This window comes from Diabrotica virgifera, chromosome 8 (genome assembly GCF_917563875.1).
Source record: "Diabrotica virgifera virgifera chromosome 8, PGI_DIABVI_V3a".
NCBI lineage: Eukaryota > Metazoa > Arthropoda > Insecta > Coleoptera > Chrysomelidae > Diabrotica > Diabrotica virgifera.
In genome coordinates, this window is record NC_065450.1 from 193,614,282 (window position 1) to 193,758,460 (window position 144,179).

General features: G+C 32.7%; 1 protein-coding gene across 1 annotated transcript; it reads right to left on the bottom strand.

Moving 5' to 3' along the window:
• Positions 1-15,882: 15,882 nt before the first annotated feature.
• Positions 15,883-82,811, bottom strand: LOC126890325 (uncharacterized). The gene is made up of 2 exons (XM_050659190.1): positions 81,326-82,811; positions 15,883-16,025 (listed from the first exon to the last, which is right to left on the bottom strand). The coding sequence occupies exons 1-2, from the start codon at positions 82,809-82,811 to the stop codon at positions 15,883-15,885; spliced, it is 1,629 nt and encodes a 542-aa protein (XP_050515147.1).
• Between the last annotated feature and the right edge of the window lie 61,368 nt (positions 82,812-144,179).

Consider the following 144,179-nt stretch of genomic DNA (forward strand, 5'->3'; position numbering starts at 1 on the left):
GTTCCTCTAGAAAATATAAAAATATACAAAAACACGTTAAATTTATTTGTGAGGGGGACATTTTATAGACCAGTTTTCAACTAAATTACACTAACCCTCTAGCGGGGGCGGACACAACCACCAAAATCTTTAATTGAAAGGGGGGTTGAGTGATACCTCATTTTAAAGGTCGTTCGATTACCTTTTCAAAAATACCACATACATTATATTTCTTTTCAGTAATTTTAATTTTTTTATAATTAATTTTATTAATTAAATATTTAAGTTCAGAAATCCAAAATTTTTTTTGGAGTACTGAACTCCAAATTGAATTTTTTTTGGGGTGTTGAAATATTTAGAGTGTCTTTTTGAAGTATTTTTGTAAAAATCAAGTAAAACCGTAAAGATATTAAGTATAGAGTTCAGGACTCCAAAATTCTTTAGAGTATTGATTCCAAGATTTTTACAAAATAACTGACAATAACTATAAGACATGTGGTATTTTTGAAAAGGTAATTTAATGACTTTCAAAATGAGGTATTACTCAACCCCCTTTCCATTAAAGATTTTGGGGGTTGTGCCCGCCCCCGCTAGAGGGTTGGTGTAATTTAGTTGAAAACTGGTCTATAAAATGTCCCCCTCACAAATAAATTTGACGTGTTTTTGCATATTTTTAGATTTTATATAGGGACCAAATTATAGGGGGTGGAAACTTTTCAAATTGACACACTGTATAGTGATATTGTTGTTTTATTTTAAATAGGTAACTATTGCTATCAGTTTTTGTAAAAAATGTGAATAAATTGCATATATAAAAAATAATGATTTTATTTGAAAGATAATAAATAAGATTGCCGCCCCCGTCCCTATAAAAGAACCCACTAGAATAGAATAGAACAGAAAATTTGTGGTTTCTCGAAATGCGCATTTTTTGAATTTTTGTGCATATCTTGCGCGTATTTCGTAATTTTTTACTGCATATATATGCGCATATTTCATTAAAATTTATCGCATATAAATCCGCTCCCTAGTTATAACTTTAAAAGTATTCATTTTAGAGAAAAGTTGCGCTAACATAAAAGTTGCTTAATTAAATTTTCTACAATATAGGATTAGCTATAAAGTTTAAAAATTGTCACTCTTGTTGCAAAATAGCATTAATTGCGAAAAAACCATAAAAAACAAGTATTTGCATTTTACGTTTTTCAACCATTTATGCTACACGTAGGACCTTCATATTTTACCCAGAAGAAGTTTATGGTATAATAAAACAACGCTGTAAATTTAGTTAGGATTAGTTTAAAGATTTTGCAAAATAAATTTTGAAATCCAGCTTTCGCAAAAAAATGCATTTTTTCAAAATGTTGCAGGACTGAAAATAAAGCAGACAGCAAGCTGATTTTTTTTACATATAGAATAATACTGTACCTTTCATGTCCAATTTTCAAAATTAGAATCGGCTAAGTACTACAGCGTCAGCATTTTTTTTTAAATACACATTAATTTTTGGTGCTACGCGCAGGAGAGCGGATACGTTTGCTCTGATTGGGCATTCCAATGACCTTTGATAATGATTGATAAATTTTAATTTTTAGTACATTTCGATATAAATAAATGAATTTGTTTATTGCAAAATAAAAACACATACTTTGTCCTTTAAAATTACACTTTTTTTAGCAAAAACTTTCTTTGTTCATATATTTTAACTTAGAGAATAAAAGTTTATTATTTTTAAACATATGCAATATGCAATTAAACAATAATCATACTAGTTTGATTTTTGTGGAATTAAAACATTAAAATACAACAAAATATAGAGTAAGAAAATAATATAATATATAAAGATTTAAAGAAATTTTGGTGGAAATCAACTTGTGTGAATCGAACACCGCTGTCCTGCGCGTAGCACCAAAAATTAATGTATATTTAAAAAAATTCCTGACGCCGTGGTGGTTGACCGATTTAAATTATACAAATTGCAAATAAAAGGTACAGTATTCTTCTATACGTAAAAAAAATTCAACTTGCTACCTGCTTTATTTTCAATCGTGCAACATTCTGAAAAATGATTGTTTTTTGCGAAATCTGGATTTTAAAATTTATTTTGTAAAATTTATTGAACAAATCTTAATGAAATTCACAGTATTGTTTTATTATGTCATAAAGTTTTTTTGGATAAAATATGAAGGTCCTAGGTATAGCATAAATGGTTGAAACCCGTAAACTGCGAATACTTGTTTTTTTTTGTGGTTTTTTCGCAATTATTGCTATTTTTCAATAAGGGTGACAACTTTTAAAATTTTTAACTAATCCTATTTTATAGGAAATTTAATTACGCAACTTTTATATTAGTGCAACTTTTCTCTGAAGTGAATACTTTTAAAGTTATAATCAAAACACCAAGAAAAAAAACGAATTTTTGGTTAGTAAATGGGGATAGTAAATGGTTGACCCTTCTCAAATTCTACGCCACTGAAGGAATTACTACTTTAGTGCCATCTTTAGATTCTCCAATAATTTCTACGTAAATAATATACTCCTCATTGGTAACGATAAAGTCATTAGTTTTCGAGATATTTGAAGTTAAATATGAAACGGCACAGTTATTTTGATTAATTTATGGTATGATTCATATGATTAAAATTTAAAAACTATTTGTACCGAGTACTTTAAAACTATTTGGCGTATCCTTATCATCCTTGGCAGAAAGAATAGGTACTGTACACCCTACTAAATCAAGATAAATAAACGTTTCTAGCTACTACCAGAGGTGTACGGCAGGGGATAGTGGCAGGTTGACCCTTCCCAAATTCTACGCCACTGACGAAATTGCTATTTTAGTGTATTTTTTTTTATTTTTCAATACTTTTTATGTAAATAATATACTCTTCATTCGTAACGATAAAATGATTAGTTTTCGAGATATTTGAAATTAAAAATGAAGCGACACAATACATTAATCAAAATAACCGTGTCGTTTCATTTTTAACTTCAAAGATCTCGAAAACTAATGACTTTATCGTTACGGTGAAAAGTATATTATTTTTATAGAAAGTATTGGAGAATCCAAAAATTGAACTAAAATAGCAATTCCGCCAGTGGCGTAGAATTTGGAAAGGGTCAACCATCCACTTTCCCCCGTCGTACGCCTTTGGTAATAGACAGAAACGTCTGTTTAACATAATTTAGTAGCTTGTACAGTACCTATACTTTCTGCTAAGTATGAAAAGGATACGTCGAATAGTTTTAAAATTTTGATCAAAAATAATTTTTAAATTTTTTGATAAAACACCCTGTAACTCAGTAAGGAACCACATTTTATTTAAGTGTTTTAGCTTAAGTACCTATAGTACCTATACTTTCTGCTAAGTATGAAAAGGATACGTCGAATAATTTTAAAATTTTGATCAAAAATAATTTTAAAATTGTTAGATAAAACACCCTGTAACTCAGTAAGGAACCACATTTTATTTAATTGTTTTACCTTAAATCTTCGTATTTTGTGCTAAGGTTTCTCCAGTTACTATATGGACAATTATTAATGAAACACCCTGTATATATTACCGGCCATACCCGATTTTAGACCTAAACGCGTTAGGATAAACTAGTATGGCCTAGGCCAAACTAGTTTTTCCTATTGCGCGTAGGCTTTGTCCTAGGCCAAACTAGTTTATCCTGATATAAATACACACACTTCAGGCCAAACTAGTTTGGCCTAGGCCAAGCTAGTTTAGCCTGACAATATAAAGACGCACACTTCAGGCCAAACTAGTTTATCCTGAAGTGTATGTTTTTATACAGTACGTAAATCGTTCGGCTGGACATAGGGATTATACATGGAGATAACTGTGGCAACTGCGGTAACCTGTGTTAGTTGAAGCTTCTGTTCGAGTACGAGTTTTTGGTGCAATAGAGCTGTTAGAACGAATAGAATGAGTGAATTTTGAAGCAAGGCTGTCCATAAATAAATCGAAAACAAAGTTTATGATTAATGAGTTAATAATTTTACTTTAATTTTTAAAATATTTATTTTTAAAAACTAATTTCAAAACTAAACAATTTTCCCATTACCTTAGGCCAAAAATATTTAGCTACTACATTGTCATATTTTGACGTTTATTTGTGTCAGAGTTATCGATTTTGAGGTTAATGCCGCTTAATGCTAACAAATATATTGTCATCGAGAGAGCTCAGTTGCCACACTGTATCAGGATAAACTAGTTTAGCCGAGTCTAAACCAATTTAATCTAGTCGAAAGTAATTGATTACATATTGGTTGCTGATTTAAACGTAAGTTTAGAAGACACTATTAAGAGTTGTAAGACTTTTAAGTATTTAGGGTAAATGATAAACCGAGATGGCACTTGTATGAAAGATATAGAAATGAAAATAGTACGGGGAAAACAAGCCAAGAAAACACTCCATGGGGTGATATGGAAGAACACTAAAAGAAAACAAAAAAGGATTTTTCAGGGCATAGTGCTGAATATTACTCTACAAGAGCGAAAGAATGGCCAGTGACCACAATAATACGAAATAAAATTCGAACAGTTTAACTGGAGTATATGAGAAGGTGTCTACAAATTATCAGGTAGGATAGAATAAGAACAGAGGAAAAATCAAACAGAATAGAAGTAGAATGCTCAACTACAAAAAAGATGTGTTAGTAAAAGTACCCCCTTAAATGGTACGGACATGTACAAAAAATGCCGGAGCACAGGTGGCCGAAAATATTACTGGACTGGGACCAGCGGGGAGGAAGACGGAGAGGAAGACCTGCTGTGAAATGGAAAACTTACATAGGAAATGCTATGATAGATAGAGACCTCAGAGATGGCGACTGGGAGAATAGAGTGCTATAGAAGACGAAAACGGCAAACTCATAATGGGAAAAAGCCATGAAAAAGAAAGTAATTCAGCGAACTAGTACTGTATAATATAAATAATAAATTGAATAAAATACTTTGTTTTTGGAAAAACAATAATTTTTATTAAAATTATAATTATTTGTAACAAACAAACAATAGTATTGAGTTATATTAGCGGCCGGACAGACAGACAGCCTAGGTCAAATTTCTCACCTTTAGTACCATCCTTGGATTATAAGCTTTCATTTGACACCTCATTTGTCCTTCTACCTGGTATAATGACGGAGGAGTTGAGTTCACGGACAGACAGACAGACGGACGGAAGGACGGACAGATGGACGTGGATAATTTAACGTTTTCACATTTTTTCAAAATTGGTGAAAACAATATTAATTCATATTCGATTTTATTCGTAAGTGTATCTTTTCTTTTAATTTTTGGAGAACACCTCATCCTTTTTTTATTATTTTTTTATATTATTTATTAATTAAACAAGAATATATTGATTTATGTATCAATATATTCATTCGATGTATCATAATATGATACAATATATCGATGTATACTATTTTTTGCTATCCCTCTTGAGACATGATTTGGGAATTCCCCGCATGTAAAAGTCCTTACATGTTCGGTAAATTACTTTCGACTCCGCTAACCTGGTTTAGACTAGGTCGTACTAGTTTATCCTGAAGTGTGTCTTTATTATACCAGTATAAACTAATTTGGCCTAGGCCGAACTAGTTTAGCCTGAAGTGTGTGTATTTATTTCAGGATAAACTAGTTTGGCCTAGGACAAACTAGTTTGGCCTAGGCCATACTAGTTTATCCTTACGCGCTTAGGACAAATTATTTTGGCCTAGGCCAAACTAGTTTGTCCTTAAATCGGGTTTGGCCGGTAACATATACATCAGAATCGTATTGTAGTCTTATGTTTTGTGAATATTTTGTTTTTTTTAATGTCCCTGATATCTTTAGAAACAAAAAATTATACCGTTTTTTAACTTAACATGTGTTTCAACCGAAATAATAAGTTTGAGACACCTTGTAGGGAGGAAAAGGCACAAAGATGGATATTTTGCAAATATTTTATTTTCTTAATTTCTCTGATATCTTTAATAACAAAGAAACTAGACGGTTTTATAGAGAATACCTTGGCTTTAAAACTTGAGAAAGTGGTTCAATACGCCTACTGAACTATTCCCAATAGCTCCAAGCAAACTTAGGATAGCCATGTTGATCGCCAACATCCAGAACGAAGTGGATTGTAAGGATAAGAACAAGAAGAATTATACTTTTCGAAACAGTTGGCATTCTTTAGTGTAAATGATAATAAAAATGACAAGGATAAAAGACACAGAAGACCCAATCGATATAGTGATAGATCAACAAAAAATAAAGAAAAAAAAACATAGATATTAATATATTATGTACAAATACCTGGGAACAATAAATTAATAACAGAGGAAGCATCGAGTCTTAACAACAGATTGGAGGGTACAGAAAAAAGATTGTAGGAATTAAATAAAGGATTTCTCAACAACAACCAGAAATATTAGGAAAAACGAAAATGACAATTTTTGTCAAGGAATAAAAATTATGGTAAATGCACAAAAGGTCATTTTTAACTACTAATATTGTTAGCCAATCACTTCAGCAAATGCAATCCTTTATCAATATAATACATATATCTGTCATGACATTAGACGTAAATATTTCCAGTTACTCTGTTTGTCAAATACCCCCGAACTCAATTCAATAGAAACTATGATTTTTGCAGATAAATTTTACCAAGATGGGTTCCACTACCTAATGATTAGTCGATATCATCATCATCCAGATCATATAATTAGTCGATATATTGTGCCAAATATGAAAACTTCTGGTAAAGGGTATATAAATTATGATACAGTAGAGTCCCACTAATCCGAACTTCAGTAATCTGAAAATCCGCTTAATCCGAAACAGAATTTGGCAATAAATATGGGGAAAATAAATATGCAGTTACTCCAAGAATCACTACTTTATACCTTTATCTAAAAATGACAGTAAAATGTTACTTCAACTACTTAACCAATTTTCCTTTCAACCTTTCAAATTTTGCTATTTTTTGAAAAAATCTGTTAAATTTCCATTTTTTAATGAAGAATTCCTCTCCCTCGAAGCCAAGGTATCTACTAACGTGGCGGAGGGGTGTTGCTCTACGTAGCTTAGGGCTAGATCAAGAATTGCAGTCGCAGCGTCTGTGTTAGTCTAAGAGCTAGAGCCGAAAAATCATCGTCATAAGTAATATGGAGTTTGGCATGTGAAATGTGTCTATTGTATATTGATAATTATGACCCCTTTCAGGCTGACACCTCAGTGGATACAGGAAGTAGCAATAAGGGATGAAAGGGGAAAGTTAGTGTAGTCTTTAAAGTTTTTCACCTCCTATTTTGTTAAACCTCCATCGGTTTGCATGAAAATTGATGACTAGTTAGAGCATACCCCAAGAAATAAAAATTATTTGGTGCCAACTTGCACTTTTACCATGGTGGTGGATACCACCCCTTGTCGAGGGTGAAAACTATTTTATTAAAAATATCCCCCAAATCGATAGAGGGACAAATTATAAATGAAATTTGTTATATCATGTTATTAAAATAAATCAATACTTTTTGAGTTACTAAAGATCAAAGATTTATCTGTTTAAGAGCACATGCGTGAAGTTGCGGATGATAAAAATATATATTAATTAATTGTATGTTACTAAAATATTATTTTTTATATTACTTCGATCTTATAAATTTAGCAAAAGTGTATACGACTATGTCAAATGTACTCATTATTGGACACCCCTAGTTTCTGGACATATTCAGTTTAAAGTGATAGAAAAAATTAAATTAAATATTGAAATAATATAAAAATAATATTTACTAACATACAATTAAATAATATGTTCTTTTTATCATCCGTAACTTCACGCATATGCAATAGACAAACCTTTGATCTTTAATAACTCAAAAGTATTGATTTATTTTAGTAACATGATATAACAAATTTTACTTAAAATATGTCCCTCTACCGATTTGTGGGGTCATTTTTAATAAAATTGTTTTCATCCGCGGGAAGGGGTGGTATTCACCACCAGGGTAAAAGTGCAAGTTGGCACCAAATAATTTTTATTTCTTGGGGTATGCTCTAACTAGTTACCAATTTTCATGCAAATCGATGGAGGTTTAACACAATAGGATGTGAAAAACTTTAATGACTGCACTAACTTTTGCCTTTCATCCCTTATTGCTACTTCCTCTATCCACTGAGGTGTCAGCCTGAAAGGGGTCATAATTGTCAATACAATGGCCACATTTCACAGGAAAAACTCCATATTACTTATGATGATGATTTTTCAGCTCTAGCTCTCCGTCTATGTGGGTTACCCGCTGTGCGGTGTTGACATCTTCTTTCCATCACTTTCATCAGAGGGTTTTGAAGGTTCTTCTGTAACCATTTCAATGTATTGCTGATCATCATATTCCTCGTGGCCTTCTACATAATAATTGTTATTCGCCTCTTTATAGCCAGGAATATTTTGCACAAGCAAGGCTTGGTCAAATTTTTTTCAGTAGTCTCTTTTAAAGATTATTTTTCTAAAATTTGAGAAGCACTGGGCGAGGGATAAATTTCCGCTATTGATTTTAACTTTTTGTTTGAAAAAGAGTGTTTGATCGTACATCTCAGATGAATGGTTTCTTCTATTAAAGGGATCATCACTTCCCTCCTATTATCATAGGCTATTCTTGCGTTCAAAACGAAAGGACTGTATTTAATGATAGGCATATTATTTATGTTATTTTTTGTTAAAAGAGTGTTTTAAGAAAGTTTGTTTAGTCCAAAAAATTAGGTGATCCGAAATGGGTTCGGTCCCAATTATTTCGGATTACCGGGACTCGACTGTAGTATAGTGGGACCCCGATAAGTCGTCCCCCAATAACCCGGAGGTCCTTCTAACCCGGACCGATTTTTATCAGACAAACATTTCAACAATAAAAATGTATGTAATATAATATTTGAGAGATAATTGGTGTTTGTGTAATTTGAACTACATATTATACGATAGTAAAAATGACTCATCGGACACGACGTTCATTGTCATGTTATCGGAAACAACAGGCACCTGTAGTATCCTTTATTTATTTCAAACTTTCTTAGCATTGTTTAAAAAATGCTAAAGGCTATTAAAAATTTTTTTAAACAATGGGCTTAGTCTTCACTGGTATTAAATAACATAACATCGTTGCGATTGAGACCGTATTGTGTGTAGTACAGTCGTATTGTTCGCTTCCGTTCTGCAATCTCCGTCTACGTAATGGCAACAAAACGTAAAAATGTTGTAGTGACAATGGAAAAGAAACTAAAAGCATTAGGTAGAATTGATAAAGGCGTAATTGATACATAATTTAGATGTGTACTGTGCATATATTTCATGCTATTTCAAGCATAACGGAGTTTATCTGTAAGTATACCGTATTTTATTAACTTTTACCATTTTTTCCGGCTAACCCGGATTTTCGATAATCCGGATCGGCCGCGGTCCCGATTAATCCGAGTTAACGAGGTTCCACTGTGTATACAAAAAGCCGGTTAGTTATTATTATTGTAGCTTAGATTTTATTATCAGTTTTTGTCAATTTATCTAAACGATAGCCGTCTAATTTATGAGTTCCATAAAAGTCCAAAAAGCTAACAACTTATTTCATAAATCCAGAAAATTAGAAAACAACCTACAAAAACTTTAACAATTCAATTCTCTCCCTTGAGCTACTGGCCATAATTCATTGCATTTCGAAAAGCACTTACCCGAAAATCCGAACAACAAAACCATAGCAAACAGCTTTCCAGCCAAACGCGCCGACAACAATCCCCACATTTTCATTTCCTCTGATTTTTCTAGTTTTCGAATAGAAAAGAAGCACAAACACACGAAAAACACTCACTTTTTAAAATCATCCGCGTTCAAATCCATAGTTAAGAAAAACAGTGCGACAACTTTGTTCTCCACCTTATCTTCTGATTCGATTGTTTTGATTAACCACTTGAGCACGAAGCGCGATAGTTTGTTTTTCTAGTTTAAGACGATTTGACGTGTTGTTTTGGTGAACATCGCGCGAAAACTGCGAGAGAGTGAGCGCGACAACATGCGCTCCTGCTGTTACTAGATGCTACTCCTGCTGCCTGCTGGTGCTGCTGGTCGGTCGCCGACGACACTCGCTATTTTCAACGCCACTCCCACTTCAACGCCACGATCACGATCGCGAGATGAAATCTAGCAGGATTTTCTTTTGCGGTGTCCCGCAAGAATGTCTTCATCTTGATGGGGTGTAAGGATGGTGGTTTCCTTGCGTTCAAATAATTGTTTTACTCTTGAAAAATATTAGTTATTAGTAAAGCTCGGGTTATATGCTTCCGAACTTGCAAGAAATATGCGCATAATATGCACGAATATGTATCCAAAATATTCACCAATTTATGATAAATATGCAAGTAACATGCAAAACATGCATACCTATATGAAAAGTATTTATTTGATTTGAAAAAAAGAATGTGTTTGTACTTTGTACGCACGTAAGGAGTTACACTTTAATTAAAATGAAAATTAAACATTTCTGTATAAATCTGACCTTTTTTAGATTTTCTACGATTCCTCAAGGGAAAGGCAATTGCGGGGAGACTACAGTTCATAAAAAATTATGTATTGACGTTATTTTTAATTTTTGATATTATTTTAAGCATTAAAATTAGTTTAATATTTAAATAAAAGTATAATTAAAACCTTTAAAATATATTTTTGTTTCGTAGAAATCATAATAACAGAAGTATAACTTCTTACGTACGTACAAAGTACACGCACTCTTTTTTTCTGTATAAATAAGTCTAAAAATATATACAAAAATTATTTAAAAAGTCGGTACAACTTTAAACTCACTTTTTTTGTCTGTGTTCTCACAACTTTTCAAATAAAACTTAACAACCAAAACCATACATAAATATGACAACAAATTTTTTAACCACAGCCGCCATATTGAAAAATTTTTGACATATTTTTGCAATGCCCAATCAAAGCTACCGTATAACGTATCTGCTGGGCCTCGATTTTTGACCCTTCGCTTCGTTATCGAACGTATTCGTTTCGTATCTGTTTTCAGTAGGTATACGAAGCAAATACGTTCTATAACGGAGCGAAGGGTCAAAAATCGGGGCCCTGTGCGTAGGGCTAACAGTTTTTGATGAATTCGCGCACATTTACATTTACTCCCAATCCCAACATTTTTCCTAATCGCGTCTTCTTCTTCTTCTTGTAGTTCCCTCTTCTATCGGAGGTTGGCTATCATCATAGCTACCCGTACCTTATTGGCGGCGGCTCTGAAAAGATCTACTCTGCCGTGCTAAGCCCAAAAGCGGTAACTGATTTTTTATCGAAAAAACTGATTTTATTGAACTCATAGAGGGATGCAAAGAGGGGGACATAGAGTACATCGAGAATGCTAAGAGAAGCTCTATGGCTAGTCAAAAAAACCAGTGGTATACATACGTCACAAAAATAAAGAGACACGGGATGTATGAGATGGCCGAGAAGGCCATCAAGCAGATAAAAGAAAGGGAGAAGCAACCGGAAACGGTTAGAGTAATCGTCAATAATGAAATTAATAAAGACGATGTGCGGAAGTCACTAGAATTCGTGGGTCGGGGGGAGAATATTAACTGGGAAATTATAGTAAGAGGAAAGGAAATGGATAGAGAGGTGAGAAACGAACAAGAGGAAGCACTCCTAATTAAAACGGGAGAAAAAACATACACGGACGTGCTTAAAGAAATGAATAAAAAGATCGATATCGGGAAGATAGGAGTAAAAGTCGACAGATTAAAAAAAACCGAAGGGGGAGATATCCTCGTTAAATTAAAAGGGAGGGGAGCCGCGGAAAAATTAAGAAAAGAAATGGATACAAGGATGTCTGGTATGAACATGGCCATACGGAAAAAAGAAAATTATTTTACGATAACGAAGTTGGACCCTGGAGTAACAGAGAAGATACTACATAACGCCATAAAAGCATATACGGGTATCCCTACAGACGAAGTGGATATAAAAACGCTAAGAACTAATAGGCACGGGGAACAGGTGGCTACTATAGCCGTACGCCCAACAAAATCCGAGGAACTGAGGAAGTATAGCACAATATGTATAGGCTGGGTGGTATGCCCGATCATGGAAAAGCATACGCCCGTAAGATGCTACAAATGCCTCTTATATGGGCACAATACATATGAATGTAAGGGTGAAAGCAGGGTAGCGTGCTGCTACAACTGCTTTAACAGCGGTCACACGGCGGCGCAGTGTAGCAGCACTGCCTACTGCCTGACGTGTAAAGAAGAAGGGCACCGCATGGATCGCATGACATGCCCAGCCTATAGGGCGTGTGTATATGGCAGAGTGGGAAAGGGAGCCCTCTAAGAAATTCGTAAAAAAAAGAAGAAAAAAAGCGAAAAGGTGAGAGATGGTCTCCTGGAGAACGGGGGTGGGCCCATATACAGTCCACCTGTGGCACAGGAGACCGTCTCTCGCAGGGTTTCGTTTGAAACATCTACGAGAAAAAATAGACCTAATGCACTGTTATTTATCTATATTAATAATATATTTATATTTCTTTATTTTTATTTAACGAAAAATTTTATTTATACAAACCCTATCTATTTTATTTATATTTATACAAATTTTATTTATTTACTCTATTTAACTATTTTATCTACACTTATTTATTTATTTATTTTAGTTCTTAGGTGTTTTAATTTATTGACGAGACGCGAATCCGACGCAGTAACGACCTCAGGGAACTGAACCAAAACGGACCTCAAGGATCAACCTGGTATACGGATATTGCAGGTGAACGTGGGCAGAGCGCGCCGTGCGCACGACCTTGTCCACGCAAAAGCCTGCAAGCTAGAAACAGACCTGCTCATCGTCCCAGAACCAAACAAGAAGATTACCTCAGGCGGTGGTTGGGTCCAGGATGACGGAAAAAACGTGGCGGTGCTCATTAAAAACGGGGATGTGGGGGTGCGGAGCATCGTCAGGGGGGGAAACCATATCCTTATTAGGTTGAGGGATTTCTGCCTCCTGGCATGTTACATATCTCCCAACATCCCTATGTTGAGATACAAAGCCATTGTAGATGAAATAATGAACGCCGCCACGAATGAAAAAGAAATTCTGATCGCCGGGGACATAAATGCGAAATCCAGGTTATGGGGTTCCCCCATAAATGACAAAAAGGGGGACCTGTGGAATGAATGGATAGCCCAGGCTGGCCTCCAAGTATTAAACAATGATAAACCAACCTTCGTGAGGGGGGCCAGCCAAACACACATTGATGTCACGTTCGCGAGTGAGGGGTTATCCAGAAGAGTACACGAGTGGGATGTCCTCGACGATCAATTATTCACCTACCACCGTTATATAAAATATGAAATAAAGGTAAAAGGGGGAGTAAGGCGGTCGATGGGTCACACGGAAATCTATTTCAATAAAACCATGTACCTATCGGAGGTCAGAAAGATCAATGAGGAAGAGATTTCTGACCTTGGCCAATTGAGAAGAGCACTAGAAAACGCTGCAAAGTTGGCCACCGTGAAGAGAAAGGAAAATAAAAAATCCCCCTACTGGTGGACGGATGAGATAGAAGGTCTACGGGAGAGATGCCTCAGAGCTCGTAGGAATTACACGAGAAGCCAGGGCAACCTCGAGCTGAACGAAATATACAAAGATCTAAAGAGAACCCTAAATAAAAAAATAAGACAGGAAAAAAGAGAGAAGTGGCAGACCCTGATAAAAGCATTGGAAGACGATATATGGGGCGACGCATATAAAATTACCATGAAGACGTTGAAGATCATGGCCCCATATAAACTTGACGAGGACCAGCGGATGGAATCAGCTGAACTCCTCTTCCCCACCAAGCAAACCCAGAATTTTGTAAAAATCTATCCAACAATGGTAGAGGAGTTTACAGAAGAGGAAATACGAACCGCTGGTCAGGAAATGAAGACGGGGAAAGCTCCCGGCCCCGACGGGCTGCCACCAGAGGCAATTAAGATAGTAGCAACTGAGAAACCAGGCTTGATCAGAAGAATATATAACGACCTACTGCAGAAACAAGAGTTCCCCAGGGACTTAAAGGAGGCGAACCTAGTTCTTCTCCTGAAGCCTGGGAAACCCCCCGACTCAGCATCCTCTTATCGGCCAATATGCCTCCTTGACTGCCTTGGTAAGTTCTATGAGGGACTTATCAAGAAGAGGATGGAGGGCATGTTGGAAGATGAGAGAGTGTTATCAAATCAACAGTATGGGTTTCGTAAAGGTAGATCGACAGTCGACGCCGCGACCTGGATAAGGGACGCGGCAAAAACAAGCAAGAGGAGATGGGTGGTCCTCGTTCTGTTGGACATAAAAAATGCTTTTAACTCAGCAAACTGGGGCCTTATAGTAGACAGAATCGTCGAATGGGCCCCAGAATATGTGTCCAACATAATAAAGGACTACCTATCTGACAGAACCGTATGCATATCGAAAAAAAAGAAGAAAGAGATGACCGCGGGAGTACCCCAGGGGTCAGTCCTGGGACCCTTACTATGGAATATATTATATAATGGGGTACTAGAAGTAAACAAGGAGAGAGGAGTGAGAGCGATTGCATACGCGGACGATCTAGCTTTACTAATCGAAGACGACACGAATAGGGGAATAATAGAAAAAGTTAATAGAGCCATACGAAAGACCGCGGCTTGGATAGAAAGAAACGACCTAAAGTTAGCAGTAGAGAAGACGGAAGCCATAATCTTGAGGGGACCGAGAAAAAGAAATGATATTATATTTGAATACAAAGGCTCCGCAATAAGACCCCAGAAGACAGTGAAATACTTAGGTATAATATTCGACGGCAGGATTGCATTCGGACAACACGTACAGGAAGCATGTCGGAAGGCAGAAAAAAGGACCTCCACACTAAACAAGTTGATGCCAAATATAGGGGGTCCAGGATCCCAGAAAAGAATGGTGATGCTACAATCAATCCTATCTATAGTTTTATACGGGGCCCCAGTGTGGCACGAGGTCCTTCGAATGAGGAAGTACAAAGACATGCTTCTTAGGGCCCAGAGAAAACCTCTGATCAGGGTGTGCAGCGCGTACAGAACCGTATCAACCATTGCCTTACAGGTGGTGGCTGGTGCTGTACCGGTGCACATCCTGGCCGGAGAAAGAGTCCGAATGTACCAAAGGGGCAAGGAGGCAATAGGTTCAGGACCACAAGAAAGGACGAGAAGTCTACAGATGTGGCAGAGGGAATGGACAGCCGAAGTCGAGAAGGCAGCCTGGACAAGATCCCTGATTCCGGATGTGGTGAGATGGTACGATTGCCGGCATCGGCGCGTCAACTATTACTTCACACAATTCTTGACGGGACATGGATCGTTTAGGAAATTTACCTATCGTATAGGGAAGACCGGGGACGATCTGTGTCCCGACTGTGGAGTGGTGGATGACGCGCAGCATGTTGTGTTTGAGTGCCCTGCATATCACGCGGGGCGTACCGAGCTGCAGCTGGGGCTGGGATCCCCTCTAGGCGAGCCTCATGAGCTAGTCGATAAAGCTATCGACAGCAAGAGAGACTTCGACCTGATCATTGCTTTTGTCACCAAGACAATCAAGCACAAAGAGGAAAAAGAGAGGCGTCTGCAAGCGGGATGACCAATCGTCATTATTTATTTTTTTATTCATTTTTTTAACGTGTTTGTGTCATGCAAGGCAGTCAGCGGGGGAGGACCCTTTACATCCAATCTACGCTGACTGCCCTTATTTTATATTATTTATTATGTTTTATCGATCTATTTATTTATTTATCAATTTTATTTATATAATATTTTACCGTTTTTGTTCTAATCTTATTTAAATGTGGTGCATGTCTCAAGAGGCATTCAGTAGGGGACTTTTACCTTCTACTCAGGCTGAGTGCCTCTTGTGTTTCTCGTTCTGTTTCTGTTTTGATTTATGTTTTCCTTGTTCTACCCGTGTTCGTCCTGGGGCAGCTGGCGGGGGAGGACCTTTTACATCCAACCTACGCCAACTGCCTCCTTGTTTTAAGTCTGAGATTTTTAATGAATATGTGTATTTAATGAATGAATTGATAAAAGTAAGAATGTTTGGCGTTGCTCGTAATTACCAACTGGTTCTGTTTTGCTAGTTCCATCGTGAGGGGGGCATTCTGGTCGCCCTGCCCGCGGGAGGGTTGCGCTGGACGGTCGCTTCACCGGCCGGTCTGGCGTGAGGCTCTTGCGGGGAGGAGGCTAGGAGGCCGCCAAACTCATGGAATGCACGCGAAGAGTGCCGGAGGGGAGTTAAGAGTAAGGTCGGCGGGTCAGATATGCACGCTAAGTGCGGTTCCAGACCCGTCGGCTAGAGAAAGAGGGGGTGAGTTTAGTCGGTAGGCGGCCTCGGCCCGCGGTGAAGCGTGCCGGACTGAATCCGACACACCTGGGACATCTTCCCAGAGGGTCTTTTGAAGATTCTCACCTCCCAAAAAAAAAAAAAAAAAAAAAAAAAAAGTTTAAGACGATTTGACGTGTTGTTTTGGTGAACATCGCGCGAAAACTGCGAGAGAGTGAGCGCGACAACATGCGCTCCTGCTGTTACTAGATGCTACTCCTGCTGCCTGCTGGTGCTGCTGGTCGGTCGCCGACGACACTCGCTATTTTCAACGCCACTCCCACTTCAACGCCACGATCACGATCGCGAGATGAAATCTAGCAGGATTTTCTTTTGCGGTGTCCCGCAAGAATGTCTTCATCTTGATGGGGTGTAAGGATGGTGGTTTCTTTGCGTTCAAATAATTGTTTTACTCTTGAAAAATATCAGTTATTAGTAAAGCTCGGGTTATATGCTTCCGAATTTGCAAGAAATATGCGCATAATATGCACGAATATGTATCCAAAATATTCACCAATTTATGATAAATATGCAAGTAACATGCAAAACATTCATACCTATATGAAAAGTATTTATTTGATTTGAAAACAAGAATGTGTTTGTACTTTGTACGCACGTAAGGAGTTACACTTTAATTAAAATGAAAATTAAATATTTCTGTATAAATCTGACCTTTTTTAGATTTTCTACGATTCCTCAAGGGAAAGGCAATTGCGGGGAGACTACAGTTCATAAAAAATTATGTATTAACGTTATTTTTAATTTTTGATATTATTTTAAGCATTAAAATTAGTTTAATATTTAAATAAAAGTATAATTAAAACCTTTAAAATATATTTTTGTTTCGTAGAAATCATAATAACAGAAGTATAACTTCTTACGTACGTACAAAGTACACGCACTCTTTTTTTCTGTATAAATAAGTCTAAAAATATATACAAAAATTATTTAAAAAGTCGGTACAACTTTAAACTCACTTTTTTTGTCTGTGTTCTCACAACTTTTCAAATAAAACTTAACAACCAAAACCATACATAAATATGACAACAAATTTTTTAACCACAGCCGCCATATTGAAAAATTTTTGACATATTTTTGCAATGCCCAATCAAAGCTACCGTATAACGTATCTGCTGGGCCTCGATTTTTGACCCTTCGCTTCGTTATCGAACGTATTCGTTTCGTATCTGTTTTCAGTAGGTATACGAAGCAAATACGTTCTATAACGGAGCGAAGGGTCAAAAATCGGGGCCCTGTGCGTAGGGCTAACAGTTTTTGATGAATTCGCGCACATTTACATTTACTCCCAATCCCAACATTTTTCCTAATCGCGTCTTCTTCTTCTTCTTGTAGTTCCCTCTTCTATCGGAGGTTGGCTATCATCATAGCTACCCGTACCTTATTGGCGGCGGCTCTGAAAAGATCTACTCTGCTGTGCTAAGCCCAAAGGCGGTAACTGATTTTTTATCGAAAATGAGATTTTTGTATTTTTAGGTAGAATATGACAAAAGTCATTGGAGTTATAGAAGCATTATATTTTAAATAAAATTGCAATTTTGTTAGCGGTATCTACACTTTTCAGTTGAAATACTAAGCCATTTGGCGGCAAATGGCTTTATACTAAGGCGTTTTGACGGTATCTGCTACAGTTGCCGTCCATATACCTTAGCATATTGCACTTACCGCTAATCTACTTTCAAGAATGCTACGCCTACATTTAGAAACCGCCAAATCGCCTTAGTATTACAAAGTAAATTCGGCCTAACTTTACAAGGTTAATTATTGTGTTAGTTAAAAGAGTTGTGTTAGTAAAAGAAATAATTAGCGAGGATGGTAAGAAATTTTCGAGATTTTTATATCTATTGAAATGTATTTTCATTTTTGTTTATAGTATTTCAAGAATTAACTAATTACCTTTGTTGTCCTTAACAATATGACTCTGCGCCAAGTGGATGATTTATATCTTGAAGTAGGCATTAAGATATTTTCATATTTAAAAAATATTTCTTTTTTTTAATTAGGTTTTAAAATCTTAATAATATATCCACACGCTGTCCACAAACATTTTTAGGAAAAGAGACTTAAAATATTTTGTTTTTTAGAAAATCAAGTATGTATAGTCGAGTAAGAGTTGTGAAACACGAGGTGAAACCACTGAAGACAATATTATAGAAAGGGAACAATTTATTGTAAAGCAATTACAAGAGGTGGAAAAAAATTATGTTCAGCCTGTACAAGCGCAAGGTTTGTTTCATACTTAAAGTTTTCTGTAAAACAGAAAACCCTTTGTTGGTCGTACATGGGATTCGCAGTCCCATTGATTGCATTTTTTTTTTTTTGTTTAAATACAAGCTATTTTCATTATTTAACTAGACAATGTCTAGTAGTCTGGTTATACAATGGTATTATAGATACGGGATTGTAGAGTTTAGATATATTTACTTAATCTTTTGAGAATCCTTTACCTAAGTTTTATACAAAAATGCTGGTTTTTTTCCTTTATAAATTTTCTAAGAATGCGTCAGGTACACTTCGCGTCAAAAAAAACTGGTACAACTCTTATAACCGAAAATCGTGTTTTTCAAGTTGTGTAAGTTGATCTTGTCACAAGTGTCATTATAATTTCTAGGGCAACGTTGCCAGTTCAAGGAAAATATGATATCAAACTAGGTAAAAACGGGGCTGTGCGACAGACCGCATTTTTTAATACAGTGATGAGCGCGCTAATAACCGGCAAAATAGCACAAAAGATGGAAAACGTATTAAGTTTAAATGAGATAAAATGAAATGAAACTAGTCGAGCTGGTAAATTTAGCGATATTAACCTTTTAATTTACATTATATTGATTGTTTCCCAGCTTTACACGTATCAGAGGAGCATGTCAACTAAAACTGTCACTGTGACAGTGGTATTTGCCAAACTCACCCGATACGTCTAAAGGTGGGAAACAATCAATATAGTGTAAATTAATAGGTTAATATCGCTAAATTTCCCAGCTTGACTAGTTTTATTTCTTTTTATCTCAAAACTTAATAAGTTTTCCATCTTTTATGCTATTTTGCCGGTTATTAGCGCGCTCATCACTGTATACTAAAAACTAAAACAATTGTAATTTTCCGTCATCTCAATTAAGTATTCATACAATGATTCGTGTTTTATTATAATTTATGAAAATATTTCAATTCAAAAATTTTTATAGATAATAAATCTTGACATGACTTTAATTTATTATATTTAACGTCAAATCGAGAGGTGTGATTGGTTTCTCGTAAATTATAGGACAAAACTGCATTAAGTTGTGTAGAATAAATAAAACACTGGAAAAATTAAAAATTTAATTTGAAATTAATATAAAATTAATAACTTTTACAGTAAACAAGTGTGGAATTTAAATATAATATGTATTACTATTCGAAATATACATTTTAAACGTTATTTTTTTGTATTTAGATTTAGTGCAATTCCGTTACCTGTGATGGCAACAACGACGTGATTCACGAACAATAATTGTCAGTCTGAACACAGGTTTACATTGGGAAAAAAAAGTGTACCAGTTTTATATGACGCGAAGTGTACCTGGATAATGATACAAAAATTTGTTTGAATATTTTAAAAATCTTATATATCCCATAATTAGGTACATTCCGTGCGTAATAACTGTGGTATATCGGATAAACTTAACGCAAACGAATCCTAAAATTATAGATTGTCTTTCTAAAACAGTTTTAATATATTCTCTCTAATGTTCGATTACAAATTGTTTTTGATAAAATCACCATCACCGCGCTAAAAACTCTCATAAGGACTGCATTGCCTATGTTCCCTATACTATAAAGTCAAAGTGGGACGGACTATAGATAAATAGAAATTAGATTACAAACTATAAAAATAAAATACTGATTTGTCAAAAAAGAACTATAAACATAAATATGTTTGTGCTTTTGAGATTTTTTTTACGTTTATTTTATGTAAGTAAATTGAGGGGATTAGATGCTAAGGGGTACAAGTGATAAAATGGTTTAGTTGAGAAAAACGAAGTCAAAGTTAAATTTACATAGTAAATTCTAAAGCCAATTAATCACTTATGGACTTATTTTGAATTAATTTTATACCTTTTATTTATCTAATTGTAAAAGCTCTTGTAAAGTTAGTATTTATTTTCATTCAAAATATTTGAAATTTGGAAGAAAAAGTTCGCACTTGTATCCCTCTGCTTAAAATTTTGCACTTGTTTCTCTTTGCCACCTAAGTATCTTACGAATTTCTTAAATTCATAAACTAAAATAAAAGAAAAATTATGTAAAAATTAAACGTTCTTATTTATAAAGAATTACTTGGTACATTTTGTGTTATTGTTTCACTAATTTTGAATACTTTTTTAAGGGCTTGATTTGCAAAGATACTAAATGATTCACCAAAAATAATATCCAACACCTTACAGGCAAAGGAATACAAGTGAAGTTATACCTGTTTGACGCAAACTGTTTTTAAATATTTCGTAAGTAGTCAAACTGCAACCTGCGATATGTCGCCAGCAGTAGGTTTATTTACCTGCATCTCTTTGCCATTAAATTTTTAGTACTATCTAGTATTATTTTGTGCACTTAACTCAGTGTACAATATTTTGTCACTTGTACCCCTTAGATTCTAATCCCCTGAATTGAAATTATTTTAAATTATTGTAAAATCATTAATTTTAATATACTTTTTTTATTGTTATTAGATACTATCATTATATTATTTGAATTGTCCAAAAAAATGATCATGTCCTAAAGCGAAAGATACAATAATTAGAAGTTAAACAAGTGTTGCCAACAATGAGCCAGACACACTAATTTCATTTGAAATAATCCATTGATATATACGCCCAGTAATGCTGTTCCAAAATCACCAACTCATACATTGCCTTGAAAATGTCGAGGACTAGTTCTACTAATAGCGCAACAAGATGTTTCAAACCGACATATTCCAAACTTGTCTACAATACGGTTTAATTTACAACCAAGAATACAAGTATCTACTTGTTCCAACTTTAACAATATCCCTTGTATTCTTGTTATCCGATGTTCATGAACCATTCATGTTGGATACACCTACAACAAATTTAGTTTCGATATTTCCACATTTGATATAGTCTACCAGGGCACATACAAAAATATATATGTTACAGTTCAAGTTGATTAACCAGTTGGAGTTGACTTTTCCTAGTTCGAGTCGACTTAAACGGCTGGTTTTAGTAAAAGTTGATTATAAATATAAAATGAAGATTTTTATTCAACATTTACCAGTAAAAGTAGACTCCAACTGGTTAAAGTATACTCTTCCCAATGCCATTTAGTAAAAGTTGATTCACACAAACAAGCGATTCTAGAAATTAAATATTACTCTATATTATGTTCAAATCGTGATATTTATAGTCCAGGCTGTATCGTCGCCCCCGTTAGGTAAATTATTCCAGTTCGATTTTTTTGCACAAAATTACTCAAAAAGAGATCCTTATAACGAATCCACAGGTTGTCAGGTGGTACCGTAATCGAAAACTTGTTTAAACAATTTTTGTTAAACAAATTAAAAAAAAATTCACTTCGGACATTTTTTTACATTATTAATTTGGGTCATTCGGAGCAAAAGAGGTCTTTTGTGATTTTTCTGTAAAATTTATTGTTCTCGAGTTATACGCGATTTAAAATTTGAAAAATGCGAAAACGACCATTTTCAAGACTAAAATAACTCAGTTAAAAATTATTATTATGAAAGTCAGAAAGTCACCAAATCAAATTTTATCGACCCCCTACAAGGTACTGAAGAAATATTTGTAATTATTGTATTACTAAGCTGTTATTTTTAATTATTAACAATGAGCGCTAGGAGCGTATTGAGGAGGCTGTCAATGTGAGTGTGACTGAGACGCAGTATTGGACGGTCGGAATGAAGGATCTTACTTGCACTCACATTGACAGCCGCCTCAATACTCCTTTAGCGCTCATTGTTGATAATTAAAAATAACAGCTTAGTAATAAAATAATGACAAAAATTTCTTCAGGATCTTGTAGGGGGCTTTAAACTTTGATTAGGTGACTTTCTGACTTTCATAATAATAGTTTTTAATCAAGTTATTAAGCCTTAAAAATGGTCATTTCGCATTTTTCAAATTTTAAATCGCGTATAACTCGAAAACTATCAATTTTAGAGAAAAATCACAAAACACCTTTTTTGCTCCGAATGACCAAAATAATCTAAAACAATTTGTCCGGAGTGAAATACATAGTTATTTATAAAACAGTTAGTGAAGTATCCCTTTTGCGCATGTACGCGATGTTTAGAGCACGAGCGGACCCAGTGCTATACATCGCCTAAGTGCGCAAATAGTACTTCACGCATAGCTTCATACACTATTTTATCTACCAAAAAACAAATAAAAAAACTGCAACTCTTCATCACTGGAAAACATTCCTATTTTATGATGTTTTAGAACTTTGACATTTAAAAATTCAAACTTCTGTCAAACCACAAAACTGTCAAAACTTTTTTTGTAATTTATTGCTCACATGTCATCACCATGACAAGGCGAAAGTTAAGGATATTTGATTATATTAAAGTGTGCTAAAATTACTTCAGGCACACTTTAAACCCTTCATGTACTGCTATTAGCCCAATAAATGACCGTTTTGGAGTGTAATTTCCAGGGGCAACTCCGAATTGCATGAAAACTTGGATTTAGGTTCTACTTACCCTCCACTTCAAAGTTGAAATTGTGCCGTTAGTTGCTTTTGCTTGGGGGGTGACAGTCGCCCCTTCTCGGGGGTGAAAAAACATACGTTCAAGATAAGACCGGAAATGGATAAATTGACTGATTTTAAGCACCTTTTGTTCTATAAAGTTTTTTACGTAAGTCAATAGTTTTCGAGTTATTCGCGATTTAAAATGTTGATTTTTCGACAAAAAACTACGTTTTCAGACAGTTTTTCGCAAAAAACTCAAAAAGTACATATGTTATAAAAAAAAATATTTTTAACAAAAATGTAGCTTATAAAAGAACGAAAAAATGGTGTACTAGTAAAGTATACAAATTGAGTAGAAGCAAAGTTGTAGCTCATGAAAAATACGTTCTTTTTCGTCTAATTCCAAATCGAATATTTCAAGGTGAAATCACCGAAGAGTGAAGCACTTTTCGGGAAAACCTTATTAACATTTTTAAAGTATCTAAAAAAGGCTTACTATTTGTTTTTTTATAAAAGTTTCCAGCATCAAAAATAAACTAGTTACACTGAAAAGAAAAGTTGGCCCCTTTTTTTGGTAAAAAAATCGTGAAAACCTCCGTCTATTTAGCACCCTAAATGAATTTAATCGTTACCGCTTTACCATTTATTTTAACTGTATGTGTATTGTTTATATGATCTGTAAGTTTGATTGGTTTGAAGTGCTTATTTAAAAAAAAAAATTGGTTTTATAGTAAAAAAAAAATTTCTAAAAATTTTTGAAAAATTTCCTTTTTTCAAAATAACTTAAAAGTATTAGTGATAAGAAAAATCTGAAACAGTAAAAATATAGGTTTTGCTATTATAAATATGCTAGTTTCATTTTGTTTCTCAGTAAGACAAAAATTGGTTGAGATATGGCTGTTCAAAATTTGCATACACTCGTGATTAGTGACCCATTCAAGCTTTTTCGACTATAACCCTTTCAAAAATAAACAGTTTAAACGGGTGAGATTGGCACATCATATAAAAAAAATAGATAGGTAAGTAAATTGGTTGTAAAGCGGTAGCGATTAATTTCATTTGGGGAGCTAAACACGGAGAGATTTATTTTCATGATTTTTTACAAAAAAAAAGGGCCAACTTTATTTTGAGCGTAACTCGCTTATTTTTAATGCTAAAAACTTTTGTTAACAATTAAAATAAAGCTTTTTATAAACACTTTAAAAAAGTTTAAATGGGGTTTTCCCGAAAAGTGCTTAATTTTTCGGTGATTTCACCTTGAAATATTCGATTTGGAATTAGACGAATAAGAACGTATTTTTCATGAGCTACAACTTTGTTTTTACTTGATTGATAGACTTTACTGATACACCATTTTTTTTTTGTTTTCTATAAGCTACACTTTTGCTAAGAATATTTTTTTCGATGAAATATTTAGTTTTTTTGTCGAAAAATCAACATAATCAATGGCAAATAACTCGAAAAGTATTGACTTACGTAAAAAACTCTATAGAACAAAAGTTGCTTAAAATCAGTCAATTTATCCATTTCCGGTCTTATTCTGAACGTATGTTTTTTCACCCCCGAGAGGGGGTGACTGTCACCCCCCAAGTAAAAGCAACCAACGGAAAAATTTCAACTTTGAAGTGGAGGTTAAGTAGAACCTAAATCCAAATTTTCATGCAATTCGGAGTTGCCCCTGAAAATTACACGGTATCGCCGCATTTCCCGTTCATTTACTGGGCTATATCTATATTTATAATTTTACACAATAAAAACTTATACATTATATGAGGTAGAGTAGATAAGAATTATTTTTGTGAATTTGGTTAACAAAATTATACATGGGAAAAGTGTAGGGATATTTTAAAACATAATAAAATTAATAAAAATGAATTCACGTTAATTTCATTAGAATTTGTATATTTTCTCAATTTGCTCATCCTGTACATTTTTTTGGGTAAAACATAACGGTAAAAGTGGTGACGAATATTAGTCCAGGGTAATAAGGTTTTTTCCATGACACTCGAGCAGCCAGGGTACTGAAGCGTTTTTTCGACAGGTAATACCTATAAGAGCAAATTGTAGCTATTTCCTGCGTAGGATCTGGCGGCCATTTTTATTTATAAATAATTCAGTGTCAAAAATGGCATTTTTTCCTATTTTTCAAATTAATGGAAAACAGTGAAACTTATGGTTTTTTTAGTACAAATATCTTTGAGATTATGGAAAAAGCTTTAAAATGACGTATTACAAAGTTTGATATACTCATTTATTGTTAATATAATTGCGAAAAAAGGTCGGAATTGCAAAAAAAAATAATTTCGCAATATCTGTTGTAAAAATTAGTTTACAGCTTTGAAGTTTTTGTCATATAAGGGCTCTTTGGTGCTTAATATGTGATAAAAATTTCAAAGCGATTCATTCAATTGTTTAAATTTTATTCAAATTGTTTATCCCAGAGAGCATTTATTTGCAATAACATAAGTCAGAAAAAAATGACGTTATTACCATTCCACAGGTGTCAAATGAAAGAGCATAAGCTATATTTTCAACCTGGTTTAAAAAAAGCGAATAAAAAATACATTTATTAGTAATAAATAATTATGCAATATTATCGTAAATCTTTCCTTATAAACTTTTTATTTTGTTATATAGGAAAATATATATATTTATTACAATTTTTTATCAAATATGATATAAATAATATTACTTGGTAGTTGTGCACTTAAAACAGGGTAAAAAAGTTAATTTTTTTGGAAAAAGTTATTCAAAAAGTTTATAAGGAAAGATTTACGATACTTTTGCACAATTATTTATTATTAATAAATTCATTTTTATTCGCTTTTTTAAACAAAGTTGAAAATAATATAGCTCATGCTCTTCCATTTGACACCTGTGGAATGGTTCTACCGTCATTTTTTTTCTGACTTATATTATTGAAAAAAAAAATGCTCTCTGAGATAAACAATTCAAATAAAATTTAAACAATTGAATAAATCGCTTTGAAATTTTTATCACATATTAAGCACCAAATAACCCTCAATTGACAAAAATTTCAAATCTGTACACTAATTTTTACAACAGTTATTGCAAAATATTTTTTTTTTTGCAATTCCGACCTTCTTTCGCAATTATATTCACAATGAATGAGTATATCAAATTTTGTAATATGTCATTTTAAAACTTTTTCCATAATTTCAAAGATATTTGTACTAAAAAAATTATAAGTTTCACAGTTTTCCATTGATTTGAAAAAAAAAAGGGAAAAATGCCATTTTTTGACAGTGAATTGTTTACAAATAAAAATGGCCGTCAGATCCTACGCAGGAAATAGTTACAATTTGTTCCTATTGTCGAAAAAACGCTTCAGTACCCTGACTGCTGAAGTGTCACGAACAGATTTTTGTCTTATTACCCTGGCCTATATTTGAAGTTTTAACAGGAGATGAAAAAACTATAGATTTTATACTGCAGTAGATATTCTGCTAGTTTTGATTTAGTTCATGTTACAAAGTTCTTGTTTATTTAATGCTTTAAAAATATTGTTTTTATCATGAAATGATAAAAAAATTATCATTCCATGTCATTCCATTAACTTTGAATGATATGAACAGGGCTGTAGGCCTTCTTTAATGTGGCATGCAGCAAATTAATGTAGCTGAGCGCATGAGATTCTCCCAAAGTATTACAAGTAAATTTTGGCGCGTTTTTGTGTCACTGAAATTCCAGCCGAACGTTATCTAGGACCTGAGCGCGCTACAACTACATAGGCCTGCATCCCGCGTATGAAAAAAAAGTTGATTAATAGTAAGCTGAAAATTTGTTAACGGCTTAAGGGTGTCTAGTCGGACAAACTTTGATATATGGGAACGCTGGAACAAGGGCAGTTTTAATTGTGGAACAGGTTAAAAATTTGGAACGGTTAGACCACGAAAACGGCACATTCATTTTGTCCGACTGAACAGACTTAAGCTCTCCGAACAGAGATTAAACTCTCATGCAAAAATCACACTGCTATTTATCACCTCTCATAATTCCTGTCATTTGACATATTCTACATATTCCACTCATTAAAACGCCCATTTGGTGGTAAATAGCAGTCTGATTTTTGCATGAGAGTTTAATCTGTGTTCGGAGAGTTTAAGTCTGTTCTGTCGGACAAAATACATGTGCCGTTTTTGTGGTCTGACCGTTCCAAATTTTTAACCTGTTCCACAATTAAAACTTCCCTGTTCCAGTGTTCCTGTATATCAAAGTTTGCCTGACTAGACACCCTTATGTTATTAACAAATTTTCAGCTTGTTATTAATCAACTTTTTTTTCATACGCGGAATCGAGACCTAACAGCTCAAGACCGATGTTTAGTGTTCACGTCTAGAACACAACGAACAACTACAGCACTTGAATTGTTTAGCGACTAGCACAATAGGCAACAATGGGCCATGGTACTGTAAGGAATCGTCTCCATGAAGCAAGTCTCCACAGGTGATGGCCATTGAGATGTCCAGAGGCAATCGCGCAGCAAGATTAGAGTGGTGTCAAGAATATCAAAACTGGGATGCAAATGATTGGTTTTATTCTACGACGAACCTATGTAGACTTTGACGGCATCCTTACAGCTCAGCAGTACGTCGATAACATTGTACAACCTATGAAGAGGTGAATTAAACGACTTTCAGAAAATAAATAAATTTTTGTGATTAATTTAAAATCTGTACCTACTGTTTTTACGATTTAATGCTACGGAACATAGTAAAACAGTCACAGATTTGATCCCTAAAAACAAGACAAACAAGCTGAATTTTGCCGAGAATGTTAATTTTGGGACCACAAAAAGGTTAAAATAAGTTTGTCACTCCTGCATTCGGGCACCTCCCTAAAACACCTCCCTTATGGAGGTAGAAACATCGATTGGCCAAGAATCTGGACGCCGTAAAAAATTGTTTTGAGTAAAAAATGTAGCTAAGATAATTTTGAAAAAACATGTTTAGTAGCACTCTTTATGTAGAATGGACCGTTCCCTCAGAAAAAACACTTGAAACGACCAGCGACTTTTAATGTCAGTAAACGCACCCGAATTCAATTTTTAAATAAATTGATAAATTGCTAAAAATAAATTGGCAAAATTAAAAATCGACGGTATAAATTCGATATCTCTTGATCAAAGTATCCTGTTGATAAAAATTAGATGCATTTTAAAGCTAAAATTGCAGATTTTTTACAAATATTTTTATTTTCCCCCAAATGCAGTCAGTATCTATAGAGTTGTTAAATTAATAAACAGGACCAGATGGAATACAGATAGATGTTTTAAAAACTCTGGAAGAAGATAGAGCTATCGCACTTCTGTTGAATTTGCTCAACTGTCATCAATGGGGCTACAGCCCTTTAAAAGAGCCTTGACCTTCCCCAGTCTATTACGCCAGTCAGTTCTATTCATTGCCAACTGTTGTCAGTTTTCTGAGCCTATTTTTTACATTCCTTATCTACACCATCCTTTCGTCTGAGTTTTGATCTGCCCCTATTTCTACTTCCCATAGTTTGTGACTGTATATTATAAGACAGGAATTATCCCTAATATCTGGCTCAAATCAACTTTTGTTACAATACCAAAAAAGACCAACAGAAAGTATTGCAAAAAATACAGAACAATTAGTTTAATGAGCCATGTGTTAAAGTTGTTCCTAAAAATCGTTCATCCAATTACCAAATCTGAAGAAAATTTCGGCAAATCTCAGTTTGGTTTCAAAAGTGGTTTCGTTACAAGGGAACCGCTATTTATCATTCAGGATCTTATACAGAGATGTCAGGATGGCAATGTTGATGTATATACCTGCTTTGTTGACTATGAGAAGGCATTCGACACTGTCCAGTACGATAAATTAATGGGTATACTAAAATAGATAGGCCTGGATGGATGAGATATTTGGATAATAACCAATTTGTACTGGAACCATAGAGCTGACATCAGAATTAACAACCAGACATCTGAAGAAATTCTTATTCTGAATGAAGTTCGACAAGGTCGCGTGCTCTCCCTGCTTCTGTTTAATTTGTATCTAGAAAAGAACTTCAGAGAATCAGTAAAAGACAGAACACAGGGTATAATTGCCAATTAGTCCAGAAAGCCACTGCGCATCCGCTAGGAAAAATATTCTAATTCGGATTTTTTGCACAATCTTACTCAAAAAGGACTCCTTTTAACAAATTTGCATGTTGCCAGGACCAAAAGGTGGTCAAAAATTTTTTAAACATTTTTTTTTTGTTTTTTTCCTAAAATTATTTTTTTTGCATGGAACAAAGTTTTTTTAGGTTTTTTGGGTCATTCCAAACAGAAAAGGTCTTTAGTGATTTTTCTCTAAAGATGATAGTTTTTTACATATAAGCGATTAAAAATTGAAAAATTGCGAAATCGGCCATTTTTAACTCTCAAAAACTATGTGAAAAACTGAAAATTTGAATGTTGCCAAGGTAGGTAGATATTCTTTAAACATCGATTGATGAAATCCCGAAGAGTTTTTTGCAATACAATATTCAAAATTCCTTTGTTTTTAATTTCTAATCACGCGTGCGCGACACTATTTTCCACCGTTGCATGTGTATACAGTATGGTGCAAATGAAAGGAATAAATTCGTTATTTCGTAAACCGGTTAATTTAAGAAAAAAACCCGAAACAGGTCGATTTTTATTTTTAAGTTATGATATTGTGGCATGTATGCTATACTAGTGACGTTATCCGTCTGGGCGTGATGACGTAATCGATTATTTTTTTAAATCAGAATAGGGGTCGTGTTGTAGCTCATTTGAAAAGTTCTTCAATTCTCTATTCAGTAATGTAAACATTTACATAATTATTTATACAGAGTGTCCAAAAAATTTGTATTAAATTAAATCATTTGGCAAATTGAAAAAAAAATTAAATTATTGGACACCCTGTAAAAATAATTATGTAAATATTTATATTGCTGAATAAAGAATTAAAGAAACTTTCAAATGAGCTAGCACACGACCCCTATTCTCATTTAAAAAAAGCATCGATTACGTCATCACGGCCAGATGGATGACGTCACTAGTATATCATATATGCCATAATATCGTAACTTAAAAATACAAATCGACCTGTTTCGGGACTTTTCCTTAAAGTCGCCGGTTTACGAAATAATGAATTTATTCCTTTTATTTGCACCATACTGTCGGTAGAAAATAGTGTCGCGCACGCTTGATTATCAATTAAAAAACAAAGAAGTTTTGAATATTGTATTGCAAAAAACTCTTCGGGATTTCACGAATCGATGTTTAAAGAATATCTACTTACTTTGGCAACATTCAAATTTTAACTTTTTCACATAGTTTTTAGGGGTTAAAAATGGCCGATTTCGCAATTTTTCAATTTTTAATCGCTTTTATGTCAAAAACTGTCAATTTTAGAGAAAAGTCACTACAGACCTTTTCTGTTTGGAATGATCCAAAAAATCTAAAAAAACTTTGTTCCATTCAAAAAAAATTATTTTAGGAAAAAAACAAAAAAAAACGTTTAAAAAATTTTTGACCACCTTTTGGTCCTGGCAACATGCAAATTTATTAAAAGGAGTCCTTTTTGAGTAAGATTGTGCAAAAAATCCGAATTAGAATATTTTTCCTAGCGGATGCGCAGTGGCTTTCTGGACTAAATGGAATAGTCATCAACAATCAGAGATACACTGATAACACAGTCCTGCTAGCAACAGACAGGGATAATTTTCAGGCAATTCTACATTCAGTGACGACCATAGCCAACAAATGGGTCTGAAAATAAACATAAAGAAAACCCAATGAATGGTCATCAGCAGAAAAAAAAAACTTGACAGGTACTAGAATAAATGGATACATGGTGCAGAGTGTACAAGTAATCAAATATTTAGGCCACTGGGTGAATAAAAAATGGGAAGAATCCAAGAAAATCAACTGCAGAATAGAGCACACGAAAACATCATTTAGGAAAATGCAAAAGGTGCTAACCAACAGAGACCTAAAAATTACGCGAAGAATACGCTTATTACGCTGCTATTTGTTCAGCATTTTGTGCCATGGAATGAAAACATGGACCCTCACGGAAATAATGTGCAGGCGGATTAAGGCTTTTGAAATGTGGGCTTACCGCAGAATGTTGAGCATATCAAGTATGGACAGAGTAACTCAAGCGGTCCTGCTAAACAAAGAAAGAGAAATATTGAATATCATAATAAGAAGAGAACTAGAGTACTTTGTTTACGTGATGAGAAATCCGAAATATGAAATAAATGCTTAGGAACTTCCGCCAGTGTTATGGATTGATCTCTACGACACTGTTTAAGTCAGTTGCGGACAAAGTAAAAATTATTCGACTAATCACCAATGTTCTGTAAGTAGGCCATTGATTATATTCAAAATAAGATTGCTAAAAGGAACTACAACGTTAACGGGGTTTTATTATTTCATATGGTTAATGGACATCTATATATGAAAAAACCGCGGAGTGCTACCATTTAAAGGGGTGCGTTTTTGAGAAATGGGTGAATTAGTCCCTGGGCACCGGTTACATTAGGGTGAGTTATATGCACTTTGGTACATACATATCTACATAAAAATTGTTTCTGGTTAAATTTCCTATATAAATATCACTTTTTGAAGTCAACGATACTTTTTTTACAAAAATATATTCAAAAGAAAAAGCACAGAGAAACCCAAAAGAAATAAATTTTGTTTTTTGTCCCACAACTTTTGTCCACGAGAATATAGGTATAGACATTGCTTCACAAAAAAAACCTACATATTTATTCTTTAAAATTTTGTATAGTAAAGGTAATTAGGATTTATAGTTTTCGAAATATAATTTTTCAAAGTTCGCCACCCACAGCAATTTTGGGCCATTTTCCTTGTTATTTCTCAATTATTGCTCTGTAACTTTTTTCTACGTAACTTTAGGTATACGCAATGGTACACGTAGTAGTAATAGAAATCAATTACCTTTAAAATGGTCTAGTGTATAATGTTGTACGACTTTTTTTAAAGAGATTATGGTTTTCCAAATTTTTATACTTTTAACGATTTTTATAATATAATATAAAAATAAAATAATATTATTATATAATATATTATATACTACATAATATTATATTATATATAGTTTATATATAATATAGCTCAACAGGTCTTAAAGGCCCATGGCTTGGAATTTCTCCACGGTTTTTCTCCATTTTCTCCTGTCCATGGCCGCAGTTCTCCAATTTGATATCCCAATTGTTTGCAGGTCTTCCTTACCTGCTTCTAGCCACTTTTTCCTGGGTCGTCCTCTTGGGAGTATACTATATATTGCTCAATAAAGAGCGCTTACTTTCTGTTCTTTAAAATGGTGTATCATCTATATTTAAATATGTAATGGAAACCGAGTTATTCTTTGATATTTTTTTACCTGTATTATTTAAAATTATTTCTTTTACAAAAATTACATAAACATTAATCTTAGAAATCATCACTTTAGTTAAAATTATTTAAACGTTGACATTTAAAAAATTTTCAAAATCAAAGTCCATCTCTTCGTTAGCATTAGCTTCAGTATCTTCCTCTGACACCTCAGTTACCTTAGAGTTTCCACAATTAGTACCCGTGCACATGCACCCTTTGCAGAATATTGAACAACCAATTCCAGTCCTCCTAGAACGGCAGTTTTTTGTATATCCTTTGGTAGATTCACATGCTATTTTTTCAATAAAAGCTTGTGGTGCAGGAGCTTTGACAGTAAATATTGGAATTTATCCATATTTTGAAGTTTGCCCGACCGAGTGAAATGGATCCAAAGTATTACCTATAAAAAATAAGATTCAATCATAACACACAATCACATAAAAAAGTTATAATGAGGAATTTAAAAAATAATCCTAAAATCAAAAATCGTTGCAAGTATTTATTACATTTTGAAAAAGCATTATCTCATTCAAAAATAATCCTAGAATTTTTTATAATACATACACCATTTTAAAGTAAGCAGAATAAGCTTTCCTTCTTATTATACAGGGTGTAACAGAAATACAGGTCATAAATTAAATCACATATTCTAGGACCAAAAATAGTTCGAATAAACCTAACTTACCTTAGTACTAATATGCACATAAAAAAAGTTATAGCCCTTTGAATTTACAAAATGAAAATAGATTTTTTCGAATATATCGAAAACTATTAGAGATTTTTTATTGAAAATGGATATGTGGCATTATTATGGCAGGAGAATCTTAAAGAAAAATTATAGTGAAATTTGTGCTTCCCATAACAATTTTATGGGGGTTTTGTTCCCTTAAACCTCCCCAAACTTTTCTGTACGTTCCAATTAAATTATTATTGTGATAACATTAGTTAAATTCAATATTTTTAAAACTTTTTTGGCTCTTAGTATTTTTTCGATAATGCATTTTTTATCGAGTTGTGGCTTCTTTTTTAATATGTTTACATAAAAATTTTATGGGGGTTTTGTTCCTTTAAACCCCCCAAATGTTTGTGTACGCTTCAATTAAACTATGACTGCTATACCAGTAGTTAAACAAAAGGTTTTTAAAACTTTTTTGCCTCTTTGTATTTTTTCGAGAAGGCAACTTTTATCGAGATATGGCTTCTTTTTTAATACGGTTCAAAATATACCTAAAAATGTAAATCATACATAAATTTTCATATTATTACCAAGTCTCGATAATCGTACTTAACCATATACAAATATGTGGTGGATTTGACAAATATTCAAAATATCTCGATAAAAACTGAATTTTCGAAAAAGTACTAAGAGCCAAAAAAGTTTTAAAAATATTGTGTTTAAGTAATGGTACTACAATAATAATTCAATTGGAACGTACACAAAAGTTTGGGGGGGTTTAAAGGAACTAAACCCCCATAAAATTTATATAGGGTGTCCAAATTTCACTATAATTTTTTGTTAAGATGCTACTGTCATAAGAATGCCATATGTCCATTTTCAATAAAAAATCTTTAATAGTTTTCGATATATTGGAAAAGATCGATTTTTATTTTGTAACTTCAAAGGGTTGTAACTTTTTTTATTTGCACATTTGTACTAAGGTAAGTTAGGATCAATCAAACTATTTTTGGTCCCAGAATATGCGATTAAATTTATGACCTGTATTTTCGTTACACCCTGTATATTATATACCTAAATGTAGAAAAAAATATAATGGGAAATTTAAAAAATAATCGTAAAAAATATAAAAACTCTTTAAAAGTATAAAGTCTTGAAAAAGATAACCTCTTTAAAAGAAGTCATACAACATTATACAGTAGAACATTTTAAAGGTAATAGATTTCTATTTCTCTTACATGTACCATTGCATATGCCTAAAGTTACGTAGAATCAAGTTACAGAACAATATTTGCGAAATAACAAGGAAAATTGCCCAAAATTGCTGTGAGTGGCGAATTTTGAAAAATCATATTTCGAAAACTTTAAATCCTAATATGATTTTAAAGAGAAATTATGTAAGTTTTTTTTCTATGAAGCAATGTCTATACCTATATCCCCATAGACAACAGTTATGGGACAAAAAACAAAATTTCTTTTTTTTTTGGGTTTCTTTGTGCTTTTTCTTTTGAATATATTTTTGTAAAAAAAAGTATGTTTGACTTTTAAAAGCTGTATTTAGATAGGAAGTTTAACCAGGAACAATTTTTATGTAGACGTGTTTGTACCAAAAGTGTATAGAACTCACCCTAATGTAACCTGTGCCCAGGAACTAATTCATCCATTTCTCAAAAACGCACCCCTTTAAATGGTAGCACTCCGCGGTTTTTTCATACATAGAGATTCATTGACCATATGAAATAATAAAACCCCGTTAACGTTGCAGTTCCTTTCTATAGTACATAATCAAAAGCCTAAAGGAAAAGGCACTTAAAGAATAAGAAGTGATAATTTGTTTATAATTTACAAGCAGAAGATGACTTTAACATTTACGTTACATTTCGTTGCTTCGGTCGTCCTTATTTAAAAGCTTAGCTTATAAATAAATCCCTTCAACGAAAATTAATAAACAAGAATGTTAAAATTAGAAGGTAATTAAAATGCCTTTTACAAATTATATTATTCGGTCCGTCTTGATAATTGAATTTTTTGCAGAGAAGGTTGTGTAGGGTCGACAGTTTAATTAATACGTGAAAACAGTTTTGCTCAAGAGGTGGATATCTTCTGATATAAAATTAGAGTACTTGTCTACATTAAAATAGAACAGAAGAAAGTTAAGCAGGGCTCTATGGATTAGAGCCCTCCTTAATCATATTTTTTGTTTAATTGGTGTTGAGGTATATTTTATTCAAACTAAATTAAATTCAAATTAAAAAAGTGGTACTGTAGGCGGTACGGTACTACTTGGCGTGCGCGAAATTTCATACTATGATTTCTGTATTCATAAATTTGAACTAATATTTTAAAGTTGAATAATAGTACATTGTTTACCGGGTAGGAAAAGCTTAACATTCCTGGTGTGAAGATTGCTAAGTCGAGGCGCAAGCCGAGACTTAGCAACACAGAGTCCAGGAATGTGGCTTTTCCTACGAGGTAAACATACTATTTTTCCGCAAATCGTTTAAAATTCGACAGATATTGATTGATTTAAAAAAAACCCGATAATTTTATTCCCAAATAAATGGTGCTTTGAAATTCCTAATAAAATTACTTGGGTTACTATGGAAACGTATTGAGGTTGAATTGTCAAACTTGACGCTTATAAATTAAATTGCTGGTGTTCTCGAAAGTAAAATGATAAGTGATGATGAAATTTCCATTCCTGGGACTCCTCCAGAGCTGGTTGAGGCAGTGAATACTGCTTCATTAGAATTATTGCCAAAGAAATCAAGAGAAAAGTACGAAAATGCATACAGACGTTTTATGGATTATCGCATGAGTAAAAATACGAGTTCTTTCTCAGAAAATGTTGTAATGGCATACTTCCTAGACCTTTGTTTAAAGATGAAATCTTCAACATTATGGGCGAATTATTCAATGCTGAAGTCAACCCTTGCACTTAAACACAATGTAGATATATCTACATACTCAAAACTTCGTTCTTTATTTAAACGGCAAGCTCAAGGTTATAGGGCAAAGAAATCTAAGATTTTAACGAAGGAAGAAATTGAAAAATTAATTAAGAATCGCTTAACAATAAGGTTGAGGTGGCAAATAAAATTTTCACAGTACAAAATATTCAACAAAATGACCCTTCCACCCTGCATGTTGTCCAAAATGTTTCTCATAGTTCTAAGAGTGTTCCTCCAATGTTCAATAATTGTACTAACTGTCAAATTACTGTAAATATAACAAATTGATCTTAAAAATGTATTCAGCAATGACTTGATGTTTTCAAAATATAAATTAATTCCTTATAAGCAATGTGTTTTCTATCATTTATGTAGAACACTAACAACTGTACGGAAATATCATTTCCTTACAGTAAGGAAATGACATTTCCTTACAGTAAGGAAGTCCTGACTTTTTCTTCAAGAAATTTTGACAGGGATGTCAAAATTTCCTGGCGATTTGCGGAAAAGTAATTTTATTTTTTATTTAATTTATTTAAAATTTTTGATATTATACGATTTTTTTCGCGTAATAAAATAATCTATTCCCATAAAAGTGGCACAATGGAATTGATTGATAAATATTGATATTTATTGATAAAATAAATAGAAAGGGTTGACGCGTTTCTGAAATGTGATGATTGTAAAAGATGTAACGCTTCAAACGTTACATCGTTGTTTTTTATATACTATTAAGCATTTTCAGTTATTTTTGGCCCATGATATTTAATTTTCATTTACAATAATTTCCTTTCCTAATTTTCACTTTTATTCCTCCGTTTGTATATTTTCCTATTTCTGTCTCCTATAAATGCTCTGGCTAGTTTCTAAAGTCCCCTCGTATTCTACTCAGTGACTATAATATAGTTAATATTATTATCTGCTTTGGCGCTGCCACATGGCGTTGAAAACCCCTTCAAAAGAGAGGCTTCCTATAGGATGAGTAGTAGTACTCGATACGAATCCATTTACAATTCTTCCTCCATTCAGAAAGTACCTAACATAATACTAAATTACAATAATAGTCCTGTCGCCAGGGGGGGGGGTACAACGGCCTTCTTAATTCAGATGGACTTACCCAAGTTTTTTTTATGTATTTTGGCCCGTAGAACACGAATTTTTTGGGTAACAGTTGATCCGGATGTCGATAAGATTGTTATAAACAAAGAAGTTGAGGAATTACATAACAGCGATTTCTCGCAAAACAAAACATTTTTTTGTATTTTTTGGGTCATTCTAACCAAAAAATGTTCCTACAAGTTTTTTCGTAGGATGCATAGTTTTCGAGATAAACGCGGTTGAACTTTCAAATAATCGAAAAATTGCAATTTATGAACCCGAATAACCTTTGAATAAGAAATAAAATAGCAATTCTGCTTACCGCCTTTAAAAGTTTGAGTCAAATTATATCTGTTTTGAATATTTGCATTGCTAAAAATTTATTTTTTGATTGTTAAAAAAAGCTATAAACATATAGTGTTTCCCGTGCCTAATACATGCGTTTTATTGCATGCTACGTAGAAATAGCCTCGCTTGCACTTTTACCTCTTCTACCTACTCATTCGATTTTAAATGAGAAATCATTAAAAACATCACTCAAGCACTAGGTGTTTATAGCTTTTTTTAACAATAAAATAATAAATTTTTAGCAATACAAATAACTAAAACCGATATAATTTGACTTGAACTTTCAAATGCGGTAAGCAGAATTGCTATTTTATTTTTTAATCAAAAGTTATTCGGGTTCAAAAGTTGCAATTTTTCGATTTTTTGAAAGTTCAACCGCGTTTATCTCGAAAACTATGCATCCTACGAAAAAATTTGTAGAAACATTTTTTTGTTAAAATGGCCCAAAAATACAAAAAAATGTTTTGTTTTCCGAGAAATCGCTGTTATGTGATTCCTCAACTTCTTGGTTTATAACAATCTTATCGACATGCAGATCAACTGTTACCCAAAAAATTCGTGTTCTACAGGTCAAAATACATAAAAAAACTTGGGTAAGTCTATCTGAATACAGGAGGCCGTTGTACCCCCCCTGACGAGAAGAAGTAATAGAGAATATTTCTACAATAACAGCATATTTTTATACCAATAATTTTTAACATGAGCACTGTGATAATATTTGTTTATTAATTCTTATTTCAGTTAGTAAAAACGACATTGAGTTTATTCACTTTTTATTTTTTCTCAAGATTGCTGTGATAATTTTTAATGAATTTCGTTAACATGAATCCTTCAGATGTAGATTAATTTTGCAAATATATTTTCACATATCAAATATTTAACGATTTCAGTCTTAAAGTAAAATATTCTTCGCTTTTTATGAACTGATAACACCAGAGGTTATTGTCAGTTCGTTTTTACATTATATGCTTTATTTATTAGTTGCAAAGAAAACTTTTTAAGTTTTGACGACATTAGAGGATTTTGGGTCGGTGTGCAAGTCCTTGGAGAGAAAGGACTTTCCACTTGCAGAATTCCTCTGTTGTCAGACAAAACGTATGCCATAGCAAGTATACAGCGGCCAGTTTTTGTTATTGCCATTTGGAGCCATTTGAGAACTAATTTTATGGCAACCAAGCATGGCGACGTCCGAAGACTAGGCACAACACCAGACGAGGACCACCCTAGGTTGCTGCCGCTATCGCATCGTCGCCGAACCAGGAAAATCCAGCCGAACATCAACAACATCAAATCATAAGATAACTCAATTTACTGCCGTCAAGAAAACAGGAGAAGTCGGCCGAACATCTGTCGACTGCAGTCCACAACAAAAGGAACTCCTGGAAAAGTTCAGTTAAATCTATAGTTTTTTCCTTAACTTAGATAAACATCGATTCCTGATTCGCTGATTATAATTTCAAAGTTGTCAATTATCACTTTGGTTACATAGTATGCTAAGATATAAGCTTTAAAATGTAAATAAATACTAGTTGAATAAATAATATGTGTTGAAAACTTGTTCCACTAATACTGCCGTGCTAAGCCCAAAGGCGGGAACTGATTTTTTATCGAAAATGAGATTTTTGCATTTTTAGGTAAAATAGGGTATATAGTATATATTTATAAAGTTTTTGGAGTTGTAGAAGCATTATATTTTAAATAAAATTGCAATTTTGTTAGCGGTATCTACACTTTTCAGTTAAAATACTAAGCCATTTGGCGGCAAATGTTAAATACTATGGCGTTTTGACGGCATCTGCTACAGTTGCCGTCCATATACCTTAGCATATTGCACTTACCGCTAATCTATTTTCAAGAATGCTACGCCTACATTTAGAAACCGCCAAACCGCCTTAGTATTACAAAGTAAATTTGGCCTAACTTTACAATAAATTATTGTGTTAGTTAAAAGAGTTGTGTGTGTGTTCACAAAGAGGGGATACGCATTAGATAGTTAGTAAAAGAAATAATTAGCGAGGATGGTAAGAAATTTTCGAGTTTATTATATCTATTGAAATGTATTTTCATTTTTGTTTATAATATTTCAAGAATTAACCAAATTATGTTGTCCTAAACAATATGAATCTGCCCCAAGTGGATGATTTTTTATATCTTGAATTAGGCAGTAAGAGATTTTCATATTTAAAAAATATGTCTTTTTTGTAATTAGGTTTTAAAAATTTAATAATATATCCACACGCTGTCCACAAACATTTTTAGAAAAAGAGACTTAAAATAGGTATTACGTTTTTTTAAAAAATCAAGTAGAGTAGAGTAAGAGTTGTGAACCACGAGGTGATACCACTGAAGACAATATTGTAGAAAGAGAAAAATTTATTGTAAAGCAGTTACAAGAGGTGAAAAAAAAAACTATGTTCAGCCTATACAGGCGCAAGGTTTGTTTCATACTTTGTTTCAAGGTTTGTTTCAGTTTTCTGTATGTTTAAACCCTTTGTTGGTCATACATGGGATTAGAATTTTAGGGGTGAAGTCGAGTTCGCTCCGCTTCGTTCAGGTATATTTTAGAAGGGTACGAATTGGCTCCCACATGAATGCGGGTAGGCTCTCATATAATCGCGGAAACATTAGACATTGTTGCCAAATCGTGTAATATTTATACTGCTTAGGAAATTTATATAGTGATATAGACTTTTTATAGGAAAATTATACTTTTAGACAAATAATTTTAGAGTATGTTTTAGTTCAACATTGGCATATGTGGCAATTTTAACACAAATTATTGGTGTCGGCCGGTATGCGCTCGACCGTTTTGCGCTCTTACCTGAAATCGGCCGGTTTGCGCTCTACACTCTAATACCCGAAAGTTAAGTTAGGACCGAAGGGTTAGGTCTTCCTCCTTTCCCATAGATATTTCTAGGAAGGTACCTGTTTCTAACAAAAAGAGAAAATTTGAAAGAAGTGACAACGCTGGGTGATATTTTCGACATGTTTAGGTAAAATAAATTTTGTCTATGGGAGCCAATTCGGACTCTACCTTTTTTAGTTCAGGTAAAATTCTTACCATTGGGAGCGAACTCGACCCCGTCCGAATTAGGCCGATGCCACATTATGCGTTTTGAACGGATGCGGTGAAAACGCATCCGTTTCCAACGCAACCGGACCGACCTGTCACACTATGCGTTTAGTCTGGTGCAGGTAGTAAGCGCGTACCGATGACTCAAAACGCATCCGCTTCCAACGCAACCGGACCGATCTGTCACACTATGCGTTTTCACCGGATGCGTCGGAAACGCATCCGGTCAAAACGCATAATGTGGCATCGGCCTTAGCAGTCCCATTGATGGAATTTTTTTGTTTAAATACAAGCTAATATCATTGTTTAACTAGATAATGTCTAGTAGTCTAGTTATACAATGCTATTATAGATACGGGATTGTAGATTTGGGATATCTTTATTTAATCTTTTGAGAATTCTTTACGTAAGTTTTATACAAAAATGCTGGTTTTATTCCTTTATAAATTTTCTAAGAATGCGTCAGGTACCTGGATAATAATCCAAAAATTTGTTTGCATATTTTAAAAATCTTATATATCCCAAAATTAGGTATTTTTCGGTCTAAAAGACAATGGTCATTATATTTTAATCATAACATATAACTAGTTTGTACAATACAACTAATAAAATGTTAAAATTTGCCCTAATTACTGCAAATTAAGGTATTTTCCCAAATATAATATTGTGAAATACCCAATAATATAACAATACATAATAATATTAGGGCAGGTGTCGGCGATCATAAAAATCTTGAAGCTCTATAATAACTCAGGCCTGTCGTAAAATAGCAAACCTTTGTCGCTAAGAAATAAAATAAAAATAGCTGAGACAGTCAAAAGTATGGTTTACTATCACATTCACAGTTGAAGAATTCTTTAAAACGCTTCAGCAGATGTTTAAACATCTATAAAAATCTGAACGAATTCTGTATAGTATAAGTACAGTTCTGCCCAAATTATTAGACGCACTATAAAAGATTTTATAAAAAATGTTAATTATGAGGTAATACCATTGTATTGTAATACTAAATAGGCTTTGTATATGTACCAGACACAAATTATGTTGTTTGGTGGTCTATTAAATTGTCTATATTGAATCACAAATAGAACATTAATATTAATGAACCAATATGTATTTATTGACTCTTGAAAGAAACAGATATAACTACAACTAAATATGGTCAATTTGTTGTTGTCATATTGTAGCTCAACAAAATAATAACATTTAATAGTACTTTTTTCAATTTAATAAACTGTACTACACAGAAAAGCTTTTTATTTCATATCAATCACAACTGTAAACCACATACCGCTAATTGGCTTAGTTTTATAGTAAGTTTTGATAAAACGTTTTAGCGGTATCTACCTCTTTTTATATAAAACTTTGTTTTAAAATATAATTAATGGTTCCCTTAATAAACTGGGGCATATATGCATGCATAAAAACTATTAGATAGTCAAAGGTAATCCCTTACGGGCCAAAATTTTAGCACTCAATTTTGAAATAGATTTTGCCACCATTTTGTGAAATGTTAGTTACCGCCTTTGGGCCTAGCACGGCAGAATAACTCCTAATTTCTTCATATTAATTAATTTATGCCGAACAACACCCCTGAGGGGTTTCAATTTGCAAAAAGTGAGCTAGACGTATCAAAGAGTGGAATGTTAATGTTTTCACCAATTTTTACTGGTTCTTCAGAGAATGCATAGGTTGCTTTCTCTGCCCTAAGTTGAAGTTTTCGACTATATTAGTCCCCGCATTTAAAATTTCAACTTGGGGCAGAAATAGCATTGTCTGAAGAACCACTACAAAGTGGTGAAATCGTCGATAAGAGTGCTGGTAGCGCTCTCTGCACTAAAGAAAAAATTGAGACAGTTTTGGCTTCGCATTGCAACTGAATAAAAATGGTATATATTTATTTTGTATTAGTATTACTTCTTTGAGTAACATAGGTTCATTTTCCGTTGGAATTTACCACGCTGATCAAACGGGGTCGTGAATTGCAAGTTTTAGAATTCCCTCTTGTCTTTCGGCAGAATTGCTTGAGAATTCTTCGGCAATTTTTAGAAGCCATGTAGGTGTTAACAGGAAAATGGTCCAATAAGTTTTCAGTTAAATATCTTTTAAAAGTATTTTTAAATACTTTTATTAGAATGAAAACTTTGACTTTTATTTAGCAGATGCCGGTACGCACCTATTACCATCACTACAGTTAAAATGCGGGGAATAATAGAGTCGAAAATTTTAACTTAGGGCAGAGATAGTAACCTATGCATTCTCTGAAAAACCAATTCTTCTTCTTAAAGTGCCGTCTCCTCAATGGAAGTTCGCTACTACAATTGCAAACTCTTCTCTGTCTTAAGCTGTTTTTATTAGCTGTTCAAAATTTAGCCCTGTCCATTGTCAGATATTTCTGAGCCACGATAGTCTGTTCCTTCCTAATCCTCTCCTTCCCTCGATCTTTCCTTTCACTATAAGTTGAGCATATTAGTACTTATTATTTCTCAGTATGTGGCCCAGGTATGATGTTTTTCTGACTTTCAATGTGTTGAAAAGTTCTCTTGCCTTGCCTATTCTATGCAGCACTTCTTCGTTTGAGGTATGCGATGTCCACGAAATTTTAAGAATTCTCCGATAGATCCACATTTCCAAGGCCTCTAACTTATTTATGGTTGATGTTTTAAGGGTCCATGTCTCAACTGCATAGAGAAGAGTCGACCAGACGTAGCATTTGGATAAACGTAGTCGAATTTCGAGATTTATTCGAGAATCACAAAGCACTTTTTTGAATTTTTCGAAAGATTTTCTGGCCTGTTCTATTCTCGATCTTATTTCTAGATCAGGATTTAAGCTGCTATCGATCCAATATCCCAAGTACTTAAATCTATTGACTTGTTCTAAAATGTGCCCATTTATTGTGCAAGGTTGAGGTACATTTTGGTTTTTTCGGATTGACATCACTTTGGTTTTTTTAATGTTCATTTTCATACCAAACTGCTCACAGGACGAGTTGGTCTTGTCGATGAGTCGTTGTAGACCCAAGTCGGAATCCGCGATCTACACCGTATCATCGGCGTATCTGATGCTGTTGATATTTACGCCATTCACCTTGACTCCATCCTTGGAGTCCGCCAGTGCCTCTTTAAATAGAAACTCGGAGTAAAGATTTAACAGCAGAGGCGACAGAACACATCCCTGTCTAACTCCTCTCCTAATTGTGGAACCCTCGATCCTAACTTTGGCGTTTTGGTTCCAGTACAACTTCTCCAGTAAATTGATGTCTTTTCCATCTAAGCCGACTTCTTGCAAACTTTCTAATAGTAGGTCGTGTCTTACTCTATCAAATGCTTTTTCGAAGTCTATAAAGCATATAAATATATCTTTCTGTTGGTCGTAGCATTTTTGCGCGAGAACTAGTAAATTGAAGAGGGCTTCTCTCGTTCCCATGCCGGCTCTGAATCCAAACTGATCGTCTCCGATGATTGTTTCGCACTTTCTATAGATACGATTATGTACGACTTTTAACAGGACTTTTACTGTATGACTCATAAGGCTTATCAGACGGAACTCATTGCAGTGTTGTGGATTTGGCTTTTTTGGTAGTGGGATGAATATTGACTCTAGCCAGTCTTGGGGTATTTTACCTGTATTATAAAATGCGATTGAATAAAAGGACAAATATTTCGATATTTCCTTCACTGATTAGTTTCAACGTTTCTGGGTACATTCCATCTGGACCTGGGCTTTTATTTGTTTTGAGTTGGTTAATTGCATTTATAATTTCAGATTTCAGAATTGCTGGCCCTTCGTTGTTATTTTCCAATATTGGTTCTTCTCGTATGTCATGAAAAAGAATTTTAATATAGTTTTCCCACTCTTTCAGTTTATCTTCCGTTGATTCTAGCAGTTTGCCATCCGTGTCCAGCATGGTGTGAAAAGTTGTTCGCTTGGTAGTTGATGTAAACTCTTCAACCTTTTTATGTAAATTAAAAAAACGTGCTTTTGTTGCAGTTTTTCTATTTCGACGCATTTTGTTTCCAGCCACTTTTCTTTTGCTGCGATTATTTTTCTTCGAATTATTCTAGTTAGTCTTTTGTATTCTCCATCCTGATCATCTTTTCCTTTAGATTCTATTCGTTTGTCGATTAATTGTAAAATCTCATCTGTCATCCATTTCTGTTTGTTATTTCTGGATGATACTTTTAGATGTTTTTCTATTGCATTGTTCATTTGTTGTTTAATAGTTTTCCAAAGAACGTTTATGTCATCGGTAATTCTGTGGTGGTCAATATTTCTTAAATTTTTATTCAATTCTTCATTTACTGAGTGTTGTATAGTGACGTTTTTCAATAATCGGATGTCTAGTTTGTGTTGAGGTTTTTGAAGTTATACTTCTTTACCGGCGATATGAGGGTGAATTTTTATATGTTAAAACCTATGATCCCGGCGCATGCGGAATATAACTTTGTTCTGATTGGATGTTCCAATGACATGTCAAAAACTATTCAATATGGCGGCTGTGGCACAGTTGTACGTAGTTTGATTATTTATGGTTGTTGCGTTTTGAAATTTGTGGGAAAAGAAACAAAGTTAGTTAATAGTTATACTGCCTTTTTAAATAGTTTTCATATACCTATATTTTTGGAATTTTCGGCTATTTTGGACAACGAAAACTCATTCTAATTTGGTAAGTAGTTTTTGTTATAATCATATTGTAATTATACATTTGGATTAGGTTGGAATACATACATTTATTTTCTCAAGAATGGGGATTTTAGAGAGAAATCCCAAATTAGGTCCGATTTTTATTTTTAAATTATGATTTTTTGGCGTAGATTTATTTATCTAGTAGGTATGTAATGCTTTGATTTACATACTTAATTTGATTACCAACAAATTTTAATATTTTCATCCACAAAATTTAAACTACATAATTTAATTATATTCAAAACAACTGTCAAACAGTAAAACGTTCAGTTACCCTATTTTTCCACATGACAAATAATGTGGAATTGGACGAGTGAGTCTAGGCTTCGATTACGAATCAAAGCGCCCCGAAATTCACGGGTTCGATTCCCGATGCAAGTTTTTATTTTTTTTATTTTTTTATGCATTTTATGATTGTAAGTATACTTGTTATATAATTTTTTTTTTCAGAAAATGCGTATTTAAAATTTTTGCCAACAATTGAATGGTGGGCTACAACAATGTTGTAAGCGACAGAATCGAGATTATGCAGGAGATGAAAAAAACACAATGAAAAGCCATTTATGAACATACGGATACCAACATTGCGGTACGAAAAACTCAGGGAAGGCAAAATATTTTTAGCCAAATTGAAAGATGCTCGCATTGGTCTTTGGATATACAATAATATTGCATTAAAACCTCACTTTGACCCAATATGTCGCTTACAACATTGTTGTAGCCCACCATTCAATTATTATCGTTCAGAAATAATTTTTTCTTTGTGGCATTTTTCAATGTGTTTGTGTGCGTTTTATTCTTTTATTTTTTTAAATTTTTGGTATTGTCTTAAAAATCACATAATATGTAGTAGAAGTATAACTTCTTACGTGCGTACAAAGTACACACATTCTTTCTTGTTTCTTTATTATTTTCCATCTTGAGCGCACTTTTACAACAACGGGATTGTGATCAGAATTGATGTCAGCTCCAGGATATGTTTTTGCCTTGATGATAGCGTTGTGATATCTTTTGTTGACCAATATGTAATCTATTTGTTTACGGATTATTCTGTTTTCATTGTGTTGTGGTGAAGTCCAAGTGTATAATGTGCGAGGATGTAATTTAAACCACGTATTTGTCACTACCATGTTGTGTTGTTGGCAGAATTCGGTCATTCTCTCTCCCCTGTCGTTCCGCACTCCATGTCCGGAATCTTCAATCAATCCAGATACCTTTCCTCTACCTACCTTAGCGTTAAAGTCACCTAAGATAAATGTTAGGTCTCGTTTTTTGGTCATCTTTATAAGTTTTTCTACAACAGCATACCACGCTTCTAGCTCTTCCATGGGTTTATCTGTCGTAGGGGCATAAGTCTGAATGATGTTAATATTTACTGGCTTTCCAGATAGTTGAATAAGATGACATCGGTCCGAAAATGGCACAAAGTTTGTGACGGCATGGTTGTATTTTTCTTCTAAAATTATTCCAACTCCGTTACGATGAGCCGAATCATTATTACCAGAGTAATAGAAAGTTTTGTTCATGGTTTTAACTTTACCTGAACCTGGCCATCTAACTTCACTCAAACCCAATATCTGCAATCCTAAACATTTCATCTCGAGTCATGCATTTGCGAGTTTTCCTGTTTCGAACAGACTTCTAACGTTCCATGTTGCGATCTTAAAATTTGTATTCAACATATAAAAATATGGAAAAACCAATAAAAGTGGTGAAATCGTCGATAAGAGCGCTGGTTAAAGCTGGAACTAAGTAAAAATTAGGACAGTTTTGGCTTTGCATTGCAACTGAATACAAATGGTATACATTTTTATTTTATTTTAATATGAATAAAAAGAAAATATTTATATTGCTCTTCTAACGTAAATACCCCATATTTGAAGAGCTTAATTACCTCTTTACAGTCAACTTCAAGTAACTAAAATCTAAAAACCACCAAGAATATATTAGATAACCTGCGTACATTTCGCGTTGCAGGAATGTTTACATTTTCGGATGATACTGCATATAAATGCTATTAGATTTTAGAGCCTGAGTGTGCAGATAATGTGAGTCTTAAAATAACATGACCCAACGTTTTCACAGCTACCCTTGTCAACCGATATTACTATTTTATGAAGATTTCGCAATATGCTAATTTTCTAATGGAATGTGTTAACTTTCGATGCTCGGGAATTCTAACACCACTGAGTTTGAGAATCTGCCGATGAATTCGTAAACAAATCTATTCTCCGCCTACCGGCACCTTGGTGTTATTATCTTAATATGGTTATTAGGTATTTGGAATCATAAATTATTCAAACTATTTCAGACAAACACTTTAACTCCTACATAAGGCTACACAGACGGGCAAAAAATTTAGGTTACTTTATTATGCTCCTTATATTTTTGGTATCCTGCGAACTAGCTCTAATTTTATGTAGATAACTCCCGATAGATAATTTAATATTTTACTTAGACTTACTAAACTTGAGCAAATTATTATTGCGTTAGTAATCCAAGAACTGAAGCTTTTTCACCTCGCAATGTTTACAGAATGGATCGAATTGCTTGAAAATTTGAGACTAAGCAGTGCAGAGTCCAAGAATCAAAATATATTTGATGCTGAAAGGCGCTTTTAAAATGGGGGTGGTTGCCACCCCATCTCGGGGTGGAACTTTTTTATTATATTTCGACCACAAAAGTTGATTTAAACATTCATTCTAAGCAAAAAATGTTCTAACTTTTTTTTGATAAAATTAATAGTTTTCGATTTATTCGCTATCGAAAGTGTTAGTTTTATTTCGAAAAAATTAATGTTTTTCGATATTTTACTCGTTTACGATTCACTCAATTTTTGCAGTAGAAAATTTTTTTTCAAACCAAATTCTTGGGAATTATCAACCTACTATTTTGTATTTAAACATTTTTTCGTATCTCTAATGCTAATCTTTCTATATTGAAGAACATGGCATTTTTTACCAATCTACAAAAATTCGTTAATCGCTTTTAACTCCAGTTATTAAAAACTAATTATTCTAAGCGAGTCAAACTTCTAGAATTTATTAATAATACATAAATCAAGAAGAATAAATAAGGCCAATGACTAAATACCATCTATATCATACTAGTGACGTCATCCATCTGGGCGTGATGACGTAATCGATGATTTTTTTAAATGAGAGTAGGGGTCGTGTAAAAGCTCATTTAAAAGGTTATTTAATTTTCTATTCAGTAATATAAACGTTTTCATAATTATTTATGCAGGTTGTCCCATTTTTTTTTTTAATAAATTAATTGAGCCATAAAGAAGAATATAATGTAATTCATTTATTTTAAAATACATTTAAGTGCTATGAGAAAAGAAAAATAAATGTTTATTTGGCAAATAAATATTGTTTTTCGCTAAATTTCAATGTTAAATCTGCCACCCACCTGCCTCTTAGCAGTTTGAATATTGAATTTAAGTAAAAAGCAATGTTTAGTTGTGAAATAAACATTATTACCTGTTTTTCTGACAGCAGTAAAATGTATTTTGAATTAAATAAATTTCTTACATTCTTCTTTTCTGTCAATTAATTTAATAAAAAAAATTTTTGAACACCCTGTGTAAATAATTATACATATTAACATTTATAGTACTGCATAGAGAATTAAATAACTTTTCAAATGAGCTATCATACAGCCCCTATTCTCATTTAAAAAAATCATCGATTACGTCATCACGCCCAGATGGATGACGTCACTAGTACGATATAAATAGTAAAAAGTCCTAATGTAAAAATAAAAATCGACCTGTCTCAGGATTTCTCTCCAAATTCGCTCATTCTCGAGATAATGAATTTATTCAAACTCAAACGTCCTCACTGTATAAAGGATAGTAGAAAACGAATACATAATATCCTAAACCTAGCTTTGGCAAGCGCAGGGGCATCTACCAAAGATTTACTTTTGCTAAGTAGTGTAGCAGTTTGCCAAGAAATCAGTACATTATTTCAAATAAGAAATTTATACATTTTACTGATAATGCATGTCGTATGGATAAAGACGAGACGATTCAAAGTAAGGCCTGTTAATAATATGATAATTACTGTAAATTATATTTATTAGTTTTTTAGTTTAACCATTTTACCTGTTACAAAACATGAATGGTTTTCGGATAGGTTATATTGCTTAAAACACAGTAAAAAATTTATCAGGTTTAGTCAATTTTACCAGTTCCGATAATAAAAATCAGTCACCTTCAGTATTTTTTTCCAGTTGAAGGTAAAAAAATATAGTCAGTTGGTTACTTTTTCCTGCTTTCGATTTAGCAGAAAATATTACTAACCGACACTATTTCATAACCTATTAAAAAAATACATAGTCTACAAGGGGTAGTTTAAAAAGTATCTAAACTGCATTTAAAGTTCGTTGGATTTATGACAATAAAACCACTAAATAATGTTTTATGAATTTTTTTTTTCAAAATTTCAAACTTTAAACCGCTCTAGTGTAAAGTTAGCCAAATATCGCTTGGTAATTTTTGATTTTCAGCCGTCGATATGCACAGTACACATCTAAATTACTAAAAACACGGAAACACAAAACTGAGCAAACGGAAGCAAACAATAAAAGATTGTACTACACACAATACAGCCACAATCGGAACGATGTTATGTTATTTTAGAACAGTGAAGACTAAGACCATTGTTTAAAAAAGAATTTTTTGAACAGCCTTTTAGTCTTTTTTAAACAATACTAAGACAGTTGAATTGAAATAAATAAAGGAATACTAATACAGGTGCCTGTGGTTTCCGATAATTCAAGACAATGAACCTCGCTCTGCCATGCCGCCGTGTGCCATGAGTTATTTTTTTATCGTATAGTTCAAATTACACAGATACACATTATCTCTCAAATATTATATTACATACATACATTTTGTTTTGAATTGTTGAAATGTTTGTCTGATGAAAATAGGTCCGCGTTAGCCGGACTTCCGAGTTATCGGAGGCCGACTTAACGGGGTTCCACTGTACTCCTAAAGAAATAGGAAACAAGTAGTACGATCTATAGAACTATAGACATAGACATATACGTTATTCAGTCAATTTTACAAACTGCTTATGAGAATAATATTTACAATTATTAACAATTTGTTGCCTTACAAAAGGGATACCGACTGCTACAGTTGATTCTCTAAGGCAAAATTGAGGCCAGGAGAGACCCTGGACGTAGACGTATATCCTGGCTGGCCAATTTTAGGAAGTGGACTGGTCTAATAGGGGAGTGCATATAGATTTTCACTTCGGAAAAAATCAAACAAGATAGAACTTTTTGTAATTTTATTAAGAAATGTTTAATAAACAACATATCAAAAAGTTCTACTCGAGAAGTGAGTGCTTCATTTTTTATTAAACATATGAACTAAGAAATTAGATGTTTTTTAAATAACTCCGAAAATATAAATTTTAGAAAAAAACTGACTTGACTATTGAAAAATTCAGAAAATTTTACAAGAAAAAGCTTTTATAAAGAATTTTCTAAAATTAAATCTGTATCTTCTATAATTTTTTATTTATAACGCTAAAGTCACCCTTCTCACAAACATTGGCGCACTGTAAACTAGCGTACGGCGAAGTACACCGTTGAGTTATTTTAATTTAATTCTTTAACTAATGGATCAAATGAAATTTTACAAATTGAATATAAAAGAAGAAATTAAGCTATCTTATGATTATAATAAAAAGAAATAAAATGTATGGGAATAAGTACGGTGGAGGCGGAAAATGAGCCTTACATGAATTTGTTTAAAATGATTTAAAAATGTGTAACTAATAAAATTTTTCTTATACAACCCTCATGCTGAAATAAGTCGATGATATAGGTGAGTGCATATAGATTTTCACTTCGGAAAAAATCAAACAAGTTAGAACTTTTTGTAATTTTATTAAGAAATATTTAATAAACAACATATCAAAAAGTTCTACTCGAGGAGTGGGTGCTTCATTTTTTATTAAACAAATGAACTACAAAGTTTGATGTGTTTTTAAATAACACAGAAAATATAAATTTTAGAACAAAACTGACTTGACCATTGAAAAATACAGAAAATTTTACAAAAAAATCTTATATTATAAAGAATGTTCTAAAATTAAATCTGTACCTTCTATACTTTTTTATTTATAACGCTAAAGCCACCCTTCTCACAAACATTGGCGCACTGTAAACTAGCGTACGGCGAAGTGCATGGTTGAGTTATTTTAATGTAATTGGTTAACTAATGGATCAAATGAAATTTTACAAATTGAACCCAAAAGAAGAATAATTAAGCTATCTTACGGTTATAATAAAAAGAAATAAAATGTATGGACATACGTACGGTGGGGGCGGAAATTTTTCGTTTCTTGAATATCAAAAAAAAAAAATTCAAAAAAAATCTAATTAGAAAAACGAAAACTGGTACCTTTATTTATATTCCAGAGATGAATCGATTTCATTAATGGGTCGTTTTGGGTCGGTCAACGGTTATTTTATCGCTTAACTTTTATGTTTTTAATTTTTAAGAATTTTTGTATACTAGATTATTAAATCATGAGGTATTCTAGTACTAAGTGGTACTCTTGCTTTAGTTGGTAAAATACATCGTTTTTTTTGAAAAATTTTTTCAATTTTTTTTCAAATTCAGGAAGCGAAAAATTTTCAAATCGATTATTCTAGAAAACGGTGTGTCGTACCGACTTAAAACAAGAGTACCTTTTAGTACTAGAATACATCACAATTTAATAATCCAGTATCAAAAATGCTTAAAACTTAAAGACAAAAAGTTATGCGATAAAATAACCGTTTCCCCACCCAAAACTGACGCCTATGACTTGTACTAGAAATTTACAACGGGTGAAATCGATTTATGTCTAGAAGATAAATATGTGTACCAATTTTAGTTTTTCTAACTTAAAGCGTTCTAAAGGTATTTAAGAGAAACTAATTACAAGAAGCCATCTTCAAAGAGCTCTAGCTCCCTTAGGAAACATTTTCGGACTAGATAAATGTGGTTAAATTATCTAAAAAATTATCTAAAAATTATCCGATGAATCGTTTTCGTTTGTCGGTAGAGTTTCTGGACACCCTGTATATGATTTTGGTGAAGACTTTGGTGATATATCATTAATTAGGATTATCAGGTTATACGTTATGTATTACGCTATGTTAGGTTATACGTTAATATTGTCAGGTTTTGGATATTCATTATTTCTAAGGATCCGTGTTTCTTTTTCTACCTCTGAATTAAGAATGATTTATTAACTAAGAATTATCATTCACGAAGATTAATAAATTGATTGTTGTTTTATAGAATTGCAAAACAATTCCAACAAATATTTCGTACCAAGGCCAACCCATATAATTTTAGTTTTGATTAAAGACAGGAATAGTTAAGGAATTAAATATATTCAGAGAAGCTTGATCATAAAGCTTGATGTTAGGTTTATAGCTTAATAAAACATTTCAAGTGAGTAAGACATAAAATAAAAGATTAAAGTGAAAATTTACAATCACCAACTGTCAAGACCACTAGAAGAGCATATGCCGTAATAAAAGTATAATTCGGCAGATAAAAAATAGATCGGAGCGGTAAACGATGTTCATTTGCCATGAAATAAGAAATAATATTTTATGATGTATAGCAAAATTACTAAAATTATTGCGATTTGACGGATATAAAAATATCGACTTATAAAAAAAACGCTTTAAAAAGTCATAAAATTAGGAAAAACAGTAGCGGACTGTGTGAAATTTTCGTAATTCTTGATCCACACGGGGAACGTAGAGCAGCGATAGGTAACCCACCCATCCGCGAACCTTCTGTTTTCGGTCCGCGGTCGTAACTGATGGAAATGTCCAGCGGTATGGGACGATTGCGCCGATTTTACCTGAGCAGTGTTCCGCTGAGGAGGGCACAATTGTGCCGCCAAACTAAGTCAGATGGTCCCTAATCCATGGGTATGATTGCGCCGCCTTTCTTGGTGACGTATAATCTAAATGTCTTACTTGTGTGACTGTACCACTGCGCTGTAATACATTAATAGACGAAACAGATTAGGTATCTGATTAAAAGTGGAGCTAAATTATTATGAGAATTTATCTATATTAAGAATATAGACCTATACTTAGGGACATATACTAAATTTACAATCAATATGCAGTACAAATAAACAAACCAAGACACGTTAAATGCAACTAGGAGCACTCCCAAATCATAATCACAATGTATATACATTGTAAATGCCAAATCATGATTTCCAAAGTTAAACATTGTAAATTATGATTCGGGTGTGCTTCTAGTAGCATTTAACGCGTCTTGGTTTGTTTATTTCTACTGCATCTTGATTGTAAATTTGCTATAGATCTATTGAGTATAAAACATGTTATATTATTGTTTAAGATAGATACTCCTAATTAATTAGACTAAAGCTGCATTTTACTACGTTAAGCTGGGGAGCAAAAATGAAATACGTTAAGGTGAAGTAAACGTTTGTGGTAAATGGTAAGGCGAAGTAAACATGAACGTTTCATAAAGTAACACTATGTAAATTTCATAGAACAAATAAGTTGCATTGTCAGTTGGTTTTTGACATTATTTGGTAATAGTTTTCAAATTGTACTCAGTTGCCATCTAACAGTCCTCATGTAGGGACAAATCCACCTGTTTAGTAACCCACGTGATGGGGAGTCATATTTTTCCTAAGGGCACAATCTTTATAAGTTCTATCCACCCTTTAGAATTTTAAACAACTGTGCTAATATAACAAGTGTTTATAACATTTAAAGGGTTTATACCCTAATATTTCTTTGGTGGCTCAGTTTGTGATCAACCAAATGAGTATAACCAACTTTGCTTTAACCTTGGTCAAAATTTTAAATATAAGCTTTTGTATTCTCTAAACGGTCATACTTACTTTTAGGTTATAAACAGTGATGACGATATTTTAAATATCAAAAACGTTGTGTTGTTCAGCCTTTAAAGGGATTTAACCCGGCGCCTGCCGCGTCGCTTTGCAAGGCGCCAACTGCCACGTGGGGTGCTCACAGCACCCCTTAAAAATTAATTTTCTCTGATCTACTCGTTTAAAAAACAAAATAATGCGTTGAGTAACACAAGAATATAAAAAAACATGTTTTATTAACTTATTAGCCACTTATATGTTACAAAAGTTAAAAAATAAAATGAAAAAGGCCATAAGCACATTAGCAAGTACCAAGCCATAATAAATGAAGTTAAGTAAAATATCTAAAAAAATTAAGATTTAGTGAGTATAGAGTCTATGTTAATAATTTAAATCAATTATTTCAATAAAAAATGTAAATTTGGTCTGTTTATCAAAAATACAAAAAAAAATTAAAACTTAAAGTACCAGATCATGACACCCCAATCCGACTTTAGAGCTACAAGTTCAGAATGACACTAAATAACCACTTCAAATACTAACACATCTATGCTATATAATATAGAAAGCTACTATGAGGCACAGCTTTTGGTTACCAAACTTTAAATACTAAATATTTGATAAAAATGTATTATGGGGTGCTGGCAGCACCCCACGTGGCAGATGCCGGGTTAAATAATTTGTTTACCTTTTATAAAGAATTTTTTATTAAATTTCTTCATAAAAACATGAATTACCGCAGCAGTAAAACAAGTTAATTTTGTGTAAACATTTTCAATTTTTCATTATTTAAATAACGGTCCCCTCAAATGAATCACATACATACATACTCGGCTATTTTACCCATTGGTGTCGAGACTTCTTCCTTTATATGCTACTCTCTGCAAATTTACGTCACTTCTTCCTATTTGCTGCTAAAACTTTTGCTTCTTGTTACGATGTTCTTCTTTTCTTTCGTTTACATTAATGTTCCAGCTTTTCCTCAGTCTGCCTCTCGTGCTTTTACCCATTGCCTTGGCCTCCAATGCCATTTTCATTTGTCTGTCACCACTCATTCTTATGATGTGTCCAGCCCATTTTAATTTCTTTTCTTCAACTTTTTCGTTGAGCGATTTTACCTGTAGTTCATGTCTTATATCTTCGTTTGTTCTTTTGTCTAATCTTCTTGCTTCCACCACTTTCCTTAAGTATCTCATTTCTGTAGCTTGTAAACTTTTTCTTTGTCTGTCATTCAGTACTCAGTATATTGTAATTGGCATATATACGGTTTTATATACTGTCATTTTGGTTTCACTCGATATTTCCTTTTTGTTAAAGAAATTTGTATACACTGAATAATAAGTTCTCGTTGCCAATTTTATTCTGTTTCCAATTTCATCTTCTTGTTTTGTGTAATTACCTTTGCTGTTTATCATTATTCCCAAATAATTCAAGAGGTAGGTATACTTGCTCAACTTTTTGCCTTTCGATTTCAATATTTATATTTGCTTCTTTGTTGGCTATTGTCATTACTTTAGTTTTCTCCAAATTTATTATGAAGTTGTAGCTTTTTAGTTCTTCTGTCCAGATTCTTATATTATCTGCAAGAGCCTCCTTTTCAGTTCTTACAACTAAACAATATCATCAGCAAATTCACATACCTCAAATTTTATTTATTGTAGATTTCTATACCCTATAGAGCATTGTTTTTCCTACACTTTTTAATAACTTCATCCATAACAAAAATAAATAACAGTGGGTTCAGCACTCCACCTTGTCTAACCCCGTAGTTATTAGAAAATTCGCCTTAGATTAGGTTACTTGTCCTGACCTGGTTTTTTGTGTTGACATACAAACTCTTTATTACACTTACGAGTTCTTCATCTACTTCTTTGTTTATCAGACTGCCATATTCCTTCTCTATTGACCATGTCAAACGCCTTTTTCATATCTAAAAACGCCAGGTACATTGTATCGTTTTTTAACAGTGTTTTTTTAGTAATTTTCTGTAGTGTGAATATATGATCTTGTACGCTGTGTGATTTTATAGTGTCTAAATCCACTTTACCGCGCTGAGCAGATGGGACGTGAATTGTAAATTCTGGAATTCCCTCATCTTCCTTAGTCTCAGCATCCGTATGGCTTGCAAATTGTAGAAGCCGCGGAGGTGTAACCAGAGAAGGTTCCCATTGTTTTCATTCTGGTGGGATGTAGAATAGCATTATGTTGTTTTATATGCCATTAGAGTGAAAACTTAGTCTTTTGGCTAGCAGTTGCCGCTAGGGCATCTATGCCATTTCGTTCGTTGCAATCCGGGACTGCACGATAAGTTTCGAAACCTGTAGGGGTGCTTGCTGCACTCTCTGATTGGACTAGAATATGGTTCGGCTGTGTTTTCGTTTTGAAACGAAATTGAAAATGGTTATTCATTTTTCTTTTGTTTTTTTGTCTAAATCCACTTTGTATATCTGCCAGTCGAGGCTCGACTATTTCTCGTAGTTTATTTTCTAGAATGATTTCGTAGATCTTCAACGCTCAGCAGAGAAGTGATATAACCCTATAATTGCTGCACTCTTTAGTGTCTCCCTTTTTGTGTATAGGCAGTATTATTGCAATGTTCTAATGAATCATATTAGTCCTGTCGCCAGGGGGGGTACAAAGGCCTCCTTTATTCAGATGGACTTGCCCAAGCTTTTTTTATGTATTTTGACCCGTAGAACACGAATTTTTTGGGTAACAGTTGATCCGGATGTCAAGAAGATTGTTATAAACAAAGAACTTGAGGAACTACATAACTGCGATTTTTCGCAAAACAATACATTTTTTGTATTTTTTGGGTACTTCTAAGCAAAAAATGTTCTTAAAAGTTTTTTCGTAGGATGCATAGTTTTCGAGATAAACGCGGTTGAACTTTCAAAAAATCAAAAAGTACAATTTTTGAACCCGAATAACTTGTGATTAAAAAATAAAATAGTAATTATGCTTATTGCATTTGAAAGTTCAAGTCAAATTCTATCGGTTTTGATTATTTGCATTGCTAAAAATTAAATTTTTTATTGTTAAACAAAGATATAAACACATAGTGTTTCCCGTGCCCAATGCATGCGTTTTAAAGTACGTAATCTACGTATAAATAGTGAAGTCACTGAAGGTTTTCACCTCCGATTTCGTTGAACCTCCATCGATTTTCATGAAAATTGGTGAGTAATTAGAGGATACCTCAAGGAACAAAGGTAACATGATGCCAACTAGAGCTTTTTCCCTGGGGGTGGATGCCAACCCTTCTCGTGGGTGAAAATTACTTTATTAAAAATAATACCATAAGTCGATAGAGGGACAAATTATAAGCAAAATTTGGTATTTAAAGTTATTAAAATAAATCAACACTTTTTGAGTTATTGAAGACCAAAAATTGTATTTATTCGTAAAAAAATGCATATTTTAAATCGGTTTTTCACGTATAAATCAAAAATTATAAGCTTTTACAAAAAAATTATTACTGAAATTGAAGATAATAAAAAATTGAATACACTCCTTATATAAAGAACTAAACTAATGTTAGTTCAAAGTGAGTTATTGGCAATTGAATGTGTATTTTTTCGACGAGTACTCAAATCTAAGTACAGTGGAACCTCGATAACTCGGATTAATCGGGACCGCGGCCGACCCGGGTTATCGAAAATCCGAGATAGCCGGAGAATATGGTAAAAATTAATAAAATACGATATCCTTACAGATAAACTCCGTTAGAATTGAAATATCATGAAATATATTTATAAATATGCACAGTACCTACTCATTAAAATTACTAAAAAAAACACCAAACACAAACGTAAGCAAACGGAAGCGAACAATACAAGACACACAATACAGTCACAACGATGTAATGTTATTTAAGAACAGTGAAAACTAAAGATCATTGTTTATAAAATAATTTCTTAAATAGTCTTTCCTAAACAATGCTAAAACAGTTTGAAATAAAAAGGAATAGGTATTTTTACTACAGACAGGTGGCTGTTGTTTCTGCGGCGTGTGCTATGAGTCATTTTTAATATCGTATAGTTCAAACTACACACATACACATTATCTCCCAAATATTATATTACATACATTGTTGAAAGGTTTGTCTGATAATTAACTATTTTGATGGGAAATAAGCCACAATTAAATTGAAAAATACAAAATATTGAAAATCAAAATGTTTATCTGATGAAAATCGGTCCGGGTTAGCCGGATTTCCGGGTTATCGGGGGCCGACTTATCGGGGTTCCACTGTATTCAAACTTAAATAACGGGAAAACGATGCAATGTATAAAATATTCCTGCTAAACATTTGCCAAATTACTTCGGAATACCTATCAAATGAGCTTCAGAACAAGGTAATAGCCTCAAAATTAAGCAATTTATAATGAAAATAAAAGAACCGTTTCGAATTTTTTAGGAAAAAATGAAAAATAAAACATACGCCATTTCCACAAAAATTAAAATTTATTGTAATCCTTACAAGAGCTTCTTTATATTAGCATAAGTAATGTTTTCGATAATTTTGACCGGTTTAGAATGCATATTTTTGAAAAAAGATATAATTTAAAAAAATCATGATTTTTAAAATTATTGTAATTCTCATATTCTTTTGATAATAACTCCAAAAATACTCAATATATGTAAAAAATTATATCTAACTAAATTTTAGTTTTTTCTGTGCCAAATATTTTACCTGTTTTACTATTTCTATAGGTTTAAAAATAACCGAGATAGAAACGTTTAAATCTTAAATTTTGCTGTGGGAACCATGCAACCGGGGTCATTTAACCTTTTATTTTTAAAAAAGTAAGGGGTTTAAATAGCACTTGGAAGTAACTTTCAAACAGTTTTTAGGTAAACCTGATATCGTAAACAAGAACTGAGTTATTAAAAAAAAAACAATAACTTTTTTGGAAAGATTTTTAAAAGATAAATTTTGAAAAAATTTTGGAGCATAAATTTTAACGCTATCAACATGTTCGGGGGCCCACCTAATAGATATTTTTAACTACTATGACAAATGTTTAATAAATTTATGTTATATAATGCATCAATTTCCCGTTATTTCAGCTTGAATACTTAGAGTTTTTACTCGCCGAAAAAAAATATACATTCAATTACCTATAACTAGGGTTACCATACGTCCGGATTTCGTCCGGACAGTCCGGATTTGAAAGACATGTTCGGATTGGGTGCGGATATGAGAAATGTCTTTATTATTGCTTTTTTTTTTTTGATTTTTTTGCTTTAGTAAAAAATGGTAAATACTAGGCCCAACGGTGGGAAATTTCATTCTGCGCAGCACCTTAGGTCTAAAGTATGTTAAAACATAGGTATATGTATTGTAAACTGGCAGAGATTTTCAATGTTAGTTGCATATTGTAGCGAAACAGCTGTACTTTTAATGCTGCCATATGCATTTCGCATATATGTACAATGTATAGGTAGCAACGCAGTCAAATTCACATTTTACATTGTCTACAACCCCTTGTACTACCCCTGTCCGGATTTGGCCTTAATAAATTATGGTAACCCTACCTATAACTCACTTTTAGTTAACAGTAAAAGCTTTTTGTAGTAAGGGGTTTATTCGGTTTTTTATTAGCTTCAATTTTGATAATAATAACTTTTTTTTTAAACTTACACTTTTTGAGTTATTGATGAAAAATTGGTTAAAAACATGCATTTTTCTCAAGAAAAATTAAAATCTTTTATCTTTAATAACTCAAAAAATGTTGATTTGTTTTAATAACTTTATATTACAAATTTTGCTTGAAATTTGTCCCGCTATCGAGTTATGGGGTTATTTTGCAAATAACCCCATATGGGATGCAAATCGATTGAGGTTCAACTAAATCGGAGGTAATAGCTCATATCCACCTTAAGTGACTCCACTAGTAGAAATTGTCTGTATGCGCGCCTACTCGTTCGATTTCAAATGAGAAATGCATTGAAAAGATCATTCAAACACTATGGGTTTACAGCTTTGTTTAATAATAAAAAAATTAATTTCTAGCAATGAAAATAATCAAAACCGGTAGAATTTGACTTGAACTTTGAAATGCTGTGAGCAGAATTGCTATTTTATTTGTGAATCAAAAGTTATTCGGGTCCAAAAATTGCAATTTTTTTATTTTTTGAAAGTTTAACCGCGTTTATGTCGAAAACTATGCATCTTACGAAAAAACTAGTAAAAACATTTTTTGCTTAGAATGACCCAAAAAATACAAAAACATGTTTTTTTTTGCGAAAAATCGCAGTTATGTGATTCCTCACGTTCTTTGTTTATAACAATCTTATCGACATCCGGATCAACTCTTACCCAAAAAATTCGTGTTCTACGGGTCAAAATACATAAAAAAACTTGGGTAAGTCCATCTGAATTAAGGAGGCCGTTGTACCCCCCTGGCGACAGGACAATATACTTTCTTTAAAAATATCATTTGTTATCACTTTTGATATAAAACTTGTTGCAACCTGTATGGAATATCATCTTTATTTTATTTTATTTTATTTTACTGAGCTCTTATAAGAATCAACACCTGACCCATCTCTTCAGCGTCTCAGTTAAACATATACTGTAATATGTCTGAAAGTTCCACCAAAGCTAGTGAATTATTTATAAAATAGTTTTAATTCAATTACTATATTATTTTTGTTACACATTAGATCATTTTTTTATTATAAGTTTTTATTGTCTGTAGAGTGCAATGGAAGCACGACTTCCTATACTCAATTAAACATTATATCGATCCTCGCCAATTTCTATACCTATATCTCACTCATTTTGAGCTGTCACGTTCCTCTCTCGAGAATTGATTGATTTCATTTGCAGAGAAAAATACGAAAAATATCGGCTAACGCAACTATTTAATTCTCCCCGATCATAAAAATCATGCGGTTCACTTGCTTGTAATTGGTATTGAGTTACCAACCGTCAGCCTAACGAAGAGTGAGACAGAAAATGACGTCAGCCCAACGAAGAGCGGGACAGAAATTAAAGGGAGCCAAGAAAAACGGCCGCGGACGAGGTAAAATGAAAATATGAAAGTTTTTGGTTGTACGGAGTTAATGGTATTGGATTTTCAAAATATTCAGCCACAATACGGATAATAATATGGCTTGTTTTAGAATAAACCGTAACTTTCTGGGTAAAATTGAGGGTTGAGGTTTTGTGGGAGTTGTGTAAGCTATACCTATTCTTTTATATCGGATGACTCATTTTTAGCATTTATATTTTAAAATTAAATGGAACTCATTTTAAGACATACTTAGATACTGTTTTGAAAATGTTTTTAAGTTACAGACAACTTATATTTTTTTTGTTGCGATTCTGAAAATTTTAGAATAATATTTAAATGATATGTCTCAAATGTTGAAAATAAGTCTCATTCTAACGTAGGCTGCTTTTGCTTTTATTATTCGCTGTTTAATTTCTGTTAAGTGGTCCCATTGGTTATTTAAAATCGTGCCCAGATATGTATATGTATTGCTCAACTCTTTAGATATTATGTTGACTGATTGTAAGTTGAGCGTTTAGTCTTGGTTTTTTCTATGGGTTACTTCAATTTTCATAACCTATAAAAACGTAGATTTAATTTATCTAAAATTAGAAGTATATTTTGAAGTTTATAAAGTAGGGAAAATCCCCTAAAACCGTCTAAAAAAACAGTATTTCGGACTTTTGAAGGTGGCGAACCTTCCGGAAAATCTGATAAAAATTAGGAATACAGTGGAACCTCGATAAGTCGGCCCCCGATAACCCGGAAGTCCGGCTAACCCGGACCGATTTTCATCAGACAAACATTTCAAAAATAAAAATTTATGTATTATGTTAAAAACATTTTATCTGTAGCCGCTTCTGGAATGTCTTAAAAATATCGAGTTTCATTGATAAAACTTGGCTTTGACCATAATATAATATTTGAGAGATAATGGGTATTTGTGTATTGTAATTTGAACTATACGGTAAAGATGACTCATGGCACACGGCGGCAGCAGATTATCCATTATCGGGCTATCGCAAACAACAGGCACCTTTTATTCCTTTATTTATTTTCAACTGTCTTTTAAAAAATTATTTTTAGAACAATGGTCTTTTAAAGTTTAAACAATGAAAGAGCCACTGTTCTTAAATAACATAACATCCTTCCAATGGCAGACGAAATTGACACAGCTGAAACTGACTGAGTTTTTTTTACCTAGAAATGAACAATACTTTTTCTATACTGTCTATACTATACTCTATACAATTATACAACTATAATAGGTAAGTTAGATATGTGTACTGTGCATATATATTTCATGTTATTTTAATTATAACGGACTTTATCTATAAGGATACCGTATTTTATTAATTTTTACAATGCTCTCCGGCTAACCCGGATTTTCGATAACCCGGATCGGCCGCGGTCCCGATTAATCCGAGTTATCGAGGTTCCACTGTATAGTGTTTGATAAAATATATAAGATTAAAAAAAATTAGACTTGCAGCCATCCCCAAAAAAGTTATACGTTCTTTTTCGGAAAAAAAATTTAATTTGAGGTTATGTACACTCAATTTACAGGTCCATAAAAAATAGACATGTTTTGTAAAAGCCTCAGTTTTGCGCGTGAATATTTTTGAAATTTAAAAATTGACTGCATCCCACCTTAAAAAAATAAAAACGAAAAATGAAGTTTTTGATGACGGTGGAAGGAGGAAGGGGTGGTGGGTTAAAATTACGTTATTACGTATTACGAGTTTTCTTGTAAATAACATATAACTTAAATAATGAAAAAAGTTGAATTGTGTTAGTGAGGGAGGGTAATTTTAATTTATTTATCCCGTCCATAAGTGGAAATTATGATGCGCCACTGTCGACGCATGTACCACTAAAAGGTGACAGCACAGTGTTCATACGTTTTATTTTAGTTTCTACTATTTAAGTTAAAGTGTCCAAATTGATTAGCAAAAATTTTACCTATACCGGTTATAGTGTAGTAGCGCGCGAATTCATTCTCATTCGGCTACGCCCACTATTTTTTACTCGGAACGCAAAATACTCTTTGTTTATAATACTCCTGTTTAAACAATTTGTAATATTTTTTCTAGCTAAAAATTTTGTTGAAAACTTTGAATTCTCTTATAAATGATTTATTCATTTAAAAAAAAATTCATCATCAATAAAATTGTTATTACCAATATTCAAAAACAGCGATTTTGTCGTCCGTTTTACAATAACTTTTTGTTTATTAACCGATTTTCATTAAGAGTATCTCATTCGATGTATCTTTTTTGTCTGAAAAAGTTACATATGGTAATGTTGTTTGTTGGTAATTTAAAGATTGTTCCACAAACAAATTGATGAATCCCTTGATGGTAGTCTTTTTGTAATATCTCATAATACACACTTCAATTGTCAAACCAAGTCCTTATGGTTATGTCGAAAAAAGGCTAATTTTTTACTAACTTGATTGACCTATAATAATTTGGATTCACAAACTATTTCTAACAAATTAATTCTTATATTTAATTTTGGATTCTTGCAAAATATTTTAATTGTTACAAAATATTATTAGAATAAAAATATTGATTGATATTGTAAATAAATATTTAATTGATGAACTGATATTTGCTAAAACATCCTGACGCACCCCTAAAAAGCAAATGGAAACTTAGAATCAATAAGCAATTAGGAATATTGAATGGAAGGCGTCCGCAACCTTTCAACAACGTAAATACGGTAAATTTAATGAAGAGACTAGTATCTCATTCAATATTCAATATCTTAGTTACTCGTAAAGGGAGTTAATGAACTTATTTAACCTTCCGGAGTTGGTGCGCAGACCTGAAGTTCGCAAGTTCACATTTTAAAAATTAACCATTAATTCCCACTTCTGAAGATACGCGCATGGTATTCCTAAAAAATACTGTGATTGGCATCATTGTAGATCTTCAGGTATTTGATGTTATTCGTTGGAAATTTAAGTGCATCTGCGGATTGAGAGTTCGCGTCTGATTTTCGTTTTCAGCACCATCAAAAACATAAAGTATGACCAAAATTAGCCATTCACCACACCGTGGTAAGTATCTCGAAAAATAAGCTTTATTTTGGGGTGTGCCGCTCGTCTATTATAGTCGACTTGTTTAACACAGTGTACAGAACAGGACACATACCGAAAGAATAATGGTTGCTCTCCACCTTTTGACTTATCTCTATAAATACAAATGTTAAAGACCGCAGACAAAGAGGAAAAATATGACTGTTTCTTTATTCATATTTTGTCCATTACTGTTTTATAGTGACTATTTCACTAGACTGTTTTTAACCGATCAAACGTCATAGCAACTCATCGTTTCCTACTGACAAAACTCCTTAGCGACGTGATTTCTCAGCGACAAAATTATGACAGATCCGTCACGAAAGTGTCTGGTAATAACAAATAAATAAAGATTATACTTCGTTGATATGGTGCATTAATTGTCTCGTGAAATAGTCTTGTCGAATATCATTCGAGAGAAAATTATTTACCGGCAAAATTTTATCACGGTTTCATTCAAGTTTTTTGCCTTTTGGTAATTTTCGCTTATGAAATTTTGACAAAACCACTCGACTGACGTCTCGTGATTTAAGTCAAAATTTAATTCGCGAAAATTGCCAGGCAACAAACTTTCATACCAGTCGAAAATATTGCGGCAAAATTTTCCCTCTTGTGATATTATATATTCTTGTTCTCATGATCAATTTTCAGTGCGTCACAGTTTTTCGATTTCTCTCTAATGCATTAAGTTAGATGAGACGGAAAAAGCGGTAGCTCCGTGATTAAACACAAAAATACTGCAGCATTACAATGGTTATATACATAAGATGTCTATTCCTAACCTACCTTTGATTCGTTGATATTTAGAATGCGCGTTTTTTCTAGCCAATCAAATACACGTATTACGAACATTTGACAAAAACTTCGTCCATTTTGGCCATTTTTTAGAAGTGTCAAAGAATCAAGTGACGGTTATTATTCAGGTCAGTATTTTGTATACCTGTCATTTTGAAATTTCGAATTCGACTTCACTTGTGTTTCACAACGTCTTTGTGCATTATTTTGTGTTTTAGTTTAAAATTTAGTTCGTTAAAAGTTAGTCATTGGCGTGAGGAGACTAGAGACATTCGATTTGTACCGAAGAGTGCTAAATATCTCATGAGTAGATAGAATAGCCAACGTGGAGGTAATGAGACTTACGCATAAGGAACGAGAACTAACAAATAAGAAGAAAACTGAGATATACGGGACACGTGATGAGAGATGTATATCTAATACTCCAGGTCATTATGCAAGAAAAAGATCCATAGTAAGGAGACGTAACTCATGGCTGAAAAACCTTAGGAACTGGTTTGGATGTAATAACAATGAATTATTTAGAGCCGCTGTTTCAGAAATAAAGATCTCTCTGATGATTGCTAACTTTTGAAGCGGAGACAGCACCTAGAGAAGAAGATAAAAACACAGTTTATGGACAGTTTTGTGTCATTTTTTAATGTTTCCATATTTATAAATTTAATTAACAATATTGTTTACTTTTTAATTTTATTCCCCTTTATAAAAAATACCTACATGTTAACATATTGTGTAAAAATCAAATCTACTAAATTACTAATTAGTTTAATTCCACAAGCTTTTCACCTATGGCTAAGTACGATTGTGGCACCTGTCAGATTCGTCAATAATTACATGAAATAAGTCTCGACACACCCAATACAGTATATGACGTCATAATTAATGACGCACTGAAAAATGATCATGAGAACAAGAATACGAAAATTACATCCCTTCGCCGGTCCAGAATAAGAATGACCTAAGTGCTAAAAGTCAAATTTCTCAGGAGAGCAAAAAGACGATTTTTAAATATTTAAAATAAGGATTAAATTAGGAGTAATCGTCCAGGATAATCGATATGGCGTTTGTTCTTACAATTATGGCTTTTATTTTTATCCTTATTGGTTGGAATTTCATTAATTTAATTTAATCCCCCCCATTTCTAACCCTTTTTACAGTTGCGTCATTGTTCATCGAAATTTGTTAAATATTTAAAATAGTAATTAAATAAAGAGTGACCTTCCGGAGCATCGCTATGGCGTTCATTGTTAGAGTGATGGCTTTTATTTTCATCCCTATTGGTCCGAATTTAATTATCTTAATTGTTGTCCCCCCATTTTCAACCCTATTTACAGTTGCGCCATTATTCATCTGGAACAAGGTCTAAAATGGTGCGTATTTCAATAACGACGCAACTACCCTGTAGTGGCTCAGCACATACGACTCCACGAGTCTTTACCCGTGCGTCATTAATACCTGGCGAGATAAAACACATACTTTTTATCTAGCATCATTCTCTTTCACGCATGAAACTAATGACAAACCAGCTATCGTCTGTTATTAAGTAAAAACACATGTTCTTTTTATGAACGATTTAGACTTCGTAGATTGAAAAGAGATAGGTAAAAAAAAAGGACGATTTGGAACGTTTTCACATATTTTAAGTACAATTTCCTAGGTTTCGATTTGTTTACTTTTGTGACTGTCAGTTTGTTTAATTTTTCGCTGTTATTTTGTCGAATTTTTGAATTTTGAAGGTTTTTGATGGTATACAAACACTTGTTTTCACAACTAGTTATATATTGAAGTTTGAAATTTTATGGTAAGTTTATGTTATTTCACGATTTGACAACGTACAAAGCTAACCTCATTGACAGAGTTAAGGAATGCTTGTGTTTAATGTTTCGCCAAAGTGAATAAAATAACAAAAAGAAAATATGTTATTGAATTTTTTTATAAATTGTTTATTTATCAATGATCAATTTAATCAATGATAATAAAAGAATTTATTAAGCTACTTCAAATGTATCTGTAATTATGCACCAAAATTTTAAAGCAGAACTAAAATTTGACATTCTAAATATTTGGTAATGTCAAATTTGATACCATAACCCGTGATCGGAGTAATACCAACTTTCTGTCACTTGCTGTTGCGTTTAGTAAATTTCCGACTTATTTCATATGAAAGTCTAAGTTTTTCAACCTAATAAAACTATTTTTAAATAAAAAACTTTTAAAGATTTTTAATTGAAAAACTTATTGGGCCATTTTCCTGGTGACACCTCCAAGGCTTCTACAATATGCAAGCCAAATGGATGCTGCAGTGAAGGCAAAGGGAAGGAATTCTACACTATGCAATTCGCAACCCCCGTCTGTAGCTTGGTAAAGTTCCAACGGAAACTGGACCTAGTTACTCTATAGGAGTAATACTAATATAAAATAAAAATGTATACCATTTTTATTCAGTTGCAATGGAAACCAAAACTGTCTCAATTTTTACTTAGGTTAGAGAGCGCGACCAGCACTCTTATCGACGATTTCACCTCTTGTTAAAGGCTCTTCAGAGAATGCATAGGCTGCTGTCTCTACTCCAGGTAAAAATTTTCGACATTTATTAGTCCCCCATTGCAACTGACGTGAAGGTAGTAGGTGCGTAGCGGCATCTGCTAAATGAAAGTCTAAGTTTTTCAACCTAATAAAAATATTTTTTAAATAAAATAATTTAAAAGATTTTTGTACCTTTTAAAGATGTAGAAGCCTTGGAGGTGTCACCAGGAAAATGGTCCAATAAGTTTTTCAATTAAAAATCTTTTAGGTAAAAAAAAGTATTTTATTTAAAAATATTTTTATTAGGTTGAAAACTTAGACCTTCATTTAGCAGATGCCGGTACGCACCTACTACCTTCACGTCAGTTGCAATGGGGGAGTAATAAATGTCGAAAATTTTTACCAGGAGTAGAGAGAGCAGCCTATGCATTCTCTGAAGAGCCTCTAACAAGAGGCGAAATCGTCGATAAGAGTGCTGGTCGCGCTCTCTAACCTAAGTAAAAATTGAGACAATTTTGGTTTCGCAGTGAATGAAACTGAATAAAAATGGTATACATTTTTATTTTATATTAGTATTACTCCTATAGAGTAACTAGGTCCATTTTCCGTTGGAACTTTACCAAGCTGCAGACGGGGGGTTGTGAATTGCATAGTGAAGAATTCCTTCCCCTTTGTCTTCACCGCAGCATCCATTTGGCTTGCATATTGTAGAAGCTGTGGAGGTGTCACCAGGAAAATGGTCCAATAAGATTTTCAGTTAAAAATCTTTAAATGTATTTTATTTAAAAATATTTTTATTAAGTTGAAAAACTTAGACTTTCATTTAGCAGATGCCGCTACGCACCTACTACCTTCACGTCAGTTGCAATGGGGGACTAATAAATGTCGAAAATTTTTACCTGGATTAGAGATAGCAGCCTATGCGTTCTCTGAAGAGCTTTTAACAAGAGGTGAAATCGTCGAAAAGAGTGCTGGCCCGCTCTCTAACCTAAGTAAAAATTGAGACAGTTTTGGTTTCGCATTGCAACTGAATAAAAATGGTATATATTTTATTTTATTTCGTATGATTTAAATCAGTGGTGCTCAGACTTAAGCTACGTAGGATCTACCACATAAAATGCATGTGTCCAGCGATCGACTGCCAGTAAAATAAAGCAATTTGGAGAATAAAAAACTTGATGGTACATTCAGATGATAAAAAGTTGTAAAGATGCGAGTGTGGTGAGTCAGCGCAGTTCCTGTCTTTTCCATTTTTTGTATTTTTCTGTGAATCGCGATCGACTTCAAAAACTTTGGCGATCGACCGGTCGATCGCGATCGACCATTTGAGCACAGCTGCTTTAAATGATGACGCACGGGAAAAGACTCGTATACTCAACTCTAGCTACAGTTCTTTCGCTTTTGTATCATCTGTACACAGTATTTTAGAAGTTAATTACACAATAATCAGGAATTGACACAAATTGCGGTTGCGTCATTGTTATTCCGGACCAGCGTCTTGTTAATTTTCTTTTTATGAATCAAACTGATGTTTGAATTTCACGTTGGTATGTATTTATTAATTACAGTGTCCCATAGTCCTATCTTTGTTCCTTTTTCTTCAACAAACGATTACGTAAAATCATAAGTTATAACTTAAAGACAAAAATATCTAAATTTTTACATGAGAGACAAAATGGCTGACTATATTTTGAATTTCAGTCCTCTATATTCAATCGCTTCAGCAAGTTTGGCAATCCAATTTGGATAGAGAGGGGAAAATCTTTCTCGAATCTCCACTGATGAAGCTTATTACAATATTCAATACACTTTTATCCTTTTACCAGACGAAGCTAAAAGCAAAAGAGTTGCTATTCTCTAGGCATTAGCTTACGATAGAATTTAATTATTTTAAATATAAAGCACGAAAAGGGTAAGAATAATGAAATCAACGGGATAATACACGAGTGAAATTAGGAGATGGAATTGTTGCCCTCTTTTGAATTTCCAAAGAAGCATTTCGCAGTTTTCTTTTAATATGATTGAAAATTCTTTACCTGTCCTTTACTTAAGCTGTTTATTATTGTAATCGGATATATATTTTTAATTTAATTTAAGTTACTATTTTACTTGGGAAATAAGTCACAATTTAAGTTGGAAAATATATTTATGTCCAACCTTCACTAAAGTCATTCATTATTGTACTCATTTGACGCCATTTGCGGCAGTAAATTAGCACTTTATTGTACTGTAAGAAGAATTTTACTTTACCTGCCGCGATTAATCAAAATAAACTAATAAACTGAGATTGAATGTAAGTGGTCGATGGCAGTAATCGATTATTTATTTGAGTGAACTTAAAATTGATTTACTTTAATTATTAAAAATATTGTACAAAATTTACTTTATTATTAATTAAATTGATGTCAGAAAGTGAACTTCTGTAGTATTTTGCCATTATATTCATAAATCATACATCAAAACTTTACAGATTTGGTAATTAGGTACTTATTCAATATTGATAACAACTATCGATTAAACATCGAAATCGGCCATCATGCAAAAGCTTTCTGTCATTCTCATCGTCATTACTGTCATACGAAATTTTTATTTCGTCTAAAATTAATAAAATTCTTAAATCTTTTAAGTTTTTTATTAATGCAAATACAAATTATATATTATGAAATGGTGTTTTTGTTAATTAGATTATATGTATATAGGACGGTGACAGATATTAATGATAATTTGTTATCAAATATATTTATTTAGATTTTCTACTATTCATCAAGGGAAAAGCAACTGCGCTGCGGGAGGCTACACTTCATAAACATAACGTAACTATTAACGGTATTTTTAATTTTTGGTATTTTATTTTAAGTGTTAAAATTGGTTTAATACTTAAATAAAAATACGATTAACTGTTTAAAATATATTTATTTCGTTGAAATCATAATATAATAATAGAAGTATAACGTCTTACGTGCGTACCAAGTACACACACTCCTTTTTCATTAGGATGTAATTAAGTAAGTATTAATATTTTTTATGATTGGCGATAAAATTTTGGATGCACCACGTCAGTAAAGACTCTTTATCGAACTCGTCTCTTATTCGCCTCGGTTGCTAGGCTCGCTCGACTCGTAATATCAGACTCGTTCGATAAAGAGTCACTTTACTGACTTGGTACATAAATAACTATTATTTGACGTTTCGACTTCCACTTCAAAAATCGTTTTTATTTTACGTTTTGATTTCTGAAGTGGAAATCGAAACGCCGAATAAATCTTTTTTCCAACTTAAGTTGTGGTTTATTTCCCAAGTAAAATGGTAAATTGCATAAGATGGCACATATAAACAGCCTCAGAATAATATTAAATACAATTATTGTTAGTAATCAATATTTTAGTAGGTATAAATATATAATATCTGATTCATCACTTTATAGTAAAGTCAGAAATAGTTTTTCCGTTTATATCCAAGAAAACAAAAGAACACCTGAAGACACAGAAATTTTTAACACAACAAATTGAAACATGGAAAGCTTACAACATGAAAGTACGAGAACACTATATCAACACTATATCAATAAATGAAAAATTAGAAAATATAACCCAAAATGTATCCGTGGAAGAAGTGTACAAAAATATAATAGAGAGTATGCAAACAGCCGCAAAAGAAGCGCTTTGTGTAAAATCCGAACGACACAGTAAAAAGCTATGGTGGACCGAAAACATACAAAACCTAATATAAAAAATTGCCTTCTAGTTTTTGGTGTAAAATGTAACTGAATTTAGCCATGTTCCTCATCGAGATACTGTAGGTCGGCGTTATCTAACTGCCCCACGAACTACCTGGGCCCATTAATCCCAAGTACCTGCTACCCCATCGCCAAGAAAGTTGGGGATTAAGTCTTAATGACCGGAAATTCCAAATTTGATTACAGTTGAAAGTATGAATATGAATATTTTCAGTTATTCACTTCAGTTGCAAGTATTACGGTATAGTATCCGGTTTTGTCTGTTAGTGTTTAACTTTTAAATGGCGAATCCAACGACTATGTTTAGTCAAAGGGGAGAACTCTTATTAATAATAATTAATGAATATAAATATTCAAAGGCCCATATCTCCAAAGATGGAAAAGTTAGATGGCGATGCATCAAAAAAGGGTGTCAACAAAAAGTGTACACAAAGGAAGGTGATGAAAATTACGTTATTCTTGAAAAAGCATCGGTGGAGCATAATCATGCTCCAGATATCTACGTTGACCGGCAAATTTTTAGTAATTCTACAAAGAGGAAAGCTGTAGAAGATATATGTGAAAGACCTTTAAAGATTGTCCACAAGGAATTGAGGAAGGAAAATTTCAGCAATTTACCGCTGACGACGAAAGACATTTCTTGCGTTCGAAGAAATATCTATGCTGCAAGACGAAAATCCACAACATCATTGACCAAGTAACACGAAGAAGTTCTACAAGTGTTAGTGAACTTAAATTTAAAAACAAATACAGGTGAAAACTTTTTATTAACTACGAAAAATTATTCCGCAATTTTTAGTCGTTTCACAAGTCTTTACGTTTTGTGTAATGTAGATTCTTTGTATATAGATGGAACTTTTCAATACTGTTCTAAATATTTTTGTCAGATGTTTACTACACATGGCTACAAAAATGGTTTTTATGTTCCCCTAGTATTTTGTTTGTTACCAAATAAATCACAGGAATCGTACAAAAGTATTTTGATACATTAATTACAATATGTACAGATTTGAATTTAAATTTCAAACCGAAGCGAATAATTTCCGACTTGCAAATAGCAATTCAAAATGCAGCCAAGTTAGTGTGGCCCGACATTATTATTTTTTGTTGCAAATTTCATTTAACACAAAATTGGTAACGAAAATTTCAAAATTTAAGTTTGTCCTCGGAATATAAAAATCAAACTGTTATTGGAAAATATTTAAAATTGTTTTTCGGCATTCCTTATTTAGATCCAAATGATGTTGGAGACTTTTTTTCTGATGAACTTATTAATATTATGCCAGAAGATGACAGAATTTTGCAATTTTGTGATTACCTATTTGATAATTATTTAACGGAAGATTCAACATTTCCACCTTACATGTGGTCTTCAAATTCATCATTTCTTATATTCACTACAAACGCATGTAAATCATTTCACTCGAAATTTAACGAATGTTTTTATAAATCACACCCTGACCTATTTAAATTTACAGATATTTTGTTAAATTTTCAAGCAGAAGTATATGTGAAAATTAGAACTGGACATAGATTCGAAAAAAACTTGATAAAACGGCAAAAAGAAAAGTTGATTTTATTGAAAATAGGCTAAATGAATATCAAGTTAATCAAAACATTACTAAATTAGAATTCATTAAGTCAGTTTGCAATTATTATTATGCCGCTAACTTTTAAAATCTAAAATACAGTACGTAAATCGTTCAGCTGGACATAGGGAATATACATTGAGATAATTGTGGCAACTGCGCTAACCTGTGTTAGTTGGAGCTTCTGTTCGAGTATGAGTTTTTGGTGCAATAGAGCTGTCTGAACAAATAGAATGAGTGAGTTTTGAAACAAGGCTCTCCATAAATAAATCAAAAACAAAGTTTATGATTAATGAGTTAATAATTTTACTTTAATTTTTAAAATATTTTTTAATTAAAAACTAATTCCAAATCTAAACAGTTTTCCCATTCCCTTAGGCCAAAAATATTTAGCTAATACATCGTCCTATTTTGACGTTTATTTGTATCAGTCGAAATGAGTTGTCAATTTTGAGGTTAATGCCCCTTAATGCTAACAACCAAATTGTCGTCGAGAGAGCTCGGTTGCCACAATTACCTCAATATAATTCAATGTATGTATTTATGTAGCTAAATATATACAATGTATGTTCCCTATGTCCAGCTGAACGATTTACGTACTGTATAGTGTTCACTCTTACTTATTTTAATCACTAATCAGACATTAGAATTAAGCATTATTATTGTTTAACTATAGTTTCTGTTATTGTATATAAGTTAATGTAGATTTATAAATAAAGTTTATTCGATTATATTGTTATAGTTTCATTATTTAATCATTTAAAATTTTCGTTCATGCTTTGGGAATTGGGTTCCTTTTTGAATACAATAAAGTAAAATAAAAACTATACAGGGTGGGGCATTAGTGTGACAAAGTCCAATTACTCGTTTGTTGTAAGAGATACGAAAATAAGTTATTTAGGTAAAAGTTGGGGCACACATAGTATCATATTTTAAAAATATTTTCAAATATACAGGGGCGTCCGTATTGACAGGGTCATACAAACTTATGTTTTTTTTTAATGGAACACCCTATATATTTTTACATTTTTGGATTCTCCTCGATGTTTCCTTTCTTAAAATATATGATTTTGTAATATTATACGAGGTATTTTAAAAGTTAATTACGTTTTTTTGTTAATTTCGTAGCAAAATCTACACCCTGTAGAATTGTAGTGATTTGACATCAAATTTTCTATCTGCATTTAAACGATTTCTAGTATAGTCTACTACTGTTAATCATTAATAGTATAGCGAAATGTTTAATTTTAGTATACAGGGTGGGTCGAAACTCGGAATGAGTATTTTCTGAGTTTTCTTAAATGGAACACCCTGTATTTTAGTATTGTAATAAAATTATATTTTATGGTACTTTTTTATTTCTTAAGCATTCCCTATACCTAAGTGCTTTAATTTGTAAGTTATTCGTCATTCTTTAAGCAAACATTAATTGCAACAAAAATTACGTAAAATTTCATTATGTAGCCCTGAAAATATCCAATCAAAAGTAATTTTTCGAAAAAAAAAAATACATAATAATCTAGCCTGATCCTTAATTTATTAATATTGGATGAGATATCCAAATACATTCGTAGTTAAGGTTGTTGGTGCTTAAAATATGAATCAAACAAACAAAATTCTGCCTAGTTGGCTATGACACAAAATTTGCCTAAACATTTGACATTATACTATTTATATAGTTCCAGTTGATTTGATACCATTACTAATATTAATTTTTCTAATGAGGAACGGATTAAAATGGCTTTGTGCTAGGAGAGTATAACAAAAATGAGCTACTTGCAATAAAAATTTACCATCAGCAATTCCCTGATAGATGACAAGCAAAAAGAGAAACTTTTGAAAGTATACTAAAACGGTTTCAACAGACTAGATACTTAGATTGTAAGAACGATTGTACTAATATGCAGATCCTCAGTGACATTAAGGATTACATTTAATTGCTGTTTTCTTCACTTACAATAGTTTTTATTCGAGCAGAGTTATCATAATCTAAGTGATCAGTCCGTTGAAACCGTTCTAGTATATTTTTAAACGTTTCTCTTCTTAGTTGTCGTCTATCAGGGAATTTCTGATGAAAAATTCTTATTGCTAGTAGCACATTTTTGTTATATTCCACTAGCACCAAAATCTTATTAATCAGTTTCTCATAAGAAAAATACATATTAGTAATGGTAACAAAGCAACTGGATCTATAAAAATAGTATAATATCAATTTTTTTATGGAAATTTAGTGTCATAGCCGACTAGGTAGAAAATTGTATGTTTTTATTAATATTTTGCGCACCAACAACCTTAACTACGAATTTATTTGGATATTTCATCCAATCGTAATAAATTAAGGATCAGACTAGATTACGATGTATTTTCTTTTCCAAAAATTATTTTTGATTAAATATTTTCACAGCCACCTAATAAAATTTCACGTAATTTTTCTTACAATTAATGTTTGGCTTAAAGAATCACGAATAACTTACAAATTAAAGCACTTAGGTATAGGGAATGCTTAAGAAATAAAAAAGTACCATAAAATATCATTTCCTTACAATACTTAAATACAGGGTGTTCCATTTAAGAAAACTCAGAAAATACTCATTCCGAGTTTCGACCCACCCTGCATACTAAAATTAAACATTTCCCTATACTGTCAATGTTTAACAATAGTAGTCTATATTAAAAATCGTTTGAACATAAAATAAAAATTTGATGTCAAATCACTAAAATTCTACAGGGTGTAGATTTTGCTACGAAATTAACAAAAAAACGTAATTAATTTTTAAACTACCTCGTATAATATTACAAAACCATATATTTTAAGAAAGGAAACATCGAGGAGAATCCAAAAATGTAAAAATATACAGGGTGTTCCTTTAAAAAAAACATAAGTTTGTGTCACCCTGTCAATACGGACGACCCTGTATATTTGAAAATATTTTTAAATTATGGTACTATGTGTGCCCCAACTTTTACCTAAATCATTTTTTTTTCGTATCTCTTACGAGAAACGAGTAATTGGACTTTGTCACACTAATGCCCCACCCTGTATATGTTCACAAAAATATTATCTTAGTACCTAGGTAGCGTGGGGCAGTTCGTAGTCGCTTTTAATCCTACTATAATACTGAACCCATTAAAATCTAAGTAGCGTGGGGGAGTTCGTAGTCGCCCCTATAGGTTGTGTAGGGTCTCATTTAAATATCATCAAATAATTGTTTAAATATGTTAAAATAAAAACTAATCCGAAAGGTGCTACCTGCTAAAATTATCTTTCACAGATAAGAAATAAGTGTCCAATCCATTAGAAAGAAAACGTTGGAATTACCAAATTTCTTATAATTCTTTACCTGGATTGCCCGTAATTAGATTTACTATTTGGAATTACTGACTTTTCCAGCCGATAACCTTAATGTAGTACAATTTGGTTTATAAATATAGCAAATTTCGACAAAAATAACAAAAAGAAGCATAAATATGCGGTTGAGCCCTAAATATGCAGCAATGTGGAGAATTATGCTAAATGTGCATTTTTTAAAATGTTAATTATGCTCAAAAAGTGGTAATTTGCTCAGAAAACATGAAATAAAGCAAATGTCCTTGAATTTCATTAATACGCATTTTACATTATAATCCGGGCTCTATTTATAACTATTTAATAATAGAAATTTTAGGCGCCATAGGTTTAAAATTAGATTAATAAACCGAAAAATAAAACAAACTATTATTTCAATTATTTTTATTGTATTCTAACAATACCACAAACTTGAAATTAACCGGAGTAGGCAATGTGCGTAATTAATTTTTTGTTAAATAAAATATTACAAGAGTTCGCGAATAACGTATCACCTGACCTATATTTCAATGTTAAAAATCGATTATGCTGTCATCGCGTCAAAACCAGTGACATAATGTTGTTCAAATATGTATGGAAAATTCAGGATTTAAATATTCACATTGTTTGTGAAACAATAAATTTTACAGGTAAATTAATCTACTATAATTAGAAAAGTTTATGTTTTTCATTAAAAATTTATTAAAAAATGTATATCAAAAGAGGCGAATATTGCAAATCAATTCATCTTTAAACAAAACGGGATAGTTCCCGACAGTTATCTGTATACCATCTACAGTGGAACCTCGATTATCCGTCTCTCCATTAACCGTCACCTCTGTTAACCGTCAGGGTCCGTACAATCGGAAAAATGAAAGAATACCCATGAACTATCACATCAATCACATATTTTGTATTTGCTGTTTTTTTTTTCATTAATAACAAACGACAGAGATACATTATTAAAAATCTGAATAATATGTGTGTTATGGACAAACTTCTGATAGAATGGACTGTAATATATTATATTAAAAACTTCTTGTATTCAGCTAAAAAATTAATTACAAATTGTTAAAAAATGTGATTTTATATTATGACAATCAATCTAATAATTTTAATGACAATCTGACAAATATATGTTGTGTATTTTTGATGCTTGTTTTTTCCCGTCATTGAGCAAGGGCGGAACTGTCTATCCAATAATAAATAATACTTTTCGTCCATACTCCCCGCCTTGAACAGCTCCAAGACCGTTCAAACACAAATCACCTAAGTTAATGAGGAACACTAGAAACAAGTCTCAGCTAATGGTAATGGACAAATTTTAGTTATTCCTCGTTTATAAAGTCCATGAGCGGTTTTAACAGTTACCACTCGAATTTCACCATCATCACCAGGGTGAACAGACACTATTCTTCCTAACTGCCACTGACAAGTGGGCAAATTGTCAGATTTTAAGAGTATTAAAGATCCGACTTGAATGGTGGAAGTACTACTTCTCCATTTATGACGTTGTTGGAGATCATTCAGGTAAATCTTTGACCATTGCTTCCAAAAGTCTTGCAACAATTTCTGAATCAGTTGGAATCTGGACAATTGGTTTATTTTTATCTCTCCTTGAAACGTATGATCAGGGACAGCGGTCATCGGTCTTCCGATTAAAAAATGTGAGGGAGTTAAAGGAGTGTAATCGTTAGGATCAGATGATAGAGCATATAAAGGACGTGAATTCAAAGTGCCTTCAATCTGAATTAAAAATGTACAGAATTCTTCATAAGTTAGAAGGGTTTGACCAATAATACGAGATAAATGATATTTTACCCCTTTTATATTACTTTCCCATAATCCCCCGAAATTTGGAGTACTAGGAGGAATGAAATGCCATATAATATTCTGAGCTGCGCAAGAGGTGACAATTTCATCCTCTGATTTTCTAATGAAATCATACAAAATTTTTAGTTCATTTTTGGCACCTACAAAACTTGTACCGTTATCTGAATACAGATGCCCGGGTTTACCGCGTCTAAAAACAAATCTTCTAAGGCCTGCCATGAAAGCTTCAGATGTCAAAGAACTAATTAATTCTAAATGTACTGCTTTCGTGGCGAAGCAAATAAATAAACATATGTACGCTTTATACGTTTTACATCCGCGACCTTTTCTATCCTTTAATGTAACTGGCCCTGCGTAATCTAATCCAGTTATGAAAAAAGGTTGTGATATATTAACACGATGTTCTGGAAAATCAGCCATAATCGTAGAACCAGGTTTGGGTTTAAACCGATAGCATCTAATGCAATTCCTTACAACTGTTTTAGCTAGGGACATTCCCGCAATTATCCAAAATTTTTGACGAACTGTCGCTAACAAGAGTTGTGGACCTGCATGTTGAAGTTGCACATGCTCATGTCTCAATATTAGTTTGCTTAAAACATGAATCTTATCTAATAGTAAGGGATGTTTCCCATCATAATTCCTAGAAGATTTTCTAAGACGTCCTCCTACTCTCAATAATCCAGTTTCATCTAGAAAAGGCGTTAAAGGTAATAATCTACTCTTTGATGAAAGGTCTTTACCGTTATTTAATAATGAAATTTCTTCAACAAAACTTTCTGTCTGAGCTAATCTAACAAGAAAAACCTCTGAATCAGTAAATTCGATTGCTGAAATCGGGCCATACCTTCTACTATTAGACTTTGACTTTGAATTATTAACAAATCTTCTACAATAAGCCATAATTCTAATTAATTTGTTCAGATTCGAGTATTTATAAAAAAGTGAATTAAAATCATTCTTTATAGAAACTAATGCCTTAGATTTCTTTCTCATTTCAGGAAGGTTTGATATATCAAGTAAATCATAGAACTTAGTTTTATCAAAATCTGTTGATAAAAATTGAGGGCCATTAAACCAGAGCTTACAGTGAGCTAATTGGTCTGGCAAAATTCCTCTACTACCAATATCTGCAGGATTCTCAGACGAGCTAACATAATTCCAATTTTCAATTGTAGTACATCTTTGAATTTCTGCAACACGGTTTCCAACAAAAACTTGAAGGTTTGCTGGGTCATTATTGAGCCAATGCAAAACAATTTGTGAATCACACCAATAATATGGAGTGTACTGAAAAGTAACAGAATCTGAAACAGATTTCATAAGTTGGACCAATAATAAGCTACCACACAATTCTAATCGAGGAATAGTCAATATTTTGACTGGGGCGACCTTAGTCTTAGCACATAACAAATGAACATTTATAGAACCTTGTGAATCAATGCATCGAGTATAAATTGTTGCACAATATGCGTATTGTGAAGCATCACTAAATCCATGTAATTCTATTATTTTAGGTTTATTACTCAGAACGCACCGTGGAATTCTTAAATCATTTAAGTGACATAACTTAGACTGGAACTTTTTCCATTTATCACACAAATCAGAGGGGACTTCGGAATCCCAATCAAGTTTTAACGACCAAAGAGATTGAATCATAATTTTTACTAGGATTATACAACAACTGGCTAAACCTAAAGGATCATAAATTTTTGCGATTGCAGAAAGCATTGTGCGCTTCGTTATTTTTGATAAAAGATCAGGGTTTTCAACATGAAAACTGAAAATATCTAACTTACTAGACCATTGAATACCAAGAGTTTTAATACACTCGTGATCTCCTAAATTAAGTACTTTTAAAGGATCGGAATAATCTTTAAAGTGATCTAATACCAATTGGCTGTTTGAAGACCATTTCCTTAAATTAAAACAAGCTGACTTCAATATTTTGACCACTTCATCACATATTTTAATAGCTTCAGCCTCACTTGAAAATCCAGTAATGAGATCGTCAACATAAAAATCTCTCAGAATAATTTCACTTGCTTCAGGAAACTTGATTTTATTATCAAATGACAATTGCTGGATACACCTAATGGCTAGATATGGCGCACTGGCCGTGCCATATGTTACGGTTTTTAAATTATAAATTGAAATTGGCTGAGAAGGACTATTCCTCCAGACAATTGTTTGCATTCTTCTGTCATCGGGATGAACAAGTATCATCCTATACATTTTGCTGATGTCGGAAACAACAACAACTGCATGTTGTCTAAATCTAATCAAAATACTCAAAATATTATTTTGAATTGCTGGTCCTGAATATTGGATATCATTCAATGACTTCCCATTAGTCGATGGGGCAGAACCATTAAAAACAACACGGAGTTTGGTTGTCAGGCTTTCATTTTTGATAACACCATGATGTGGTAAAAAATAATTAGGTTCTGTGGTGCCTTCCGCATCTAAATTATAATCAATTGACATGTGATCTAAATCTAAATATTCTTTCATGAAATTTAAATAACCATTTTTAAGTTCGGGACATTTCTTAAATCTATCCTCTAAATACAATAATCTTTTAACAGCTAATTGTTTAGAATCGCCTAGGACAGAAGGATGTTCCTTCCAGGGAATTTTAACAATAAATTGACCAGTTTCTGATCGAGAAAATGAATTTTTAAAATGATTTTCAACATAAACATCATCCTTTGAATAAGAAATATGAGACTTTGGCTCTTCAACAGACCAAAATTTCTCTAATTGTAAATCATCACTACTAAATATTTGTGAAAAATGACATCTAATATGATTTTTTGTTGGATATGGAACTTTACCAACCACAATATAACCAAAAACAGTATTTTGGAGGGAGGGTAAATTCTTTCCAAGATCTATGCGACCATCTAACATTATATCCCAAAACAAACTAGCATCAAGTAACATATCTACCTTACTGCTTACATTAAATGAATCATCTGCCAAAGTTATATTAGGGGGTATTGAGAAATTTGAGACATTAAAAGTATAAGTTGGCAAATTCTCAGTAATCTGTTGCACCACTATGCAATGTAAATTTGACTTAAAATTGTTTAATATAGAACCAATTTTTAATTGACATTTTTTAATTAAAGATGAAACGGAATTATTAATTCCTGAAACACAAATATTTGCTCTATTTGTGTCTAAATCGAGTTTACTTAGAAAATCCTCTGTAATAAAACATGATTGGCTCCCTGAATCTAGGATTACTCGTGCGATATGAGTATTTCCGTATCTATCATGTACTCTAACTTTAGCAGTACTCAACAGTACATAATCATTATTTGAACAATTATTTTTTAAAACAATCTCATTTCTATTAACATTATTTTCTGAAGTATTAGTTGACAACTTAACTTTATTTGGTTCATTCTCGGAATCATTGTTCGGGTTGAAATTAATTGAACTGTTTTCTTTAACATGAATATCAGATGGTTTATTTTCATGTAAAAGAGAACTGTGTTTGGCTTTACATATCTTACAACCGAACGATTTACATTGTTTGTAGGAATGTCCGGTACATAAACAATTTCGGCATAAATTTAATTGTTTTATTTTATCCCATCTTTGGGCTACTGAAAGTTTAAGAAATTCTTCACATAGGTAAATCAAATGATTTTGTTTACAAAAATTACAACTTCTGCTTTTACTAGTTAGCAGAGATCTAGAGCGTTTATCTTGGTAATTAGATTTATAATCCGGTTTTGTCACATTGCTTAACTCTATAGTTTCCAAAAAATCAGCACGATTCTTCAAGAATTCAAGAAATTCGTTTAAACTTGGCAAAGAATTATCTATTTTTCTTTTTTCCCATTCCCTAGAACTAAATTTATCCAATTTACCACTTACCAAATACACCATAATAGCATCCCAATGTTCAGTCGGTAGTTGAAGTGATTTTAAAGCGAATAAATGCTTTTTAACTGAATCTATCATGCTTCTAAGACCTAATGCAGATTCTTTATTTAAATTTTCAATCTCAAAAAGAGCTTTTAAATGATTGTTTACTAACATCCGAGAGTTGTCAAATCTGTTGCATAGAGTCTGCCATGCAGAATTGTAATTTTGTGCAGAAAAATCTAAACTTTGTATAATTTTCAATGCATCACCTTTTAAACTCGCACGTAAATAATGATATTTTTGAATATCTGCCAATACTTTATTATTATGAATTAACCCTTCAAAAGTATCTTTAAACTCAATCCACTTCAAATAGTCCCCATGAAAGACAGGTAACTGAATAGGAGGTAATTTGACACCTTCTAATCCACTATATTCATGGCTTATGTCTAACCTTTTCGACTGTGAACTGGATAAATCGGAACATTTTCTTTTTAACATCGTTCTTGCTCTAGAAAAAGTTTTTGAAAATATAGTATCTAATCGTTGTCTTTTCGCATACTCTTGTTGAATATCTTGATCCTGACAATTTAATTCAATTGACATTTGGATTTCATCAAATTCAGTAAACAAACTTTCAGTTCTTTCTGTATTCAATTCTATCTGCGAAAAATGGTCTTCGCTTAAATCATTAATCGCGATATTTGTCATCGACTCTATAAATTTAATAAAATTGTTTAATCTTTGTTCAATTATATCTCTTTTGCGATATAATTGACGAAAATCAGAAGCTTTCATAGGCATTTTTAGCTTTATATTAATCAAAATACGTAGCAAATAATATTATTTAATTGTACGAACTCAAAAATCAACGTTAAGCAATCAAGTAATAAAAGTCAAATCTAAATCTGTCTTTTATCTAATAATCAAACTTAGCCGAATATTGGCTATGGTCCTATAATCATTTATATTTAAATAAATCCAATAATAATAGCAATATCTACTAATAATAATCAGAAATCGTATAGCATTCCACAAACTAATACTCCAAATCAACTCAAATACATATTTGCATACACACAAAGGTGTACAAATCAATCTAATAAGTAATTATTTTTTAGCTAAATAAAATTATAGGTTATAAATCAACTATTCAATGCGCAAAATCAAAATTTTTAATTGAACCCCAAAATCCTCAAAAATCTAATAATTTATTGGCACTTTGTTGAAAGGAAATAAATATGAAGGATAAACAAAGAACAATCAAGATAATAAATGGAAAAACCTCACATTTAATTCAATCGGCAGAGCGGATCCAATCTGGCTGAATCATAAATTCTTCAAAAACCAATAATCTTCATACCCATCTGGATCTATTAGACCATTGTCTCAATCATCGGGTTCGATCGGACACAATTTTATGCTTCTCGGGCTCGAAGGTACCAAATGTTATGGACAAACTTCTGATAGAATGGACTGTAATATATTATATTAAAAACTTCTTGTATTCAGCTAAAAAATTAATTACAAATTGTTAAAAAATGTGATTTTATATTATGACAATCAATCTAATAATTTTAATGACAATCTGACAAATATATGTTGTGTATTTTTGATGCTTGTTTTTTCCCGTCATTGAGCCAGGGCGGAACTGTCTATCCAATAATAAATAATACTTTTCGTCCAATGTGATTGATATGATCGTTCATGGGTATTATTTCATTTTTCCGACTGTACCTAAGTTGTATTGACTACATAAGCAAAAATTTATTCAAATTCATTTTGTTTGAGCCTTTTGATAAACCAAATTGGCTGAAATGTACAGTTCATCATGAAACAATGCATCTAGTGGTATTCTCGACAAGAAGAAACAATAAAGTAGATTACACGATCTTACGCCGTTTAAAAAAAGTTAGCTGTTTCAAAATGTGACGCAACAGTACAACAAACAAAAACTTCAGAATATTTTAAACCAAATTGATTCGATTGTACGAACACAAATCCCTCAAATACATATTGTCAAATAAAACATACAAATAAAATTTGAGAGGTGTTCTGTCAATTTTTAATTTTTTTAATTTTCTGTTAACCGTCTTTTCGATTATCCGTCATACCCTTGGTCCGGTGCCCTGACGGATAATCTAGGTTCCACTGTAGTTAGATAACTTACCGTGAAGTAAATACTATAAAAACTACGTAATTGAATGTATGAATGTATATTTTTTTCGGCGAGTACTCAAATCTAAGTTTTCAAGCTTAAATAACGGGAAAACGACGCATTTTATAAAATATGTATACTTAATATACACTTGTAAAAGTACTCAGAAAATAAGAGAAGTCTTTCGATTTTTTTAGGAAATAGCGAAAAATAAAACATACGCCATTTTCACAAAAATTAGAAGGTTTTTCAAGTAAGGAATTTATCCTATTTTTATTAGTTTTAATTTTGGTACCGTAAAATGAGGCTACTTTGTGACAGTTTTTTAGGTTTTGTGATGATATAGTACATATATTTTCGGTTTATTATAATTTTAAAAGTACCATCGGAAAGCTCAATCTTTCCTCTATCTTCAGTGAAAACTATAATGCGCTATATGTTATAAAAATTAAGACAATGTCAAAAAAGTTGTCACAAAGTCGCCCCATGGGTGGGGGTTTCTTCGTGACACGTAAATTTTTCTGCGATATTTATATGGATTTCTAACTGTGGCACAAAGAAGCACCCGTATATTTTGTGCAGACAACATTTTAATATTAAATCGAGGCAACAAATTGTGTTAATCCAAATACGTATCAAGAAAAACAAAAATAAGAAATTGTAAGACTGTTATCAGACTTACAGTAACATACGCATGCGAAACATGGGTGCTCAAAAAGTCAGAAACAGTCCTTTTAGAAAGATGGGAGAGAAAAATGCAAAGAGCAATATATGGAGGTGTGAAAATAGAAGGTGAGTGGAGAAGAAAAACCAATAAAGAATTGAAAGAACTATATCAAAAGCCAACGATCACGACGACGATCAAAGCACAGAGAATACGATATTTGGGACACATCGAGAGAATGGGAAGTAAACGAATGCCAAGAATGTTACTCTCACGAAGACCAATACAAAAGAGGAGGAAATGCAGGTCAAGGAAAAATGGAAGGACAGTGTGCATGAAGACTTGAAGAAAAGTAACATTGAGAGATGGAAAGAACTAGCATTGGACAGAAGGAGATGGAGGGAGGTGGAGAAGGAGTGTATAAAAAACTGAAGTGTAATTAAATAAAATTTATAAGTTTTGTATGTAAGTTATTTATTATTTATGTAATCAGAAATGTAAACATTTTAGCCCTGGACCTACAAGGCCTGTTGCGCTTGATAAATAAATAAACAAATTGTGTTAAAATATATATTTACTTTGGTAGAAATATTTTCTAAAAATCCTTCCAGTTAAGTCATAGTCTAGTCCCCTAGATAACGCACATTGTCTAGTATTGAAATTAAACATTTTAATTATTCCAGCATTCCTCATGGCTCAAGAAAGTTAATAAGTTTAACTTTAGAGGCCACTGTCACGAAGTAATTACATGTGTCTCAAAGTAGCCTCACTTTACGGTAATGACAACTTTTTTGTAAAAACTTGAAGTAGAGTTAATCATGAAAAACATCTTTAACATGCATTTTTTGACGAAAATTAAGATATTTTATCTTTAATAACTCAAAAAGTATTGACTTATTTTAATAAAAAGACTAAGTTTTCAATCCAATGGCATATAAAACAACATCCCTAATAACACCAAACATTCCATGTAAGTTCCTAGAATGTACACACAGTACATTGAGAATATTCCTGGAATGTCCTCAAAAGCACAAGAACGTCCATTTAAACAGCATTTTAAATATTCCTTGAATGTCTTGTTGGAATATTCCATGAATGTCTATGAATGTTCTTTGGACATTCACAGTATATTTTTTTGACATTCCCTGGATATAGTCGCTGATGTGACATAATACCTCTGATTTGTTTTTTCATGAGTTTTGTAAGAGAGACTAAAAACTTTTTTTACAGTCATAATATGATTTTTTTTTTGACATGTTTTGTACTAAATTCAACTATCTATTTACTACAAACCATGTTCAAAATTTATAGGTAAAAAGAGCAGATGACCCTGAAAATGGTTTTTCGTCTCCTACAAAATTCATGAAAAAGCAGATAGGAGGTATTGTCACATCACCGACGATATACCAGAAGCATATGTGGCCATACCAAATAATACGTCCTTGATAAATATAAACATTTTTATTGCACAAAATCTTGTCATATATTTTTTTCCATAATCATCACTACGATGATGATTCATTGTATTTATTTGTATATTACAATTACAATCTGGTCATAACTGACCAATGAGCAATTTTAATTTAACCTAAATTACTACTGGTTTCTTAAAATAAAGAGCTTACCCCATAGCATCTCTTATCTAATCTAACAAGATCGTGCACTATTCGAAGGGTTCGTTCACTACGGAGACCAAAGGATGGTATCCTAGCCTAGAGCATGGTATTGTACTCTTCATATTCGTGAATTCACGCATTTAAAATATGTAATGCATTTATTTTACATAGCGATCGATAATATAGTTCCGATCCCCAGGTAAAATAAATTAATACATTATTTTAAATGCGAGAATTCACGAATATGAAGAGTACGATAGCATGCTCTAGGCTGGGATACCATCCTTTGGTCTCCATAGTAAACGCACCCTAACATACACAGGCACATAAGCACTATGCTTTGCTTTTCACTATTACCTATCACTCAAAATAGTTTAAAAGGCTTTGTCCTCTTCAATCTTCTAGATTGCCCAGTAGTATCGATGAGCTGGATTTCCTCAATATTCTTGTACTTATGAAGTTGTTGCTTGTGACTTCCTGCCATCTTCTTGATGATTATATCCAGGTTCCATTTCTAGGTCCTTATGGAGATCACTGTTTGTCACATACCAAGGAGCATCTACCATATTTCTCAGTATTTTGTTCTGGAATCTTTGTATAATTTTTATATTATTTGGTCTAGTACACCCAGATAGTGGGCATCCATAAATCCATACAGGTCTTAATATTTATTTATAAAGTAATAACTTATTATGCATCCACAATTTGGAGTTTCTTCCAACACTAGCCAATATAATTTTTATATCTTTCTTTTGACTTTCATAGCCACAAGGCTATAATGTTTCCTTCCTTGTTTTTTTGTAGATCACTTTCAGCTGATTCTAAAAAAAAATAAAATAAATGGTAATTTTTCTATTCTTTACAATTAAAAATCAAAAGAAATAGGTACTCTTTACAGGTAATAATATGCATAAATAATTCGTTTCATAAAGAATAAAGAAAATTGAAAACGGATTTTATAATACTTACATAATTGTTTAAACAAAAGAGATGCAGCCAGAGCAACACTAATAGACAGAACAGCAAAAAAAAAATAATTTCCATTTTCCATCAAAATCAAATCAGAAATTTTTAGGTTACGAAATATGATGACCACGCCACTCTACATAGATACACGAGCGGCAAATTTGAAAATGAACGCAAATTGGATAGTAAATGGCCTCTCTTCAAATATAGGACATTGGTAGTATGTTCATAGAATGTCTTGTGGTAACATTCCACCAATAATTTAATGAAATGTTCACCGAATGTTCCTTGCATTAAAAATTCACAAGGAAAATGTTTTCCTGTGATTGGTTGTATACCATGTAATAAAAAAACAGTAAAATCCTGTATAAAAGGTATATTTAAAAACCCTCAAAGGGCCACATCAAAATCACATAACTAGTTTTCGACTGGCCACCAAGATCTTGGTGGTTAGCATGTACATTTCGCGTAAGCACTGATGATGACTGGTAAACCAGTCGAAAACTCGTTATGTGATTTTGATGTGGCCCTTTTGAGGGTTTCTAAATATACCTTTTATACAGGATTTTACTGTTTTTTGTTCCTTGAATGTCCGGGACATTCAAACATTAATAGAACTTTGATAGTACATTCCTGGAATGTTTTGTATTATTAGGGATAATGTTATTGAAAATGGTTATTAATTTTTGAATTATTTTAATGACTTTATATAACATATTTTGCTTAGAATGTCCTTCTATCGATTTGTGGGATTATTTTTAATATAGTAACTTTCACTCACTTTCAGGGTAAAATCGCAAGTTGGCACCATCTCACTTTTGTTTCTGGAGGCATCAAACCAATCAAAGCACTAATCAATTTTCGTGAAAGTCAATGAAGGTTTACCGAAATCGAAAATAATAGTTGATTTTTACCTTCAGTGACTGCACTATACAAAGGAAATTGCGAATTGCTCTATACAAAGAAAATTGCAATTATATGATCGAAATGCGCATATTTTGCGAGCTCAAAAATTATTAAATGATATCTAATCCCAAAATATTTTATTCATTTTAAGTACAATTCTCTCTTAATTCGGGAAGATGGGGAGGTTTTCTTGCGAAGAGGTAAGTGTAAGGTGCAGCTCAATAATCGAAATGTGCGTGTTTTAAGAGTTTACTTTTAGAATTTATACGCTATACGAATTATATTCGAGATACGGTATATTAAGTATTTTGTCTTAAGTTGAATCACAGGAAAAGATAAATAAAATAAAAAAATGTCAAAATATTTTCAATATTTTTTAATCAAACAATACATTTTCCAATAAGCGAAAAGTAACATCTTCGTAACAATAATTTGAAATGGTGCATTTCTACCCTCAAATTCATAAAACCCCGTCCCACCGACTGAAAGCAAATTATAAATCAATCCCAGCACCCACCAAATTGAATACACACAGACACAATCCCACGTAACTAACTAAATGAATCGTATGTAACTTCATCCCTATATCCTATCTATTTCTGTCAGGACAGTTATCCTGCAGGATTCGTGCAACGGCAGGGATCAACTTCAACACCACAAATAACATGGAGAGAGAGAGGATGGCGTGTGGGATAGAGAATAGGCCTGGTGCGGTAGTTTTTTGTTGGTAGTATTCTTAGTAGAATGAGTCCTATTTGCAATTGGTTTTGCTTCCTATAAAACAGGATACCAATGATATAATGGATGAAATTTTAAAAATACGCTAATAGAAAAAAGATTCATATTCTTAGTTATTAGTATGTAATAGTTTAATATTCTCGATTTTGAGGAATAATCAACAAATAATATTATAATATAAAACCAAATAAATGTAAAACAAATCTAATCTAGGTACATATTTAAGTATTTCTTAGTATTTATAAGTTGAGTATATACATACTTGTACCATAATAATTAATACTAAACATGTTTTTCGCTTTAAAAGTTTTGGTTGGAGATGCACCAACATTATTTCTTGAGCTTTTATTTCGTTAACCGGAGTGTGTTTATAAAAATGTGTAATATTTATGCCCTGTCCTGTAGTCAGTTTCTTAACCCTTAAACGTCCAAGGATGGGTAAAAAATGTCTACCTAATGCGTGTTCCCTTGTAACATATTTATTACGTGTTTAAAAATTTTTTAAAAATTATTTATTGTTAAAAAGATAGCCCTTTATCGAATGTTAAGAGGAAACAGTAGCGATCAACAGGTAGCGAAAACGCGTTCCAAGATTGCGGCTGTAATTTTGAATATTTTTCGAGATATTTGGTACACGTATTCGTAATATAATAAAGAATGGCGGTACAGAGCCCAACTTGAAAAATATATTAATATGTGGAAATTACTCTGTAATTAAATAAAATATTAAAAAAACGAGCCTGTACCGCCATTAAGAAGAACAAAAAAATACACTTTCTTCAAATAAACTTTTTTATCCGATGCCTATATTTTGTGGCATTTTGGAACTACTAAAATTTTTTATTTCATTAGTAGTTCCAAAATGACACAAAATCTAGGCATCTGATAAAAAAGCTTATTTGAAGAAAGTGTATTTCTTTGTTCTTCTTAATGGCGGTAGAGGCTCGTTTTTTTAATATTGTATTTAATTACAGAGTAATTTCCACATATTAATATTTTTTTTTTAAATTGGGCTCTGTACCGCCATTCTTTATTATATTACGAATAAGTGTGACAAATATCTCGAAAAAATATTCAAAATTACAGCCGCAATCTTGGAACGCCTTTTGGATACCTGTTGATCGCTACTGTATCACCTTAATTTGGTTCTACCGATATTTTTGAAAATAAAAGTAATATATTGAGTTAAATATGGGTGGGCACAAAAAGTACACCGTTGGTAAAACTTGTTACTAAAGGTTTCTATTTTATTTTTCGTTGGTAAGAACATAATCGACATAATTATCCGCCAATGAGGAGGCTGAAAGGAAGAATGTGGAGAAAATCGACAAATCTGAATTTCTGGCTTTTACTGGTATATTAATTTTGATGTACATTGTAATTTTGTTGTAAGGTTTGTAAATGGTTTATATTAATAATTTAGAAGGTGCTGTGTTTATTAAGCATAAGATTCTTAAGTTTAATCCATTTCCAACAACTCTCAATAAAATATATTAGCTATTTTCGAGGTGATAGATAACATTACGGAGACACAATGGATTGAGCATTTCACGAAATTATATGGAGAAGGAGAAGAAGAGAACAGAGAAATAAACATTAATGAAACCCACGATAGAGTACTAATATCATAAGAAGAGCTACAAGAACGAATAAAAAAATTAAAAAATAGAAAAACACCTGGTTCTGATAAGAAAAATAATGAACTGCTAAAATATGGAGGAGGAACACTACACAAATGGCTCCTAAAATTATTTGTCGATATAATAAATATCTGAGTAGTACCAGCGGAATAGAAGGAAAGTCTCCTGCTACCGATACTCAAAAAGGGAGACTCGAAAAATCCTGAAAATTATACAGGCATTAGTCTGATGAACAGCACATTAAAATTGTTGACGGCAGTCATAAAAGATAAAATCGAGGAAAAAGCGAACATTGCAGATGATCAACAAGGCTTCCGGAAGAACCGCAGCACAATAGATGCAATTTTTATTATCAGGCAAATGGTAGAAAAGTCTATTGAATATGGAAAGCCAGCATACATGTGCTTTGTAGATTTAAAAAGTGCTTTTGACAGGGTGAGGCGAAATGATATCTTAAATTTATTACAAGCTGAACAAATAGACCACCAGATAATAAGGCTAATTAATGAAATTAACAAGAACAAAAAGACCAGAGTTATAATGTCAACAGGAAAAACAGAACGCATAGAACTAAAACGAGGAATCCGCCAAGGAGACTCGCTCAGCCCATTGTTATTCAATATGGTGATGAATCAAATAATTCATGAAGTAAGAAAACGACACGGATACCACATGGGAGTGCATAAAATCACGATAGTATGCTATGCCGATGATGCAGTACTAATTGCTGATAACGAGGATGATCTACAAAGGCAGCTCCACACTTTCAATATCACTGCAAATAGACTTAATATGAGAATATCAGTAGAAAAAACTCAATGTATAGTGATAAGTAAAGAGTTAGAAATAGACGGCAAAATTGCAGAACAAGTAATTAAATTCAATTACCTAGGAGTAGAGATCACTAGTGACAGGGATATAAGAACAGAGACCACAACACAAGCAACAAAAGCGGCAAGAGTAAGTGGTTGCCTCCGAGAAACCATATGGAGAAACAAATATTTGACCACGGAAAGCAAAATAAAAGTATACAAGACAACAGTAAGACCTATCCTAACAAATGCCGCGGAGACAAGGGCCGATACAAGAAAGACGAAACAACAAATCAACAATATCGAAATGAAAGTATTAAGATCAATAGCGAGCATATCATTAAGAGACAGTGAAGCAACAGAAGTATACGAGAACGATAAAACAACAAGCTGTATAGCTGAAAACTCTTTGGAAGGCCGCCGAAAATGTGGAAAGACAATGTACAGTCAACAACAACTGAAACAGAATTAGAGGCAGACAAACAGGAGTAATCCTAGTCGCGCGAAGAAGAAGAAGAAGAATTTTCGAGGTGGACATTTTTTATTCACCCTTGGGCATACATGGAACCTAAAAAAGGTTGGGCGTTTAAGGGTTAAGTTGAAACGGGTCGTGTAATATGAACACACAAGTTTAAATAACAGCTAGGAATGTTAATGTTAGCACTTATTTTTAATTAGTCTGGCTAAACTTATAAATAATCTAACACCTCCATTTTATTCCATTCTGAGTTCTTCGCTGCGATGATAGACGACGTTAATTTATTAAGCTTTTGAGTAAGAATAACAATTACCAGTCTAGCAACAATATTATTACACCGATATTCTTAAATAATAAGATTAACATTTTAAGGTGTTCCGTTAATTTTGCCGTTATGTGTATTATGTAACTCTTATTTTCTGAATAACAACTAAAAATAGTCAATAAAATCATCCCAGCGCTGTTCTTGGAGAAAAATACGGTCCTGGGAAAGAGTTGTTTGTGATTACATAGACGTTGGCTGGCATCGAATTTAAAACCTCATCATACGAGTTTATACTAATGGCACCTCCAACTCTGCGGGAATTCTCAAAGTTATATAACTCCGTCCTCTATTACTAAAGCAGACAGACTGGCTTTAATACTCTTGTAAGTGCGTTGGCTTGGCTTCAATGGCAAATAAGGTGAAGAGTACAAATATAATATTACCCCTACATTTTGCTTGGAGATCCGGTTCGCCGGCTAGTTTTATATCAAGCGTGTTCATTGTTGTTAAACAGGAAGCCTTTAGTGTATTTATTGTGTAAGTTTGTATTTGCTGGGGCATTTACAAACGTATGCTAGTTTCATCCATTCAAAATCGTGGCGTGCATGAGTAAGAGTGATGCACTTTATCCCGCTAAAATAAAATAAATGTTTTTTGAATTTCAAATAATAAATCATTTTATCTTAGTTCACTTAATTTACCAAACAACATGGTCTGTATAAATCAGTATAAATCAGAATAAATCAGTAGAGTTCAGTAGAATTCAATATAGATCAGTAGAAATCACTAGAAATCAGAAGAAAGCAGTAGAAATCGGTAGAAATTAGTAGAAATCAGTAGACGTCAGTAGAATTCAGTATATTTCAAGGAATATCAGTAGAAATAAGAAGAGATCAGTAGAAATCAAAAGAAATCGGTAGAAGTCAGTAGAACAGTATGGATTAGTAGAAATCAGTAGAAATCATTAGAAATCAGTAGAAATCAGTATAGTGTATTTATTGTGTATCTTTCAATAAAGTTGTCCCAGGACCGCAACTCATAAATATTGGCAATATAATTTTAGTCTTCTACTTTACAATGTACAATATAAGACTGAATTGCCGATATGAATGAGTCAGATTAAATTCAATTATTACACGAATTTTTTAACTAAACACAACATTTTTGTTTAATTTATTAATATTTTGTATTTTGATAACGACCTCCGAGGTGGGAGTCGAAACGTCAATAAATTAATTTTTTTCAAGTTAAATTCTGGCTTATTTTCCAAATAGAATCGGTAATGATTAAATCAATAGTAATCTGTTGAAATCAGTAGAAATTAGTAGAATTCAGTGTAAATCAGTAGAAATCAGTAGATATCTTTAAAAGGTGAGTGAAATATTTTATAATTTAATACATGACTCCCTTTTGACTAGGTGCACTTAAAGTATATCAGAATTTATTGATAGTTTTAAGTTGTTGTAGGGAAAGCATACATCTAAAAAAAATATTCTAAAATTAAACTCTGGCCCTCTAAGTCCGGGGTTGAGATATTCAAGGATAAGCCCTTGATACTTGTCAAAAATGTCTTCTTCTTTCTTCTTCTTCTTTTTGTGTAGACAAAGACATGACTGTCTGTTTTTCAATGTGCCTCCAGCAAGTTGTCATTCCATCGTTTTCTTGGTCTTCCCTCTGTTAGTCTTCTTTTTGGGAAATCGTCTCTCGCCGTCCCTACTTGTTGTCATTCGGCTTATGTGGTCGTTGCATTCAACTCCTCTATTTTTTACCCAGTTATTTATGTTGTCCACCTTTCACCTCCTTCGTATATCTACACTTCTATCTCTATTCCATAGTGTCTTACCATTAATTTTTCGAAGGGTTTTTATCTCTGCTGTTTCCAGCATTATTTTTGTCCTTTCTGTATCAGGTCGTGTTTCTGCTGCGTATGTCTGCTTTTAGAAATATTTTTAGTTCTCCATATTATTGTTTCATTTAGTCAACCTGTGTGCTTTATTCACTTGATCTTCCACTTCTGTTTCGAGCCTTCCGTAGCTAGATAGTGTGACGCCTAGGTATTTAAACTCCCTTACTTGTTCTATTATCTGACCCTCGAGCTCTAATTAACATCTTATTAGATTTGCTGTTATAACCATGCTTTTGGTCTTTTTTGGGGAAATTAACATGTTAAATTTCCAAGCGGTGATGTTAAATTGGTGATATTTTTGATATTCCTGGACTTTTATTATTTTTTGGTCCCCTTATTTCATTTTCTATTTCTTTCTTAGAAGGTGTTTCTATTACTGTATGGTCGTATTCAATTACTTGGCTTATTTACCTTTCTTCTTCGTTTTTGTTTAGCAGTTGTTTAAAGTAAGTTGGCCAATTTCTCATTATTTCCCCTGGTTCATTTATTAATTTTCCTTCATCATTTTTCATATATGGGTTATGTTTCTGGCATCCTCTTTCCATTTTTCTTGTTTCCTGGTAAAAGGATCTTATTTCCTTTTTTTGGAAATTTTTCTTCTATCAGTTTGAGTTTATCCTCGTTGTATTTTCTTTTTTTATTTCTGCATGTTTTCTTCATCATTCTCCTCAATTCTCTATATTCTTGTGTGCTAATGTCACTATTATTTGTTAAGTTTTTTTATTCTTATTTTTCTAATTACTTCTGCTATTTTTTGACATTCGTCATGATACCATTCTTTTGGTTTTTGTTTTCTATTACCTTTAAATGTATTTCTATTACCTTTTCTAGCGGTGATGTTAAATTGGTGCAGCATACGTTGTAAATCATCTTCACTTTGAAAGATTAGTACCGCATCATCTGCATATCAGATTATTTTAAGTTGTTTTTCTCCCATTTGGTATCCTTTTTTAGTTCTTACTTTCTTTAGTATTTCATCTATGATCAGGTTAAACAATAGAGGACTCAGGGAGTCTCGTTGTCTTATCCCATTGCCAGTTTCAATTGAGTCAGTTAGTTCTTATCTACTTTTACTTTTATTGTTTTGTTCTGGTAGATATTTTCGATCGTTTTAATTATTTCTAGAGGCATCTCTCTTGCCTACAATAAATTTCAAAAAATTGCGTCAAAATGAATTGAATTGAATATGAGCTAGCCCTTTCAAATGAGCTAGCACATGACCCTTATTCTCATTTAAGAGAATCATCGATTACGTCATCACGCCCAGATGGATGACGTTACTGGTATGATAAATTATATTATGTCAAAAAATCATAATTTCAAAATAAGAATTAACCTTTTTCAGGATTTAATGCCGCAGGCTTATGAAATAACGAATTTATTCTTTTCATTTGCACCATACTGTAGGTATAAGGTATATATATGTAAATTCCTGGAAATTATTGTAAAAACTAATATAGATACTTGATTAGTGGTTTTTCCAGTTAAGTCTTATTTTTTGTTTTAGCAAATAATTAGGTTTTTTTGTAATATAATATGAAATACATAAAATAAATGTACCATAAAAATTTGTACCAGAAAAAAATATAATTCTGCGGTTCCTTCTCGATAAAAATAATAAAAAGATACTTTTTATTAATATTCGAACATCTCGTCGGTCAAGACTGACAATATCGAAAATCTGTCCTCGAATAAAATTTTACGACCTCAAATAACATGGAAACCTTCAAAAAATACAAAATATTTATCCAGGATTCCGATTCGGGAGACGGGATAGCAAAGCAGCAAGACTATAAATCGCCCAACGTTTAATAAATGTCCTGTACCGCTACGCAAAAATACTGGAAGCAATGAAAGAAAGCCATTGTTGTGCATGCATAAATCCCAACAAAAATACCAAGACAAAAGCTCGGGAAAATTATGGATGTAATACTCGCAGAGGAAAGAAATATTCTAATTATGGAGCGCTGATGTGTTTTGCAATAGGTTTCGTTTCCTTGTGAATGTTATGAGGAAAGGGATTTGAAAGTATTGCTTTTGTTTCTGGTAAATTGGTTGATGCCATTGTAAATAAAAATGGAAACATTAATTCCCTTTATTAAACCGATATATTATATCAGATAATCTCCACAAAATAATTTATTTTAAGTATTTTCTGTGTGTATGTGTTTGTGTATGTGAGTATGTTTTTCCGTGGACCTTTTACGGTATGCGGCAAAATAAACAGTACTGAAATTCGTATGCCTCAAATTTGTATGTGTCAGGCGCCGAAACTGGTGTTGCCCAAAATCGGTCTTGGTCTTGCAGTCTTGGTCTTGTTCTTGCGTTTTTGCAAGACTAAGACCGCCTAATTTGAGCAAGACCAAGACCAAGACTTACAGTGCAAGATTTGAGCAAGAACAAGACTAAGCCTGCAAGACTCTTGCGTCTTGCAGTTAGAACTGAGGGTCGTTTTAGAGAGTATATTAGTTCGGGTATATTCTTAGATACTCTATGAGAGACAATACCACAGACATACATAGCGAATCAAAATATCTATTAAAATAACACTTGACACATTTGACACGTACTCAGAGATCATTATTTTACAATGCGAAAATATTAGTATATTAAATTATGAGGCGGAGAAGCATGACTTTTCTTGACCCGTCCGATATTACGCGCCGAACGAAGTGAGGCGCGTAATAGAGGGCAAGTCAAGAAAAGTCGCTTCTTTGCCGAATAAAGTATACTATTTTTTCTTCAAACGTAGCAAAATCTAGAATGCCTCAAACGACATGGGGGCTGGAAATCAAGCACGGTTGCCGAAGGATATATAGAGGATTCAATAAGAAAAAAGAACGATAATGCTCTAAAAATTTTAAACCCTAATGATTCGCCAACATCGGGAATGATTGCTGAAAGTTGTGCTCGACCATCAGTATCATCAACAATTACCAATGCGTATCAAGAGTCGGGAACATTTTTGCCGGTTTCAATTTTGAAAATGCCTCATTAACTAATTGTTCTTTTAATATTACTATAAATAAAAATGATGTTTAATTGTTGTTAATGACATTTGTATTGTTGCTTTGTGCCATGTTTCATATTGTTGCCATGACAACATTTTTCCCTCCGCCGTAAAGAAATGGGAAAAAAAAACTGCTGCCGGCGGAGACATCAAACTTTGACAGGATCAAGTTAGATAAGTAATGTCATCATTATTTGACGTTTGAAGAAAAAATATTTTTACATTCTTTCCCAGCAGACGACATCTTCGCTCTGATTTTTTTTTGTTTTGAGAATATTGTCCAGATTTTAGGAATAGCCGGCCTTTATTCATCAATTAATATTCTTGCGTTGCGACCTTGCGATGCCGACAATAATGTCGTTAAAAATCTGTAGTTGATAAAAAATATACCTATTATATCTTATCGATATATAGAATAGTACGACTATTATGTATATTTTTTCTGTTGATTGTGCAATGACCTCATTCCGTTAGACAAAATTTGCTAAATGAATGCGGCTAATACTTAAAAATATTAATAACGAGACACATTAATCCAGATAATTCCTGCTATACATACCGTGTAAAGAAAATAACGAAATATTTAATAACGATATACTGTCTACCGAGGCATTGAACAAATATATTACGTGAAATGTATGCAAGGCAAAAGCACATTTACAGCAGTTTTTTCTGTAGTTAAATTGAATTGGTCATTTGTTTTATCAATCGACTGTTCTTTTGTTACTCTTTGGGTTTGGTGATATACACTACTCCAAGAAATTAAAGCACCACCTTAAAAACGGGTCATTTCTTATGTCTTGAACTTTCTAAACCTGTTGTCTGATTGAATTGATTTTTTTAATATGTTATAGCCTTATTCTTTAACAATATCGCTGTAATAATACTATTGCTGGCAGGTAAATTGTCATTGTATACCGGGTGTACCAATCAAACTGTGTTTTTTCTCAAAGTTCGCATCACCCTATGGAATATTCTAGCTTATAAAATATTAAAATTAAAACCCAACTATAGCCTCATATTTTCTTAACATTTTGTTTTTTGATTTATTTTCTTATGTTGGAGAATAAAAAGTTGCGTACTTTTTTAGCTAGCCATGTTTTTCATAAATACAGGGTGTTTTTAAATAAGTATCGCAAACTTTAAGGGGTAATTACTCTGCACGAAAAAGTAATGACAGTTTGCTTTTAAACGTATGTTCGCAAATGCTTCGTTTCCGAAATAGGGGATGTTAAAATTGTTCTTACAAACTGACGATTTATTTATTGCTCTAAAACCGGTTGAGATATGCGAATGAAATTTGGTAGATTTTAAGAGGTAGTTATTACGCATTTTTGACATACAATTAAGATTTTAATATTCACCAATGGCGCGCATACCTACGTGTAACCGGTTTGTTTAGAATTACCCCGTAAAATTTGCCATACTTATTTCAAAACAGCCTGTATTGATGAAAAGCATGGCTAGTTATTAAAATACCTAACTTGTTGTTATCGAAGCAAATGAATAAAAAAACAGTATGTTAAGAAAATATCAGAATGTAGTAGAGTTTTAATTTCAGTATTTTATAAAGACTAGAATACTCCACAGGATGATGCGAACTTTGAGAAAAAAAACACAGTTTGATTGGTACACTCATTGGTACCGGTACGGTATCCGGTACCTATAGCTACAACGACAATTTACTTTCTAACAACAATATTATTACAGCGATATTGTTCACGAATAAATAATTCAAGCTTAAAATTTACCTACTCTGTTACGTTGTTCTAAGATATGTAATAGGCTAATGGGTAACTGCGAGACTTGCAAGACTCCTGCTGCAAGACCAAGACCTGGAGCGTAATACCAAGACCAAGACCAAGACCAGGTATACTGTTGCAAGACCAAGACCAAGACTGTCTAAGTCTCGTCTTGGTCTTGCATTTGGGCAACACTAGCCGAAACGTACTGAATGGTTTCCAAACGTCGTTATAACGTATGTAGATAATGTTAGTTGCTTCAGAGTGGTCCTCAGTATTGCAGAAAAAAATTATAACCTGGAGTACTGTTTTCGGTTATACGGAAAAGGTCATGAAAACGGTCCAAGCTTAAAATTAACAATGGTTTCAGCAGGATGGGGCAACCTGACACACTGGAAGTCTCTTCGAATACTGCGCGATCATTTTGGGAGTTTCCACTTACCAGAACTAACGTCATTTGTTGCGTATATTTGGGTAATGCTGAAGGAGTCAGACAGAACCACCGTCTGCCATTTTAGGATTTTGGACTAGAATTAAAGATTTTTTGTCCCAGAGGCAGTGGCGGATCTAGAAATTTACCTTTGAAGGGGAAATTTGCCTTAGAGTGGAAGACTACATTAAAGACATAAATAATATCTGACAATAACTTATATGCATTAAGTTCCCTTAATTTTCCTATCTAGCGCGTTTAGTGAATTTGTTCTGTTGTTTCGGTTCATACGGACGGACAGTCAGGCATGAAACCGGAAGTATATTTCTCTGTATTGCTAAGGCGCGTGATAAATAATAGGTTTGTTCCAAGATGACACATTTGTACGATCCCTTGAACCGGCAGGAAATCGATTGGACTGTTTTAGTGTGCAGAATTAATATCCCTTGAACGTTTTTCGTTCGATCCCGAACCGACTACCGGTACCTAACCCTCTTGAAACGTTTTTGGGTACCATTTAAAGTTCGAGTTGCGCCGGAACCATTTTCAGTACGAGTACCACTACATAGTAGTTTGCTAGATGGTTAGAAATTATCATTTCTTTATAAAATTTATCAGTTCAACTTAAAAATCTTCCTCGGAATCGATATTTGATATAACATTTCAATTATGAAAAAAATAATAAATTATCCATATTTTTAAGATTAATTTGAAAAAATAAAATAATTATTTAAACGAAAATCAATATTCACATGTATTAATAGCGTGAATTGTGGATTATTATATTATTGAATTATCAGCTGATCTATAGCAGTGCCCAGTAAAAATGAAAAAAATCTTGACTGCGAAAGTCACTACAAAATAGTTTCTGCTTGAAGGCACGTATCAAAAGTACCGTTCAGTTACCGATTTCGAAAGGGTACATGGATCGCTTGGAACAGCACAGTGTACTATACGAATCATCGTCCATGTTCGCTTGGAACGCATTTTTTATAATGCGCATGACGAGGGCAGAACGTGCCTAATATATTGATTGTAATATTTCGGCAATTTTAAAATGGTAATTTCGGTTACAGCTCCAATACCAGAAGTCTTCTAATACATCTAATACCAAAGACCTCTAATACCACCTTTTTATTATCACCTCCCATTCGAAACCCTATTTGTCATCCATATTTGTCGCGAACAGACAGACGGACAAGCAGGTATGAAACCGTAAATATATGTTATCTATTTTCGTCATGCTAAAGTGCGTCGAATAATATATTGCTTGTACTATTTCGACAACTTTATAACAGTACTTCCGGCTGCAACCTTAAAACCGAAAGTACAAGGTCAAATTTCAATGATACAGTGGTATTATAGGTGAGCTTATACTCACCTATAATACCATCCTTGGATTACGAGCTTCCATTGGACACCCCATTTGTTATTGTATCTGTTGTATTGTACCTATTAACCCTGCTGTCCCGTTCGAGTCAACTACACAAATGTACTGTTCGGGTCAATATGACCCAACTATGGTTTAAGCTCCTTAATCGAAATAAAATAAGCTAATGGTGATAAATAAAACTTTATTAACAAGAAATTAGGGTTAATTAAACAAAAATTATGTTGTTAATGTAAATTAACCTTATTAACAAAAACAAAATGCATTTTTTCTTTCAAAAAAGCCTAGTAAAAAATATCTACAAAAGTTTAATTCAGTTTACAACTGGGACATTAATAAAAAGAATGGATTTTACAAATATGTTTGTGATATAATCCAACAAAATAATTTGTCTTGTTATCGTTTTTACGGCAAGTTTACAGCGTGTTCGTTTAGCAGGCGGAGTTAGATTGTACATAGACGGTTCACTAGCATTTCCATATTGTCTACTTGTTCCTGCTCGTGTCCTTTTTGCCAGTTCGTAAGAGCCTTTAGTTATTGGTATATTTTTTCTGGAAATGATGACTGGTTTCATTAGTTCTTTCCGAATTCCTCAAGAAAAATTCGCCGTTTTCCCAATTGATTGGTATTCCATTGGATATTTATTGATGCCCATAACACGAACGCGTTGTAGGCAGAAATGTCCAGTAGATTATAAAAAACAATCATTGGCGAGCGATTTATCTTTTCTCACATGTATACGTGCCAACAAGCTAATGTAGAATATCCACTGCTCCCTTATTAGAATTGTAATCTAAAATAATTTGGGGCTTTTTCATTTGATGAAAGTGATGCATGATACAACCATTCATGATGCAAAGTACTCAAAAGAAAAACATTTTTATTATTTTTGGGAATAGTGTCAAATCTTGCATGAAGCAAAAAAGACGAGCTATGAACTTTTTTATTCGCGATTTTTGCTGAAAACTCCGGTTTATTTTACTTATAATACCCGGCATTGTATCTACTTTGTTTTAGAAGAAATTTTCCTAAATTTTACGATGTAAAAAAGTTATTATACACGTAATATTGTGGCATTCCAAATCACTATTCAAGTCACACATCACACGCATTTCTGTATAGATCTGCAATTTTAGAGCATAAGAAGTTTTACTGTTCATAATTATATAAACCCAAAAGTTTTGTGCCATATTTCTCTGGCTTGCTGGAATGTACCATTTGAAGGGAGAACGGCCTCTAAAGGCAACTAGTTGTTTATCGACGGTAACATTTTCATCAGGGTTAAAAGTTCTTTTTACATTTTCTACCCATATTTCATAAATTTCACGCATTGCCGCAAGTTTATCAAAACGTCTTCTATCCTGTCTAGTAGTTTTGTTATCAAAACCTATTACTTGTAAACTTTTTGTAAATATATCAAGCGACATTGTTGATCTAAATATAGTACGACCCGTTTCTTCATTCCATAAACTTTTAGTTGATTCACCATGGGACTTATAAACTCGAGCTAAAAATAAAAGACCAATGTATGCTTGGAAACCAACTTTATTCATACCTTTCCAGTTGGTTCCAAATACATGCTGTCTGTCCATGTTGGTCATATTTATAATTTGGTTTGCAATATCGTCCAGCTATACTACAGTTTATTTTACAAGTTTTAGCTTGCAGAAACCTGTTTTTATTTAGAGATGTATCCGGCTGACAAACACACAGGTACTGCTAATATAGAACACTGCCAACTAAACACACATACACAGGTAATTTTTAACGGTTTAAGTACGCGGGTCACATTGACCCGAACGTACTCTAGGTAACAATTTCATTTTAATAAAAAAAATCAGGAAGTAGAATGTTTATCTCATATGCAATTGAAAGACCTCATATTAGGTAATAAAGTCACCAAACACCAAATCGCTACGCCGCGTAATAATTTGTAAAATAAGAAATAAATTATTTTTTGGGTCAAATAGACCCGAACAGGACAGCAGGGTTAATGACGGAGGAGATGTGTTTACAACTTTAGACGAACAGACAAACATGGATAATTCAATGCCTAAGGCCCGGCGCAAATTGAACCTAATCCAGACACAACCTGCTCCGGCGAACTGCGTAGACAGTTCTGCGCATCCTACTATCAGTTCATTCGTTCGCAGGTCAAGCTTGGGAACGTTTGTCATCGGCGTACAGTTTTCTTGGGCCGTGAGACGCGTGACTAACCGCCAGATATTTATTTCTACTTGTTTTTTGTTTGCGAGGTGGACGTATCTGAAATGAATACGGATGGTACCTAAGTACAATTTATTATGATAATTAGCATAGTCAACACCCCGAGTGAAAACTGCGTTGTCTTTGTCATTAAATTCTGATAACTTTTGGTAGACTAAATAAGCGGCTATACGAAATTAATAATCAAAGTTATGCCTTTACAAAAACACATTATTAGAAAATATTCATGTTACTTAAAACCGTGATTGATAAAAATATCGTATTACCCTCAAATTCAACTTGTCGGCATATTACATTTTTGTTTATTACAAATAGTGGTATTTTTTATCAAATATATTAATGGTATCAGTAAATGGTAAATGGTATCAGTCAAATATTTTCAACCCAGGTATTATTTTCTCGTTTAAAATGGCCACTATTGATGAAATTAAATCACTAATATTAGGGTTAAAATCGGACGCTGTTGGATGTGATAATATTTCTGCAAAGATGCTACAACTCTCCCTTTCTATTACTGCTCCTTATATTACGCACATTATAAATTGTTGTTTGGAGGTAGGTTATTTTCCGGACATTTGGAAATACGCTTTGGTAAAACCACTACCCAAATCAAATAAACCTGAATCACTTAATGATCTTCGCCCAATAAGCATTCTACCGGGACTGTCAAAAATTTTAGAAAAGGTTATTTATAAACAGATATACGATTATATTTTTAAAAATAATGTAGTTACGTGTATACAATCAGGCTTTAGAAAAGAGTTTAGCACAACGACCCTGCTTCTTGACTTAACAGATAATATACTTCGATCATTTGATGAAGGAAAAGCAACCGAATAATATATTGCTTGTACTATTTCGACAACTTTATAACAGTACTTCCGGCTGCAACCTTAAAACCGAAAGTACAAGGTCAAATTTCAATGATACAATGGTATTATAGGTGAGCTTATATTGCTTGATTTTTCTAAAGCCTTTGACACTATTGATCACGCTCTTATGTGTGCTAAATTGAAATATTTTGGATTTGATGATACCTCCTTACAGTTTTTCAAATTTTATTTGGTAAATCGTTATCAAAAGGTCATAATCGATAATAATTCATCAGAATTTGCATGTGTCACTTCAGGGGTGCCACAAGGTTCGGTTCTTGGTCCTCTTCTTTTTTCAATATATATTTCCGACCTGTATAAATCTTTAAATAATTTGAAGTTGCACTCTTTTGCAGACGACACACAACTTTATTTCTCTTTTGAACCTAACTCTGTTAATCAAGCGTCACAAAAAATAAATCAGGATTTGGAATCTATTTGTACTTATTCCACTAGACATAATCTTAAACTAAATGCAAAAAAATGTATCTCTTTGTTATATTGTTCAAAAAATTATAAAGCCACTGTTCAGGATAACTTAAAACTAATTATAAAAATGAACCTCTAAAAAATGTTAATAGTTGCAGGAACTTAGGAGTCATATATGACTGTACGCTACGATTTCAAGAGCTTGTCACCCTTTTAGTAAAAAAGTGCTATTTAGTTATGCGTCAACTGTATAGAAGTAAAGGTATTTTAAACTTTAAATTGCGTAAATTACTTTGTGAAACTATGGTAATGTCAATTCTTAATTATGGGCTCTTGGTATTTTATCCTTGCTTAGATCAAGTTACGAAATTAAGGTTGCAAAAAATTCAAAAGAATTGTTGCAGATTTGTCTTTGGCATAAGAAAATACGATCGTGTATCATCCAAAATAAAAGAACTTCAATGGTTAACCATAGATAATTTATACAAATATCACCTCGCCTCTTTGATATATCGAATTATTTCGTCGTCAAATCCTATTTATTTAAGGAATAACTTAGTATTTCGTGGAGAGGCTCATAATATGGATCTGAGATATCCTCATAGTCTTATGCTGCCAAGATATAGACTAGCTATTTTCCAGAGATCGTTTACTTACAATGCTGTTTTAGTGTTTAATAGTTTAACAATAAATTTAAGCGGTAAATCTCTTGAATTCATGAAGCAGCATTATAAGAAATTTTTACTACAATCGCAGTAACGTTATTATTATTATATAGTATAATGTTGTCGTTTTTGTTATCATTATTTTTGTTTTTATATAATATCATTCTTATCATTTATCACATAACATCACAAATTATTTTCTTTATATTATTTTTCTAGTAGCCACATTACTATTTTTATCATTTCAGTATTATATTATTATTTTTATGTCGAATTATATATTACTTTACATTCTAATTATTTCAAACTAACTTTGAGGTTAAGTGGAGTAGCTCTAGCTGGACTTCGCCTCATGTATATCGTGTTTGTAAATTTTTACAGACTAAATAAAGGCAATTTATTATTATTATTATTATTATTTTATGACCGATCAGTAGCGGAGTGATTATGAATTATGACCTGCAGTAATTGTAAATGATTGCGATCCTGCAGTAATTGTAAATGATTGTGATTCGAGCAGTAAATTGAGGAATATGAGTTTTGACCGAGCAGTAGGGGAGAGATTATTTTAAATATGTAGGTAGGTATTAGGAGCAGAAATAAAATACTCAGTGTAAGATATCGTTTTATGCACCCGCTTATGATCAAATTCGATGTTTTCGAAAGTCATACCGCTACGACTACTAGGCTGCCGTGCTAAGCCCAAAGGCCGTAACTGATTTTTTATCGAAAATGAGATTTTGGTATTTTTAGTTACGAGAGAGTATTTAGAATATATTTACAAAGTCTTTTGAGTTGTAGAAGCATTATATTTTAAATAAAATTGTAATTTTTTTAGCGGTATCTACACTTTTCGGTTAAAATACTAAGCCATTTGGCGGCAAATGTTAAATACTATGGCGTTTTGTAGGTATCTGCTACAGTTTCCGCCCAAATACCTTAGCATATTGCACTTACCCCTAATAAACTTTCAAAAACGCCACGCCTACAGTTAGAAACCGCCAAATCGTCTTAGTATTACAAAGTAAATTCGGACTAATTATACAAATGCAGAGTTATGTTTATTGTGTTAGTTAAAAGAGTTGTTCGCAGAGTTCGTTTTGGTGTATTTTGGTGAGTTAAAAAGTGATTTTGTTTGAACAGAAAATAATTAATTTTTTATTACGTTTGTGCCTTCCTAGCAATGTCGAGTAGATCGAGAGACATTTTAAAACGGGCTTTATTGCTATGTAAAAGCCAGGATTATTCCGCTAGTGAAAACACCGTAGAAAATATTTTGCAAAATAATTCATTAGGTAATGAATTTCAACAAAATGAAGTTGAACAAAGTTCTAAAAAGTTAACAACTAGTGGTTCGCAATGTCAATTAGAGGTGCCAGATAATTCTAATAATATTGATGCCCAGTTATTAGGTACAAGACAGCCTATTGGAGAAGTAATTAGCGAGGATGGTAAGAACTTTTCGAGATTATTATATCTATTGAAACTTATTCTTATTTTTATTTATAGTATTTCAAGAACTAAACAATTATATTGTCCTGGATGATATTATGACACTGGGCCAAGTGGGTAAGAGCTTTTCATAGTTAAAAAATATTTCTTTTTTTTTAATTGAGTTTTAAAGTCTTTATATACAGTGAAGACGTTTGAGTAGGAATAAATTCATAATCTCGAGAAGGGAGGAATTTGGAGAGAAATCCTGAGACAGGTCGACTTTTGTTTTTGAATTATGACTTTTTGGCATTATCATACTAGTTGCGTCATCCATCTGAGCGTGATAGTGTAATGGATGATTTTTTTAAATGAGAGTAATGGTCGCGTGATAGCTCATTTGAAATATTATTTAATTATCTATTCAGTAATGTAAACGTTAACATAATTATTTATACAGGTGTCCAAAAATTTGTTTTTTGAATTAAAGTACATTGAGACAAAAAGAAGGATGTATGTAAATCCATTTGTTTCAAAATACATTTTAAGTGCTGCCATAAAACAGAAAGAAATATTTATTTGACAAATAAACATTAAACATTGTTTTTCGCTTAAATTGTTTTCGCATTGTTAAAACTGTCACCCACCCATCTCAGCAGTTTGAATATTGAATTTAAGCTACACGCAATATTTATATTTGTGAAATAAACATTATTATCCGTTAATCTGACAGTAGTAAAATATATTTTGCATTAAATAAATTGCTTACATTCTTCTTTTTGTGTAAATTAATTTAATAAAAACCATTTTTTGGACACCCTGTATAAATATCTATGTTAATGTTTATATTAGTGAATACAGAATTAAATTCTCTTTCAAACGAGCTACCACACAACCCCTACTCTCATTAAAAAAAATCATTGATTACGTCATCACGCTCAGATGGATGACGTCACTAGTATGATGTATATGCCAGAAAGTCATAATTTAAAAATAAAAATCAACCAATCTCAGGATTTCTCTCCACGGCATTGTAGCTTTGGGACATCTTTAAGTAATCTTTTGAGAATCCTTTACGTAAGTTTTATACAAAAATGCTGTAGGCCTGGATCCCGCGTACCAAAAAAAAAAGTTGATTAATAGCAAATTAAAAATGTTTTAATAGCTTCTATCTGTCTAGTTAGACAAACTTTTGATGTATGGGAACACTGGAACAGGGGAAGTTTTAATAATTGTGGAACAGGTTAAATATTTCGAACGTCAGATTACGAAAACGTTCCATGTATTTTGTCGGACAGAACTTCCAATTGATTTATTACCATTTAGTTAAACTCTTTCGCAAAAATCAGACTGGTATTTATCACCAATTGGGCATTTTAATAAGTCCAACACGAAGAACATGTCAAATGACAGGAATTATATTGGTGATAAATAGCAGTATAATTTTTGCATGAGAGTTTAATAAAACAGTAACAAATCAACTGGAAGTTCTGTCCTACAAAATACATGGGGTGTTTTCGTAATCTGACGTGCCAAATTGTTAAATTGTTCCACTATTAAAACTTTCTCTGTTCCAGTGTTCCTGTACATCAAAGTTTGTCCGACTAGACACCGTTAAGTTATTAACAAATTTTCAGCTTGCTATTAATCAACTTTTTTTTGGTACGTGGGATCCAGGACTACTAACTGGTTTTATTCCTTTATAAATTTTCTAGGTACCTGATTAATGATACAAATATTTGTTCAAAAATTAATGATGGTATTCAAAACTATGAATCAGTTCGATTAAATTTTTTAAATCAGAGCTTTGTTGAGAATATTTCTGGACCTCGAAGATAAACTACACTATGTCATTTTAAGCAACTTTTCAGTAGAGCAGTTTGAATATTTAAAAATTTTTATACATATATCTCATAATTAGGTATCTTTTGGTCTGAAAGACAATGTGATCATATTTTAATCATAACATAATATAACTAGTTTGTACAATACAACTAATAAAATGTTAAAATGAGCTCTAATTACTGTAATTAATGGTATTTTACCAAACATAATATGCGAAATAGCAAATACTATTTTATTGCTTATCCTTCTTATCTAAAATGAGATTATAACCTGCACAATAATAATAGTTGGGCCGATATCGGCGATCATAAAGTTTTTAAAGCTCTATAAATTATCGTAAAATAGGAAACCTTTGTCGCTGACAAATTATAATAAAGATGAGAAGGGAAAGTGAAAAGTATAGTTTAAATTTACAAAACTTGGACGAAAAATATGGTGTCGTAAAAATGATCAAGCTGTGTTATAAAAAAAATAAAAGTGAGTTTAACAATAAAATTCTTTAAAACGCATAACCTCAGATGTTTACCAGCTGATAAAAATCTGACTAGATTCTGTTTTTTTCCGTAGTCCGTAGTATACAGTTTCTGGCTAAATTATTAGACGCATTATAAAAGATTTTATAAAAAATGTTAATTATGAGGTAATACCATTCTAATACTAAATATTTTTTCTGTATGTACCAGACACAAGGTATGTTGTTTGGTTGTCTATTTAATTTATTTGTCTATATTTTATCACAAATAGAACATTATTATTAATGAACCAATATTAGGCTTGGATCCAGCGTACCAAAAAAATGTGATTAATAGCAAGCTGAATATCTGTTATTAGCTTAACGGTGTCTAGTCTGACAAAGTTTGACGCACGGGAACACTGGAACAGGGGAAGTTTTTATTATTGTGGAACAGTTTAAAAATTTGGAACGTCAGATTACGACTTGTTGGACAGAACTTCCAATTGATTTGTTACCGTTTCATTAAACTCTCGTGCAAAAATTCGATTGCTATTAATCATCATTATAACTCCTGTCATTTGACATGTTCTTCGTGTTCCACTCATTAAAATGCCCAGTGAGTGATAAAAACCAGTCTCATTTTTGCATGAGCGTTTAATGAAATGGTATCAAATTAATTATAAGTTCTGTTCGACAAAATACATGGAGATTTTTCGTAGTCTGACGCTCCAAATTTTTAACCTGTTCTACAATTAAAACTTCCCCTGTTCCAGTGTTCCCATACATCAAAGTTCATCCGACTAGACATCGTTAAGCTATTAACAAATTTTCAGTTGGCTATTAATCAACTTTTTTTGGTACGCGGGATCCAGGTCTGCATGTATTTATTGACTCTTGAAGGAAAACAGAAATAACGATAGGTAATTAAAAAAGATTGTCAATTTGTTGTTGTCATATTGTGGCTCAACAATATAATAACATTTAATAATACTTGTTGTTATTTCGTTTCTTTTATAATTCTTTTAAATTTAGCATAATTTTAAGTGATGCATAACTTTTGAAACTATGGCTATAATACCAATAAAATAATTCCTGGAAATAGACTAGTGTTTTGGTAAACAATTCTGGTAGTAATTGATGAATCAGACAATGATGAGAACAACTGACGTATATTATCTTTAATTGTTTCAATTTAATAAACTTTAATAGACAGAAAAGCTTTTGATTTCATATCAATCAGAACTGTAAACCACATACCGCTAATAGGCTTAGTTTTATAGTAATTTTTGATAAGACGTTTTAGCGGTATCTACCTTTTTTTCTATAAAACTTTGTTTTAAAATATAATTAATGGTTCCCTTAATAAACTGACACATATATCTATGCATAAAAACTATTAGCTAGTCCATAAATCCCTAACGGGCCAAAATTTTATCACCCAATTTATAAATCGATTTTGCCACAATTTTATCAAATGTTAGATACCGCCTTTGGGCTTAGCACGGCAGTAGGGACGAATAAGATACTTTTAAAACGTTACTAGTTACAAGTACGAAAATACCGATTAAGTTGCCTACTCAATTCAGTACAAGGATCAGATACATCAGTATTTTTGTACTCAGTACCACTGAGAACCGGTATCAAAAGTAACCATTACATGTCCGCACTGATTTTGCCCGTCTTTATTCGCCACGTCGATAGCCAACGGTTGGGTTGGCTTGTGTTCAATATGCGGCACGCTGGAAAATTAAATCCATGGGTCACCATGCCGGAGCAGGTTGTGTCTGGCTTAGGTTCAATTTGAGCCGGGCCTAAACATTTGTTCAAAATAAGTGCAAACACAAATATCCATATTTACACGTAAGTAGACCAAACATATAAACGTCTGCAATTAATTATTTTGCTTGTTAATTTCTCTAAATGGTTTAGTATGTTTTACTAGCATTAGGTTTGAATGACGGTCCGTTTGGTTTACGTAAATATAAACAGACTGTTTCTCTATAAATTATAGTTGTTAGTGTATTTGGCATCTACTGACATAATATACAGGTTAATTACATGTGTACAGGAACGTATTTTCAGAAAGACTGGAAGGGATGTAGTAATTAAAAAATAAATTATTGAGTGTGGTAAACATATAGAGAAAAGACAAATAAAGTAATGCGGTTCACAACCATTAGACCCACCGAATTAATACAACTTTTAGTGGAACAACTATTTAGTTGTGTATCATAAGCTGTAGGAATATATTGAAGTGCGCATGTTACAGTTTAAGTGGTTTATCCAGTTGGAGTTGGCTATTCCTAGTTCAAGTCAACTCAAATGGCTGGTTTTAGCAAAACTTGATTATAAAATGAAGATTTTTATTCAACATTTACTAGTAAATGTAGACATCAGCTAGAAAAAGTATACTATTCCCAATGTCATTTTTTAATTTTAACTATTTAGAATGGGAAATAAGCCACAATATTATTAAAAAATGATTTTTATTAACGTTTCGACGCCCAAATCGGGTGCCGTTGTCAAAATACATAATAAAATCAAAATACAAAATGTATTTTGACAACGGCACCCGATTTGGGCGTCGAAACGTTAATAAAAATCATTTTTTAATAATATTGTGGCTTATTTCCCATTCTAAATAGTTAAAATTGTAAAAATGCCACAAGAAAATAGCTTCAGAACGTCATTTTTTAAGAGTTGATTCACACAAACAACCGATTCTTTGAAATTATATTGTAGGTAACTGGATATGTCCAAATCGTGATAAGTAGTTAAAATGGTCAAAACAAAGAGACTCTCACTCATCAAAAAAGCACGTGAGATTATACTGGTATAATCTCATTATACTTCAGAAGAAACATTTCAGTCAGCTCTGCACGAGTGAAGAGTGATAAAGTTAGAATGTGCTACCAGATACGTGTTACCAGTAGGAGACCTCACAGTCTAACTCTATCGATTGTATGCGCATGCTACACAACTAAATAGTTTAGTCTAGGTCTAGAACAAATCGCAATACTCTCACGATTGTACTAAATAGTTGTTCGACTAAAAAGTTGTATGTATGAGGAGGCCTTAGTCCATTCACTTGTGGTATGTAAATTATTTTAAAACCTCAAAATTTTACAGAACCGCTTGGATTGACATGAAATTTGGCATAAACATAGCTAACAAATCAAAGAAAAAAATTGATTGGGCCGATGAGTGATTTTGCTCTGGGGGTGAGTTTCACCCCTTCTCGAGAGTGAAAAAACGTACGTATAAAATGAGTCCGAAATTGGATAAACTGACTAATTCAAAGCAACTTTTTAGACTAGTAAGGATCTGTTTTTAGGTGGATGTGAGAGGTGGCATTCAGATTTTTGCTGATAAAGTTAGGTGATAACTTCGTTAATAATAATTGAATTATGCTCCTTCTTAAATATGCCCGGAACATTAATAAAAAAAAATAAAACATTTAAAAATTTCAAAAAATTTCGTTTTTTTCTAATTTTTTTTGCTTATAACTTAAAAACTATTCATTTTAGAACAAAGTCGTATAGGAATAAAACAAAGATAATAAAATTTTCTATCAGATGCGATTGGTTAAAAATGTCTTAATTTATCACCCTTGCTTCAAAATAGCAATAAATATAAAATAAGGGGGCAAAACAAGCCTGTCCTTATTCAATGATTTTCCATCACTTGGGATACACTTGGAACCTTCCTAATTAGCTTAGAAAATTTTTGTAATGTGCTAAAACCGTATACCAAATTTCATTAAAATTGACTTACTAGATTTTGCATAATAATTTTGCATTCTAAACTTTTTTTAAAAAATTAAATTTTTTTAAAATCTTGCACAACAAAAACTAGAACATACAAAGATTTGTCAATTTTTTTACATATAAATAAGTACTCCACCTATCTAACGCACTTTACAGAATTGAAATCTGATTATTTAAGCAGTCTCAGCAATGTTTTAAAGTTATAAACCATTTTTTGGCTTATAAATAAATTAGTGCTGTGGCCAGGAGGGGGTGCTACGGGCTTTTTTATTTAGATGGACTTACCCAAGTTTTTTTATGTATTTTGACCCGTAAAACACGAAATTTTTGGGTAACAGTTGATCCGGATGTCGATAAGATTTTTATAAACAAAGAACTTGAGGAATTACATAACATCGATTTTTCGCAAAATAAAACATTGTTTTTGTATTTCTTGGATATTTCTAAGCAAAAAATGTTCTTACAAGTTTTTTCGTAGGATGCATAGTTTTCGAGATAAACGCGGTGGAACTTTCAAAAAATCGAGAAATTGCAATTTTTGAACGCGAATAACGTTTGATTAAAAAATAAAATAGCAATTCTGCTGACAGCATTTGAAAGTTTAAGTCAAATTATACCGGTTTTAATTATTTGCATTGCTAAAAATTAATTTTTTTATTATTAAACAAAGCTATTTTTTTAAAAGCCAAAAAATTGTTTATAAATTTAAAATATTGCTGAGGCCCTTAAATAATCCGATTTTAATTCTGTAAAGTGTATTAGATAGGGAAAGCACCTCTTTATATGTAAAAAAAATTAGCCAACTTCTAAATGGTCTACTTTTTGTTCAGAGAGATTTTAAAAAATTTGCACTATTTTAAAAACATTTAAATTGCAAATTTAATATGCAAAATTTATTAGGTCGATTTTAGTGAAATTTGGTACACAATTTAATTATATTACAAAGAATTTCCTAAGCGAATTATTAAGGTTCTAAGTGCCACCAAAGTGGTTAAAAAATATTGAATAACAACAGACTTATTTTGCCCCTTTATTTTGTATTTATTGCTATATTGCAGAAAAGGTAAGACCTTAAGACATTTTTTACCAGTCATATATCATACAAAATTCAATTATCTTTATTTTATTTCTCTACGACTTTGTTCCAAAACGAATCGTTTTAAAGTTATAAGCAAAGAAAGCAGAAAAAATCGATGTTTTTCGAAATTTTTAAATATTTTAATTTTTTTATTAATGTTCCGGGCCTATTTGAGAAGGAGCATAAGTAAATTATTATTAATGAAGGTGTCACCTAACTTTATCTGCAAAAATCCGAATGCCACCACTCACATCCAAAAATAGATATTTTTTCGCAGATCCTTACTGGTCTATTTGTTTTATAAAGTATTTTCACTATGTCAGTACTGTTCGAGATAATTGTCTGTGAAGAGTTAATTGCCAGTGAATATGTTTATTTTTCAACAAAAAAAAAACACGTTTTTGGAAGGTTTTTTGGAAATAACTCAAAAAGTAATAGTTTATCGAAAAACTTATTCCTAACAAAAATATAATTATATAGAAAAGTGAAAAAAATTGCTTGTATTTGCAGTCTTTAGACTCAGTAGAGTTGTCGCTAATGTAGGTTCTTATTCGTCAAAATCTAAATCGACTAATTCAACGTGAAATAACCAAAAACTGGAGAACTTTCCGAGAAAAATTCATTTCAACTTTTTTAAAGCGTTTAAAAAAAGTTTTATTTATACTATATATTTTTTTAATAAGTTTCTAACATCAAAAGTTAGTAAGTTACGCTCAACATAGTGTTGGTTCTTTTGTTTTTTGGTAAAAAACACGTGAAAATCACCCCTTAATTAGTATCGCAAATGAAATTACTCGTTAGGTACCACTTATAATCTGTAAGTTTCATCGATTTAAAACGCTTATTTTTGAAAAGGCTCTAGTTAAAAGGGCTGAAACGAGTAACAAATCACGAGTGTAATGCAAGTTTTGAATAGCCATTATAATATTTGATATCTTAACCAATTTTTGTCTTACAGGAAAACAAAATTTCGAAATAGTTAGAAAAGCAATACCTACATTTTTCTACTCCCTGAAATAATTTTTAAGTTATTTTGAAGAAAAGGAATTTTTATCAAAATAAAAAAAATGTTACTTTAAAACCAAATTAACACTTTGAACCGATCAAACTTACAGATCATATCTATATACAATACATAAGTAAAGTAACGTGTGAAGCGGTAACGATTAACTTCATTTGGGATGCTAACTAGGGGGTAATTTTTAATATTTTTTTTACCAAAAAAAAAAACAGAATTACCTTATTTTGAACGTAACTTACTTACATTTGATGCTAGAAATTAAAAAAAAATACTAAAATACCTAAAGCTTTTTTAAACACTTTAATAACTTTGTGATGAGTTTTCCCAAAAAGTGCTTATTCGTTTGGTTATATTCGCGTTGAAATATTTGATTTGGAATTTGACGAATAAGAACCTACTTTTCATTAGCTACAACTAACTCCGCTTCTACTGGGTCTGCAGACTTCAAATATGTGGGTGGGCAAAAAATTATAACAGCAAAAACCGTAAGTAAATGGAGTACATATGTATACATAGTTGAAAATAGTAACAACATATAAAAAGAACATAAATTTAAGAAGTAGTGTAATAGACGAAGCAACGAAGCATTAAACCTAGGAATTTTGTGCAATAAGTTGAATCGTCATGGAGCTTTTTGCATTCGATTAGAGAGAGTGTCAGGCAACTTTGTGAACTAAATTCATCTAGGGCAAAAATTTTTGTGCATAAGAAAATGCATTTTAAAAGTGCATCCCGAAGAGGTGAAAATGAAAAATTTAGGACTCGGGAAATATTGATGGAAATGAGTTGAATTTTTATAATCTGGGGTTTTGGGAATCGCTGAGCACGACTTTCATATCGGCGATGGTCTCCAAGGTACCTGCTGCCCACGGTGGAACTCGTCGCCTAGAGTTTTATGTTATAATCATTAAAAATCAGTCAATATCCATTACTCGGGGGGTTTTTGGGGTCGCCGGCCACGAATTTAATGTTGGCGATGGTCTCCAAGATACCTGGTGCCCAGGGTGGAACTCGTCGCCTGGAGTTTTAGGTTATAATCATTCAAAATCAGTCAATAACCATTACTCTGAGGGTTTTAAGGGTCGCTGATCAAGAATTTCATGTGGTCGATGGTCTCCAAGGTACTTGGTGCCAGGGTGGAGCTCGTCGTCTGGAGTATTATGTTATAATTATTCCAAATCGTTTAAAACCATTAAGCGGGGGTTTTGGGGGTCGCTGAGCACGGATTTCATGACGGCGATAGTCTCCTGGGTACCAGGTGCCCAGAGTGGAACTCGTCGCCTGGAGTTTTGTTATAATCATTCAAAATCAGTCAGTAACCATTACTCTGAGGATTTTGGGGTCGCTGAACAAGAATTTCATGTGTTCGATGGTCTCCAAGGTACCTGGTGCCCAGGGTGGAACTCGTCGTCTGGAGTTTTATGTTATAATTGTTACAAATCATTTAAACCATTACTCGGGGAGTTTTGGGGTTCACTGAGAATGAATTTCATGACGGTGATGGTCTCCAAGATACCTGTGCCCAGGGTGGAACTCGTCGCCTGGAGTTTTACGATATAATCATACAAACTCAGTCAATAACCATTACTATGAACGGTTTAGGGGTCGCTGAGCACCAATTTCATGTTGGCGATGGTCTTCAAGGTACCTGGAGCCCAGGGTGGATCTGGTCGTCTGGAGTTTTATGTTATAATTATTACAAATAATTTAAAACCATTACTCGGGGAGTTTGGGGGTCGCTGAGCACCAATTTCATATTCGCGATGGTATTCAAGGTACCTGGAGCCCAGGGAGGAACTTGTCGTCTTGAGTTTTATGTTATAATCATTAAAAATCACTCAATAACTATTACTCTGAAGGTTTTAGGAGTCGCTAAGCACGAATTTCATGTCGGCGATGGTCCCCAAAGTACATGGCTCCCAGGATGGGACTCGTCTGGAGTTTTATGTTATAATCATTCAAAATCATTTAATATCCATTACTCGGGGGGTTTTGGGGGTTGCTAAGCACGAATTTCATGACGGTGATGGTCTGCGAGGAACATGGTGCCCTGGAGACCATCGCCGTCATGAAATTCGTGCTCAGCGGCACCCAAAACCCCTCGCGTAATTGTTTGACGACAAGTTCCACCCTGGGCACCAGGTACCTTGGAGACCATCGACCACATGAAGTTCTTATTCAGCGACCCCAAAACCCTCAGAGTAATGGTTATTGACTGATTTTAAATGATTATAACATAAAACTCCAGGCGACGAGGTCCATCCTGTGCACCAGGCATCTTGGAGACCATCGCCAACATTAAATTCGTGGCCGGCGATCCCAAAAACCCCCCGAGTAATGGAGATTGACTGATTTTTAATGATTATAACATAAAACTTTAGGCGAGTTCCACCGTGGGCACCAGGTACCTTGGAGACCATCGCCGATATGAAATTCGTGCTCAGCGATCCCCAAAACCCCCGAGTATAAAAATTCAACTCAATTCCATCAATATTTCCCGAGTTCTAAATTTTTAATTTTCACCTCTTCGGGATGCACTTTTAAAATACATTTTCTTATGCATAAAAGTTTTTGCCCTAGATGAATTTAGCTCACGAAGTTGCCTGACACTCTCTCTAATCGAATGCAAAAAGTTGCATGACGATTCATCTTACTGCACAAAATTCCTAGGTTTTGGGCTTTTTAGTGCTTCGTTGCTTCGTCTATAATGGAAATATTTATTCCTGTCCAAGGCAGAAATATTATTCAACGTAATTCTCCGAATATGACACAAAAAGTCCTGTAACAAAATACAGATAACTATGTATGTAACCTTGTGTGTGTTAATTGTCAGTTTTTAGCTCGTTACAGTTACGCAAATGTTAAAATTTTCAACGCAAACTTTAATCCGCTAATCTTATATCAACTGTTTGCAGCTACCATCTAGTGGAACGTTCACTGTGTTTCATTACAATTTTCAACATTTTACTGAGCATTACATAAATGATGATTTGAATACTGAAATATTATACAGGTCGGTTAGTATTCAAAAATTTTACCAAATTAATGAATTTGATCTGAAATAAATTTCTAATTTCTTAAGTGTAATAATATTCTTCATACTATGGGATGCTCGACGAGCCATACAGTCTTTAGTCAACACCCCGAGGTATGAGCGGGGACACAAAGTGTTCAAAAAACAAAAAATTAAGCCACAAGACAAAACATCTTCTTGAGGAAAAAAGAATGCTTAGAGAAAATCAGTAACATAACAGAAATTAACTAAGAATCTTGTATAAGAAAATTAAAAATGAAGTTAGAAAAGATCTTAGAAGATACAATACGATGGAAATAATACCTACACTAATAGAACAAAACAAAAGCTTGAAAGTACTGCGACAGAACATGTCACTATGGTATACAGCCAATCACTGGGATTTTCCCTTTAATTTGTAACATATTTTTATTAATAAAAAGCAAACTGGAAGAAGTTCTCTGAACAACTAGACCGGACCTTGAGCTGGGTCCCTCCAACCAGCAAACATTATCAGAGGTTTGTGGGCGCAGTAATAAGCACTGCCAATAAAACCATCCCTAGGGGGTATCGCAAAGAATATGTGCCTGGATGGACTGAAACATGTGAAGACTTATACACGAAGTTTCTCGAAAGTGGTGACCGAGAAATAGCCGATGAGCTTTTACACAACATCGATACAGCTAGACGCCAAAAATGGATAAAGACTGTCGAAAACCTTGACTTCAAAAAATCAAGCCGGCAGGCATGGTCCTTGTTGCGTAAAATTGGAGGAGCTAACCAGCTGGAATCCAGAGAGTCTAAAATGTCTCCTAACAAGGTTGCCTCCCATATAGTATCTCTATCCAGAGCTCCACGAGATCGAACACATACTACCAACGTGAAAAGAGACTTAAGGGCATTAAAACAAATGAACAGAACAAACTCCGAATATTCAGCAAGAACACTTATTTCTGAAATCACACATGCGCTGAAAGAAATGAAATCAGGTAAAGCACCTGGCTTTGATGGTATCCATCCAGAGTTCTTGATACACAGTGGTGCATACACGAAACAGTGGCTTGCAATGTTCTTTAATGATATACTTCAGTCAGGTAACATTCCTTTCTCACTTAAGCGAACAAAGATAATTGCAATTCCGAAACCGGGCAAATCAAACGATAAGCCAGAAAACTACCGCCCCATAGCTCTACTCAGCATGGTATATAAACTATTAGAAAAGCTTCTCCTCAACAGAATTAGTCACAGGATACTAGAAAATGTCCCCATTGAACAAGCTGGCTTCCGCCCTCATCGAAGCTGTACGGACTACGGACCAAGTGCTGTCATTAACAACTTTTATAGAAGCTAGTTTTCAAAAGAAACAAAAGACAGCAACAGTATTTATAGATCTAACAGCAGCATATGATACTGTTTGGAGACAGGGATTAATATATAAACTGGCCCGCATTATCCCCTGCAAAAAGATAATTAACCTCATTGACAACATGCTGACCAACAGAGCCTTCCAGGTTATAATGGGAAAGGAGACGAGTAGACAGATGAAACTTAACAATGGTCTTCCACAGGGTTCTGTCCTTGCCCCTTTACTTTTCAGCCTCTATATTGCTGACATGCCTGAAACCGAATCTCGGAAGTTTGGATATGCTGACGACTGGACCCTTGCAACAAGCCACCAATCTTTAGAAACTACAGAAATCACTCTCACGAATGACTTATCAATCCTCAGCGAATACCTTAAGAAATGGAGACTACAGCCAAGTACTACAAAAACTGAAGTATCAGCTTTTCATCTAAACAACAAGTTGGAAAACAGAGAATTGCGAGTGTATTTTAATAACAAGCTGTAACACAATAAATACCCGAAATACCTTGGGGTTACTCTAGACAGAACGCTCACATTCAGAGAACACCTGACGAAAACAGCAGCAAAATTGAAAACACGCAACAATATAATACAGAAACTCTGCGGCACTACATGGGGGTCCACAGCATCAACATTAAGATCCTCTGCTCTTGGCCTGATATATCCGGTGGCAGAATACTGTGCTCCAGTGTGGCTAAATAGCAGGCATACCCACCTGGTCGACACCCAACTAAACCGTACTATGCGTATGATAACAGGCACAATTAAGCCCACCCCTACAATGTGGCTACCTACCCTTAGTAATAAAGCACCACCCAACCTACGCCGCGAACATGCATTGGTTAAAGAATATAACAAAATAATGGACAGTCGCCAGCTTCTAGTCCACAACGACATCCCCGATATTCTTGGAAACCGTCTCCGATCCAGGTTACCCCCTCTACAATCTGCTCAAGCGCTGCAGCAATCCAACTTTGACTTAAATATCCGATGGAGAGAAGATTGGGAAAGTAGGACAGATCCACATTACCATAGTCTACCGGACATCATAGGGAAACCTGGCGAATTTGAACGTCCCCGTAAGATTTGGGCAGCCCTTAATCGAATTCCAACAAACTGTGGAAGATGCGCCGACTCCCTCCACAGATGGGGTAAACTCCCCTCGCCTTCTTGTGACTGCGGCGCTGCAAGACAGACGATCAGTCACATTGTTCAGGACTGCCCACGCAGAGCATACACAGGCGACCCTATAGACTTTGTAATGGCAACCGAAGGGTCAATCGAATATATAAAAAAATTGGACATCTGTTTGTGATGCATTGTATAATGCATAAATCTAAATATGTTCTGTGATATACTTAAGCCATACGCTAAATAAATAAAATTAACAAAAACATACAGGATCCTTTGTAAAAGGTATATTTAAAAGACCCCAATAAGGGATACATTACAATACAAAACGTTTTCGGATTAACAGGTAATCAATCATCAGTGTTAAGCCCTAAAATGGTAAGTATAACCTAATTAATAAAAAGTTAATAAAAAGACAATGTTGTAAAAGTTGACTAAGGTTAAGAAATGACAGAGGCCATATTTACAACAGCATGCATGCGTGAGCCACCAAAAAGTTATGGGTAAAACCCTTTAAAGGTATGGCTGTTTCCAACCAGCTTTAGGGTCTCCATCTATAATTTCATCAATGCAGGCCACCAAACCACAAAATTCAGCACAGTTGTAAGTTGACCTGGGCTGTAAAATTTATGAAAATTACATACTTGTCCAAGGACTTGTGATCCAGTGTCATGGGCAGTTTTTGATGCAATAGTGAACCATACTTAGTCCCTATTAATTTTTGGTACTTTTTGTTCTCTAGATTGTATAATAATTGTGTTTATCTTTTCAGCGAAGATTAGTTCTGGTGCCATCAATACGAGTTCATCATAAAGAAAGATTCCTCAAATATAGTCCCAGTTGTGTTTGTGTGGCTATTTAATACATAATTCGGTCTCCAAGTACTGCTTGCTTTGAGTCCTAGGATGGTCATAAAAGCTTCTTCTTCTTCTTCTTCTTCTTCTTTCTTATATGTAGGATTTAAAGCCTGTTTCTTCTTCAATGTTAGCCCCCTAAATTGTTTAAATAATCTCACCATCTTTTTCTTGGTCTGCCAATACTTCTTCGTCCATTTGGTGACTTATCTCGTCCTATTCGTATTATTCTATCCTCTGCCATTAGACTAATGGCAGAGGTTTATTCCACTCCAGTTTCCGTTTTGTCACCGATCCATTTATGTCTTCTATATTTTATGATCTTATATTTTTGCTTCTCTCCCTAACCAATCGACTTTTCCCTAATATTCGTCGAAGTATTTTCATCTCTGTCGTTTCTAGTACTCGTCTCGCTTTAGATATGTCAGGTCTTCTCTCCGCCGTGTATGTCAATATAGGTCTAATTGCTGCTTTAGAGATTATTGCTTTTGTGTCTTATTTTATGTTTGTTTTTCCAGATTATGTCATTAAGAGATCCCGCCACTTTACTTGCTTTTATGCTTTGTTGTTCTTCTTCTCGAACATCTCCGTAACTAGTTATATAAACCTTGCTTCCTGCTTTATTATTTTGCCATCAATTTCGATTTTACATCATAGTGGGTATTTATATGTTGTCATATATTTGGTTTCTTCTGCTGATATTATGATACTGTATTTTTTGGCTGTTGTATTGAAGATGTGTTAATCTTTGGAGATCATCTTCTGTCTCGGCGATTATTTCGGCGTCGTCTGCATTAGGGATGGCGGTTTTTGACAAAACACCGGTTTTCGGTTATACCGGTTTGTTTTTGCTTACGATTTAGCCTCGCAGTAATAATTGGTAAAAAAACGGTTTTTCCAAAAACCGGTTTTCGGTTTTTTTAATCCAATAGGTTACAATGTTACATTTACATACAATTCACTTTAGTTTGCGATACTCCACTCGACTCGATACTCGATATCAATATGATCCAAATTAGTACTATAGAAAAAACATCAATATCAATATAAATAAAACACAATTTTTAATAAAACCATTTTATTCTATTAATTATTATATTTACTTATTATTTTATTATTATTACATATTTATTCATTATTATTAAATATAATATAGCGTAAGTTTAATATATACATATTGCAATAATATACAATTTAACCCAACCATTTCAACTTATAAAAAATTTCTCAAACTCTTTCAAATGAGATTAAAAAAAAAATAATGTCAACATAAATATTTTACTTAAAAATAAATTGGATAATGCAATTTATCTTTTATTTTTACTACCATCAAAAAAAATTATTATGTATTTCTTTTAACACGTTTGTATATTTGTATAATAGGTGCATTTTAACTCATTTAATACTTCCTGTATGGGTGTATCGTTTTAAAAACATAGGGAAATCCTTGGAGATTCGTAATCGTAATCGGTAATTCGATATTCATAGTCAGAACATTATTTTTGGTAATCAGAAAAATACATTCACCCACTTTCAATGTCAAGAGAAAAGTGTGAAAAATAGATAATGTTTGCGTCTACTTCAACCAGATCACTTCTTATGTAAATATTATGATTACAAATACCTTTTCAACGAACTATTATAATAAAACTTAATTGTTTCTGGCTGATGTGAGTTTGGAGTTTCAGTTTGCGTCTGAAGTTATAAAATAAAATTTGAATTATGGTTTTGTTTGGAATAACTACTTGAGAATAATAATTATGATTGGGATCCAAAATAACACCTAGCCTAATCCTAATCACCGTAAAACCCTAATAACCGGTTTTTACTTTAAAAATAAAAAACCGGTTATAACCGGGACAAAAAACAACCGGTAAAACCGGTTATTGCGAAGTAAAAAAACCGGCTTTAGGTTAAAACCGCTAGGTTTTTCCCATCCCTAGCCTGCGTAACATAATATTTGGATTTCTTTGTTCCCCATTCTGTAACCATGACCTTTTGCGTACTGCTTGTATTATTTCGTCCATTGTTATAATTATATTTCGTCATAAAAGCTACCGCCGAAATATAAACTAAGAGGTAAATAATTAAATATACATATAATTAATTAGAATCCTAAAGAATAATATTACGTATTCATTTAAAACGTAATGTAGAGTAATACGGAAGACTGCCTCTACAGTTCATTGATAGTCCCCTTATTGCTTGATAAACCGGTGAATCCCTGCAGAATAATCTACTTAAAATGATAATTTTCATTATTGATGAAACATTATGTTACTGGCTGGGTGCGTCTGAGATTTAGTCTGCATACTTCCTTGAAAGTTAAACAACGTTGTTTGTTGCTCACCGCCCCGGCAGAGTCTTATTTGTCTCGCGATTTGACGTAATGAAGTCTGAAGGAACGGTGATGGAACTGCAATAAACGAAGTGGAAAATGTTGGATAACGAGATTTAGACAAGGTCGATACTGTGTGTAGAAAGTCGAATTCCACTCTCAAACGTTACTCCTAATATTCCAGAATTACAACTCGCTGTCTCTGAATAAACTAATAAAATGTTAGCCCGGCGAAATTTGGAGAATTTTTAAATAACTTCAATATTCTAACCTATCTTTTTTTGCCTTATTTTGAAGTACTATTAATTTTTTATTAAAGTATATCATATTTTTGTATTCTAAATAAACTCCGGATTTCCAGTCGTTCTGATTTTTGTAAATATTAAAATCAAATAGTGAATAACTTAGCCCAGTAAAGGAACGGGAAATTCGGCGATACCGTGTAATTTTCAGGGGCAACTCCGAATTGCATGAAAATTTGGATTTAGGTTCTACTTACTCTCCACTTCAAAGTTGAAATTGTGCCGTTGGTTGCTTTTACTTGGGGGGTGACAGTCACCCCTTCTTGGGGGTGAAAAAACATACGTTCAAGATAAGACCGGAAATTGATAAATTGACTGATTTTAAGCAACTTTTGTTCTATAAAGTTTTTTACCTAAGCCAATACTTTTCGAGTTATTTGCCACTGAAAATGTTGATTTTTCGACAAAAAAACTACGTTTTCAGACGGTTTTTCGCAAATAACTCAAAAAGTAAATATTTTATCAAAAAAAATATCCTTAGCAAAAGTGTAGCTTATAAAATATACAAAAAATGTTGAATCAGTAAAGTCTATCAATCAAATAAAAACAAAGTTGTAGCTCATGAAAAATACGTTCTTATTCGTCTAATTCCAAATCGAATATTTCAAGGTGATATCACCGAAAAATTAGGCACTTTATGGGAACACCCCATTTAAACTTTTTTAAAGTGTTTATAAAAAGATTTGTTTTAATTGTTGACAAAAGTTTTAGCATTCAAAATAAGCGAGTTACGCTCAAAATAAAGTTGGCCCTCTTTTTTTTTGTAAAAAATCATGAAAATCTCGTGTATAGCTCCCCAAATGAAATGAGTAGCTACCGCTTTACAAACAATATACTTATCTATCTATTTTTTATATGATCTGTCAGTCTCACCGGTTTAAAGTGTTTATTTTTGAAAGGGTTATAATAGAGAAAGCTTGAATGGGTCACTAATCACGAGTGTATGCAAATTTTGAACAGCCATGTCTTAACCAATTTTTGTCTTACGGAGAAACAAAATGAAACTAGCATATTATTATTTATAATAGAAAACCTACATTTTTAACTGTTTAAGATTTTTCTTATCACTAATACTTTTTAAATTATTTTGAAAAAATGAAATTTTCAAAAAATTTTAGAAAATTTGTTTTTACTATAAAACCAAATGTTTTCAAAAATAAGCACTTCAAACCAATCAAACTTACAGATCATATAAACAATACACATACAGTTAAAATAGACGGTAAAGCCAAACGATTAATTTCATTTAGGGTGCTAAATAGGAGGAGGTTTTCGCGATTTTTTTTACCAAAAAAATAGGGAACATTTTTTTCAGTGTAACTCGTTTATTTTTGATGCTGTATACTTTTGTAAAAAACAAATGATAAGCTTTTTTTCGATACTTTAAAAATGTTAATAAGGTTTTTCTGAAAAACGCTTCTTTCTTCGGTGATTTTGCGTTGAATTATTCGATTTGGAATTAGACGAATAAGAACGTATTTTCATGAGCTACAACTTTGCTTCTACTCAATTTGTAGACTTTACTGGTACACCATTTTTTTCGTTTTTTATAAGCTACACTTTTGTTAAAAATATTTGTTTCGATAAAATATTTACTTTTTGACTTTTTGAGTTATTTGGGAAAAACGGTCTGAAAACGTAGTTTTTTTTTTGTCGAAAAATCAATATTTTAAATCGCGAATAACTCGAAAAGTATTGACTTACGTAAAAAACTTTATAAAACAAAAGGTGCTTAAAATAATTCAATTTATTCATTTCCGGCCTTATTTTAAACACGCGGTTTTCACCCCCCGAGAAGGGGTAAATGTCACCCCACAAGTAAAAGCAACCAACGGCACAAATTCAACTTTGAAATGGAGGGTAAGTAGAACCTAAATCCATTTGTCAATACACCCAAGAAGTTTGACCTATTTAAAAGGCCTAATTTTAAAAAAATTGGAGGTTAAAGGAACAAAGATTTTTTGCAATTTCGTATTTGTCACCTTTTACGTCAAAATATCTCCGAAAATATTGGAGATACGAAAAAAATGATACATTACTAAATTGCAGCTTTTTTAATAGCTAAAATTACTGATAATTATAAATTATTAATAATTACCTAATAATCTAGATATAGCTGTTTAAAACCTCTATTTACGAGCAAATACCCCCTTATTCGATCCCTTTAAACCCACCCCAATTAAAAACTAAGGGATTTAACGGAATTTAATTTACATAGTTTTATAGCTCCTCAAAAATTTTACAAAATCATTTTTGATAAAACTTTTTATCGCCAAAAATGAAGGAGCTATGTTTATAAAACGAATTATATATATTTTTTTTCGAAATATTCGAATAGTCTGCTTATGGGACATTTCAATGCATACCACAGAACTAGTTCGTGTACTGGAAGATGACTTAAAAACTATTTGTATTTGTACTTTTACATATCGATACATTTTTGGCAAAGTAACGTAAGTGACATTTTTGGCGAAAATCATGTTTTTCCATTAAACTAACACTATTATTGTTTAGAAGGTACTGCCAAAGTGTAGTAAGCCTAGAATTACTTTAAACATAGTATATGTATAGGATTACTACACTTTGGCAGTGCCTTCTGAACAATAATAGCGTTAGTTTAATGGAAAAACATGATTTTTAAAAATGTCACTTACGTTACTTTGCCAAAAAATGTATCGATTTGTAAATTCGTATTCTTGTGTAAATAAATGTTTTTGTAATTTTGTAATTCTACTTTTTTCTGTATATATCTATTAAATTATCTACTTATAAAAATTGTAATGTTCTTAAGGGTGGTTTTTAAGGGTTGAAATATTATGATATATCCTAAAGCATAAAACAATCATTATTTTTAGCCAATCAAAACCAAATTTTACCCATATTAAAGTTTACAATGTTTTTATATAATTTTTGACATTAAGGGGTACTGTACACCCCTAAATATAATCGACGCTCTTGAGCATGAGCATGTTATAAAATATGAAGTACAGGTTGAGATGATCCTAATCCCAAATTTTTATGTAAATCGATGCAAGCCGAAATTATTCTTTTAGGATAAGTAATTTTTTGTATATAGCTCCAACAAGGGTGGTTTGAAGGGTTGAAATATTATGATATTATATCTTAAAGCATAAAACAATCATTATGTAACTAATAAGAACCAAATGCTGACAATATTAAAGTTTAAAATGTTATTTTATATAATTTTTTACAAGTAGTTAGGGGTAGTTTTCATCCTTAAAAAAGCAAAAGCGTACAAAGGCTCAATATAAAAAATGAACTAGAGGGTGAAATGAGCCTAATCCCAAATTTGTGTAAAAATCGATGCTGGACGAAAAAATTGCGTAGTTTTGCCATTTTTTCAGTTTCATTTCCTCGACTAGTAATGCATTAGAGATTGCAGGAAAAATCCGAATGTTTACTGTTTAATTAGATAGGTAGTTTACTCTGTAATTTGCGATTGTTGATTAGTGATTCGGGGAAAAAAGGATAATGCTTTAGTAACCGGGATAATAAAATTTTGTTTTAGTAGAATGAAAGGTTTTCGATGTAATAATCATATTTTAATCTATGTTTCACTAGGTAGATAAGATAATTATATTTTTTCGAACAAATTAAAAATTTAGAACTTGATCGTTAGATTGATAGACATTCAGTAACGGTATTATCCACCATTTCTTAGAAACTACAATTACTGGAGTTTCTTTAACTTTTTAATTTGAAAAAATTACTTGGAAGCTCTATGATAGACAAGGGGAGATATTTTTTCAAAGAAGTGTTTTTTTTATTTACATAGGTAGGTTAGAAAAATCTGGCTGAGAGAAAATTGAAGAAGATTTGAAGAAGAATTCTTATTTAAAGGGTAGTTCAATATCACTGTCATTAAGTGGTGTTTTCTCTGACCAATAATATATTTGCTTACGTGTTATATTTATCATGCACCATTTACTGTTTAAATAAACACTTTCTGTTAATCTAAACGTATCCTATTATCTTAAAGCAACATGCAAATACAAACACTATATTGTTTGATCGCATGTTAGTGATATATGACATAATCGATAAGGTGTGACTAGCACTTTTTTTAATAATTACTTAACCATAAATGTATTCTGCATCACGCTAGTCCTTTGGGATATTTACTTTAACCAGTTTGGTAGGAAAAATTGCCATCTACATAAATCTTTACTAAGCAAATATTTCCGATAAGTTTTGTGTAAGCGACGCAACGTATCTACTATCTACTATTAATTAAGAATATAATATTACTTGTAGTTTTATAACAAGGATATCTTTTGTGCTCAAATTATTGTCAAATCGTCGAAGCTGAAGGTTGATTCTCGACATATCGCAGCGTGGAAACTGCTCCAGCAAGTCGTCTAATATTCAAGATCGAAAAATTATAATTCCCACGTTCATCTGTCTAAATCGATAACTTTAAGGGAATAAGGAAAATTCCGTCAATTGTAGAAAATTACGAGTTTTGAGACTTTTTGGTCTCAGAAATCCAAGAGATATTATATTCAACTTTAAGAATGTGGCCTAAAGATTGTAAAGACATTAATTTATTAGATTTCTAGACAGATTTGAAACGATACATAAACTTACGTGCATAGAAATCCGCTCACTTAAAAATTTGGTCATTTTTGATGTCTCATATTTCCTAAACCTCTTAAACCTAAACCTTCCTAATCCTTTCCTTTTCCTTATTATAATACCATGTTGACACTTTTGCAAGTTCGGGCAATTCCGCGTGGGTGTGCTAGAGAAATGTCAATTTTAAAATTGATCTTTATTTACGTTAATTAACATTACAAATATTTCGGCAGATTATTAATATATTTCGGTAAGAGATGACATCCGATTGACATCATTAATTAGAATAAAGAATTAGATATATTATTTGTATAGTAAACAAAAACAAAGACAATATCTGACAAGTAATGTTATTAACGTGGCCATGATGAAAATTCACATTCTAATGTTTTGACTGTGCTCTGACGTCAGAAATTTTGACCTACGTAACCTTGCTTTTGTAGTAAAAAGATTATATAGCCTCAGGTTTTCTTTCTGTTTTTTTTATTTATTCGCTTATGTTGGATAATAAAATAGTTAGGTACTTATACTTATAATAACAACTGGACATGTCCTTCATCAATACAGGGTGTTTCTAAATAAGTGCGACAAACTTTAAGGAGTAATTCTACATGAAAAATAATGACAGTTTGCTTTATAAACGTAGGTCCGCAAATGTTTGTTTAAGTAATACTTCTTTAGGGGCGATTGAGAGTAAATTCTTATTATCCCACGCGCCTGCGTATACTGGACAGTAAAGTACATAAGTTGCTAAATCTGTCAATTTATGTATCTATCGTCGCAAATAAGGTGCAAAAAGAATATATTAGTGCTTGTAGTAAATATATTTATTATAATTTTGGTGACTTTGGGTTTGTCTTGCTCGACAGTAAGATAATAAGTATTATTAAAACATTTTTATTTTTATACTTCACTTGATCTATTTGTCACCGTGATTGTAATCATGTTCGAGAAGTGATGTAAACAGAGCCGTGGTAGGTCATTGGTAGAGCATTCGACTACAGATCGAGAGATCTCGTGTTCAGATTCGGACAATTCATATTCCTTCTTTTTTTTTTAATTTTTGGTATTGTTTTAATAAAAAAATCTTGAAAGTGCCAAGTATTAAAATTAGTTTATTATTTAAATAAAATACAAATAAACTGTTTAAAGTATATTTATTTCGTTGAAATCATATAATAGAAGTACAACTTCTTACGTGCGTACAAAGTACACACACATTCTTTTTTCCGAGTTATGGGCTGTTAATTTTTTTTTTACAAACTGACGATTTATTTATTGCTCTAAAACGAGTTGCGATACGCAAATGAAATTTGGTAGGTTTTAAGAGATAGTTATTGCGGATTTTTGACATACAATTAAGAATTTTATATTCACCATTAGCGTGCATGTGGGTCATATGATCATTTTACCCATATACACGCCAATGGTAAATATTACGTCTTAAAACACACCAAATTTCGTCTGCATATCTCAACCGGTTTCAAAGCAATAAATAAATCTTCAGTTTGTAAGAAAAAATACAACATTCCGTATGTCGGAAACGAGACATTTGCGGACATACGTCTATATAGCAAACTGTTATTATTTTTTCATGTAGAATTACCCTTTATAGTTTGTCGCACTGATTTAGAAACACCCTGAATTGATGAAGAACATGTCTAGTCGTTAAAATACCTAACTTTTTTATTATCCAACATAAGCGAATGAATCAAGAAACAGAATGTTAAGAAAACCTAAGGCTATAGTTGGGTTTTAATTTCAGTATTTTATAAGTGACAGAATATTCCACAGGGTGATGCGAAATTTGAGAAAAAAACACAGTTTGATTCGTACACCCGGTATACAATGAAAATTTACCTGTTTAGCAACAATATTACTACTGAAGTATCGTTAAAAAATCAGGATATAACATGTTAAAAAATCACTTAAATCGACTCTTTGGCTTCTTTAATTTTTCTTTTAATCTCACGGTTTACTTCTTTTTATTTTGTCTTGTTGTTTTCATTCCTTCACCTTTCCTCCATAAGGTCCAAAATTTCGTTTGTCATCCATTTCTTAATTTTGCTTGGAGCTAAGGAGCCTTCACCAGCTGTCATAAGGGCCTTTTCTATCTCCATCCATTTGTCCTCTACATTGTCTGTGTTCCAATTTTTTGCAGCGAGGTTTCTAAGATTGTTGTTTACCTGTTCTCTTGTCCTTTCCAGTATAGTTGCGTCTTTCAGTTGCTTAACGTCTATCTTTTGTTTGGCTGCACTTTTCTGTAGTTTCTTGAATCTTATATTTACTACAGTTTCTTGAATCATTTACTGAAAACCATTATTGTCCAAATTGTTTTCATTTGTGCCAAAATTTTAAAGGTACGAACAGAATAAGTGGGTCGCGATGGAGGTGGAGGTCGCTGTGGATGCTACTCTAGCTAAGTCACGGTCGATGTCGACAGCACATAGCACGAAGGTTGACCTGCGCTGCTCAGTCGAGCTAGGGCCACGGTCAAGTGAAGTAGTTTGATTAAATTTGAATAACACAAAGATTATCCTGTTTAATTTTCAGTTTCTCTTTTTCTAGTTCCAACAGCTGTTTGCCAATAATAGTTTAAGGTGTTACTCCTTCAATGTATCCAGTTTTTGTGGTGACGATGTTTCCTGAAGCTCTTTTGCAGAAGGATGTGAAGCACGAACAATAGTTTCTTCCTCTGTATTCTCAATATATTCATCGTTTCTTTCTTCTTCTTCATCTTTTGTTCCGATAAAACTGGTACTATCATCTTGGTTGGATGCAACCACCAATCACGGGGAAGCATGCTTGTAGACCGCGCAGTAGACATCCATGTAAAACAAACACATTTGATTTTCAAAAGCATCGATGTAAACCTCCTGGATGGCATCGCGCTAAACCTCCACCGCGACTTACCTGCTCTGTTCTCTTCCGTTCACTACAATCTGTTTGTTTTACATAAATGCCGACATCGACCGCGACCTCCACCTCCATTGAAACGCACTTGTTCTGTTCGTACCGTAAACAATTGTTAAACTAAATTCTGGGAGAATTACGAAGAATATGAGGGACATTCTGCTCGAGCTTATCAGCAGTCACATAGTGTCTCTTCAGGAACCCAAAGAGATTCATATAGATGTAGGCTAAAGATAAATTAACAACTGTTAATCATAGGGGAGTCAAGAATTTAGTCGTAGCAGTGAGAATTGTACAGTTTCTGACAGAAATACTGGCAAGCAAATCAATACAAAAAATAACACTCAACTATAGCATCACTCTACAAACGGCCAGGAGATTATTTAGCTTCTTGCTATGCTTATAATTTCAAAAACCAAAAAAATCCAGTCCATTTGTGTGGGATTGCATTAGCCAGAGCACATTTTGGAGGTAAAGTGATATGGATAATAATGAAAATTTGTTGGAGAAGTGGAACGATGTCAATATCTTACTTGCGTAAGTCTTGCAACACTGTCTCGCATGCTGCCGTGCTTAGCGAAAACGCCGTATCTGAAAAAATCTGAAAAAATTATATTTATACATTTTTCTAACCCAAATGTACATATCTATCTTACAGTCGGAAAAATGAAAGAATACCCATGAACGAACATATAAAACACGCTGTATTTTGCTGCCACCTTGTCACACAAATAATTGGCCAGCGCAAGTACATGTAATAATTATTATTACATGTACTTGCGGTGGGCAATTTTCTTTGTGACACGGTGACAGGAAAATACAGCGTGTTTTATATGTTCATTCATGGGTATTCTTTCATTTTTCCGACTTGTATTTGCTTACTAAAAATGACGTAAGTTAAGCCAAAATACATTAAACACAACGCATTTTATGCCGTATCTGCAAAAATGTTCATGGATACTTAGAGTAAATGCGTCATCTGAAAAATACTTAGAAAAAACGCTGTATTTAAAAGTCACTGGCAGCGCTTATCCTAAGCAGGCACTAGATGCTGCGTTCTGCCTAAGCACTTGACAGATTTTTACAGCATGTGTAAAATTTTTAATAAGGTTAGTTTGTTGCCATTTTTCAACGAGAACGGTTGTTTGATATAATTTCTAAAATACCTAATATGTCAAATAGAACAAAGTTTATACCACAGAAGGCTATTTTTCTTTATCAACAGAAAATCTAAACACACATATGTTTGAGTTGTTGGTGATCAAGAAATAATGTGTGTTTCTATAAACAATGCGGTACTACTAAGTGAGACAAATACTTCCACTAAATGTGGAGTTTCCTGAGGTATAGCGGAGTTTCCTATGTGTATGTATATTGTTCTTGATGCGGCATTGTATTATTACGTTACATCAGGCGTTTTAAACAGCGCAAATTTTATAAAGTTTGTTCGAAATACGAATTTTGGTAAGTACCCCCAGGCTGTGGGTGAAAAATAGGTCGATTTCAGGATATAATTAAGGAACTTTTGAAACCTATCAGGTGTTGTAAAGGACGATGCCAGGAATAACTTCTACTAGAATGTAACCAAAAATATTATGCGCTTTTTTTTAATTGCATTTTCATTTGGTAAATTTGCAATTTTTATTGATTTTAATTTTGTAGCTTAGGATATTGATTTTAGAAAAAAACTTTTTAATAGAAAGTTGTAGTAAAATAGAAAACCTACAATTTGAGCTATGGTATCTTTAATTTTGTTAATTGGTTATTGCAAAACAGCCTGCGAAAAGTCCAAAATGGCCGTTTATTACAATTTCATTATTTATTGTACAAATAATTTTTTTTTATTTTTTATGTTTGGAATTGAAAGATCTTCATTTTAAAGCTTTTAAAAATAAAAAAAAATTATTTGTACAATAAATAATGCAATTGTAATAAACGGCCATTTTTGACATTTCGCAGGCTGTTTTGCAATAACTAATTAACAAAATTAAACTTACCATAGCTCAAATTATAGGTATTTTAATTTACTACAACTTTATATTAAAAAATTTTTCTCTAAAATCAATATCCTAAGCTACAAAATTAAAAATCAATAAAAATTGCAAATTTACCAAATGAAAATTGCAATTAAAAAAAAGCGCATAATATTTTTGGTTACATTTTAGTAAAAGTTATTCCTGGCATCATCCTTTACAACATCTGATAGGTTTCAAAAATTCCTGAATTATATCACGTTTTTTCACACACAGCCTGAGGTAAAGTACGAAGTATTTTGGTCGCCGCAGGTCGTAGAATTTCCAAATAAAAAATGTGGTATAAAAGTACATAGTTAAACCAAGGTCTAATAATTTATAATTAAAAATAAACTTGATCGTAAATGTTAATCGTTTCTGGAATGTTTTTAATTTTAAAATGCAAGAAACGCCCCTTAGCGGCCAACTTATTAATTCCAAAGTTATTTCCAGTACTTTTTTTGTCCATTTTCATGACACACTTTTATAAAAATTGTTTTTTATTCTCCTTTTTCATCGTTATATTGTATTTATTATACAGTAGACTCCCTCTATAACGAGAACTGAAATGGCAGACAAATTACCTCGTTATACGCGGATCTCGTTATATCAAACAACAATAATATTGTGCATGCATATATAGTTGTCTAAAATATTAACTTTCTATAGTGATGCCATTCGGAGGATATAAGATACTGAATATTGTTTCCTCGACAATAAGGCTTCGATCATAAATTATAAATTTTTTTACAATATTCATTATCGGCCAATAGATAAACAGAACAGGAAGAAGTTTATTATAGGTAGGCGGTGGATTTTTATTAAAGCAATACCCTCGATAACCGCACAGATGTTGGGAATTTATGTATACAGATACCTAGTTGTGGTATTTACTTATAGCCATTACAGCGCTAAAAATGGATAAAGAATAATAAAGATACATATTTTACGATTTCATTTTTCCTCGTTATATCCAAATATGCTTCGTTATAGAGGTGTTCAGTTCAATAGGAATTTCATGGGACATCTAGTGTACCTCGTTATAAGAGAAACATCGTAATAACCGTGTTCGTTATAGAGCGAGTCTACTCTACTACAAAATAAGAAAATGCTTAGCGCAAACGCAGTACTGCATTCTTCCTAAGGAGGAAGAAGTTAATTTATGTAGTATACTTAGAAAGAACGCAGTAACATGAGTTTTTAGACTAAATAATTTATATTTTGCCAATCTTATGTATAAATATGAATTCTATGATATTTATTATGTATATAAAGTAGAAAACAAAAAAAAATCTAAATAGTTTTCAACGGCTAGACATTTAAACAAAAATCGGTTTTACTCAAATGTGATCTCTCTGCAGATACGGCGTTTTTCCTAAGGACGGCAGCATGACCCAAAATTTTGAAAAATCTGATGATAAAGCGTCTTTTTGGTGGAAGATCCCTCCTACTTCGTAGTCGGGCTCTTTCGCCAAAATATAAGATATAAGAATGAACTCTAGTCGTTTTTAGGAAATACGCTTTTAAGCAAAATTATCGATAATTTTGATGCACTTGTGTAATTACCCCCGAGAAATTATTCCAGGAGTTGATCAAAATTTAAGGGCTTTTATTTTGGTAGGTGTTGAATATTTTTTTTCTATTAGCAGTAACTACCAATTAACTTCATCAACATTATAATCTAGATAGTGGAAAATTCCTTTATTAATAAATCACATGTGTTGCATAATTGTTTTCCAGTTAACGCTAACTGCCAATTAAGTACATTTTTAACTGAGTACTAGATAATGTTTTGAACAAAATAGGGATTTCAATTAATTATTTTTGTGTTTTCCGTTGATCTAGATTTACATATACAGAAAAGTCGATTTTCGGGCAACATTTCAAAAGTTCAAAGCACTGCAATAAATAACTCACAGGAAAATAGTAGCATTTGTTAAAAATTTGGTTTACTGACTTCGTTTTTAAAATCCATTTAGTAAATAAATAAGTATATTTACGAAGATAAAACAGAACATCAAGAGGGGAGAGGATTCGAAAATAAAATAATAAGAGAGAGAATGGTTGTAACAAAAACAATTACTGACTTCATACAGGAGAAACAATTAATCTGGTACAGGCAAGTTCAGGAAACTGAAATTTTCCTTCAGGAAACCTACGGAAGCTTCAGGAAAATTTAGCGTTCGGGCACTTTCGAGGAAAGACTCACTAAAACGGCAATGAGATGAATACCAAAATAAAAACTAAAAAGAGGTAGACCGAAAAAATTTAGATTGGTGGCAGATGGATATTTAAGAGCGAAAGAGTTTAATGTGATGAGGAAAATCGCAGGAGGTTATAAACTGACGTTTATATAACCTTATAACCTTCTTCTTCGTTTATATCTTCTTCAGCCTATAATCGTCCACTCCTGAACTTAGGCCCCTTCCATTGGATTCCTTCGATTTCTACTCTTGGCAGTCCTCATCCACTGCTTGCCCGCCACTTGTTTGCTATCATCTGTTCATCTCTTCTGCGGTCTGCCTACTCCTCTCCTAGTCTCTCTTGGTCTCCAGTTTGTTATTCTCTAAGCCCGGCCGCACATCAAAGAAACATGAAACGTAAATTACGTTTCATGGAAATAAACCACTGCTAAACAAATATATATCCGGCCATTTATGAGACTCTCCGAAAATAAAAATGTGTCATGAGCATGAATCACACTCGTTTCATTAGTAGGCGGACTTTGAGATATTTTTAGCAGTGTTTCCTTTTCATGAAACATGTTTTTCGTTTCATGTTTCATGTTTTTCGTTTCATGTTTCTTTGGTGTGCGGCTTGGCTAAGAGTCTATTTTTCGGGATTATCTCGTGCAACATGTCCGTCCCATTGCCACTTGAGCCTTGCTATATTGACGCCTTTTTATGGCAAGGTGAAACGTCTAGAACTGTGTTAGGTTAATATATCCGTGTGCCAAGTAGCGTGTGGCGGTTACTATACAGGGTGAGGCAGATAAAGGGCCTGTTAGAAATATCTCGAGAACTAAAGGTAAGAAAATCATGAAAATTGTTATACAGGGGTTTTGAAGTGTGAACTATTTATTGAAAATATTTTGGTCTCTTTGCTACTTCCAGTTATACCGGAAGTTGATTGTAACTTCGTTTTTTTAAATGGGACACCCTGTATATTTTTATATTTTTGGGTTCTCCTCGATTTCTTCTTTCTTTAAATATAAGGTTTTGTAATATTATACAGGGTAGGTTAAAAGATAATTACGTTTTCTTATTAATTTCGTAGCAAAATTCACACCCTGTAGGCTTGTAGTAGCTTGACATAATAAATTCTATTTATGTTCAAATGATTTTAAATATAATCTTCTATTGTTAACAATTATTGGTATAGCTAAATTTTTCGTTTTAATATACAGGGTTGGTCGAAACACGGAATGAGTATTTTCTGAGTTTTCTTAAATGGAATTCCCTGTATTTTAGTATTGTAATGAAATGTTGTTTTATGGTAAATTTTAATTATTTAAGCACTCCCTATACCTAACTGCTTTAATTTGTGAGTTATTGGTGATTCAAGCAAAACATTAATTGCAACAAAAAATATGTGAAATTGTATTAGGTTGGCCGTGAAAATATTCAATCACAAATAATTTTTTGGAAATAAATACATAATAATCTAGACTGTTACTTAAAATTGCCAATAATGGTTGAATTGTCAAAATACCATCGAAGTTAAGATTGTTGGTGCGATTAACAATTAAGCACAAATTAAAGCAGTTAGGTATAGGGAATGCTTAAGAAATAAAAAAGTACCATGAAATATCATTTCATTATAATACTAAAATATAGGGTGTTCCATTTAAGAAAACTCAAAAAATACTTATTCCGAGTTTAGACCCACCCTGTATACTAAAATTAAAATTTAGCTATACTAATAATTGCTAACAATAATAAACTAAATTGAAAATCATTTGAATATAAATAGAGTTTATTGTGTGAAAATACTACAATCCTACAGGGTGTGAATATTGCTACGAAATTAATAAGAAATCGTAAATATCTTTTAACCTACCCTGTATAATGTTACAAAACATTATATTTTAAGAAAGAAGAAATGGAGGAGAATCCAAAAATGTCAAAATATACAGGGTGCCCCATTTAAAAAAACAAAGTTATAAGCAACTTCCGGTATAATCGGAAGTACCAAGTAGATGAAAATATTTTCATTAAATAGATCAGTCTTCAAAACCCCAATATTCCAATGTTCCTAATTCAGTTACCTTTAGTTCTCGAGATATTTCTAATAGGCCCTTTATCTGCCTCACCCTATATATGTACTTGAGCCATGTCATCAAGATGCTAAATTAAAAAGCATCACCAGCATGGGCCGCTTTCAGTAAAGTAGAGTATATCTTGCTAAATACCTCCATTTCTATAAACTTAAAGAAAAATGTGTATAGAACATGCATGCTGCCAGTTTTAGCCAACGTCTTGAAGACTAGAGCACTTACCCAAAAATCTGCCTAAAAACCAGAAACGACGCAAAGGGCCAATGGAGTGAATCAGGCTTTTGTTTTCCTGGTAGCCGTCTGTTGTGAACCGGTTGTACTGCAGCCACTTGGCTTATTGTACATCTTCCATTCTTTTATGAAACCCATTCCAGAATTCTAGAACCCTGTACCAGCTTGTACAAGTCTAGTGAGTATGTGCCATATGTATATTTGGAGTCACTTCGATGTTTCCGAAAAGTGTTTGCCGCCTCCGATCCAATACCTCACAGTCATGCAAAATATGGTTGACTGTTTCAGGTTCTCTGTTACAGAGTCTGCAGCTCAAGTATACATGAAACAGCCCCATTGTATGCAGGTGACCCTTAACTGGCGCAAGTCCAGTGAGGAAACCTGTTATGACTCTGAGCTGATTCCTGCTTCTTTTCAGCAGTAACTCAGCCCTACTAGCACATGTCCGTCCGATATACATCTTGCCATGTGCTTGACCGGGTACAATTTCCCAGTGTGAGTTGTGTTGGCTTCGGATCCAGGCTTTATTTCGTTCGCGGACGGTGCTTTTTGGCCGGCTCTGGACCCAGGTATTTTTTAGCTGATGCTCTCTTGGCAAGTGCATCAGCTCTTTCATTGCCGTATATGCCCCGATGACCTGCAACCCATACCAGTATAACACTGTTATGTTGAGCCAGTCTCTCAAGTTCTTATCGACATTCCCACACCAGCCTAGAGTTCACCTTAGGGTTTATAAGAGTCCCAATGGCTGCTTGGCTATCTGTACATATGTTAACCCGCTGCAGTTCGAATGCCCTCAGGTTGTTTTCTCTTGCACATTGCAAGATTGCAAAGATCTCTGCCTGAAATACGGAGGTATATTCTCCCAGCCAGTCGAATAGAAATGTTGAAATTTCCACCACTACAGAATATTCCTGCGCCCGAACCGTCTGGAGTTTTAGACCCGTTCGTATATCAGGTGTAACCCTGCAGTCTGGGTCTAGAGTTTCCTCTGTCCCATTCGTCTCGTGGGCAATTGTCCACTTAAAACAGTACTTCAGGCTTGTATCTTGATGTCGTATGGTCAGAAATCATCATGCATTCGGCATCATTAGTTTCATTTGTTACTCTACTATGTCTTGATTTAACTGGTACGTTGCTCAGGTTTTCTTGCATTCTATAATATTCCATTCTCGCCTCACGTCTTATTGTATCAGGTTTGGAATATCAAGAATAATAATACCGTATACCATTTTTGCCGAGGAATTTCTCTCGGGTAGGTCCCGGCGCCACTTGAATCTCTAACCCTGTTTGAAGTAGCTAGTGTCGATGCTCACGACACTAGACCAGGGGATCGACGGCTTACCGTACCCTACAAAGCACGGTGAACGGCTCGTATCATTTTTAGGAATAAAAATGTCATTTTGGTGCAGTTATGAAACTAGTATCTAGCCGCTGAGCTACGGCCGTTCACAAATCACGGAATATCACAAAGATCAGAAGACAAGATAAGAGAGATAAGATAAGATAGTACGAAGGTCGGAGATATAATGGAAAAAATTAATTAGCTCACTTAGCTAAATATGATAATAACAGGTGGACACGGAGAACACTATAAATGAGAAAAAGGAGGACGACAAGAAGCATAGGAAGACCTCTAAAGATATGGGTAGATGACATAAGAGTATTGGCAGGCAAGCAATGGACTAGATTGGTGCAAGATACGGAAAGATGGAAGAACAATGGGAGAGAACTACAATCAGAAGTGGATGGAAAATGATTTACGAAGAAGAAGAAGTATGCTATTACATGAAAAGTTAGCGTTAAAATGACATATTAGATATAAATTAAGTTTTGTTATATTTTGAAGTTATACTTCTTTACGCGCGATATGAGGGTGAATTTTTATATGTTAAAACGTACGATCCTGGCGCATGCGCATTATAACTTTGTTCTGATTGGATGTTCAAATGACATGTCAAAAATTATCCAATATGGCAGCTGTAGCGCAGCTGTGGTTTTGACGGTTGACGGTTTGGTTATGTATGGTTGTTGCGTTTTAAAATTTGTGGGAAGAGAAACAACAAACAAAGGTTAGTTAATAGTTATAATGCCTTTTTGAAGTTATACTTCTTTAGGCGCGGTTTCATTGAGGGTGAAATTTTAGTAATCTGCGCACACAGGCAGTATGGAGTTCGTTATTAAATGTTTTAATTTATGTATTTATCAGTCCAGAAAAGGTGTGGAAAGAATATATTAGTGTTTTTAAATATATTTTTCTACAAACGTGTTAAAAATGCAATTCAAGCACTCCATAGGAGCGTTAAAAATGCTAGTTTAAAGCACCGGTGCTTTAAAAATTTTAAAGCACTGCAGTTAAAAGTGAATTGTCAAATTGTGAAACGTCAAAATAGTTATATTTCATTTAGTAACATTAATAGATATTAATAATACCTATTTACGAATGTTTCTTCTAAAATTTAGGAATATATTAATTTTATAATACATTTAAGTAGGTATGTAGTAATTTTCTTTACAATTTTTACTTACCAATTTGTTTTATTTATACCTAATATCGCCGTTGTCTAGCAAGTGTCTGCGTAGATTAGCGGTATGTGTATTTAGCTACGGACCTGTTAGTACTTGGTTCAATTACCACATAAGGAAATTTTTTTTGTTTATTATTAATGGTTATTGACATCTTAGACTATTATTATATGGACTTATAAATGATTAAAAATAATTAAAAATAATTAAAATAATTAATCGGGATGTTGCCCAACTATTTACCGGGTTGCAAATTTATAATAATTGCCTATTTCAAAATGCACTTTTGAAATGAATTTTTCTTATGCACAAATGCAATTTCAGATTTCTTATTCATTACAATAGTTCACAAATTTTCCTGACATTCTCACGAATCCAACGCACCAAACTGCATTAAAATCCGTGTTACTTCGCCAAAAATCGAGAGTAAGGCCTTTTTTTGTGCTTCAAGGCCTCGACTAATTCGGCCAGAGATCGAGAGGTCGTGAGTTCGAATCCAGTTCAATCCTATAATTTTTTTATTTTTTTTGAAAGCGGCAAGCACAAAATTAGTTTGGTGTTTAAAAAAAATAAAACAAACGGTTTAAAGTATATCTATTTTTAAGAAATCATATAATAGAAGTATAATTTCTTACGTGCGTACAAAGTACACAAACATTCTTTTTTTTTCATTCTCTATCTATAAATAATTATTTTTTCCTAATGATAATATTTTTATCAAATAAGTTGAACTTACTGTTTCCTGAAATCAATTTTCTAGAAATTTGTTTCGTTTTAAACTATATCCTTACTATCTTAAATTTATATCAGATCATAAATATTTTATAGCTCTATACATATTGTCTTAAAATTAAATTTTATATGTAAGCCAGTATATTTTGTTTGTAGCATATTGCTATTTTTCGTGCAACACAATTTTATCGACGTGAGGTAAGAAGGATTGAAATAGAATAAACATTGTTTTATATTATAAAGTTGCTAACTAAATTCAACTACACTCTTTTTTAAGTTCAAATAAAATTATTAAAAATATGTATTAGAAATGTTTTGTTTAGCAAGAGCACGAATAATCCAGAATAATAAGGATTTTCTCGGGACACTCAAAGATCCAGGTAGCTAACTACTTTTTTAGTTATTTTAGTCCTATAGGAAGAGAACCTACCTGTTTCCTGCCTCGAGTTCTCGTCTGTTTTTTAATTATTAACAATTTAGTGCAAAAATCGCGATTTTTTCGATTTTTTGCACCACCTTCAAAATTAAAATAGTTGACATAAAATTACAAAATTATATTTTTTAGAAAACCTTAAAAATGCCGATTTTTGAAAGTTAAAAAGTTTGTTGCTACGCAAACTGCAAAATACGTGAAGATCGTTATTTGTTAATAACTTTTACTAAAACTACCTTTGAACTTTATTGTTTCACCCATAGTTGGGTATTGGGGTACTTAACAAACCTTCAAAATTTGAGACCGATCCATCAATTAGTTTATGAGTTATTTTATTTGGTTATCTCAGAGACCTTTATTTTGCAATAAGATAAGACAGAAAATAATGAAGATAGGGCAATTCTGAGTACGCCAAATGAAAGTAGAAGAGTGATAGTATCAACATGTCGATGTCCCGGTGGAACATTGACGTAACTGCAAATTTATAGAAAATGAGTTTATGTCGTCACTGAGTCCAAACTTGGTTACCCCATTCGGCAGAATACTCTCAGACCTGTTGTTCAGCTTTTAGCCACCAGGGAGCAGATGCGTCAAAGTTGAAAAATCAGCCGACCTCGGAGAAACAATGACATAATGTACAGTTGTGCTTCGATAAGTCAAGTGTGTGCTTGTAACATTGACGCAATTGTATTTTATGTTATTGAAACCTTGACGTAACTGTATTCTGTGTCATTTTTTATCTGGATTTCTCCTTATTGTGAGGCAACATTAACGTAAGTGCATTTTATATAAGTATGTACTATTTTTATGATACTATTAAATTTAAATACATGACAAATGTTCCAGTGAACACTATCATCCTAACACTACTGAGGTATCAACAGAAGAAGAAGAAGTTGACATAAATACACACCAAGATCCCCAAACACCAATACTTGGTAATGCTCTCTTGGTCAAGAAGGAATTAATTAGGAATGCTAAAAAAACAGGAGCTCCTTTAACAGTTAAAGAAATGGATTTCGCCGAGTTTTACGATGTAAAAGCGCTGTACAATGAAATGGACTGGATGTTAACTTAATGATAACTTACGTAATGTTACCTTAAATATTAAAAGGGAAAGATTACTTCCTGTATAAAGAAAGTTATAAACAACCAACGTGGACGAAAGTTGATGTTTGCACAAAAAAGAAATAGTCGGAGTTAGTCCGAAGTCCGAATAGTTTTCATCAAAATGCCAACTGCGTAGGGCTTACTGTTCAAAAATTCCATTAGGTGATCAAACTAAAAGATTTGAAACAATTGCTTTCAAAACATATAATTCCTGGATTTTGTAAAGTCTTTACGATTTAATTTTTCGTTGATACTTTTTTTGTAATTTGAATTTTATTTTTAAGTTCCTTTTTATTAAAAATGTTTGTTTTACTACAATTTTCAATTTGTTTAATAAACTTTTTCAATGACTTTTGGACTTTATTTCCACGCCACCTTTCAGAACTAGCTAGATAACCAAAAAAATTATAAAATGCGTATGTCTGTGGAAATTATTTAGAATATTATATGAAAATTTAGAATTGAGTTTTAAAGATATTATCTTTCAAACTAAATTCTAAATTTTTCTTTCTAAAACTTAATTCTAAATTCTTAATTTTTCTTCCCTTTTGATCCCCAATTACAATTACGTCATTCTTGCCACAAAATGACTGCGGCAACAATAACGTAATTGCAATTGGGGATCAAATTTAGGGACGAAAAATTAAGAATTCATTTCGAATGTGTAGTAGAGTTACAGTATATCACGGTGGTCAAGTATAACTGCAATACTAATCCAGTATCTCCATTATGCTTCATTGTATGAGGTATTAAGTAAAATAATTTTATATTTTTGGCTCTCCTGAAAAGTTACACTTTTGTAGTTGCGTCATTGTTCCACCGGGACAGCAATGTATTAAAAACAGATTAAAAAATAATTACTATAGTCAAAAATCCTACTGCGAAATTTTTTAAATTTTGTAGTTTTTAACCATTTAGAATAACTTTAAAAATATTTTCCGCAAAAACAATCTTTTTATATATTCGAAAAGATGGTATTTTAACATGAATTTTAAAATATAAAAATTTAGCCTGGATTTATTTGGGACAAAGTTAGCCATATCGCTCATTTACCAGAACAACGTGATATCACAAAAAGTACAATTTTACAGGAGAGCACTTTTTATGTTTCACAAAATCATAAACGGGTAATGACTAAATTAATTTGCTTCAAATTGTAATTGGAGTATAGATTAACTATTAGCTTTGAATAAAATTATTCATTTTACCTAGATTTTATCATTATACTTATATAATTAAGACATGCAAAAAAACTGAACATATATATCACATTCTTTCTGAAAATATAGCAAGAAAGTAATGCAATAAATTAACTTGTAACATTGTAGATAATAAAATTTTCTGGTTTTAGGTAACTTAAATAAATAAAACACATGGTTCTTATTCATATGTTTATTGAAAGTTATAAAATATTTTAAAATAAATTGTGATAACGATCAGTCATAAATATTCTTTGAACACCAGAAGTAAAATTAGACTGTAAATGAGCAATTAAGTAGATAATAGTATTATGCGTATTAAGTAATTAAATCAACTTTCTCTGTTGCTTTTCTGAACTCTCTAACTCAATTTTTTATGTTTTCATCTAACTTCTATGAGTTCCATGGCACAAACCTTCATGGAAGAAATAAGAAGTATTTTTATTCTTCTTTTCTAAAGCTGTTTCGATTGGACGGTTGTTAATACTGAATGTGTTTTTAAAAAAGGTTTAGCATAATTGAGTTTTCACATCAGACACAGTTAAAAATAGGCATTAATATTTTTACGCTTTGGAAAAACACATCCATGAGAGTCAACTTTGACATAACGATGTTTTGGGACAACTGTTTC

Excerpts from the sequence above, each read along its gene's own strand:
- LOC126890325 (XM_050659190.1), bottom strand. The coding sequence starts at position 82,811 with ATGCCTATGAAAGCTTCTGATTTTCGTCAATTATATCGCAAAAGAGAT. Across the intron at positions 16,026-81,325 it reads TATTACAGAGGATTTTCTAA|ACTTAAAACAAGGAGGCAGT; the intron begins GTAAACTCGATT and ends TAAAAATCTCAG.